Raw genomic sequence first — 119633 nt, 5'->3', positions numbered from 1 at the left:
AACCCCAAGAATTAAAAAAAATTCCAAAAAATACATATAAATTAAATTATGTTTTGATTATTGGAAAGCTAAATCTAAAAATTTATAAAACAACATCAAATGGAACAATTGGAATTAATCAAATTAGTAAACATCCAATAGTAAGGTTATTGATCATTAATGCCATTAGTGACTTATAAAGACAAGTCATGATTCAAACTCTTAACCATCCAAATTATTAAATTAATCTTCCAATTACATCTCTAGATAAACAAAAAAAAAATAACTAAATTTATTCTAAGAAAACAAAAAAAGAAAAGAACAAAAGAGTGGTCCGATTTGCAAAAGTGGTTGGCTTGGCATTTATTCTCAAGCACTTATCATTGCACTACTTAACTTCCACCGAAATAAAAATATTTAAATGAGGAATAAATAATTCAATAAAATTGAGGAAAAAGATGTATAAAAGGAATCCATCAAAAAAGTTTTCTTAATTTTTTTTTTCAATCAGCAACGCCAATATGGACAGTGAGAATGAGATGCCACGTGTTGTAATTTCCGTCACCATGATGACATCATAGATATGACATCATCATCCCTGCCTTGTTCTCCACTCAACTCAATTGTTTTTATAAAATAAAATAGAATAAAATAAACCAAATGGCATTAAAAAGATATTGTTATCTCATAAAAAATTGCTTCATTTATTTCATGTTTGACTTTTCATTTATGATTAAGTTAATTCATGTGAGTGTTGGCATTAGTTTAATTTTTATTTTTTTAAAAAAAACTAAGTAAAAAAACCTAAATGGACATACCATCCCGGGGTGTGCGTGTTAATTGCATCACACATCCCCACCTTATATATGGGAGATTCATTATTCACGTCTATTTTAAGAGATTTTAATCACTATATTTTAACCGGATTTGAATGCCTATGTTCTACAGGTGAAAAAATGTATCATATCACTGGACTATACTAGTGTTGGCGTATTAGTTTAATTCTAATTAAAAACCTTTTAATATATTTTTTTAATTTATATTATTTTAAAATGTTATGTTTTTAATTATCTATTCAACCATTATTTAATTGATAATGTACGTTCCATTGAAAAAAAAATAAACTGTTTATATTGATAACTTAAAAGAAGAGATGAAGAAAACTGCACACTTTATTCATAATCATGAAGCTTTTATAAAGGCAAAATTCTAAAAAAATAATCTCTACTAATTTGAGTTTTAATCAACACACAACTAACTTAAATATTTAAATCAAAGATATCCTAACCAAACCAAAATAAACATCATTATCTTAATATATATAACAATATAACAAGGGTGTCCCAAAAATATTCTCTAAATATGCCAACAATATCAATGTCATTTTTTTTAATCTCCTTATAAAAATTTAAGATTTGAGTTTGGATAATATTGATCAAGTTTTATGTTAAAATTTTATACCACTTAGCATGTCTGAGGTTATTACAAATAGTTTATTTATTGTGTTTTACTTTAAAAAAAAGTAATTTATGTTCTTAACAAAATTGTGAGAAAAAATAATTGGTAAATAGATAAACTATGTGATATTTTTTTAATTAAGTTAAAAATTTAAAACACAAAGATAAGGCAACCAAGATACGGGCGAATCTTACTTTTTTTAAAAAAAAAGGCTAGGACATTAATGAGAGAGAAGGGGTGGAACATCATCATCACCCTTTTCCTTTTCAGCTTTCATGGAATTATGATTGAATAATAGAAAAATAGAAAAGAAAATAGAAGAAAAAAAGCATTTTGCTTTGAATAAAATAAACTTTTTTTTGTCAATAATCTATAAACACAGAAACAATTTAGTTTAAAATCTCCAAGAGAAGACAAAATACTCTACTCTTGTCTTCTGGAAGAGTGCATTTTTTTTATTTAAAATTTAGAGAAAATCTTTGGAAATTTTGAGAGTTTTATCATTCAAAACTTGAGAATAATTTAACAAAATGAAAATTGCCACAAAGTTCTCCATGGAAGCTTCATGGAAATGAAGCCTATAATAATTAATTTTTGGTCAAAATATCATCACCTTATCTTCTAAAGATGCATAATGCTTAATTAGGCAAAAAAAAATATATATATAAATAAATTCTTGGATGAGGATGGAAAAAGGACTCCATATTAGTGTTGAATGTAATATATGATTTTTTTTGTTTGACAATAATTGGGGGTTGAAACAAGTATATCATTATAGAAAGTAAAATAATAACAACTAAAGTGAGGTTCCTGGTTTTTTATTTTTATTTTTATTTATGAGTGTGGATAATTGATGAAATCTCAGTAATTATATTGAAACTTCAGTTGAGACAAGAATGAACTATTACTCTTCTATTAAAATGGTGGTTTATCAAAAAAAAGCAAACAAGGCAGAACCGTCTTATATCAAATATAATAATAATTATTGTTAGTGCAACCACACTATTTAATTGGTATGATTTGACATCACGACAAGATGACGTGGCAACCACGGTGACATTGCAAATCAAGCCTACAAAGAAAGTTTGGGAGATTCTTCAAACCATACATGAAGGTACCAACTTAGTAAGAGAATCCAAACTTCAAATGTTAACAACTATGTTCGAAAATCTCAGGATGGGAGAAGATGAGACGATAGTCATGTTTAATGCCAAATTGATGGACATTGCAAATCAAGCCTACAAGCTTGGCAAGGAGTACTCGGATAAAAAGCTAGTCCGGAAGACTCTTAGATCACTCCCAAGAAGATTTGATGCAAAAATCTCGGCAATAGAAGAAGCAATAGATATTTCAACTATGAAACTGGATGAGCTGATGGGGTCTTTGCAAGCATATGAGATGAACCTCAATCCTGAAAGAAGAGTAGAAGATATAGCCTTAAAAGTTGAAGCAACAAAGCAAAAAGAACCACAACAAGCTATTGAAACAGACAATGAAGATGAAGATGATAATGATGTTGTTCTCCTGACAAGAAAGCTACGTGAGATGGTCAGAAAATACAAGACACAAGGCAAGAAATTTCAAAGAAAAGATGATCTAAATAAAGAAAAGGAAGAAGCTGAAGATCATCGCAAAAAGGAAGAAATTGAAGATCGTCTCATGAAGATCAAGTGTAGAGAATGTGGAGGCTTTTGGGCACTATCAGCCGATTGTACTAATACTCTCGAAAAGAAAGGAAAATCACTCGAATGCTAGATGGAGTGATGACTCGGATGGTAGCAATCGAAGAAGACGATGAAGGAAGTCCGAGCAACCATCATACGTCCCTTTCTTGCTCGTGATGAATGGATCCACTGCTGCAGTAATATGTTGTAACATCGCCTACAACATCCACTAAAACTGACAATGAGTACAATGAGGTAACAAAAATGATCTTCTCACAAGTTATAAACTCATAATGAACATATTTAATGATATGATGTTGCAAAACCAACGCTTGGAGGAAGAGTTGAGTATATGTAAAAAAAAGTTGTACAATGCTGAGAAGACCTTGGACTCCATGAACAAGGGTACTGCCAAGCTTGACGAGATTCTATCAGTTGGAAGAACTAGTAAAGCCCGACATGGTGTTGGGTATATTGGAGAAAGCTCAAGTGTCAAGACAGAAGATTCAGGAGTTGTGTTTGTCAAGTCAACTGCCCAACAAAACATTAAAGAAAAACAAGTCAAAGCAAGGGAAGAACCAAAAAGTGAAGTGCCTACATGCTTTTATTGTGGAGAGACTGGTCACATAAGACCCAAGTGCAACAAATTGAAAGAAGACTTGAAAAGTGGAAGAATAATTGGACATGAACAAGCAATCATTAAAAGAAAAGTCAGAGGGAAGACTATTGTAATCAAGAAATTGTAGATTCGAAAAGGTGAAGTACCAAGAGAAGAAGAAGAGTCCTCCAGTTCAGGTTTGAAGATGGTGATAAATCAGACAGGTACAACATTATGGTACAACAAGCAATATGTTGACAGAGGTCTTATGAAGTCAACAAGCAAAACACTCCAACGAGTGAAAATCTCTTGATGTCTCTCAAAGTTAAAAATAAAAAAATTAAAAAAAATATAAAAAAATGAAATAAAAAGGAGGGAAAATAAAAAATATATATTAAAAAAGGAGAGGGATTATTTTTTTTTTGAAAAGAGATTTTTTTTTGAAAGGGTGCCTTGGAAGTTATAACTAATTAATGGGGGCATAAAAACCCTAATATCCCAATTTGTTTCCAAAGATTGTTTTTGAAATCAGAAGTAAGCAAAGGAGAAGACGAAGACATAGAAGAAAAGATGAGGCAAAGAGGATGGCCCACCGTGCTCCACCGATCCCACAAGAAATTGCTGCCCGAATTGCGGAAGTAAGGATGAGAGGGACTGATTCTGGAGGAAGCCCACCAAGGAAAGAAGAATCAGAAGATTTGGGGAAAGCGATTGTCCCTTATGTTTCTTCTCAGGATGCTGAAGTAAGAGAAACGGGAACATCGTCTCAAGATTTGCCTTCAGGTGTCAAAGACAGAGATGATCTCTTGAGATGGGTTCGTGAGTCTTTTCCAGGTGCTTATGTTCAGAGAGCAGAGGAAGATGAACAGGAGGACTCCGCTACAGTTCCAGAAGGAGAAGGTTCAGAAGAACAACAGGCTAGGGGTGAAGATGCTGCAGAAAAAGAAGCAAACCGAGCACAAGTAGAAGAAACGGTTGGAGAAAGAAGTACAGATGCTCCCACTAGTGCTGAAGAAGAAGCTGTTGCTATACTAAGTGAGGTTCTGGGAAATATTCACCAAAATACTGATGTACCTACAAATACTGACCATATCACTGCACAAGTTACAACAACTCCTGCAACATCAGAAAGTTCACATAGTTCTGATGAGATCCCACTCAAAGATCGTGTTGCCCAGATTGCTAAAAGGAAGAAAGTAGCGTCTGAAAAGAAGTCCCAGTCAAGGAAGAAAATCCAAAAAAAGGAGAAGACTGGCAAGTCCAAAATAAAGTCTTTCTCAGATCCCGAAGCAGAATCCTCCCCTAGACACAATAGAAGGTGTACTAAAGCTACAAAACAGGGGGAGAACCCATCAGCAAGTTCTAAGAAAGAAAAGAAGAAGAAAGCAACCCAACAGGCAAAAGACAGTGATGAAGACAGATTTCGTGACAAAGCATTCGAGAAGAAGTTTGAATCTGTTGAAGGGAGAGAAGTTGTGGTTGAAAGGATGATTGATGAAGGAGCTTTTGAGAAGTATGGATTAACTGAGTTGCTGCAACAAAGAAGTTTATACAAGTCTGCAACATTTCCAGAAAGCTATAGTTTGCCTCTAGTGCAGGAATTTTACAGTAATTTGCTGCCCTCTGACAAAGGATCACTAGAGTCTATGTTCGAGGTAAGTGGATCCCTTTTACTCCCACTTGTCTGAATAAATTCTTGGAGTTTAAACCAGAGGTGAAGGGAAACTATGAAGAAGGGCTTGAGTTGAATGAAGAAGTTCTGAAGAGATCACTGGAGGAAGGACAGAGTCATGGGGAGAAGAGACAAGACTCCCAGCATCCATCCTCACGGCCAAGTATAATGTTTTGTTTAGACTTGGCATTCAGAATTGGTTACCAGCCCCGCACAATTCCAGCATAGTGAAGGAGCTTGCCCTATTGTTGTTTGCTATTGGAACTGGGAAGAAGTTCAATTTGGGAAGGCTGATCTTCCAAAATATTGTGAAAGAAGGCGACTGTTCCTACTCCTCGACTTCACTTGGGTATCCTGCACTGCTGTCACAGTATTTGTTACAACATGGAGTACAACTCAGGAAAGGAGAAGCAGATACAACAGTGAAGAAGCTGAAGATTTCTCAGAAGCTGTTCAGCCCAGATAAGAAGATTGATTTACTTGTAGGAAGGGTGTCTCCAATGCCTGAAGATGAAGAAGGGGTAAATCTATTGGTTGAAGAAGAATATGAGAAGATGTTGAAAGAACAACTCGAAGATACGTAGAGGAGGCAACGAGCATTATCTGCAGAACTGTTCATCATTGCTCGACAGAAGCAGAAGATTCTATCTCGCCTGGAGGTTCTTGAAAAGAAGAAGAAGAGAAAAGACGATGGCCACAATTCAGGGGGAGATGAAGCCCAGGAAGCCTGAAGATAGGGGGGAGCTGCCGGAGAAGGTGTAACAAGACTTGCAACAATTCATAAAGACTTCGGCATCAATTATGTCACAAAGGGGGAGAAAGAAGTGTGCTAGCACCAGACTGACTAGTTATTTGTTTTTCATTTCTTGGACATTTGATCTTTTGGTCTTATTGTTGAACACTGTTATGTTTGTTAGTTCATTATGTTTAATCGTATTTTGTCTCACTAGTTGCAGTTTGTAAAATTTTCTCAAACTCTTTGTAAGCAACTAGATGATATCTTGTGTCGATCCCGGTTTTCGCTCTCCAGCTGATGTTAGTAATCGGAAGTTAGTAAATACGTCAAGTATAGTCTGTCCGTGCAGTCGTTGTAATGTAATGTTGTAACAAGAGTCGGTCCCGGGCGTGCAGAAGCAGTTGTGTCAAATTATGCCAAAGGGGGAGATTGTTAGTGCAACCGCACTATTTAATTGGCATGATTTGACATCACGACAAGATGACGTGGCAACCATGGTGATAAGGCATAATTGATGACGTGGCAAGCATGGTGACATGGCATGGAGACTTGGAGTGTAAGGCAAATATCTTGAAGATCATGGTGGAGATATTTTTAGTAAGTCTACAACATGTGGTCAAATATCTTGAAGATCATGGTGAAGCTATCTTAAAGATCTTGGTGGAGTTATTTTTGGCAATGCATTACATTTTGAAGACAAGATCATATCAAGACCATACTTAGAGAGATATGATTGAAGATTAAATATGGTGGAGCTTAATTAAAGAAAGATCTATTCATGGTGTGAATGAAGACTAATAAAAGATATGATTTGAAGAATCTCGACGAAGATTGATTGAAGTCTATCAAGGCAAGATTTGAGAACCAAACTTGAGTGAATTGAAGATCAAGTTTGGAGAATCTTTGAAGACCAAATTTAGGTGAATTAAAAGACTAAGTTTGGCAAGTTTCATGGAAGACGCACAGGACGCTGCGCCCTTTGGCGAGGGACCGCGTGATGAGGAACCCGAGGAGGTAGGTTAGTTCCGGCAATCGGGATCGGGAGATTTCGGGTCGCATCGACTCTGGACTAAGCACGACCGGGAGGTTGATGGGTCTTGAGGTCGTCCGCAACGTAACTGGGTCAATCAGCAAGTCGCGAGCCGTAGCATGTTGCAATTCGTGTTACAACAGGAGTCAGCAAATGACTAATTTCAGCAGATTTTTAAATTAGTAGCCAGCGAGATTCTAAAAGAGGTATGTGCTATATTTGGGACGCTGAGGCGTCTATTTAAGCTCACCTTGCTCAGTGAGATTGTAGGGTGCGACTCTTGAGTGACTCTTGAGGAGAGTGTGAGCACCAAACAATCTGAGAGGGTAGTGATCTTTATCGTTGAGAGTGTGAGTGACAAGTGTTTGTACTCATCTATTTTTTACCTCTTTTAGTGGATTATTTATCTCCGGGCCTACCCAAACGTAGAGCAGTGGGACGCTGAACCTGGATTACCAACGTTGTGTGTCTCCTTGTGTTTGTTTGTGTGCTCTTTCTTTATTGGTTTGTGTGAGACTTCTATGAGTGCTTGAGTGTTACCTAATACCCACATACCACACCAGAGGAACTAACAATTACTATAATAGATAAGTAAATAAATAGCTAAGAATACTTTTTAAGGAATTCTATTCTATTCTATTTTATTTTTTATAAGAAAAAAAAAATCAACCAATTCTCACTCAACTTTTTCCGATGAAAAAAAGGGTCAAAATGATAGTGTGGCCACAAAAATCAAAAGATGAAACAAGACATATGAATGTAAACAAATTAAAAAAGACATAACTTTAAAACCAAAACGATACTTGGAAAGGAGTTCAAGTCTAGTGGAGAGGTCATCCTCAATCTTTTGCTCATTATTTTCATAATCAAATATTAGAAGAAGACCAGCCTTTTGTTTTTATATACAATAACCCCATAATTAAAAAAAAAAGTTTTAAAATTTAGTAAAATAAGGAAAATGACGAATAGAATGAATAGCATATACACATGCATCATATAACTAGTGAAGAAGATGGACCACAAAAAATGGTTGGCACCATAGAGATACACACATATCATGTTAAGTCACCTCATGTGATTTTGGTAAACAAAGTGAGTATGACAAGCATTAAAGTCTTGGATTAACCCAAAGATTAAGAAGGACAAGTAGAATTTAAATGATGTTAATTATATCGCGTTTAGTAATTTTTTTAGAATTGGTTAATTTGGCACTGGGCCAAATTGTATTATTGCAATATTTGTATATAGAATTTGGAAAGGTCACAAGTCCCGGCTTTCATGGATCCATCCATATCATCTTATCTTTAACCAATGCAGACATCCAGTCTATATTGGTTAAAATTTATCCGCATATATATATATATTAAAACTTCTTTTTTAATCATGCATTGTCTCCTTTATAATGCTACTTTTCTTTATGATTTCAATAAATTATGAAAAACATCTTTAAAACACTGTCTCCTTTTTTTAATATATTGAAACATTTTCAAAATATCATGCATATCTTGCACATTTGTATAAATTACACATTGTGCTATATTTAATGAAATACATTTTCTTTTTTCGCAATTTCAATAATTATGAAAACACCTCTAAAACACCATGCATATATTGCATATATGTACAACTGTACAAGTTACATATTTCTATCTATTTAAAATGAACTTTTCTTCTTCCTGATTTTAATATTTATGAAGACATATTTAATACACTCTGTATATTTTGTATATTGGTATATGTTACATGTTTTGTATATTTAATAAAAAAATTCTTTCTAATTTTAATAATTATATAAAAACATCTTTGAAAGACCACCCATATCTTGGATATTTGTTCAAGTTACACATTCCTCTGCAATTAATATATTTGTTTGATAAAGATAAAGATAAAGAAGTTTTATTTTTTAATTTATTATTATTATTATTATTATTATTATTATTATTATTATTATTTTGGCGAGAACAAGATGAAGTTAGCAATGAATGATAAAATACGGGTTTTAATTCATCTCCAACAAACAATTAAGTTTGCTGGGTTGGCCATGGGACAAGTGGCGCCAATTTTCTACATCAATAGTACTGCCTCCTTCAATGAATTAATTAATGATCATTCAATCATATATCTTGGACCCGTAAATTCTAATGAGATGATGATAAATTAAATACTTAGTGTTGCTTCAATGTTTGCAAAGGACAAGTTGATGTACCTCTAGAACTATAAACCAACAATTATATGTACATATTATATGTAGTTTTGGTTTATAAAATTTAAATCGGGGCCGGATAATATTAGGCTGATACTCATGTATATACGATATATTATTTACAAACATAATAAAAATATGAATCAACTCAAAATATATATTTGAAACATGAAACATATTTTAATAACATATGTTTTCAAATATGCATATTTCTCATTCTATTTGATTGATGTAAATACTCTGAATCATTTTTCATAAAACAACTTTGATGGGATTGTTTATAAATCATATTCCATATTTATCAAATAATAATATATTATAATAAAAAAATATAAATAGGCTAATATGCTCACATAATATTAGACCCATATTAATATTTTTTTTAATAATGTGTGTTTTCAAATAAGAGTATTTCCCATTTTATTTTTATTTATTTATTTATTTATTTATTTTTAAATAAAGTGGATGAATCAGATTTATTAAAAAAAACAAATATGAATAAATAAATAGACACAAATAAAACAACAAGAACATAAAAAAAAAGACAAAAAAACAAAACAGAAAACAAAAAAGACATTATCAGAGGTGATACACCTTTAGAAAAAAAAACACCAATAGACAAAAATGAAAAATAACCAAAAATCAAAAATCATCCAAAGATGACAAAAATCTTCTTAATCGAGAGCGCGGAGGAGGATCACGCATGAGGCATAAAAAAAGGGGAAATAATATACTCATAAATCTATTAAAAATATACAAAATTTACATTAAAAAAAAATGTTTAACCAGACCAAGAAATGATCTAGTTAGTTTGTTAACCATAGTCAAGGAAATAAGAAACCCATCCCATCATCCATGTGAACGCATGCCACAAAGAAATTTGGAAACACATGAGCACATGGAGAGAGCCCTAGTTTGTTTTGTTAAATGACAGACATGGGGGGACACAAAAATCCACCATCTCATTCAAGATATAATAATCATGTTGTCATTATAATATAATCACAATTATTACACTAAAACTAGAGATAACAGCAATAATCAATGAACAAGTCAATCATTGGATAGTCCAATGGTATGACACCAAAGTATAAGGGGGAGGTCATAGGTTCAAATCCCTCCTCCACCAGTACTGTTTATTATACTGTTCATATACTATTCATCCGGGATTTTTATACTATTTTTATATTGTACATATTGTACATCCGGGTTCTAGTACTGTTTACTACTGTTTATATTTATATAGAAAGGGCGCTTTTCTATTATTAAAATAAATAAATAAATAAATAATCAATGAACAATATTTATATTATGTAGAAAAACAATAACTCTGCCAAAAAATTAAAAAACTTTCGATTGCACACAGAGTCAAAAGAGATAACTATTCTAGAGTATGGTGATGTGTATATATGTATATATATAAATTAAGAATAATTTTTAAGATGAAAATGACAAGAAAACCAGTGGCCACGCAGTAAAATACAAGTACTAATAATATGTCAATGTGCATGCACAAGGGCAACTTGTGGGTTACTTAATAATGAAGTTGCAAAGAAGCTGTGTCCATAATGATAAATGGGTGAATGAATCATGGTAAGATGTTGGTGATGTCACAGTGATGACATCACTAACTCAATGTCATTCAAGAATCAAGATCAAAGCCTCTGTTTCCCATGTTGCTTCCTTCTTTAAACTCTCTTTATCTATCCGCATCTATCCATCCATCCATTCATTCATTCATTCATCATCTCCACATAAAACACCACCCCAGTTCTTCACTTTTATATCTCCCACAAAGCTCAACAAAGATAGGAAGAGAAGAAGGTAATAGAGAGAAAGAGAGAGGGATGAGGTCTCTTGAGAAGGAAAACTCAGTGATTGAAGAGCTGATGAAAGGAGAAGAGAAAGTGAACATGCTAGTGAGTTTTTTTCCTGATGAAAAGGCAAAGGAGTTGCTCAGGGAGGTGAGGAGCTCTATCATGAAAGCTATCAGTGTTTTTAATGAATCCAGTGAGGTGTCAGAGGTTTGCCAAGAGTCTGATCGGAGAAGTGAGAGCACTGGCAGGAAAAGGAAAGGGGTGACTGTGAAGGAAGGGAAAGGTGGTAGCCGGAGAAGGTATATATGATCCTTAATTATTATTATTATTTTTTTTTGGTCATTTTACAGTTAAAGATGTTATTATTATTGCATGAAATTCGGTGTTAACCAATGAGATTTGAGTTTTTTTTTTAAAGTCAAGAGAGTGTTTTTTATTTTTTATTTTTTCTGATTCTATTGACAATTATGTCCTCAGGATGAGCTCTTTCCCTTCCAGAAAGGTTGTTGCCAAGACTGCTGAAGATGGTTTTTCTTGGAGGAAGTATGGCCAGAAAGAGATCTTTGGTTCCTCATCCCCAAGGTATATATATATATATATATATTATCATATGGATTAATTTGATCTTTGATTGATTAAGAGATGATGATGATGATGATGATGATGATGATGATGATGAAATGAATCTGTTGTTAATTGCAGGAGCTACTTCAGATGCACACACAAGCATGATAGGAATTGTCAAGCAACAAGACAAGTTCAGAAATCTGAGGAAGATCCATCTATGTATGTTATCACTTACATGGGAGAACACACTTGCAAAGATCCAATTAATGCTACTTCTCAACTCCTTGCAAGTGCTCCTCATCATGCTTCTTCTTGCTTGATTAGTTTCGCCTCCGGTAACAACGGCGAGAACATCGAATTGCCTTTCGGTCCTTTCTCCTCATTGAAACAAGAAAACGATGAAGAAGTCTTAAGTAACATGACTTCCGGGAGTTCACCACCGCCGGAGTTTACAACATTTGAACAGATGTTGCCGGAGATGACACCGGAGGAGACTTCTGGTTTTGATTGTTCTAATTCAGATTGTCTAGACTTGGGGATGATTCAAGGCTTTTTTGATTTTGATAGTATAATTAATCAAGAAGCAATGTTTCCCAATTAAACTTATTGCTTAGGGAGATTGTAGGACTAGTTCTAGTTTTATTATTAGTCTTTTCAGAGGATGTTGTGATAATATATATATATATATATGTACAGTTTTAAGCCAGCTTTTGAAGTATTCAAGCTGCAGGTCTTTATTGTTCTCTTAAGATATCAAACATATTACATGCAAATAATGTCTCTGAGTTGTGTGAAATAGAGGTTAGAACAATTATGAAACTGAAGTCTTTTATGTGTGTAAATCTTGTTTGTGAATGGCATTGTGTCTCAACTTTGAAGAGGAAGTTTGCAGTTTGTTACTGAAATAAATCTTTGGCGTGGAAAAATTATACCCAATTTTACTTGGCATTTGTACAAGTTCTGGTGACTCTTAAACTTTCAAGTCTTCTTTGTTTGTCGTATTATGCTGTGTTGATTTGATATGCATTCAGTTTAGGTTTTCATTGAGAATGAACTCTCTTTATGCCCTGTTTTTTTTGGGTCTTTTTACTGCAGTTGTGAAACGAGTTTTGCTTCTTAACTTCAGAAATGTTTTGCTATGATCATCATCACTATAAATGATCATGCTTCGACAATTTTAGCATCCATTTGATTTGATCTCTCAAACAAAGTGATAAAATAGCAACTTGTCATTAACTAATTCAAACAGTCATTATTTGAATGAGTATAAGAAACTGGGTTGATTTAATCCAAGATTTCCTGTCTAGATTTCTTCCACCCATTTGCTTTGATAACAAACTATTTTATTGGCATATATATATGTATGCCTTTTTGACATATATATATATATATATATGTATGTATTTTTGATACGTGTGAGCACTCTGAAAGAATTGGCCAAGTCTTAGGAGAAGAATGAAGGACAAAAGGATGAAAATTATAGCCATGCTGACATTCTTGATCATTACACAACTCTACATAAAATAAAAAAATTATCAAATTAAGTTTTTCTTTCATTTCTTTTCTTCTCTCTGTGCAAGTTTCACACATCATATAGTTGACATGAGGGGTTTTCCTTCTAATTTAAGAAGATGGATTCATACTTTTAGAATCATTTAGTAGTTAAAATAATGCCACCCTTCAAGAAGATGATGGCATAACTTTATATATATATAATCTCATAGGTAATTCAAAAACAGAGGATCATGTTCTGTTTCTTGTTTATAGTTTCTATGGTACTAATGTCGTATAATCATATCTAACAGAGAAATCAAAATAGGTACTTTGGCTATCTTCTATTTTGAGCCAGATTAAAAAGAAGGAAAAAAATAAAGATAAATTAACTGATACATACAAGGAATGTTGGAGATAATTGACAATAAAAAATTTATTTTGAAAATCAATGAAATGAATAATCTAATAACCTTCAACCATTTAATGTTTATTAAAATCTAAAAAAGGGATCTTATCTTATGGTACGAACCCTCCAAATTTTCCTATCAACTTCCCAAAGCAAGTATCGTCCAAAGTCATATAAAACGACTTGTAACCAAATCCTTCTTCCCTCATCACTAAGCAACTATTTTAGAAAAGATAGCATTAAAGATGGTCCCCTCAAGCCAGACACCTTCAATGAAGTTACTGACATTTCTTTGTGGTTATCATAAGTGGAGAATAATAGAAAGCCAATGCCATAAGTGGCTCATCAATTTAGACTTTAAAATAGATTAGAAGAATGCTTTCATTTACAATGCTATATAAAAGAAACAGTCAATTTAATGAGATAAACCGTGCAAGTGTGGAAGGGCAAGGGTGATGAGCCTCCTGAAGAATCTCTGGGGGGGTCTCCGGTGGGACTGGTGGTGGTGACGGGAAGGTGCAAGAGTTTTCCAGGAAGCAGTCTAGCGAGGGGCTTTCAGGTGACAATAGTCAAAATAAGAAGGATCTCACGTATGCACAGGTCGCAAGCTCATCGTCTTCGGGAGAGGTAGGTCGAGTGAAGATGGGCACCAGTGTGTCCAACAGCGGTGGCTCGGCTGGGCATAGCAAGATGACTAGTGCTAAGCGACCTAGGTCGCCGCGGGACAGCACATGTGGTCGTTGCTTCCGGACCACACACAAGACGTCGGATTGTAGACACCAAGTCGTATGTCTGAGGTGCTCGTGTGTGGGCCATATGGCGGCGAGATGCCCCATGGAACCAAGAAGAAGCCCGCATAGAAAGAAACTGCACGTCAGATCTAAACGATTGGACATGAAGACAGGCTCTCCGGCGTGGCATGCGGTGCGAGATCAGAGACCAGTTTCGGACACGGTACAGGTTCTCTCCAATCCTAGGCCGAAAATCTCTATTGCACTTCCTCCTGAATCTGAGAAGTTGAGGGAGGAACTGGCGAGAGTGGCTGTGCTATCGTTGAAAGAAGGATTCGTCAACGAATCAAGCTTGCTGGCCGTTATCCCGTCTATCATCAACAGGGAGCTAGCCGGACCGGTTACACCCTTGAATGATTGCTCCTTTCTACTGCCGATGAAGAACAGAGATGAGTCAAGGAGCTGTGTAAGCTGGGATCCTTCTCAGCTGCAACAAAGGACGGGCCATGTTTGCTAAACATCTCTCCGTGGTCGGCGGAGCTGGGTGCGGCGGGGAGAGCATCAGGCGAAGGACAATGGCTTCATATCTGGAATTTGCCATTACATGCGTGGTGTTGGACCATTATAGCGGAGGTTCTCAGGCCAGTGGGGGAACTAGTTGCTCTCTCGCAGGCAAAGCTTCCACACAAATATTTTATCTCGGCGTTGGTTCGGAGACGGGCCGGTGTCAAGCTTCCAATGGAGATTGACTTCAACATGGGGATGAGGAAGTACACTGTTCTATTTACAGGCGACCGTGGGGCAATGCCGACTTTCAGGCGGAAGCTGGGAAGATATGTGCTTGATGCCAAGGTGGGTGGAGACGTTGTTCTTGCAGGGACGATGAATCAAGCAGCCAAAGAGGCTTTGGTGGACAAGAGGGTGACAGATAAAGCGAGGGGTAAGGCGGTGGTTGAGCCTCGCTCCCACGCCGGAGGATGAAGCAGTGACGATGAACTGGCAAAGCCAGCAGAGAAGGGTGGCGGGTTCGGGTGTTAAATCTCCACCGGAAGTGGTCGAGCTATACTCCCACGGTGACGCCGATGGGTGCATCCCGTTGGCCGACAAGGACATGCGTCGATACGACGGTCGTTCTGCTGAGTCGGGAAGGACCGAGGGATCTCGGAGGGCTCAGTCTCCCGAGCGGCCGGTGACGCGAGGAAAGTGGGTGAGAGTTCATGGTACGGAGCTGGGATGTGTCGTGCAAGGGGTTCCTCGTCAGGTGTCGCCACTGGAACATGTTAAGGAGGCACGTGGCAACATTACATCGTCCGAGGTTGATGAGAATAACATGAGGGATCACGTTAAGGAGAGGGAGGAACAGTTTAAGGAGAAGGGGGAACAGGTTGATGTGAGGGCAGAACAGCTTAAGAAGGCGTCTCTCGGGGTTGAGGTGATAGTTGATCCGCTGGACCAGGTTATGGGTATCGAGGCTGAGGGGGCATCGGAACCATTGGACCAGGATATGAGAGAGGCTGGGGAGAGCGTGTTAGGCCTTAAGAAGAGGAATTTATTGAAAACAATGGAGGCCCAAATGGTAGACAGTGGGTTTATTGATCCAATTGCTCTCTTGGCAGGACCTTCTTTGCCTTCGGCCCACAAATCTCGGCCCGCCAGTGATGATGAACTAGGTGACCCATTATTGATTAGTGATGTGGGTTTTCAGGTGGGACAGGCCCCATTATTCAAGCAAACTTTTGATTCAGCGGCGGAGTGGGCTTCAGGGATTGGGGACCCTAATGAACCGAAGGGCCAACATGACAGGGGGGTTTATTTTACTACTAGAGATTTTTCAGCTTCCCCTGCTATTGACCCGCCAGATGGATTCCTGTGGCAATTTATTTCAGGGGTGTGGGCCCTGGTTCTGGACTCATTGTTTGGTGATACTAGGGACCGGAGTGGTGATGCGTTACTAGATGAGGGGGATGATGGTTCTGAAGCTAGAGCATCTGATGAGGTTGCTTTGGGAGCGGATGAGGAGTCAGATGGCTCGGTTACTGAATTCGAGAGGAATCTTAGAGAACTGTTGCCAGGATTTCAGGGTGATCCAGATTCTAAAGTGCATGGGCAAGTTAAGGGGCTCAGGAAAAGTGAAAGACCCAAAAAGCCTTCTTCCCGTTTTACGGAGAAAGCTGGATACTTGATTGAACCTCCTAAGTCTACCAAGAAGAAAGGAGCGGGAGCGGACGGAGCAAAAGGTACTAGCTCTAAACCATTGTTGATTTCAGATTGGTCTAATTTGCAAATTGCTAGCTATTGTGATGTATGTGGGATTTCTTTTACTGATTATGTGAATGCTTGTGTAAATCATATTCGCTCTTTAGAATTGTCTCGTGTTTCTTCCAGTAAAGGAATAGTGGCAACCTCCTCTGGGGGTTGTGGGAACTAATTTGTTGTTTATGAACATTATAAACTGGAATGTTAGGGGGCTAGGTAGGCCAGCAAAAAAGATTTCTAGTTAAAGATTTTCTGCATTTACATTACGCTGATGTATGTTGCTTGCAAGAAACAAAACTAGATTGCTTTTACCGGCTACCTGGAGAGAGATTGGGGGTGCTAGTTTGGATCAGTTCAATTTTGTGCCGGCAAAGGGTTCGGCGGAGGGTATTGCGATGGGTTGGAATAGTTCTTTGATGGATGGGACTCTGGTTCATCTTGGTGAATTCAGCTTGACGATGGAATTTGTGGCAAAGAAGGGCAATCTCAGGTGGAGATGTACAACGGTGTATGGACCCACTGAACGGTCGAGAAAAAGGATGTTCTGGGAGTAGTTGACGGATGTCTATGGTGTTGGGGGGATTCCATGGGTAATATGCGGGGACTTGAATGCCATATTCAACTTGGAGGATAAACCTTCTGGTAATTACAACTGGGAAGATATCAGCAAAGCCAACACCTTTTTGCAGGATCTGGCGTTGCAAGAACCCCCTCCTGTGGGAAGAAGATTCACTTGGACCAATAATCAAGAGGAACCCATTTGGGTGAAACTTGATCGTTTCCTGATCAATAATGAGTGGCTCACTCATTTTCCTAGAGTGGTACAAATGTCCCTGCCTAGACTGGGATCGGATCATGTGCCTTTAAGACTGGAGGTGGGTAACCATATTTCCAGGCCACGGCTCTTTCGTTATGAATGGGTCTGGTCTACGGTAGAGGGATTTCAAGAGTTGGTGCAGCACTGGTGGTCGGTGAACAACTTCAGGGGTTGCGGTGCCTACATTATTTCAAAGAAAATTGCAGGGATCAGGGCTCACTTACTTCAGTGGGCAAAATTTGACTTTGGGTCGATCAAGTTAAAAAAACTAGCCTTGATGCAGGAATTGGAGACTCTGGATACTACTAAGGAAACTAGAGGCCTTATTCTGGGGGAAATTCAGAAGGAGAATGATCTGCTCTTGCAATTAGAGGTTATCCGTAAGCAAGAGGAGGTTTACTGGAAACAAAGGTCAAGGTTACAATGGCTCAAAGAGGGAGACGAAAATACAAAATTTTTTCATGCGGTTGCAAATGGGAGGAGGAATCGCAACTTTATTCCTGGACTGAATCAGGGAGGTGCCTTGATTGTAGATCCCTGGGAAATTGGCAAGATGTTCGCTACTCATTTTAATCAACAATTTGGCAGTAGGAGATCTTTCAGGCTTAGGGTGGATTTCCAGAAGCTTTTTCAGTTAAAAAACCAGTGGATCTTACTATGTTGGAGAATCCGTTCTCGGTAGAGGAAATTAAAAGAGCAGTGATGGAGCTTAGTGGTGATAAAGCCCCAGGGCCAGATGGTTTCCCCATTTATTTTTTCAAGCAATTTTGGGATACGGTCAGTGGAGACCTCGTATTGCTCTGTGAGGATTTTTACTGGCACCGCGCCAACTTAGAGAGAATTAATTGGGCCAGCATCGCGCTTATTCCTAAAGTGGAATCACCGGAAAACCCGGGGGATTTTCGACCCATTAGTTTCATTAACTCCTCGCTGAAAATTATTTCTAAATTGTTGGCGACGAGGTTAAGTAAGGTTTTGAACTTGTTGGTGGACAATGAACAATCTGCTTTCCTTAAAGGGCGGTGTATCCTTGACAACATTGCAACGGCGGAGGAACTTATGTTTAGCATTCATAAGCGTAAGCTAACTGGCCATATACTGAAGGTAGATTTCAATAAGGCGTTTGACCGTGTTGATTGGGACTTCCTCATAGATTTTTGAACGTTGGATAGGTTGGATCAAATGTATTATGTTCTCTTCTAAGGCGTCCATTTTGGTGAATGGTTCTCCAAATGGTTATGTGCGTTACAAGAGTGGGTTGAGACAGGGTGACCCGCTTTCACCATTGCTGTTTGTTTTGGTTTCGGATGTGCTGAGTACGATGTTTGCACATGCACTAAGGACAAAGGTCCTGGTGGGGGTGCCGTTAGGAGAGTTTGGTAAAAGGTGTAATCTTCATTATGCTGATAATCTGCTTGTTTTGACAGCTGATGGCCTAGAAGATCTTCGAATTGTTAAGTTCATATTATATATGTTTGAGGGGATGACTGGTTTAGCTTCCAATTTCTCTAAAACATGCCTTTATTCTTCGGAGTTGAGGAAACTCCCGGAGGTGAATGCGGCGGATACACTTCATTGTGAAAGGGGTTTGCTTCCAGTCACGTATCTTGGTATCCCCATTTCTGGAAGAAGACCAAGGAAGCAAGATTGGGAGGGACTCATTTCTAAGATTAGAAAGAGGCTAGCTTCATGGAAAGTAAGACATGTTTCTCTGGGGGGTAGACTCACGTTGATTAACGCGGTGCTTACTGCGATACCTACATACTGGATGTCCTTATTTCATCTACCTTGTTGGGTCATCAAGGAAATTAACTGGATTAGACGTGATTTTTTATGGTCTGGGACGGATTTGAGTCATCCGCGCTGCAGACTCATAAATTGGCATAATATTTGTCGTGACCGCGACCAAGGGGGTTGGGGCATTTTGGACCTAAAGACGTTCAATCAGGCTTTAGTTGGGAAATGGTGGTGGAGATTTATGACGGACCGTTCGTGGTGTGGGGCCAATGTAATTAAATTCAACTACGGTATGGACGGTTGGAATATGTTCCCTAGGCAATCGGGGAGAATTTCCTTCTTCTGGAAAGGGGTGTTAAATTGTCTTCCGGCTTTTCGAAGTTGTATAGTGCATGGCATTAACTCTGGGAGGGAGACATTATTTTGGAAAGATAGCTGGTTAAGTGGTAGAGCACCGATGTGTATTTGGAAGGAGGAATTTGGTAGATCTTTGGATCCAAATGGCACTGTTAGTGACCTAATTTTTCTTTTGTCTCGGTCTCCATTCATGGAGGAGACGGAAGTGAGGACTTTTATGGAGCAGAGGCAAGTGCAGGAGGGGGGGATCGAAGACACGAAAAGGTGGCGTCTTACTGGGAATGGGATGTTCACAGTGAAATCTTTCTACACTTTCCTCAATGATGGTGGACTGCGGTGCCCTTTGGCGAAATTTTTCTGGAAGAGTACTTGCCCGAAGAAAATAAACATTTTTAATTGGCTAGCTCGGAAAAACAGGATTCTAACCTTGGAGAACTTAGAAATCAGAAGATGTAACCGGCTAATGACGGTGACCTGTGTCTTGTGCAATGCGGCGACTGAGACGGTGGATCACCTCTTCTTGCAGTGCTTGTTGGCAAAGCAGGTGTGGAGGTACTTCAGTCGTATGTTCGGACTCCCGGATCTGCCTGAGTACCTGCATCTAGTTTGGGGGGCTTGGAGATTATATGTCAGACCGGCCTGTAGAGAGTTAGGGGTCTTAGTGGTGAAAGCGATTGTGTGGAATCTTTGGCTGGCTAGGAATGACTGCATGTTTAATGATATTCTGGTGTCTGTTCATGCCCTAATTGTGAAGATTGATCGAATATTATTATCCTGGTTTTCTACAGCTAATGATAGATCAAGAACAAAGATGGAGGAGCATTCTACTACCATCAGACGTAGCCTGGAGTTTCTGTGCTCGACGAGGGAGGACCAGGCTGTTGCATCCACTCCGGATGCAGGGCTCTCTTTGCACACTGACTAGTCGGTTGAGTTCCTAGGGGAGGGTTGAGGCGGTTGTTTCGCCTCGTTTTGTGTTCTTTTTACTAGTAGGTTTGTTTTGTTGGTTTGTTCTGTTTTGTTCCACTTCTTGTGGTTAAGTTTTGTACATTATTTCTATTTTAATTGAAGTGGTTTACCCATCTTTTCTAAATACATTTGTCTCAATAAATCTTAACAAATATCACACTTATCAAACAATTTAAAAAGAAGGCACTGACTATTCATTGAGCATGGTACAAGTATCATGTATAGCATCATCATCTTGCAAGTTCCAACCATGCGCATAACATGAATACTATTATTGTATAAAGAACAGTTGTACAGGTAGCCTAAATATAGACAGTATACGGACATCTAAGCGGAGAAAGGATCCATAACATGAATACATAAAAGTTGGGTTTCATTTTATTTCTCGTCACAAATATTTACATTTTATAATATTATGACCATAAAATTTTTTTTATAACAAAAAAAACTAAATTTTTCTCCGGTTGCACCTATAACCATAATGACCTGTTTTTAAAACTGTATCCGACGAGTTTACTGATGTGACCCTAATATAACACCGAAAACAACCTTAAAACAAGCCATTATGACTACAGATGCAATTGAAAAAAAAAATTAAATGGCTTTTGTGTTATAAAAAAAATTTTGTGACCACAACGTTATAAACATTTGTGGCCATAAATGAAATAAACCCATAAAAACTGTCACTAATGAACCATCATTCAGATATCACAAATTCCGTAGTATGACAAACGGCTTCCATTGTCAAAACTTGTGGGATTATGAGTAGGAAAACATAATATGATTCATACAATGTGTGTCCAAATACAGAGATATCGATTCAGCGAGGAGCAGTCGCAATGCAGGACTTGAATAGAACATTATACAACTGGAAAACATAGTTCATTTGATACTTGCATTGGGAATGGAAGATGAGCATGGCCCTGCAGATGTCATAAAGGGTATTCCCTTGTATGTTGCAACACCCTTGTCGTCCGTGAACATAAGCTAAATGAAAAGAACAAAAAAAAATCAGTTGGATCACAGTAATACAACCCCAGCCGGACAATAAAATGATGGATCAAAGCTTCCAACTATGGTTCTCTGACTAAATAGTTATCTAGTTAACACAATTGAGAAAAGGTAAGAGCAAAGGAATATCATTGCAGGATATCAACATACCGGAGTTATCTTCTCCAGCTGCTTCTTCTTTGGATTTAAAACATCCTCAGGCTTCCCATCATGACTAAATAGAAAGTTATGCAGAAAAAAATCAGGTAAGTGATATCTCAAATCTGGGGTACAAGGAAATGCAGATAAGAATGCCATATAGAAGTAAATGAGAAAGTTCAGGAAGCAGAATAGAACGCTTCCTAATGGGCTCCTTTTGTGATCTAGCCAGCAATATTGTGAAGCTTGCATATATATATATATATATATATATATAAGAAGCACATATAAATTATAATTAGATCATCAGATGAAAAATGGATGCATAGAAGAGTAAGAACCTAATCCATGATTCAGCCTCAGATCTCTTCAGCAGAGGCAAAAGACATTTTCTTATATAACTCATTTCTCAAGCTTTGCTACAGGTGACTCTATTGCCAGAAACATGATAAATAAAATGTGTTCGCACACTTACCCTGCAACTATTATGCGCTCTCCAATAGCTGCACCTTCTGGAGGTACTATTGGCTCAACAACTGTGTGGTCTTGATTGGAAGCACATAAGACCTGTACATGAACAAATGAACTGTGCATTAATATTAAATCAGCCTAAATAGAAGCCGAAGGCAGACAAAAGATATAGCCACCACATAGAACCAGAAACTCAAAAACACAACACAAATTAATAAACAATAGCACAATTGGGCTAAAAGCCAACTCAAAAACTTAAGGGCTTGCTTTGGTTGGTGAGTTTGCCAAATTCTCCAACTGAACAACCTTGAGTTATCCTATTCATATTTTTTTACTAAAAAATAATTATTAAATATATTTATCTAATAATTAATTTTTAAATTATTAAATAATAATAAATACTAGTTATTAACTATAAAAATAAAATAAAATTTAAATTATTTAATTTTGATAAGTTTTAATTAAGTCCAAGCGTAATCAGCTCCAAAAAAAAATTTCCTGCAAACCAATTTTCAAAAGAGATTTCCTTCAAACCACACTAAAAGATTGAGAATGAAATAAGCTTTGGTATCATAAGTCGTATCATAAGTAATATTGTATCGACCGCTTGGACCTGTCTGCTTCAGATGCAGAGGCCAACCGCAAATCTACCAAAGCTTCAGCAGTTGCTATGGCAGATGGTAAGTCCTTTGCTTCCTGCCTCCTCACTTCTATTTGGACCTGGCCTAATGCACCAACCAAATACAACCTATATGGGACAATCCCCCTAAACACACCTGTTGCGAAAGCATCTCCAGGTGTGGGCTGCAAAACCGTCAGGAGGAGTGCGCGGAAGATTCGGGGTTGTTCACACACAAAATTCAGAGATTTTGTTATGAAATAGTATTCTTAATTCTCAGTATGGAATTAGTAGTATGATGATATATGATTGTAATTAGAGGGAATCAATTGGTTAGCAAGGTTGTTACAGCAGCCCCTATTGTCCTGGCATATAAGATGCTTGACAAAATGTCTGTACGGACAGGTTGTTACAATGGCTGTAAGGGATCGCCTATATGAATGGGAAATGAATGGAATGAAGGCATCTTTTGGCCTAAATCCTTCTTCTCTATCTTTATTCTCTCCTATCTCATCTCCTTCTTTTCTCCTTTTCCTCCTTCTTCCTTCTATTCTCTGAAAATTCTCAGAAGATATCCCACATCCTGCATCAATTTGGTGCTTTCATTGACGCTATGACGGATGGTATGGTCACACGAGCTCGTGCTGTTGACGATCAACTCTCAGCGCTGGCCGATCACGTCGCCCGTCATGATTCAGTGTTTTCGAAGATTGAATCTCTCTGTTCTACAGTGCAGCACCACTCGGAATCCTTTGATCTTCTTCGTAAGAGCCACACCGAATCTTTCGACATCCTCCGAAGTTCCCTGGCGGCGCAACAGTCAGTAATGGCGGAGATGATGGTCAAACTACAACAGTTGGACAGGGGTTCATCTTCATCCGTTCCGTCTCCGGTACAGCCTCCTTTGCTTCCTCTTCCTGCATCTTTTACTCCATCTCACCACTCATCATTACCCATACAATCCACCGCTTCACTTCCATTGCCGCGTCCACCAAAACTCGAGGTTCCCATCTTCACTGGTGAGGATGTACTAGGCTGGCTTTTCCAGATCAATCACTATTTCTTTTTCCATCAAACTCCTGAGGATCAACGAGTTGCAATAGCGGCTTTCTATATGAGAGGTTCTGCTCTACATTGGTTTCAGTGGCTTCAGGCTACCACCCAGCTCTCTCACTGGGAGGAATTTGCCCGAAAAATTAAATTGAGATTCGGGCCTTCATCGTTTGTCAATCATGAGGCCAGTCTCTTCAAATTGAAGCAACTGACGACAATCGATGCTTATCTACATGAATTTGAGTGCCTATCTAATCGTGTCACCGGCTTGAGTCAACAAAGCCTCTTAAATTGCTTCCTCTCCGGGCTGAAGGACGACATTCAACGGGAACTATACATCCTGAAACCTATAGATCTCCATGATGCTGTGGGGATGGCGAAGCTGGTAGAAGACAAACTAAATAACAGTCGTCTAGCTTCACAACGAGCCTTCTTTCCTCGGCCATCGGCTCCTATCCATCAGCCGCCTGTTACCTGACCTCCTTCCTTACCAATCAAGCGTCTCACCCCTGTTGAGATGGCAGCTAGACGGGCGAAGGGCCTCTGCTTCAATTGCGATTCTCAATTTACTCCAGGTCACAAGTGCAAACCAGTTTTGTTTCTTTGTTTGATGGTGGAACAAGATGATTCTGATTGTGTCGAAGACGATCTATCTCTCGCCCAACCACAACCAACAGTGGAGATCATTCAGGAGAACAGCGCCATGGATCCAACACCGTCCATCTCTTTCCATGCTCTCATGGGACAGTTTGTACCTTCGACTCTGAAATTAGCTGGATCTATTAATGGAAAGGATATCGTGGTACTCGTCGACGGTGGTTCGACGAATAACTTCATCCAGTCTCGCTTGGCGACTCACTTGAATCTCACCGTGCAACCGTCTTCCCACTTGAAGGTTACTGTGGGTAATGGAGATACTCTAACGTGCGGGGGAGAATGCACGGGAGTCCAACTGAAGCTAGAAGACGCAATTTTCGCCGTTGATTTGATTCTACTACCAATTTATGGTGCAGATGTGGTCTTAGGGGTTCAGTGGATGCGACACCTGGGACCTATTTTATTTGACTATAACCAATTATGGATGGAATTCTCTTATCAAGGTCGCCGAATCCGTTTAAGTGGGCTAACCAACCTACAATATGATTTGGCGCAACCTGCATCAATTCGGAAGACAAGTGCGGATGCAGCCCAGTTTTATCAATTGACGGTGGAGTCAGTTCAGAATGATCCAAATCCTAAAATCGGGCCTCAAGCACCCATCGTCTTCCTCAATGAGATCAAGTCTCTACTCTCTGAATTTTCCACAGTGTTCCAGGTACCGTCGGGGTTACCGCCGATAAGAGATCATGACCACAGACTTCCATTGATTCCCGGTGTGCCTCCCGTAAACGTGAGGCCATATCGATATCCTCATTTCCAGAAATCGGAAATTGAGAAGTTGGTGAGCGAGATGCTGTTGGATGGCATAATTCGGCCAAGCACCAGCCCTTTTTCATCACCGGTACTGCTGGTTAAGAAGAAGGACGGCACTTGGCGTTTTTGCGTCGACTACCGTGCTTTAAACGTCGTTACAGTGAAGGATCGCTTCCCGATTCCAACGGTGGAGGAATTGTTAGATGAGATTGCCGGCGCGCGCGTCTTCTCCAAGCTTGACCTTCGCGCTGGTTATCATCAAATCCGGATTCACCCGAGTGACATCGAGAAGACAGCCTTCCGAACCCATGAAGGGCATTACGAGTTCCTCGTAATGCCATTTAGGCTTTCAAACGCTCCTTCGACATTCCAATCCTTAATGAATTCATCATTCAGGCAAGTTTTACGTAAATTTGTTCTAATCTTCTTCGATGATATTCTTATCTACAGTGAGGATTGGGAATCACATTTGCTTCATCTTCGCGAGGTTTTCTCTCGACTGAAGATTCACAAATTGTTCGCGAAATTGTCCAAATACGAGTTTGGACGCGCGTCCTTGGGTTATTTGGGACAAGTTATATCAGGCGATGGAGTTTCTGTTGACCCGGAGAAAATTCCGACTATTAGAGATTGGCCAATTCCAACCTCTGTCAGAGCTTTACAGGGATTTATGGGCTTATGTGGCTATTACCGGAGGTTTGTCTCTCACTATGCATCTCTGGCAGCTCCGTTAACTGACTTACTAAGGAAGGACGCCTTTGTTTGGACTCCGGCGACCACTCGAGCTTTCCACAATTTACAGGAGGCCTTGATGAATACCCCTGTTCTTCAATTGCCTGACTTTAAATTTCCGTTCGTCATGCAAATTGATGCCTCCGGCTCTGGTGTGGGAGCAGTCTTACTGCAACATGGCCATCCTATTACATACTTTAGCAAGCAACTCTCTTCCCGTCTGCAAGCATCGTCTACATATGCCAGAGAAATGTTCGCCATCACTGAAGCCATTAAGAAATGACGCCAATACTTATTGGGAAGACGATTCACAGTCCAAACTGATCACAAGAGTCTTCGAGCACTACTTCACCAAAACATTCAAACTCCAGAGCAGCAGAGATGACTCTGTAAGTTAATCAGGTATGACTTTGATATTGAATACAAACCAGGAACTCTAAATGGTCCTGCTGATGCCCTGTCCCGAATTCACAGTGTCCTGTCATGCTCTGTTTGCTGAATCTGGGCCGCAACCGATTCTTTGGGATGCAATCCGCAAGACTTATGAATCTCATCCAGAAACAATGGCATTACTTGAGGCCGTGACTCGCGATCCGGGACATCATCCTAATTTCACAATTCGCGACGGTATCCTTTTTTTCAAGGGAAAACTATGGATTCCTGCAAATTCAGCATTACAACCATTGCTCTTGGCGGAATTTCACTTTACTCCTACTGGGGGACATGCTGGGGTACAACGCACATTAGCGCGCATCACCGGTATTTTTTATTGGCCAGAAATCAGGAGAACGGTGCAAGACTATGTTTCCCAGTGTCATGTGTGCCAAACAACTAAACCATTTAACCGTGCTCCTCAAGGGCTGCTGCAACCCCTCCCAATTCCAGGACAGATATGGCATTCCATTTCGATGGATTTTATAACAGCTTTGCCACCTTCCAATGGGAAGATGACTATCATGGTTGTGGTGGACAGGTTGTCTAAACATGGCCACTTCTCAGCTCTTGGGTCAAATTTTTCAGCTCCACAGGTGGTCGAGATTATGGTGCGTGATGTTATTAAAATACATGGAATCCTGGCACATATCATCTCCGACAGAGACAATTTTCATGTCTAATTTCTGGCGGGAATTGTTTAAGCTTCAGGGTACAATGTTGGCGACGAGCAGCGCCTATCACCCGCAGACGGACGGCCAAACAGAGGTCTTAAATAGATATTTGGAAGATTATTTGAGATGTTTCACGGCCGACAATCCCCGACTGTGGTCGAGATATTTACCATGGGCGGAATGGCATTACAATACTGCCTGGCACTCCGCCATCAAAATGACACCCTTTGAAGCAATTTTCGGACGGCCTCCCCCATCCTTAATTGATTATTTGGCGGGAACCTCCACCGTCGCATCAGTGGATGAGCTTCTTACTGACAGGTTGACACTACTTGCTACTCTGCGGGAGAATTTATTGAGAGCTCAAACTCGCATGAGAAATCAAGCAAATGCTGGTAGAACAGATATACAATTCAGTCATGGTGATTGGGTGTTACTTAAACTGCAGCCGTATCAGCAATCTTCTCTGGCACGCCGAGCTTCTCACAAGTTGTCTTGACGTTTTTATGGGCCATTCCAGGTATCTGAACGGGTGGGCGCTGTAGCATATCGTTTGCAATTACCATCGACGGCGAAGCTACATCCAGTTTTTCATGTCTCCAAACTTAAAAAGTTTGTGGGTGATCCATTAGTTTCAACAAATCCCTTGCCTGAGGAATTTTTGAACCAGCACCCAATCTTGGAGCCAAAAGTGGTACTTAAGTCCAGAGATATTATTAAAAGGGACAGGTAATTTCGGAAGTCTTAGTCCAGTGGAACAATCAGGCTGAAGAGGATGCGACTTGGGAGAATGCTATTGATTTCAAGAATACTTATCCGGATTTTATCCTTGAGGACAAGGATATTTCGAAGGCCGGGGCAATTGTTGCGAAAGCATCTCCATGTGTGGGCTGCAAAACCGTCAGGAGGAGTGCGCGGAAGATTCGGGGTTGTTCACACACAAAATTCAGAGATTTTGTTATGAAATAGTATTCTTAATTCTCAGTATGGAATTAGTAGTATGATGATATATGATTGTAATTAGAGGGAATCAATTGGTTAGCAAGGTTGTTACAGCAGCCCCTATTGTCCTGGCATATAAGATGCTTGACAAAATGCCTGTACGGACAGGTTGTTACAATGGCTGTAAGGGATCGCCTATATGAATGGGAAATGAATGGAATGAAGGCATCTTTTGGCCTAAATCCTTCTTCTCTATCTTTATTCTCTCCTATCTCATCTCCTTCCTTCTTTTCTCTGAAAATTCTCAGAAGATATCCCACATCCTGCATCAACACCACTGTTATCCTCTCAAAGAAGATGGAAAAGGAGATAGATTGCCAATAGAGCATGGCAGGTGGACCAGATTTCACAAGCCATAATTTACATATAGCATCTGAAAGGGCTCCTGCTAGACTGTTCAAAAGTATTTCGAGCAATGACTTGCATGGCGATGTATTTTTCATATATTCAACACGTAAGCTGTATTTATGGACAATGAAAGATCTTCTGTGCACATACAATATGGTCCAGAGAGGTGAGAGCAATATTCAATGTAAAAGATAGCTCTCAACTGAGACATCAACTCCATGTTGGAGTGAATTGATGACTTGTAGTTTCACTTCTATTCTTTTCAAAAACCCCAAGAAATGGCATAGCGCACTAAAATTCAACAATGGGCTGGGTATACCATCTAACAGTCTAAAAATATATCCAAATCAAGCTTGATGTTCATGCATAAACAGATTTGTCATTATAAGCCTTTAATCTCAAGTCAATCAGTAAAGTCTAATTTGGCCCCTAGTTTTCCAGGTAAGAGAACCACATGAAAACACATACATGAATAAGCAGTGAGTGCATGCCAGGGCTAGGAAAAGTTTATTATACACATGATACTCAGTTCAATTAAATAGTGACATAATTCATTTGATAAAAACATGAAATCTCAAGACTAAATGACATGTATGGTGCATATCAAACCCAAATAATGAGCAATACCAACTAAATAGTCAAGTACCAGGTTCACAGTTATATTGAACTCAGAAGACAGGGAAGAAGTCAAAGAACCAGGCCGAACCTCAAACTAAGGGTCTCTATTCCCTAAATCCCACACAAGAAGAAAACAATAAACTGAAAAATTTTGTAAGATGAGGAAATTGACCATGCGGTACACATACCAATCAACCAACAGCTGCGATGATACAATAAGTTTTGACCACCCCTTATACTTGCCATTAATTTAGTGAAGAAATTCTGCAATTTGATCCACCAATACCAGGCAAACATTTTTTTTTTTCAGAAAAAAAAAAGAAGAAAAAGAAGAATGGAATGGGTAAATATGCTTTTCTAAAGCTTCAAAGTTAGGCAGGAAAATTTGTATAGGAAGAAGAGAGGAAAAAAAGAGGAGATTGACTATCAGTAGAAATAGATGAAGCATTATAGGTAGACCAGACTTAGCACAGCTCTTCCAACAATACTCCATTATTTGTGTGTAACATCTGAAAATGGTAACCATTTCTGGAATGTCAAAAGGCATTTTCACAGTTGGGTATCTCACACACACACAACAGCACGTCAAGCAGTAGATGTTTAAATTAAAAAAAAAAAAAAAAAAAAAAAAAAAAAATCTTAATAAAATTTTAAAAGATGACGAGCAGTAATACTTAAGTACACATACCAAGCCAGCAGACATCACATCTCGAAGTTTTCCTGGCTTTACATTTGAAATCAGCACAACACGACGATTCTGCATTTGACCAAGGTAGTATAAGGAACTCATACAGTAATTTTTCAAAATAAAAAAAAGTCAGCAATAAGATTTCTTTACACTTGTTCGTTTAAAAGAAGAATCTGATGTAAAAATTATGAAATGCTGTTTGGAGAAGAGTAGCATTCTTACAGTGAGTTGCTCAGGGCTACAATACTTTGCAAGACCGCTAACAACTTGTCGCAAGTTGCCTTCACCCAAGTCAATCTCCTCAACCAATAAACTGCATACAAGGATTGGAAATCATCTCTCAAAGTTAAAAATACCCACTACAAATAAGCAACAAGTACCTGTCCGCAGATGGATGCTTCCATGCCTTGCGAATGATACCAACCTGTATGTTAAGAATGGAGATACTAGCCTCTGTGTCCTTTTCAGCAGAATCTTTTTCTGATGATTTCTTTTTCTCCTCAGTTGATTTACTATTTTTTGGGGTTTCAGTAGCTTTTACATTGGCAGCAACATTTTTCTGGAATTTTCCAGACAATGTAAATCGGTGTCACCAGACACATGATTGGTAACAGAAAGACAATGAATGAAGTAATATAAACCTCTTCAGGTAACCATGATTTCATTTTAAGTAATGCATGAAAATGTGGCAACCAATTCTACAAAGCACAAAACAAGTGCAATTTGTATCACATTCAGTATACATATGCTATCCTAGGCCACAATGATTCACTACAATGGCTGCAATGGCCATTGTTGCTTTTGCACCCTCACCTATTTGATTAAAAGAAATCACTTTCTAACCCATCTAACTGCAGCAAATAATCAGATGTGTGTGTGTACGTGCATACAGATGTATGTACAAACACATGTATGTATTTTTTTTTTTTTGGTATAAAATGCATGTAAATTTGTATGTGCATATATAGAGACACAGATAAAGCAAATCATCCACAAAGAAGCCTATGGAAAAAAAATAAATGGCCTCACAGACACTATTATTATAACCAATTGGACATAAAATTGCCGATCAGTTCCACACTCAAGATGAGATCAGAATTGTTAAGAACATTAAATACCTCTGCAGTTCCCTTATTCGCATTTATGTTTTGTTCAGGTTTGTCTGCGTTCCTCAGATCTCGAGAAGCTTTGTTTGAAGGCAACTCACTATCTGCCTTTAATTTTTTTGAGAACTGCACAAATGACAAAGAAGATAAGGCTTATATATGTTCCATAATTTCACTAGGAATAGTCTGATGCTGCATGAAATTTTTCGTTTGTGTAGAATAAAATAACATATTCAACTAGAAATTATTAGTAGCCAAAATAAAGCTGCAAGCAACAGTGCCACTCAGAGAAGTATGTACATCACAAGATGACAACATTGCAAATGGAAGAGAATGAGCTTTTCCAGTCATGATCACATTGGTGAGAATATATTTATATAAACATGATATGCTAACAATAATAAGTATGACCAGCTATTTCGGCACTACTCACAAAAAGTTCAAAAGCAGGCTTGTTGACAACAACTGTCTCAAATGCTCCACCAAAGTCCACTTTATTCTGCAAATAATTGTCACAACAAAACAAAACAAAGATTCAGAAGTTCACCAGAGCAAAATAAGCATCAAATTAGAAGAATTATTCTTATTGAAGAAAAGAAGAAAAAAAAATAATCATATACCAGATGTTTTCAGCCCAATATACAATACAAAATTAAGTATAAGAAAATTACAGTGGACAACATCAAATGACAATAGAGTAGAAGTTATCCACATGAAAAAATGACCTAAGGGAAACTCTTAGAAAAATGTACAAGAATGTGAGTAATTTTTCAGCATAAAACAAAAGGATCACAAGAAGTTCACATGAAATGAGCAAAATAGAAGGTCAAATTACTAGTTAAGTTCAACAAATTTAGGATTGCTATGAAGGGGATACCCTATTACAGCCTTCTGATATAAGTTTATAATTGACGTGTGTGTTCTACTCTTGGAAACACTACCTTACAGATGTAATGAGATTTTGAACACCTTGTCAAGGCAATACCTTATCATGTAAGCAATAACCTAAATGGCTACCAAATCCAAATAAAAATTTACATGCTACAAAGCACTTCTTATAGAAATGTAAATTGTTCTAAAGAGTTTGTGACAATTAGCAACCAAACCAACCTGGATATAGTCCATCCACCTCATCAAGTTAGGAAATTCTTGCACTTCAGCATTAGTAAGATGAGTCTGTCATGAGAAATAAAACAGTTTAATAAGATGGTATCAAATTATCTCTAAATAATTTAAAAGTTTGATTATTTAGAACTTCCAAAAGTTCAGAATCTGTTTTTAGTACAGTCTTTGGTTGGATGTCATATGGTTCCTTATGAACCCAAGCAATGTAAATTTGGTTCTCACCATGATAACACAGCCATGTGCAATATAATACCAAGTGGCACTTTGAGCTGCTGGTTTAAGGTAGCATTTTAAAATGCACAAGAAAATAGTATGAATATAAAAGTCCATCCTAATGAAGAGGGAAGGAAGAGTCTTGATACCAAAATTGAATGCACTGCTGAAAAAACAATAATATCAGCCTCGGAAGGTTTGAGCCCATCACCCAAAAGAACAGCCCTTTGATTTAGGTCTTCATTCAGCTGCTTAAGTGTTGCACGATAAGCATTGGCTTCACAAGGAAAGTCACTTGCAAATTTGACCCACTTCATAATCTAAAACCAAAATCTCAATGGTTATGGACATAGAATCTATAATTTACCCCTCTAAAAGTAATGAACCGAAAAATACATTTTACCTCAGTTTGGTTATCTAAGTGAACCCCGCTAGCTGATAATTTCAAAATATTTGAATATAAGCTCATAAGGTCATATCCCCCAATACTATCGGTTGAAATACTCTTCTACAAGAATGAAAATTCAGTAAGCAGTCATTCTTATGATCACCTGATCCATAAAATTGTAGCTTCACCAAAATTTGAAAGTAAGGCATGCAGTGTAAAACACATGGGAGGAAAAGCCAATTTGAATAAGCTCAATTATGGAACCTCCCCATATACTTATTCATTGCCACCAAATTGGACTATGAAAAGAATGGCTGGAAAACAGAACCAGTTGCACAATACTTCTAGAGAAATAACACTGGAAATGAATAACAAAGCCAGCGGTGGCATCGGAAATCAGTTCATATCAACCATGTGTTATACATTCCATGTACAAACTTCGGATCAATATTAATTCAGCAAACCAATAGCAGGCATTCATTTCTAAACACTGAAGATAAAAAATTTCACTCCAGGTCCCAATCTAAAATCAAATTGAACTTAAAAACTCCAGAAAACTATACACACGCTTTACAAAGCTCTTCGTACAAAATAATCTTCACCCCAAACTCACAAAATTTCTCATTTCTCAAATCGTTCTCCCAACAGACTCAGCATCAAATCTCAAAAATTGAAAAATAAGAATATATATATATATATATATATATATATATAATCTCTAAGCACAAGCACGGTAGAAAAACCATCAAATAACCAACTGTGAGCATTCATTTCTAAATACTAAAAATACTTCTAATTCCAAATTTCTCTCCATGCCACCATCTAGAATCAAGCTCAACATAAAAACTCAGTAAAACCAAGCAATCGCTTTACGTGATTCAGTGTGCCCGACAATCATTACTCGAAAATCATTTTTACTTCGATCTCCCAACAGCCCCAGCATCAAATCTCAAAAAACAAAAACAAAAAAAAGAAGGAAAATTCGAAGAAAATATAAAATCTTTAGAACATTAGACTTCAATTTAAAAAAAAAAAAAATGCCATCTTCTGATTCGAGATACGTTGGATGCTTACGGGATCGATGGAGAGGCGTTTACAAAGAGCGGAAACTATGGCCCTATTTCGATTGGAGATGGCGCTTCCGGCCTCCATCGCCGCCGACATCGCTGCTTCCTCTCGCCCGCTCGACCTCGATCGCCTCGAAACGATGAAGACAGTGAGCTAGAGCGTGGGCCTCGGAGATATGGGCTCGGCCCAGTTAATGGCCTTGGACTCGAATACTTTCAAGTTTATTTCGCAAAAACCTCCCTGATTTTTTAGTATTTGCAGAAACATATCTGATTTTTTATAATTGCAGTTAACTCCCTGAGCAGAAAGTTCCAAGATTAGGATAGTCTTTGTCTATTAATTAGTCAACTGCAAAACGTTAAAAGGAGTTATATAATGCGCTATTATCAAGCAAAAAGGAACAATTTTTTAAGACAATTTCGAAAAAATTATGAAAAAAATTACAATGTACATAAATATTTGCATATATGCCCTGCTTTACTCATCTGTTGACAATTAACAAAAGGCCATCCATTTCATAACCACCACCTTCGGCTTCACATACCATCTTTCATAAAACATTCCAATTTCTCAAAACTAAAGTGACCGCATGGATCATAGAATGGAACCTATTGTACAAAAGCTAAATGTTACACATCTCTTCCTTTCAAACAAAATGGCTAAAAACTCGTAGCCGGCCTTCATTCGTAAACAATGTTCTTTTTCTATCATAATCTTACACATAAAAACAATATTCGGAAATTAACTATCTCATCATGTGAGAGTCTAATTAATCATCCCAGTCTTCCCACCCATCTTTAGTTGTTGATCTGGATGTGAGGCCATTGGATGAAGCATTTCCAGTGGGATGTTTAGCAGATGACGGCACAACAACTTCTTCATCGTCCCAGTCATCGCCCCAGCCCTGCTCCCAACCATCTGCTGTACTTCCATGCATTTCTGCAGAAGATATATGAGTTAGTGCACCCATCTCCAGCTGCTGATAAGGAACTCCTGTGTCTGTCCTCCTCCTTTTCCTTACAAACTTGCAACAAGCCCACGTCCCTCCCGCAACTAATATGGTGAAAATCAAAATGTATATACCATAAATCTGCGCAGCATTAGTAGCATAAGCGGGAAATTTCTCAATGTCAAAACCGAAGCTTGTTGTTGTTTTAAGAAAACAACTCCCATTTTTCGTCTTTAGGATTATTTGGAAGCTCTCCATGGCATTTGTAGAGAAGTTAATCTACAGCAAAAAAAATGACATTATTTGATCACAAGTAGCTCCAAATGCTAGATGAGAGCAGAGCGATTAGTGAAACATATAAAAGGAATACAGAGAGAAGGAGACATATTCAGACATGACTTTCAAGTAAGCAGAATGCAGGTGCATCACCTATGAGCTAGGGAATATAACATAAGGTGATCTATTGTTATGCGCATCTGCTATAGCAATTGGCATGTATTCTGGCATTCTGGAAAAGGATTGTTAATTGGTAAAGTCTAATCAACAACCATCTACTCAATACATTGAAGAAAAAAAATTTCAATCTTCAACCATAGTTGCAAGATTATTTCATCATATTTTTAGCATATAAAGAACATCTTAAAATGTCTCATTCCATATTTCACTATTTATTTATCATCCTATCTCATAGAATTGCTCAGCAACTTTCTATTCACATTTATTAGTATTACATGAGTTGCCTCCCTCTCATGTCAAAAGAATGTCAGTCTGCAGCCTTTACATTGCTCTGTGGTGCTTTCTTATATTGTGTGATCCACAACAATGCCCCCCAACAAGATGGAGCCCTTCTCTAAACCCAATCCTCGAGTTCATATCCGATCCTTTAAGTTAATAACCTGATCTCTTAGAAACTGATTCTATGCTAGGACATGGAGCTCCAAAGGTTCACCACACATTGGTGTAACATTAACAATCCTCAATATTGACCATCTCAAATGCGCACCTTCATCTCACAACAATCTGAATGTGAGGAAAGAAGTGAAGGACTAGAATCCAAAGTGAAGAAAGAATGCAAGATTTGGGTTCCCACTTGTAAATTGTACTCTCCCACCATGCATTACATGTGAATTTTATATAATCCAAGCATTGACCATCTAATGATCTTTATTCAGCTTCATTTTCCAAAAAACAGAGAAAAAAAATGATTGAATTAAAATTAGAATGTGAACGAGTAAGATCTGAAGAACAAACAGATGGCTATACTTAAAAGTCATCTATTTTGGGCGAAGAATAAACAATAATACTCTTCCTTTTGTATATACTATCTTGATTGACTTGAGTTATTCTTATAAAGATCGCGTGACAAGTAATAAACGATAATACTCTTCCTTTTGTGTCCTTGTATTGACATGCTAGAATAAAATCATAATCCACAAGTCCATTCTCATAAGATTATGGTTCAGAGCTGAGTTTAAACAGGGACACAAAAGCATAGAAGCATTTTAGCGTAAATAAAGAATTCTGATTTTTTGAGTATTAAGAGATCTCACTTATCCAATTACAGGTCTAGATGTTCCAACTATGGAGGTTGGTTTATTTGCAAAATCTTAAGAATTCCTCCACAGATGACATGCAAAATAATCAACAAGGGAATGAAAATGTTTAAAATAAAGGAGTAATCCGCTGTGACACATTCACTAAAATAAAAAAATAAAAAATCTTAATCATGAGATTTCAAGAAGGATGAAATTTGATGACTTACAATATTGCGCATGACTTTAATTGTTGGATTGCAATCTACATTTATGAAACAGATGGAATAAGAAATAGATTATTGGTACTTATCTGCGTTTTATGGCCAGGAAATTAGGCAATTCATAATGTTTGCCATGTTTGTTCTTGGTCATGCGACACTAAATCAAGTGATACTTAAAACTACACCCAATAAATAAATAAATAAATGCAACTTGCAGTCCGAGTTCAGAAATTAAAACATTCACAAGGTCAAAACATCAAAATCAAAAACTTCTGCTGAAATTAAAGGAAAAAAAGCATTACACAAACCTCTTGGTTCTGTTGCTTGTTTAGATTGAGCAAATTTGTGACAGGTTTTACCGATGATGGAGCTACTATCTGCACAGTTAGATTACTAGTCCCAGTATTTTGAACCAAGATCGATCCCTTTGGATCTGAAATGAAAGAAAAAAAAAGACAACAAAAGTATAAAGTTCCTTCCACATAGAATGTATGCTAACGATTCACCACTTCTAATATTGTAAAGAAACAGATATGAACAACAGAATAGAAAAAATATAATTTGCATTGTAAACATAATTACAGGTCAGATGCCCTGCACAAAATAATGTGTGTGATCCTATTACCTAATTATTAGACAACTATTGCAAATAAATCACATTAACTGTTAAGACAGAAAAGTGTAAGTGAAGCTGTTTACACAGGTATAGGATGCTGGCTTTTCACACAATCATGTGTTATTTAATGACATGGACAGGAAAGAGAGATTCAAACTGTGCACATTACTTCAACTTGCGTAAAAAAATTACCAACTTATGCACCACAGGTTGCATGCCTATATTCATGCAAATTAGCAAAGGTAGATATGCTTAATGCTCTCCAGATACCTTTTTCTCCACTAGAAGTATATGAGGATTTGAATTTATAAACTGTTGTTAATTTTTTTTTACAAAAGATTGGCGTAACATGTGTGGTTCAATTTGACTGTCAAAGTGAAAAGGTTTTGGTGACAATCCTGTGGAAATAAAACTTATTGACCAGCTGATTGATAAAGATCAATACAATTCTTTTAGACATTAGCACTAACCAGAAGAGCTGGCTTATAAAAGCTGCAAGGTAGGTGGAAATACCAAACGGGCTAGGTCATTAAAAACACTCAAGGAATAGCTTCTGTCAAAGTAAGGAAAAAAAAACACTCAAGTAAACAGATAAGATTACTCTCATCACTTTTAAGAAATGAACATGATATAGCCCCATTTTATCACTTTTGACACAACACGGCTCTAACCTCATCCTTCTCCCAACCATCAAGAAGTTGGAAAATATCACTGAATCTCATTAAAATGTCCACTAAAAAATGCGAAAAAGTAGGCAGAAAAAAGGAACTACAATGAATTTAACTACTGATTACAAAGAGGGGAAAAAGCCTAAAGAGATTTCTTTAAAAAGTTATACAAAGATTGGAAAATTAACCCACTACAGTCTTATTATCAAGGTGCACGCATTTCAGACCCACCGATATAGATTTACAATATCAAATAAAAACTAGCAGATAGTATACTTAAGTCAGATAGAAATACTACCAAGAAAACAGCAACAAAACAACAAAAACTTGAGGCTTTTTTGCTACTCAAACATCAATCATAGATGAGCACATAACGATCAAACATTGTAAATAGTTCCTCTAATAATAGTATAAGCAGATCAACTAGTCCACTGTAACGAATTTTCCTAGAACTTAATCAAGGAAATTCAATAACAGAGAAATCTATCTCAAATTGAATTAGCAATCAACTTCTCAATGAAATTCAAAGAGTTTCTATTCAGGAAAACTCTAATTACCTCAGATAGTTCTCAAATTAGCATCTAATAACATCCATTTACCAGGAAAAGATGCAAACCACCAGAACATCAAGGGTTTTCAACAAACAAGTAATAATCCTCAAATGGAAAAGAAATGGAAATTACTGAGCTCACAGAGCTATAGATCGGATAAAAGACAGGAAAAGGAAGATAACTGGGAATCACTTCCCTCCTGATCGGAATCGCCGGAGAGGACCACCGGAGAGACTCCACACCAGGCCTAGAACTTTCTCTCTTCTTTCTTACTTCTTCTCCACTCTTCTTTAGTTTATATAGACCCTGTCCACGTAGGTGTAACCACTTAGTGGTAAGTTGTGCCTCGTCCTTTACTGCCATAGGACCAGCTGTCTCCTGTAACGAATCCCTTCAGCCTTTGATTTTCCCTTCTCACTCGCCCGCTTCGTCGCCCAACCATCTTCTCTGTTGCCTCGTCAGCTGCTGTGCTGGAATAAAGTTGCTCAACTGACTCAACCAGCGACCTCCCGAGCACGTGACGATCTTTAAAATTCTTCTCCCCGCCTTTGTCACAGATTGGCGCCATTTGCTCAATTGAACCCGTAACAATACCCCCCCCATTTTCAAAGATCTTGTCCTCAAGATCAAGGTCAGGGTAATTCTTGGCGACATGAGCGGCATCCTCCCATGTATGGTAATCATCCTCCCATTTTACCAAAACCTGGCGAATCACCCGGCCATTGTGCAAGATATCTCTGTTCTGCAAAATGGCCTGAGGTTGTAGAAGAGGACCATGCTCATCAGTTAGGAATGACAATGGTATGCTGGAAGAGACCAAATTATCACTAGTATGGCATTTTTTAAGTAAAGACACATGGAAAACTGGATGTATTTTTGCATTGTCTGGCAATTGGAGTTTGTAAGCCACTGTGCCAATTCTCTGTAGAACCCGAAAAGGTCCAAAGTATCTCATACCTAGTTTCTGGTTTCTCCTCAAGGCCAAGGAATGTTGCCTGTATGGCTGCAATTTAACCAATACAAAATCACCCACCTCAAAAGAGATTTCAGTCCTCTTTTTGTCTGCCATTTTTTTCATTCTCACTTGAGCCTTCAATAGATTCTGTTTGAGCTGTTGTAATACCCGATCTCGTTGCTGCAGTAAGAGAGCTACCTCAGGAGGGTCTTGATCATTTGAGTAATAGGTAAGCAGTTGAGGAGGATCCCTTCCAAAAACAATCTTAAAAGGAGACATTGCAGCACTGTAATGGAATGAAGTGTTATACCAGAATTGGGCCCATGGCAGTAGATTAACCCAATTTCTGGGATTTTCTGAGACAAAGCACCGCAGGTACAACTCAAGACATTTGTTAAGGGCTTCAGATTGGCCATCTGTTTGCGGGTGGTAAGAAGAAGACATTGATAGAGTAGTTCCCATAGCTTTAAAAAGAGTTTGCCAGAATTTGCTTAGAAACCTTCTATCTCGATCAGTAACAATCGAATTGGGAACTCCATGTAGTTTAACTATATTCTGAATGAAAGCTTCAGCCACACTAACACTTGTAAAATCTGATTTCAGTGGAATAAAATGTCCGAATTTGGACAAACGATCAACAATTACCATGATCACAGAGAAACCTTTGGATACTGGTAGCCCCAATATGAAATCCATTGCTATATCCTCCCAAATTTGATGAGGTATAGGCAACGGTTGTAACAAGCCTCCCGGATGAGTATGACTCTCCTTTGCCCGTTGACAGACCAGGCAATTTCGAATAAAGTGAAGCACATCCTGTCGCATTCCTTTCCACATATACTGGTTAGCAAGTCTTGTAAAAGTCCGTAAGGACCCAGCATGTCCCCCGACTGGAGTAGCATGGAATTCATACAGAAGAAGATTTTTCAGAGAACCATTGTCAGGAATAAAAATTTTATGATCATACCACAGTATGTTGTGCTTCCACGAATAATGTGAATCCACAGTTTTGTGTTGTTGCAGCTGATGAATCATATCAGCACAGAAAGGATCATTCAATTGGCATTGAATAATTTGATTCAAAATGTCACTCTGAACCGAAGAGAAAGCCATAAATTGTCTCGACAGTGCATCAGCAGCCAAATTTTCTTTCCCAGGTTTATATTCAATGGAAAAGTTATAACCCAACAATTTAGGTAGCCACCGTTGTTGTTCGGGTGTCTGAATTGTTTGCTGGCATAAGTGCTTCAAGGATTCCTGATCAGTCCGGATAATAAATCGCTGCCCAATCAAATAATGTCTGAATTTCCCAACAGCCTCAGTGACTGCAAACAGTTCCCTGACATAGGCTGATTGTTTTTGCATGTTTGGTGTCAATTTCCTGGAAAAAAATGCTATCGGGTGATTATTCTGGCTGAGGACAGCTCCAATTCCCGTCCCAGATGCATCTGTTTCTAAAACAAAAGGTAACGAAAAATCTGGTAATTTCAATACCGGTGCTGATGATATAGAAGTTTTCAATTCCAAGAATGCAGACTGAGCTGAATCCGACCATTGAAAGTTATCTTTTTTTAGCAGATCTGTAAGAGGTCCCGCAATTGCTGCATATCTGTGTATGAACCTGCGGTAGTAACCGCTGAGTCCCAAAAACCCTCGCAATTGTTTGACTGTTGCAGGTACTGGCCAGTTAAGAATTGATTCCACTTTTGATGTGTCCATCTTGACTCCCTCAGCAGAGACCAAATGACCCAAATAGTCAATTTGATACATACCAAAACAGCATTTGGAATACTTGGCATAGAGATGATTATCAAGTAAGGCTAGCAGTACAATCTCCAGATGCTTAATGTGGCTTTCCCAATCTACACTATACACCAAAATGTCATCGAAAAAGATCAAGACAAATTTCCTCATGGCAAAACTGAAAATACCATTCATTAATGCTTGAAAAGTGGCAGGCGCATTCGATAAACCAAATGGCATGACAAGCCATTGAAAATGGCCATGATGTGTCCGGAATGCCGTTTTGTGTCTGTCTTCAGAGTGTAACAACACCTGGTGATAGCCTGACCTCAAATCTAATTTGGAGAAAATTCTGGCCCCATGTAATTCATCAAGCAACTCATCGACTGCTGGTATGGGAAAAGCATCCTTAATGGTAATTGCATTCAATGCTCTATAGTCAATGCAGAAACGCCAAGACCCATCTTTCTTTTTAACTAGCAACACTCGGGAGGAAAAAGGGCTAGTACTCTGTTCAATTATTCCATCCTGCAACATTTGAGATACCATTGATTCAATTTCTGATTTCTGGCTATGTGGGTACCGGTATGGCCTAACCTTGACCGGTTGTGAATCATGCGTCAGAAGGAATACGATGATTGCGAGCTCGGAAGGAGGAAGACCACTTGGGACAGAGAAAACCCGTCGATACTTTAATAATAATTCTCGTAAAGTATCGGGCATATCTGCAGAAAAAATCATTTCCTGAGTTTCATCAGTCATAGTAGACATACACTTTGCATTGACACCAGTTGAATTGTCAGGTTCAGTGGGATAAATCTCATAAGATTCAGCAATCGACTTGGATGAAGATAGTCTGTTCAATTGGTGGAGAGATATCTGCTGTGGAAGAACCCCTGTATCACCTTGCAAAGTAATAAATTGTCCCTTGTGAAAAAATTGAATGGAGAGCTTGCTATAATCCACAACATGAGCGCCAAGTGTGGCCAACCAAGCAGCGCCTAGGATGATTTCCGCTCCTGCTATAGGCAATAGAAAAACAGGAACTGTCAAAGTGTGGCCCTGTACCTGAATTGGTAGTTGGTGGATACAGCCTGTAACTTCTAATGTCTGACCATTGCCCACTAAGACCTTGAATGCAGATGTCGGTTGCACATCTAAATTCAGAAATCGAGCAAGTCTCGGTTGAATGAAACTATCGTCACTGCCCCCATCGAGGAGAATTTTGACTGAATGTCCATTAATTGTGCCAGAAAATCGTAGAGTACCAGAAACCGTAGTGCTATTCATGGCATTTAATGAATGTTTAAGTGACTGCTCCTCAGCCTGTGAAGTAGTATCTAACTCCACAACAAAGTCATTCCCATCATGCTGTGACTCCTCAGTAGAATCTTCATCCCATTGTAATAACAAAAGTCTCCTATTAGCACATCGATGAGAAGGTGTAAACTTCTCATCACAATTGAAACATAAGCCTTTAGCTTTGCGCAGTTGCATTTCATTAAAGCTTATTTTCCTGTATGGAGATTGCTGCATAGGTGCTGAGGATACTGTCTGATGTGGAACTGGTGGCCCCAACGCTGGAAGAACCGGAGCTGCTCTGATTGGCAGAGGTGTTCCCTTTGCTTGATGTAGCGAAGGAGTGATATCAGGAGAAAAAGAGTTTTTCCGGGACCAATTCTTGTTAGAAGGGTTATATTTCTCTTCATAAAGCTTTGCCAATGAGACTGCTGCTGGTAAGGAATCCGGTTTCCAAGGAATTACATCCCGTTGAATATCTCGTTTCAACCCACTGATAAATCGAGACAAAAATGCAGAGGGCGACATTCCCTCTACTCTATTAGCCAATTCCATGAATCTAGCATAATAAGTGGCCACAGAATCCTCTTGAAAAAGGTTGAACAATGCATAATCTGGAGATTCATACACAGAGGGTCCATAATCATGAACCAATGCCTTGACCAATGATTGCCACGAGTTAGCATCCCGCTTTTGTGTAACATCCGGTACCATGGAACTACTTGGCCATCAAAAATGAATAATAGCCAATTGTATTTTTCTCACCTTCTTCCACACGGTAATAATCAAAGTACTGCTCGGCCTTGAATATCCAATTAAGCACATCAATTCCTTCAAACCGTGGAAAATCAACTTTAACGGATCTGGTATGATAGATCTTGGTACCCTTCTGTTCATTCTCACTGATTAACTCATACTGTAGAGGATGAGGTAAAGAAGAAGTACTAGCAAGACTCGATTTTTGCTCGATTTTTCAAAAATACTTTGTGAAAGTGAGTAAAGCTTGTTCTAACTGCTTAACTTTCTCATCCCGTTGATCCATAGCCATTAACAATCTTTCCTCCCTTTGATCCATAGTAGAGAGTATCAAATCAAGCTTGGCATTGAGATCCTTCTGACGAGTATGGTCAGCCATAATGAAAGCACCAAATATGTAACGAATTTTCCTAGAACTTAATCAAGGAAATTCAATAACAGAGAAATCTATCTCAAATTGAATTAGCAATCAACTTCTCAATGAAATTCAAAGAGTTTCTATTCAGGAAAACTCTAATTACCTCAGATAGTTCTCAAATTAGCATCTAATAACATCCATTTACCAGGAAAAGATGCAAACCACCAGAACATCAAGGGTTTTCAACAAACAAGTAATAATCCTCAAATGGAAAAGAAATGGAAATTACTGAGCTCACAGAGCTATAGATCGGATAAAAGACAGGAAAAGGAAGATAACTGGGAATCACTTCCCTCCTGATCGGAATCGCCGGAGAGGACCACCGGAGAGACTCCACACCAGGCCTAGAACTTTCTCTCTTCTTTCTTACTTCTTCTCCACTCTTCTTTAGTTTATATAGACCCTGTCCACGTAGGTGTAACCACTTAGTGGTAAGTTGTGCCTCGTCCTTTACTGCCATAGGACCAGCTGTCTCCTGTAACGAATCCCTTCAGCCTTTGATTTTCCCTTCTCACTCGCCCGCTTCGTCGCCCAACCATCTTCTCTGTTGCCTCGTCAGCTGCTGTGCTGGAATAAAGTTGCTCAACTGACTCAACCAGCGACCTCCCGAGCACGTGACGATCTTTAAAATTCTTCTCCCCGCCTTTGTCACAGATTGGCGCCATTTGCTCAATTGAACCCGTAACATCCACTAACCAGTGCCGGGATAACGAAGGCATCCAACCAGATCGGGGGCAGAACACCTTATAGGCAACCCTTTACAAACATCCTCTTGAACTTTATCGCCGGAACCTTTCTCATCCTCATTGTTTTTTCCATTACCTTTCCCGTTGGAACCCGGATTGGCCTCATTATCCTGTTCAACAGGGGCCGGCGGCGGAGGCGGCGACAAATTCGTCTCCTTGTGGGGCACGTGTGAGGGCGATGGAGGTGGAGGACTGGAAGATCCTTTGGAAGGTGGGGGACTGGAAGAGCCTTTGGGAATGGTTCCACTGCCAGCCGGGGGAGGAGGCGGAACAGCATGGTTCACAGGATTGGATTTTCCCGCTTGTGGCGGTGGTGACGACGGATCTGTAAGCTTCTTTGGATGAGACGGCGGGGGCGGTTTCTCATCGCCGCCTTTTGGTTGAATTCCAGGAGGAGGAACCGATGAATCCTAAGAAATCACCACAAAATTAGAGATTTTTACTAGTCAAAGTTCCAAAACAATGCAAAATTCACGTTGCGCATGCCTACCTTTTGTGAATCCGGCTTCTTATCTTTCACCGGCCCATCTGCCAATAAATCTCGAAGCCTCAAACCAGCAGAAGCATCGGAGAGAGTAGAAACAAACGAAATCAAAAGGATCGCTGCAAGAACACCCATCCTGGCCATCGTTCCGGGGGATCTAGAGCTGCTCTGAATGGAGAAAGGTTTAGCCTTTCGCTGGAGAACAATTGAAGTCCTCCCGGATCGGAGAATCGTTAGAAGAAATATAAAGAAAGATCATGTCTTTGGATGCTTTCTATCAATCCTAGATCGAGTGCGGAGATCGAAAGGGAGAGTATTGAAGGAATAACAATGATTCGGAATAAGAAAAGCTGGGTTTTTTCAGGGAAGAGGAGTAGAGGAGACTCGGTGCTAGGGAGAATACGGGTATCCTGGGAACGTTGACGTCTAGTGACCTGGAAAATTATATATATATATATATATTTATCAACTATTTTGGACAAATTTATAATATCGATTAAATTAATATATATATATATATATATATATATATATATAAATTAAAGAAAATGCCATTTTACATAACCACAGCTTTTATGTCGGAAAAACCGTCCCGCCAACTTAAGAGCTAATAAATTACCGAACATAATTACAATGTAGTAGTTGTTGATATTTCCTATTTGACTTTGTTGCCCATTTGACAAGGTGATCATGTTCATCTCCTTATTAAATTAAAAAATATTTATGAATAACTATAGATAAACACAACATAATGGTAAACAAAAAAAATTCTGATCCTCTTCAGGGGAAAAATTGCACAAATAGTTTCTTCCGCAAATCCTACAATTGGGAGCATCACCAGATTCACCACACACAGATGAATGCATGCAACAGTAATAAGTCCGGCATCAAAAAAGACAATTTTCGTTTTCATTGTTGAATAGCGTGAAAGATCAGTAAAAGCAGGTAAACTTCACAACAAAATTTGGGTAACAAGGAAGAATTCTGAAGCTACTTATGCGCGACTCATGTATTGCCCAGTTCTTGTATCCACTAGTATTTCTTCGCCAGTATTTATGAACAGCGGAACATTCACCACAGCTCCTGTGTCTAGTGTAGCTGGTTTTGATCCTCCTGCCATACATTAAGATTTTGAGAATGTTAGAACAGAAAAGTTGTGCATAATCTCAGTTTATGATAGGAAGAAAAGACAAGGTACTTCCAACACCCTCACAATGGCAGTTTGCTTATTTGAAAAACTAAATTTTCCATAGGATCATTGTTAAGGCCTATATAGGGTGCGCATAATGATGTTTGGTAAACTAGGAACATTAAATTCCCCAAAAGAGGTACTTAGTGATAGTCTAATAATGGAATGAAATGCCAACCATCACACCATGCTGAAAAAATAATGACAGCATGCCCTAAGGAATGCTGCTCAAAATTTAAATCTCACTCAGAAGACAGATTCAACAAAGAGTCGATTTGGGACAGGAAAATTTGTGGTTGGATCTTGGAGAAGGTTCTCAGAGAAATATATAAGCATACCTTGTGCAGTATCTCCTTTCAAACCAGGATCTACATCAACCACAGTTAGCTTAACAGTGATGGGAAGTTCAAAATCAATAACCTGAAAACCAAGTTTGAAAACATAGTCATGTTTAGGTGATTAGGCAAATGTACATGTATGTCCAATATTCTTAACATTCAGGACTATCCCATGTATATATAACTAGCTTAATGGAAGAAAAGAATGACCACCATGGGGAGTCACAAGGCTGTAAACCAAACAGCAAGCTCAATTACTAGTACAAATCATTGGCAGAGAAACAAGAACGTGGATAGGGAAAGGCACCCATATTCATAATAAAAATACTAAAAGCTTTTGTACAAAAGCCAACCATGCATGAGCTGCACGGACAAATATGGGTGTGCATTGCAAAACAATGAAACAGACTGGTGTGATTTAGGTTTGATTCCCCCATGGCATGCTCTGAATACAATAATTAGTAAAAGAAAGCATCTCCTTATCCAAACAGAGGCTATGGAGTCTCAAAGAAGAAGAAAAAGACATGAGAAATACCCGTCCGTTCCAAAATAACAAAGTGCAGTCCATTCCCTCTTTCAACCACTTCTTTTTGTCACCAACTTCTGCTTCATTCAAGCGGCTTTCTTCGTATGAAGCCTGTGAACATGCAGCAAGGTACTTAAAAGTATCTGAAGATATGAGTAACATGGGGATGACCTCTGTTCTATAACCTAAGCACATAACAAGCATCAATATAGACAATCAACATGACAAATGGAAAAAAGTAAAATCACACAGAACTATGATTTGGCCAGCACTTCTTATGTTTAAGAGCTACATCCAAGTGTATTTACAGCAACACTCATGTCCACTAGAATGGATGCTTCTAATTAGGGTTACCTTAGATTCTTTGGAAAACAATAAGAACTGAATAGAGAACCATTTATCAAGTGCATATTCAAACTCTATACCAACTTTATATTGCTCCAATTGAATGGGACTTATAGTTCAAAATAAGTTTCCTCATTTAATGCTTTATGATAAGAGATTATCATGAAAGGCTTAAAATTTCTTTTGTCACAAGCACATGCATGAACACAAATCAAGAATCCAAATTGTATGCCTCCAGTCAATTTATGCTGATTTTGCAATTTAGTGATGTTCAACATCCTTGTCTCAATCATCAGTATAAACCATGTCACATATAAAAATCAGAGCTACAGAGGTGTTGTACTCCAGAAGTCTCAAGCAAACTTGACTTATAAATTTCAGAACTTTTCACTTTATTATAACTCTACTTTGATGCTGCTACTATTTTCATCATGACTAGATACCCGAATATGCAGAGTGCTTTAACAAAGTTATCATAGTCTCCAATCTGGTATTGAGAAGAAACAAGAAGACATAAAAATTTACGCATATAACCCCCCTTGGCACGTCAATTTTGTGAATTTAGACTGCTTTTATGCAAGTCATTTAAACCCGCCACAATATTGTGGTTTTAATTGCAAAAAATAAAAATACCACAGCTATTCTATCATTGATTTTACATAAATAAGATATTTAAAGAGAATTAAGGTTTGAGATACACCTCTTAGAACAGACTCCAGAAAAATTCATGATAAAGAAAATAAATAAAGACAATAGATCAATACCAGGTCCATGAACACATACTGAGAGCCATCCTTGTAAGTGTACTGTTTAGTCTCTTTAATAACATTTGCCTCAGCTATCTGCAGGAATGAAGTAATAAGCAAAAGCGATTAAAATCCAAGATGAAGTGAAGAGATAAAGATACAAATCAAAAGTTCTTCAAGGTACCTAAATTAAGTCATTAACAAAAAAGTTAAACTAAGATATTACCGTGCTGCCAGCTCGAAAAGTTTTGTCAACTGTGTTGCCAGTGATATAATTACGTACTTTAGTCCTCACAAAAGCTGCTCCCTTCCCAGGTTTTACATGAAGAAACTCTATTGATCCATGACAGTATAACACAACATTACTTACTATTTGAGCAAATAATTTGCGAAAATGAACTGAAATATAAGACTTGGCCTTCAGAAACACAAGGAATACAGGTGGGACAAATATGTTCTGCAAAAGAATATTTTACAATCTGAATACTTAAAAAATGATTTTTTTTATGGTGAAAACAATATAGGCATGGGCATGCATAAAATTACAGCAAACTGTCTAAAAGAAGAGATTATGCAAAAATTCTTCTTCGCATATATGGTATATCTCATTTCTTCTTGATTAATTAATTTTCTTTTGCACTAAAATATCATTACACAACTCTTTGTCATCATGCAACCATGATTATGAAAGCTCGCATTTCCTATTAATACTGTAAATTTTGGTATATTAAACATAATCAGAGAAAAATTTCCCAAACACTATAAAAGCACATGTTGTGAATGATCTATATGTTTAGTGGTTATTCTATGTTTGGCATTTCTCCATACCCGACACCACAGTGACTAAAACTGCAGAATCTGTCATTTAATTTAAGAGAATCCTTATGTGTAAACATTAAAAACAACATAGAATTGAAAACCAAGAATAATAACATGATGAAAACTACCAAATAATCTAACACAATGTTTTAGAAGATGGATCCTTCACACCAATTTGAGGGAAAGAAAATTTCAAAAATGATAGCAAGTATTGTGAAAGTGATTGGCATATTACCCTGCAGCTCCTCTTTCAATCATTCAACTGACTGAAATCATACTTTTCAACAAACAAGAAGACATAAAGCACACAATGACACAGATTACTCCCATAAGATTATGCTCCAAACAAATTCAAAGGACTACCAAAAATACTCTTTTTTGGGCTATTATAATTGCATCAATATTCTATCATAGCCCAAACAAAGCATGCTTCAGCATTTAAAAAGCATGTTTTCTGAAGAAATACCTTCATTAATATCTATACAAGTAATTATCTTCTACGGAGAAAGAAATAAAAAAGAACGTCTCCTAGATTTTCAGTATTAGGAGTTTACAAACAACGGTTAAACATGCCATGAATAACCACTCAAAGATCTCCATTTAATTTTATCCAATTTCCAAGCTAACTTGCCAGATAGACTAGATGATGGTTTGCCCTGAGATGGTCGTCTTCCTTTATAGACCACAAGCAATACTACAAAAGATTCATCTCAAATTTCCATAGAATTTTCATCCTGCCAACAGGCATATGTTTTCACATGAAAACATCAAGAAGGAACCAGTCTCTGTCCTCCACTAGAACTAGCTATCATCACTGATCTTTTACCATGCCCATTGAGAACTAACTAATGCAAAACACACAACACAACCAGCATTTATACTAAAACTAAAACTATAAAAGCTGAAATTAGCTTCAACATACCGAAAAAAAAAAAGAAGAAAAAAAAAAAGGAACTTTCCCAAGTTAAGAACAAATATCAAATGCCATTACCCAAAACTCTCCAAGGCGCTCCATCCACCTCAATATTTGAACCCACTTTGATGTCATTGCTCGAGAACGCGTAAATTCCTGATGTAAAAGAAGGAATCCATCAACATACAGCATTCATACAAAGAAAGGGCAAAGTTAGAAAGGAAAGAAGCGCGTGCATACTTGGGAATCTGGATCGAAGGGGCATTGGGGCGAGGATCCGAGCCTTCATCGGGAATCCAGAGCGCAGCATCGGAAGAGAAGTAGGTGCCGAGCGGGAAGAGAACCGGAGGGCAGCCATTCCCGCCATCCTCGTTCGCTCTCTTCTCGCGCTCCTGCTTGATGATAAGGGCTAACCAGTAACCTCTCCGGTTTGAGCCCATGCTGGCTCCCTGTCACGTGCCAGTTTGGTTTTTATTATTATTATTATTATTATTATTATTATTTGGAGTTAAACAGTATCTTGTATAAGGATTTTTGACAAAGGCGACAAGCTACATAAGATGTTGTTGTTCACTAAAGATATAGAGTTTTTTTTACAAATTAATATCTATTCTTTAAGGGGATTTCTGACCATGGTCAAATTTGAAAAAAAAAAAAATCAATAGATTTGACACAAAACACACTCAACCTAGCACCAAATCCTGCGTCAAATCCATTTTTGCCACAGTGATAGATAAATAGTTACACATCACTGTAGCAAGAGTTTTTTTTTAAAATAATTGTTTAATGAATTTTGAGTCATTAATTTATAATTTTGGACTACTTTTAGCCACATAAATATACATCATTATAAAACTTGTAAGTATAATTTCATATTTTAATCAAATTAATAATTTATAATTTAAGTTTATAGTTTTTTAATAAATAAACAATAAAAAATTTAAGAAAATAATAAAAATGTATAAACTTATTAAAATCAGGACAAATTAAAAATATTTGCAAAAATTTACTATTTGATCTATTGATATTTTTTATATATGTAGTATATATATTTTTTTTAAAATATATGTTTTTGTTTTTCGTTTTTTACAAATTACTTTATATAATATATAAAATTATATTTTTAGCGAATTTTATAAAAAAATATTGTTTCATTCTTGATTTTGTATAAACTAAACAATAAATTAACATTTTTATAAATCTTAAAAGAAATAGCAAAAAATAATTAATTATTTATTTATTTATTTATTTTTTGCATTTTGCCCCCTACTATACAATTTTTTGCTCCGCTCCTAGCTGAGGGTACAAATATCATTGAGCTTATGGTTGTGGTTATATTCTATGCATATGTTCACCATTGTTATGTGATTTATCATATTTAAAATAAATAAAGAAGTAAGAACATAATACTTTTAAAAATATTATTGTAGAATAAGATGCTTTAGAAAAAGCTTAATTAACTCTTTTGATTGGAGAATGAATCTTAAAATCTTTACAAGTATTTTATTTAAAAATATCTTTTGAAACAAATAGTATCTTATTTTACAGTTTATAATTAATACTCGATGCTAATTTTTAAAAATAAGTGTAAAATATTTGTATTATTCACATTTTTAATACATATTTAATAATTTTGGTTCTATGCATCCTTTATGAATTAAAATTTTCTCAAATCCGTTCTAAATTAGAGTAAATTTATTTAATAAAATAAATTATATTAAATTTTTTATTTTCAATGGTTCATACTGTTTTTTACTTTTTTTTTATATATAAAATATAGATAAATTATGCTATGAATAGACTTAAACATGAAGGTACTACTTCATCATACATGTGTTCTCACTTTGCATAAAAAAATTTTAAACTTTAGACAAAAAAATCAGCACCAGTTTTTTAGAGCCCGTGAGTGTAGACTGAGACATTACTTGTGAGTTAATAAAGCTAACTAGTTGACCTAAGTGGTTTTAGCAGAGGAGAATTTTTTACAATTTTAAATTAGATAAATAATTGTTAAAAGTAAAAACTAGTGTAATATAAATAAAATTAATAATAGGTAAATAATATTATACAAATAATATTTATATATTAAGTTAAATATATAAAAAAAATAGAAATAAAAAATGTATAAAATTATATTAATGTTAATTTAGCGCACGATGCCAATTCCACCCGCCCTCCATCGCCTCTCACCTCTCACCTCGGCTCTTCTCGATCTTGGTCGCCATCCCTCCGGCGCTTCTCATCGAGCGCAAACAATGGCGAACAAACCCCTAGTTTCATCTTCCATCCAACCAATCTTTACTGATCCTATCTAGGCTGAGCTCCGGAGCTAGGGTTTCATCTTCATGGCTTCGAAGGAGCTTGATTTGGCTCATCCTAGGACAATGGACAACGGTCTCAGCTCCCGCATCGGTTTCCAAGACCCCGCCTTGCAATTTCCTCGCGCCGCCGGAAACCATACAGCTGATGATCGGGGCGGCGGGTTCTTTCGTATGGGCCAGGAGTCGCGCTTGCAGAACCGGGACTGGAACACCATCCGAGATCCTGGGTCGAGTGGCGATGGATCGGAGGATGACGATGAAGATGGGTATGATGATGAGGAGGACGAGGGTTTGGTGTCCGTTGACAATGGAAATCACAAGCACTGCAATAATAGTAGCGGCAGCGTCCAGAGTAGTTCGGATAAGGCTTGCAACGCGCGAGCCGATTCGCAGAAGCAGCATTCGTGTTTCGGTTAGCAAAATTTTGTCTTTTTTTTTTACTGATTTTGTTGAGATTGATGCTGAATTGCCTTTTATATGTCTTTCAGGATTGAATAGAGGAATGGTGGCGAAGGATGGGAGCGGAATGAGGGGGAGTTCTGGTTCGCAACAGCCGCAGGAGCAGGGGCGGGAAGGCGGGTATGATAACGAGATTACAATAGTTGAGCCAGAGAATTATTATACTCCAATCATGCATGGAGGAGATGGATCCAGTTTGGGCCATAAGGAGATAGGAGGGGAGCATGGGTGTAGTTTTGGTGGGAGGCGGGAGAGTGGATTGGCGATCGATTTAGGGGAGTCTCTGAGGACACACCTGTCAGATCCTGTTACGTGAGTTCTGATTTTTCTTTGAACTTCTTTTCACTATTTTTACCATCGGTGGCTGCCTGCTTTAAGTTGATGCATTAGTGTTCCACATCCTCATTTTGGTTTTCAAATGTGCATTGCCTGGAAGAACTTGAAGATTAGAATCTGTACAGATAGAGTTGTGCATTTAATAGTATTAATTTGAAATTGCCATTAGCTTGGGGCTGGAAGTAATAGTTTAATTCATTGATTTGTAACCATCTCAAGCTACTCTTCAAGCAAAGCAAACTTCAAAACTATAAAATATCAAATGCAATTAAATTTCATCTTTTTAATTTTGTATTTGAATAGCACTTTGTGGCAACGCATATTAGTGTGTTCTGGAATTCCTAGTTTATTTATTATTTTTTTCTTGAATCTGCTGTTTTCTAGAGGTGCTCTTATGGATGATGCAATGATACTACCATGTGGGCATTCTTTTGGTAGCGGTGGCATGCAACAAGTTTATAGAATGGTGAGAACTCCTTACCTCTTATTATATTGTTTTTAAGTACTACCTTGCTCTAAAAAATTTTTAGGTATCCTCCTCCTAAATATCTGATACTTTGTAGTCCATGTTGGTTGTGATTGGAAGAATATTTCTAACTCATATGTGGTACCATAGTAGTGATTTGTGCATGTGTATTCTTAAGTGTAAAGTATAAAATAATACTTCTTTGTAAAATGAAATTCTAAATATAAATAGGTAATGCTAGCAAAATTAGAGAATTTCTCTTTGACTCTCAATTCTACTGTCAATAGGTGTGCTTCTGCCTTGTTTTCACTGTCACCTCAGATAGAGGCATAGATTCTCATCTTGCATCAAAACCAGGAGATGATCTCTGTTTTTATATTTGGATAATATAACATCATGGCATATAAATTTTGTATGTAAATGAACTTTCGGATGCCTTTCATTCATCCCTCATTTACATATACCGTCCGATGCCATTTGTTGGTGACCTGTCGCTGGTCCCCTATTGGGCATTCTTTCATCTCTTCAGCTTATTCATTTGCGAGGGCAATTTTTGTCCAATTTCCCCATATCAGTCATAACCATATTAAAATTAGTGGTTTACTGCCTTCAGGTGCGTCATGTTGTGTCCTGCTTTACATGTGGTTTTCCGTTGCATGCTGGTCTTTGTATTCTTTTGGTGAACTTTCTTTAGATGTTCACTGAGTGCATGCTTCCCTCCTTGGAGAATTATATGGTGGCCTGTATAAGCATTTTAGTGCAATAACAATGCCTCTAGATTTAATTCCTAATGTTTGCCTTTTTTTTCATAATTGTTAAATTAGAAATTTAAAATGTTATTATCTAATTGAAAATAAAATTCACATAAGGAATGGCTCACAAAGTCGTAAGTCTTACCCATTAATCCACTAACATCTCATGCTCTGAATAATTTGGATGATTTGTTTGCTAATCCACTAAAGTCTCACGCCAACTGTTTGGATGGTTTGCTTGTCCTCTCTCTATAATGTGTAAACAAGTGATGAGGAGCTCGTAGCTGTGTAGCATGTTTTAAGATAAAGGAATTTTTTCCCAATTTTAAAGAAATCAGCATATGCATATTCAAGAGCTTTTCTGTTATTCAATGTGGCATCTTTAAAGTAAGATTCTGCTATCCAACTACACTCCTTCCATTTTAGGGTCTTCTGTGAAGATAGGCTTCTATTATGCTGATTTCTTTATAACAAATGAAGGTATTTAATTTTCTTGTTGTGATTTGGATAGAGTTTACTATCAGATATAATAAAACTAAATCCATCATTGATTAAATATATCTTAATGAATAATTATTCCATTTTCCTATAACAACATAATTGTCTATTGATGCCTCCATTTAGCATTGAGTGATACTCTATGTATTTGTCATGCGTGTGATGAACGCAAGTATACTTGTTTTAATTGGGTCTAGACCGTAGAGTGTCTTCATCAACGTTGCCATTCCTGCAGAATGTACTCTTGGCATATTTATTTGTATCTTTAACAAAATATTTACTTAGTGAATACTCATGATCTTTATGATTTTTCTACTTTGTGTTTTATATGCAGAAGTCTTGTTTCAAGTGCTCACAACCAATTTCAGAAGACTTAGTTCGGCCTAACTTGGGTATGCCATCTATCTTATTTTTCAGTAGAGTTAGAAGCTGATCAAATAAAATGAAACTATAAGGTGGCTGAATTTTCCTGGACAGAGTAACAACAAGAGGAACTTTGTGAATGAATGTTAGCCTTTCACTAATTTCCTCCACTGCTGAAACCTACTAACAGACTCCAAACCCAACTAAACTAATGGTAGGAATTTAAATCCTATCTAAAAGGATAATTGATTCTAACTAAAAAACTTATCCTTAACAAATTCAATATAAAATTTAAAAGAAAAGGTCCAAAAAATAAATTTTTATTGACTTCATGGTAGCTATTAGTTTTATCTATCTATTGGTGATAGCGTCAAGATCTAAATGAATAGGATAAGATCAAATTTATTTATTTTTGTTTTTTTTTCTTGGTTTTTATCCACGTTAATTTTGTCTAGTACAGCTAGAATTTGGTGCCTATTTGACGCCCACCGGTTGGAATTGGATGAATGCAAAACAAATGATGGTGGTTCTACTTTCCTTTATTTCTTGGGATAAAACTTTCTGACCCCTCCTGCTTCACTTCCTCTTATAAATTATACAGCACACATCTCAATATAATTTACGTTTGAACTTATGAACCAAAGTGGAGCTTGCTTATTTGTTCTTGGTGAAATAATTCATTATGGACCACACTAATTGGAAGTCAAATTGTAGGAGCTCTCTCTAGGATAGTTATATGTTGTCTTACCAGCTGATGTAGCAATTAGAAGACCTCTGCCATCATTTCTGACATTGTTGGCAGTATGCATAAATTTTTACTTGTTAATGTTGTGACTATCTTAAATATGACAACATTCTATTCATGGCTTTATCATTATTCTGTTAAAAAAAAATTCCCTTTCCGCGATCTGTTCCAATTTATCTTAAGAATTTTTCCTGCATCGTTTTAGCACTCCGGGCTGCAGTCCAAGCATTCCACCGTGAAGAAGAGTCACAATTCTCGAAAGCACCCAAAAGAAGAAGAGACAGATTTGAACATGTATGTTCAAGCCCCCTTTTTCATCAGAGTACCTTCTGTTATTATATCTTATCTCTGAATATTCCTTCTAAAGTCAATCTCTTTTCTTGTGTCAAGGAAAAATGTAGTTATGACGACCCGTTTCCTCTGGACCTTTGTCGGGGTAAAGGTGTCCAATTTCCATTTGTAGTCTCAGACCGAGTTATAATCAAGGTACAGCCTAAACCCTTTGGTATTGTTCATTGTAGCGACATGTAACTTAAGGATTACATTGAAATTCTCTCAGGGAAACAAGAGGACACCGCAACGTTTTGTTGGACGAGTTGCTGTTGTGACGACACAATGCTTAAATGGATGGTTAGTTATTTCTGCAGTTCAATATTATAATTAGTAGCTGAGTGATAATTTGATCCCTTTCTTGCACTTTTATTGTGAGGTTCTATCTCTTGTTGTAGCCTTTGTTTTTCCTTGGTCGCCCATTTTATTTGTCACTTTATATGGGCTAGGAATTAATGTGAACTTCACCAAGTCTCTCATTAGATCTTTCTTCTGGCCATGCTGGCATATCCCACTTGCGTGCTTAATCATCAGTTTCAGCAGCTGAGTGGAAAGCTATTAGACTCCTGCATGTTATTTTGTAGATAACCTTCCAATAGTTTGGTGTTGCTATGAATAAGCTTATTTTGTTATATTTCAAATCAAAGCATCTATTGAAAGAGACATCTTTTAAAGATGTAACATCTGATCATGAACACAGGTATGTGGTCAAGACACTGGACAACGCAGAGAGTGTCAAATTGCAATATCGCTCTTTAGCGAAGTTTACTGATGAACTGTCCTCTAATGTGAGTTCAAATAAAGCTATCACTCCAAATTGGCTGTAAAACGTGGTACAAGGTAACATATACTTGATCAACAGTGGTGACAACACCCTCCTATTTATCTTCTTCGGCGCAGTTACCTTGTGGAAATGCTTCTGCACAAGATTATTATGTTATTATTGTACATGCAATATGGATACAGTGGCGGCTCCTTCTTTGGCGTACTTACATTCTAAAGGCCTTAAAATCATCCTTGAGTGTTTATGTTGAAAGTCTGTTTAGTAGGTCTTGTGTAAGTTTAGTTTTTCTGCTTGGTTTTGGGCATAGGTTTTGTTGGCTGGCTAACTGTATGCCTCTTGTTGGGAATTTGTAAAACCCACCAGGAACGCTGAAATACTGTAATTCTATTGTGCTTTCTTTTATATAATTGAAATGGTTTATTTATTGGTGATCTAGTTGCCTTTGGCTCAAGTGAAAATTTGAGTCAGATGGAAACAAGAGTGAAATATTGATGAATGGATGAATGAATGGAGTGAGATTATGCTACAGCTGACACTGTTTAATCATTTTTATTTTATCACAGATATAAACTATATATTGTCACTCTTTCTCTTGATCTATAGTAATAATCTTATAAATCCTGCATCTCTTGCCAAGCCAAACATAAGAATGTGTGAAAAACCTTGTTCTCCGATGTGTCATTGGTCTATGTAACCATTCTCTTTCCTTAATCTATCAACTAAAAACATATTTATTTTAACTCTCGAATTTCAAAATTTTTTTTTCAACTCTTAAAATAAACAATCAATCCCACTTGAAACTTAAAAGCAATCAATTAAAACTATTATTTGCAAACTCCATTTATTATAAAACATATAATATCATTTTATTCACAACATCAGAAACTCATCTTCCTATCATCCTCCAAATCCAAAATCTCATAAATAAAATAAAAAAAAAAAAAATGAAGAAAGAGACCCCACACTAATTAATAAGATAACAATTCTCTTAGTTCTTCCCCTCCACATGCAAAGGTGGCAAGATCACCGACTGGCTCTGCGCCTCAACCACCCTCTCAAGCCACTCTTCCGCCACCCCAAACGCCGCCGCAAGCTCCGGCCCCATCATGCTCTTCAACACCGAGCTCTCTCCGACGAGGAACTGCGGCCTGTTCTCCCTCGCCGACGTTGTAAATCCAAAGAACTCAAATGATCCATCCATTGATGCAATCTGACAAAAAGGGAAGTACCTTGGCACCCAGAAAACATCTCCAGCTCTCACTCTTGCTGTCATGGCGTTTGTTCCATTCGGAAACACCACCTGAATGATCCCTGATCCCTTAAGTACAACACCGTACTCTGTTGCCGTTGGGTTAAAGTGCGGAGCCATCATTGAGCCGGCGGTGAGGTTCACATAATACACACCGATGCCGGAGATCTTCAGAGGAGAATACTGATGCTTGTCAATGGAAACACTTGTACCGTAGTCATTGCAGAAGCCTGGTTCAGTGTTATAGAGGTTTAAGGACTCTGGTGAGTGTACTCTGCCACCTTTTCTCTTTTTCTTGCTAATGAGTGAGCTGACGAGTTTTCTCCATGACCATGTTTTGTAGCTCTCTTTATACTGATAATCATCATCATCATCATCTTCATGTATTTCTTTACCATTATCTGATTGCTTTTGTTGTAGTTTGAGTTTGAGTTTTATCATGGAAGGCAGTAAGTGCTGTTCTTTTGTTGTGTTGGTCATGTAGATGATTGGTCCACTCTTTTTCTTCATCAGAAAACTTAGTTCATTCATGGTGACCTTCAAATGAAGAAATTATAGATTGATTATATATATATATATATATACATATTTGAATAAAATGGATAAATCACCAATTTATTTAAACAAGAGAACAAAGCAGAGGTATTCCATTTAAGATTTTTTCTTAATGAAATAATGCTAATTTAAAAAAAAAAAAAATTGATGGGTGTCTGGTTTTTTAAATTAACAACTGGAGTATATTTTTGGGTTAAAATACCTTTTAATTTTTATACATTATGTAAAATTTTGGAGTTTCAAGGTTTCAAATGCTGAAATAAGAAACAATAAATAATCATATAATAATATAAAGAAAAAATAATATTTTATACTATAGCTTTAATTTATTTTCTAAATTAAAAAATTAAATATATGAAAATGCAATTATTATTCTTAAAATTATTTTTTAATATTATATTTTCACATGACAAGTGACAACGGTTTATTAGTGTTCAAGAAGAAGTGAAGGACCGGATCTACTTACATTGAAGGCTGCTCTTAGTGTTATAACGCCGAATCCTGCAATCACTGAAGTTGGATTCCTCCCTCCACCAATGAAGAATGACTAACAAAATAAATTATATATATATATATATATATGATTACTCACATGAAGTCATTGCAACCAAGACAAAAGAAAACTAGTTAAATACATATATATGTATATATAGATCACCTGATAAGAGTTCCACTCGGAAGTCCCTGATGCATCAATGCTACAAATAATGCTTAACTTCTCATCATCATTCCCCACATTAACAAAATAGAATGCTGATCCTGCCGGTATAACATTAACATCACCCATCTTCATCCTCTCTTCCACTAAGTATGCATCTTTATGGATCCACCCTACCTTCACCTCCCCTAATTAACCAAACAAACAATTAACTCAACTTTGAGATAGCTATAGAGAAAAAGATCAGATGTAGAAGAAGTATCAAATTAACAAAAGTAAACCTGTTTGAACAAAGAGGATGAGGTTGGCATCAAGGTACTGAGGGATGAAGAGAGTGTTAGGTTTCATTGTAATGAAACCAATGTGCATGGGATTAATATCCCCCTTCCACTTATATCCTGACACAACCTTAACTTCTCCACCTTCAGACTTGACCACCTTCTTGAACTTGTTCAGTATGAACATGGGTGATCTGCCATTACTTTGATCACTAATTAGCTTTACTTCTTCTCTCCCTTGGTTCTTCCCATCAACCTCCATTAGAGACCAAGATACAAGCAGAAGCAATAGCAGCAGCTTCTCTGCCATTGTTGTGTACTGTGTGGGAATGGAATGTTGGGAAAAGGATGAGCTTAAGAAGGGAGAAGGGAGAGCCTGGTGTTGACACGTGTCCGGTTTGCATGGGAAATTAAGGTTTACGTGGGGGTTTTAGGGCTTAGCTAACGTAACTGTTTGGGATTTGCGGAGGGTTTCTCTCATGGTTGACTCTTCTAATTTTATAGGTTCATGACACACAGTGAACTAATCCTTGCTGTTAAAAGTGTTATTGACTTATTTCAGCATATTGAAATTAATGAATGTTTAGCCTTTCTTGTTATAAGAAATTTACTGACTATAAATTGTTAATTAATTGTTTCTTAATTTGTAACAATCTCAATGAATGCTCAGAAATAAAAATTGCACAAAACTCTTGATATTCACAAAACTATTTTGTGCTCAAACCAGCAAGCTCAAGATCAATTTATATATATATATATATATATATATAGAAAGAGAGGGGATCAATTTACTGCAAACGTCTTTTTAGTAACAGTTTGGAATCCAACAGCTGCAGATTACCCATTAAAACAAACAATATATGAAATAATGATCTAAATAATATATAAACAATAAAGTGAGATGTACAATGCTGTAAAGTGGGATATATAATATTTTTGTTGATAACAATTATCCGATTTTTATTATATTGATAGTAATTCTTTTAATCTCAGACATTAAAATTGATTTCACCAAAAAATTATATAAATCAACATCTACCCATACATGCATTCTTCACCTTATTTTATTTGCGAACGTTCTACAAATGCATGCAGTTGACGAATATATATATATATATATATGATCACAACTATGTATATATATTGGATAGACTATTACTTCCGTTGAGAATTGTCAGATTTAGCAAAAAGATTAATAATATAATATATTTTTTTAAAATTAATAATACACAATAAAACGTAATATTTGAAATAAATTTCTATACATACTATTAAAGTAGATGTATAATATACTCCAAGAGTGTTTCAAGAAACAATTTTAATTTTTTATAACATTTAAGTTTTTATTTATATTACTTATAATATTAATAATTAAAATACATTAATTACACCTAATTATTTATGCAATAAATGTCCATAAGATCTTTGAAATCCAAAGTATAAAATAGTATCTATGGTAGGAGTTGTTTAATTATCTTATTTTATATATGATATTGCCTCAAAACTCTTCAAAAAATTTTAAAAACGACAATACGAAGTTGGGAAAAATGACTAAGATATATATATATATATATATATATATATATATATATATATATATAAGCAATAACGATGAAAATGTATGATCGGAAGAGCTTCGCATCATCATCATTATTCTCATGTGTTTAAATTAGCATTAGTCCTAAGAATTATTATGCTTTTAATTCATTATCATCATTAAAGGCCTCATGTTATCATCATTTAAGTGTCCATAATCACTTTTTTAATTAGAAAGCCAAAGACTCATTATCATACGGTACCTTGTTAATCTCATAATCACAAGAGAACTTAGCTCAAATCACGCCTGCATCGCCGTCAAAAGTTTAATCATTTGCGTTGTGTATCCCGAGGCAAGAGGGTCAGTTTCAACTAAACGGGTGTCGGGTCTACATCATCTCAAAGATCCGATCTCCACTCTGGCCCATCCAACCGTCTGTTTCATGCTTGAGATGGCGACTCATCACTTAAGCAATGGTGGGTCCACACTCTATCGAACGGCAATCACTGTGCCACGTCATACTTCATTTTTTTATATTCTTTTTGGGTATTTTTCAGGTAGGCCCTTGAATTTGAGTTCATTACAAATAAAAGGCCATCTTTCAACATCAATCCACTGGAGTGAAAAGTAATTAACTACATAAATTTGTATCAAAACCTTGTTATATATCAATTTTAGTCCATAAGTTGCAATGTTAATTTCCCATACCACAATCAATTTAAAAGATTTTATTAGCTCTATGAAATTGAAGGCACTCTTTTGACAATTAAGTTAGTTTTAAGTGTTTGTTATTCTTATGTTTTGTATATATATATATATATATATAGCAAGGTGAACAAATTATTGTAGTTCAAGAGGTTAGTACTGGTATAATCAGATATAAAGTTAATTCTTCAATGTCCACCACACATTTCTTATTAAAATGGAGATGCATTATTAATTTCTCATATGTGTTTCTAAAAAATTAATTTTGGTCTCTTTTCACACACTGAAAATTTTTTATCATTTGTCCTAAAATTATTTGGTTGTTTTGTTATATAATTTTCAATGTATTTTTTGTATTTTAACTTTTAAATCTATAAAAGTATTTTGGGGCATATACAATAATAAAACTAATGAAGTTACTATATTTATTTATATTTTCAAATCAATCAAATTTGGGGAAAAAAAAATCATCGACCTATTAAGTTATTTTACAAATTTAAAAATAAAAGTAAAAATCTGGAAAGTACAATGAAAAAATACAATTAAACCATAAATTTATAAGGATTTGCAGTATGAGAAATATTGCAATAATATGTAAAATTGGAGGATAAAAATGCAAATGTTCCATAGCATTTGCATGTATTCCAGTTCCAGTAATAAAAAGGTGTTTTTTTTCCCGAGTGTTGCTTGCTTTTGAATTCCGGTTGTTCCATGGTTCGCTTGGAGACGAAGAAGCGGTGCATGAACACGGCGTGCGGCGCGGCGGCGTCGGACGGAGAGTGGCTGAAAGGCTGGGGCTTGAGATCCGGTGGCTTCGCCGACCTCTGCGGCAAGTGCGGGTATCATTCACTGACTCACTTCACTTGGATTGGCAACTGATGCTTGTTTCCTTGTTTGCTCCATGAGTTGATCTCAATGCTTGTTCTGGTTCCTTTTTTCTCATTTGTACTTATTGTTCTGTTTCTACTGACTTGATATGCCAGTTCTAGTTGATTCTGTGTATGATTTTGTGTTAGTTTTTTATGAGCTGCTGATTGATTCAATCGATGTGTTTACCCACACTTTTGTGGAGCTGGGGGAAGCATTGGATTGAGTGGAAATTGGATTTGAACTTCTAAGGTTGTGTTTTTGTTTTTTGTTTTTGTTTGTTTTTGTTAAGGTTTTAATTACCTGTAATTGTATCCCAAATCCTAGATTCTGGTTCCTCTTTTGAATCTTTGCACTTGCTATCTTTTTGGGAATTTTTATCCTTGATTCGGAGCACTTGGTTTCTGTAAAAATGTCAAATTGGTAATTGCGCAGGTATTATAAGTTGAATTGAAGTCTGCTAGAGTGACCTTCACTCTGTTTGGTCATCATGGATGAGAAGCTCCATTCCTGCTCAGTTACATTAATTAGGGAATGTCTTCTATGCACCTAACATCTTTGTAAAACTAACTTCCTTTAAATTATGTAGAAGTAAACTAACATGATAAAGGAAAACAGGGACAAATATGCAGAATGATAATTAATCAAGTTTCCTAGTTACGAACTTTCTACCAATTTGGTGGATACTTAATCTCATAGTGGTGTATCCTGACTAACATACTTTACCTTTGCAACAAATAGTTTTTCTTGCTAATTTACAAATATCTAGAACAAAAAATGCTGATGGGAGCCAAATAGTGCTGGCTCTTGTGTGACCAATATGAACTGCATCTTTCTGATTTCGCTTACCACATTCTGTATGTTGTCTCTTGACATAGATTGGCTTTTGAGCAACTTCTTTTCTGTGACATATTTCATGAAAAAGAATCTGGGTGGAGAGAATGCAAATTTTGCTGTAAGGTAAGACAACTGCCAATGATTATTTTTTATTTTTTGCGCTTGTAAATTTTCGGTTTTGATTGTGTCCGTCTGTTATACAAATAATCCAAACTGATAATTGCAGCGGCTGCATTGTGGATGTATAGCTTCAAATGCTTCACTTGACCTACTAGATTGTGGAGGAGTACAGTGTAATAGTTGCTTGAAGAATTCAAATATTTCTCCAGTAAGCTCAATTATCTCAGTTATAGAATATCGAATAAAACTGAAACTTGAAAGTTTTAACTTTCTCTATTATTTTACCAGGAAGTATAAAATTTCAACTTAAAAGGGATTCTACATTGTTATGTTTTGCTGGATATTTGGTAAATAGCTTAAAGATGAGAAACTCATCAATTTCACTAGTTTTTATTGTATTCATGAGCATAGTTAAAGTAATTGTGCAGTGATTCTTTTGTTGAATTTTGGCGCTAAGATGTGGTGATTAATTGTCATGTACATATTCAATTGTGGTTGCAAAATCAAGTCATACTAATCAGCCAGAGCTTCTGGATGCAGACTCCTGGCCATGTTGTTCAATGTCCGCTGCCTTCATCACTTAGTATGCTTCTTGATTATCCTATCAGAGGAAAGAAAGATGAAAAAGTGAATGATTTTGTCATGTCAATAGCAGGTATTGTTTGCAACTGCCTATTCTGATCTACATTTGTGTCAACAAATGATCGCGTAAAGATTTGGTAAAAAATTGAAGGAAACTAGGGTAGCAAGAGTGTTTTGTGGCATACCTGACACTAACAGGTTATTGTTGATTCAAATTGTGACTGCAGAAGCTACATCTCATGTGGGAGATGCAGGAAGTTCACATGCTTCAAGTAAAAGTCAAATTCCAGTTGTATCTTTTCATAATTCCAGACAAGGCGACGGCCGCTTGAGCATCAATATGAGAACTTCCAATTTTGGAAATACTTTAACTAATTGTAACTCAGGTAATCAACCTAGTGTGCTGCTTCTCCCTAACACAGCCACAGAAGGAAGAGAGCATAACAAAGCATTATCGGCTTTTGAGCAAATGCAAATGCTCCACCACCATTTGGGAAGACTCCCAAAGACATCTAATGCTGTTGCATCAGAAGTATCTAAGGACATGTTACCATATGTGCATGTCACTAGGTCACCCAGCCAAGGTCAAGGTCGAAATCAAATGCTTCCACGTTACTGGCCAAGAATATCAGATATAGAACTTCAACAAATATCTGGCGAGTATCCGCTACTGATTGATTTTGAAGCTCTTATGGTGTTAATATAGTGTTTCTCCATTTCCTACACTGTTTGTTTCCTTGATTTTGTTCTGTTAAAGCTCAAAATCCAAGATTCTGCCATTATTTGAGAAAGTACTCAGTGCAAGTGACGCAGGTCGAATTGGTCGTTTGGTTCTTCCCAAAGCATGTGCGGAGGTGATTTTCCCAATTTGCTTGAATTGGTTTCCTATCTACCGCTTCAAGGCTATCAAGGAAAAATTTCACTTTTAATCCTAGCTGCTTTTCTGTCTCCCCTGAGATTGATGGGAATCTGTAGAGACCTCCTGGCTAGTATTGCACTACATTTGTTTCGTTATCTTTCCTCCCATCTGACCTCTCAAATATTTTTTTGAATTCCTGTCCCTCTTGAAATTGCCTTATTATGAACACTGTTTGCAGGCATATTTTCCTCCTATTTCTCAACCAGAAGGCCTACCTTTGAGAATTCAAGATGCTAAGGGAAAGGATTGGGTCTTCCAGTTCAGATTTTGGCCAAATAATAACAGCAGAATGTATGTCTTAGAGGGTGTTACTCCTTGTATACAGTCTCTGCAATTACAAGCTGGTGACACAGGTAGGGGTATTGATATAATATTGAAATTCTTGCTAGTTTTCTGTTAGATATTTGTGCCAATCATATAGATTATCTCATCTCATCAAAGAGAAATGTGTACAATGGATGACTGAACCAACAAAGGATTGGTTATCATTGAGGAAATGCTTGAGTCTTATAAATTTTCATTCTTCCTTCAGGCATCATTTTTCTTTTTTTATGTTTCTATTTTATGCTGCCTAATTCATATAGTTTTTCTTTAATGTCTGATAATTATTGATTGATTTGCAGCTTGATATACAGGAGTATAGTACTGTTGCTTAATTATTTTGATTTGGGACCTTCCACTGCAGTAACTTTTAACCGAATAGATCCTGAAGGAAAGCTTGTCATGGGATTTCGAAAGGCAATACACAACACAAGTTTAGAGGCAAGTGCATATTCTATGATGATCATATTGTGGTGTGCTTTAGTGTGTGTGTGTGTGTGTGTGTGCATGTTGTCTCAGTCACCTCTCTTGAGAACAAAAAGGGTTTGGGTAATGGTAGCATAATATTCTCACAAGTCTGCATGCAACATTCTTGCCCAGCTAGCCCATCTTTTGTTTCTTGAGTTTTATAGTCATTCTGGTTTTGTATGTGTTGTGTTCTTGTTGAGAATTGCTGGTTTTGTTGGACTGAACACACAAATTATTTTGCTGAAGCAGAATTCACAAGTTTCTGCCATTGATCATGGTGCTATTGGCAATGAACCCTATTCTGCAGGAGTAACTGTGAACCCTGTTAATTTAAGTGGCTATTTTGGACTTCTTCCATCATTGACGGGAACTACAGTTCCACAGTTGAGCACTTTTCCTGAGCATCTAAGTTCAGCTGGTGCAAATATTGGCTGTCATAAGATAGGCACACTTGGACAGGAGTCAAATGAAAGTTTGTCTTTGAAGCCTTCACTTGCTCAAGATATGAAAAGAAGTCTTAGTATTGGTTCAAAAGGCAAGAGGCTGCTTATGGACAATGAATATGCTATGGAACTAAAACTTACATGGGAAGAAGCCCAGGATATGCTCCGTCCTCCTCCATCATTGAAACCTAGCATTGTGGAAATTGAGGATCATGAATTTGAAGAATACAAGGTATGTGCATCTCTGATACGTGGGGTTTTTTTTTTTTCTTCCCACTGCATGTACTATCTCAATTGCTCATTTCCAACTTTCCTACTTTCCATTACCTTTATTCTCCATGCAGATACATTTCAATTGTAGCTACCTTTTTCATAATTTCATTAACATTACCAAATTGTTCCATCTGTATTAATGCTGGATGTGTATGTGCAATTGGGGCCTTTTCCCGTGCATGTATATAGAACACTAGGATATGTTTGGGACAAAACCACTGGCAAATACCAAGTAATATCCACCTGACATCTTCTCTGCTTGTACGTTCACTTGAAGGATAAAATTATCCAGAATAGAGAAAATATAAATAAAATGAGATATTGTGACCTCTACTTAATCATAAGTCATATATTATACCAAACGAAAGATTATTAACTGTTAACCTAATGTCAATTACAGTGTATATTTTGCATTGATGTCTATAAGACATTGTCTCCTACTTAAATCACTTAATCAAATACTGTGTTGTGTATCCTTGTGCATGGGTGTAAACGAACCTTAATGTTTTATACAGTGTAATCACCATTGATAATTATCACTTTTGTTCTCATAAGTGATTAATGAAGCAGTGTTTGCCCATTTGGTTTGAAAACCTCTATTTTTGCTTCTGCTTCTTATTTTCATAATTGGTTTAAACACTGCCATGACCAACAGGTCTTCACATGCTTTCTAGAGAAATGACTAATAAGCATTTTTTTCATAATTTAGGCTAGTATAAGCTACTTATTATATGGAGAATCCTTAAGGATGCAAACTTTGGACTAATTGTGGGAATTGTTAATGACCTTTGGTGGCTCATATGTATATGCAAACTGTAAACCAAAATTCCCAAGCTAAAGAAGTTGTCGTCAAAGTGATTCTCTTGGATACACTATTTCTTCTTCTACTGCTTGTACTCGCCTTCTGAATTGATATAATTTGTTTCTGAGCTATACTAGTGCCTACTTGTCAGCTTAATGAGTGTACAAGCTTTGAATCATAGCTCCTGCAAAAGCCATTTAGAAATATTTTCATTGGATGTTGAACAAAGTAGCTCTCTTAATGGAGCATTTCTTTGCTGCTGACTGCTTATCCGATCCTCATTGTTTCTGTGCAGGAACCACCTGTTTTTGGGAAGAGAACTATCTTCACAATGCAAGCCTCTGGGTAAGTATTTGTGGTACTTCCGTTTCTTCCAGTATGACCTCACAGGTAGCAAACATAGTGATGTTATAGACTTGAAACGCACATGTATTACTTTGATGAAACTTTGGAGTAGAATAGAAAAGTTGTGCAAATAGCTGCAATGACAGAAATGCAAATTATCTGGCAATGCTTCAACATATGATCTTTATGACTGTTAATACAGGGACCCACCACCCTAACTTCTCCATAACTGCAGTTAGAGGGAAGGATTGGCTTAGGATATATAAGATTAGGGAGATTGGCTCTCACAGGCGATGTGAGACTATGGACCAGGTTAACCACTGCGTCCCAACACCCCCCTTGGGCCCACAGCGGATGTGGGACCCAAGATCCTAGTCACGGCCCTCGGAGCAGTGAGCTACGATACTCGTATTGTCTGAGGGGACCCACCACTCTAACTTTTCCATAACTGCAGTTAGAGGGAAGGATTGGCTTAGGATATATAAGGCTAGGGAGATTGGCTCTCACAGGTGATGTGGGACTATGGACCAGGTTAACCACTGCGTCCCAACAATGACAACCAACAGAATGGCATAGACAAGGTGACAAACATAAGGATTCCAGCTTTATAGATTTCCTAGATCTTTAAGCATGAACCATGGTAATATATGGATCTTCACATGTTTAATGCTGTTAGATTGTATTATTTTATTAACATCGGTATGATTTGTTGCACGGATTCTATTTGCCATAAAGATCATGTCATTTTTCATCTTATATATGTTGTTTAAATTTGTTATTTATAGGGAACTAGATCAATGGGTCCAATGCGATGATTGCCTCAAATGGCATAGGTTGCCACTAGATGTTCTTCTTTCCTCAAACTGGACGTGTGCTGATAACACGTGGGACCTGAAAAGGTTAGTGACATTTTTCGTAATTGTACCATAAGAATAACTTGTGCCACTACTGTATCTTGTGGATGTCTTGATCACTTTATCCTATGAGAAAAGTTTATAGATCTCCATTATCACAAGATATTCCTCTTTAATTTTCCTTTTCAAAATGAACACAACAACCTCCTAGTCTTACTTTCTGATGAGGTTGTTCAGGCACATCCATCAATCATCATGCAAAGCCTCTTTAGAGCATGATGCTCATCAACCTACTGTCATGGCATTATCATTGTTTTGTTCATTACTTGTAACATGTACATATTGTAGAGAGGTCACATGCCAATATATGGTTGGATTTTTTTTTTTTTTTATCAGACTTCACTGTTGCCAGTTTGGAAGATAAACTGTAATTTTTAAAACCACACTTCTGTTTCAAACAATTCAAAGTGGATCAGAAAAGTCTTCAGCCAACTAACCTAAAGTGTATAGTATTGGTTTTAACATAAAAATGTTAATTCTTCTTATCAAGAGCAATGGAGTTTTGACAATCTTTGTTTTGGCCAACCAGTTTTTAGGATTTATCTGGTACTTGAACTTTGTTAATCTCAAAAAGATCATTTATCTTTGGTGTGATTTGCATCTCTCTGCTCTGCTTGATTTAATTTATAGAACACAAAATAATTTCATCTCATTTGATAATAATTTTGGTTTCCTTTATTCTGCAGAGTAACAATTTTTTTTCTTTTTGACTACCACCACTTTTCCATGGTGTAATGTAACAGGTCTAACAATTATTTTTACCATTTCAATTTCTTTTGAAAATTACCGCAGAGCATCATGCTATGCGCCAGATGAAGTTGGCTCAAGAGAGCTACAGAACATGCTCCAATTGAATGCAGGTTTGTTTTTCCTCAGTTTTCACACTCAATGATACGCATGCTGAGGATATTTTTGCTGTACCACCATAACCAACTGATGCCAGTTTGGTGCCAGGCCCAAAGAAATCCAAGAATTAAGAATCTAGCATCTTGATTACCATTAACTGGATTCCCTGAGCCATTGCATGTCATCAAAAACTCCCTCACTACCGCTATGACCATCCAATAATAATAACCTTTATCCATAGAGGATGGGGGATATTTTTCTAGAATGCTGGAACTCATCTTTTATAGTAGACCATTTCTCATTAAGATCGTGAAGGCATCACGCTGATAGTGGCCAGAAGGCTTAATTCTGTATGTGGGTGGGTCATTGTTATCCTATCTTCTTGCAAACTCGTGCTTTTTCCGCTCTTAAAGTTTTTAGAATAATTTTCATTTACCATCTTTGGACCATTTTGGATAGGAATGTAGCCACACAGATATGCATATGAGGCGCCCATCTCTTATCAGAATCCCTGCTCCTTGATCTTATATTCTGAAAGTACAAATTCCATCTTTCGTGATGATGACATTCAAAATCAAATGTTAATTATGACAAGTTGACAATAACACATATTCTATGTTGGTGTATTCATTTCATGCTACTATGTTCTTACTGCATGATAATGAAAATTTCTGTGACCTATTTCAGAATTTTACTCAGATTTAAGAGGGTCAACTGCTGGCAGCATTTCGGAAAATGCCCTCCCAGAACTGGAGGCATCTGGTTTGGGTGATGTGTCAACTGCTGCGGTAATTGATGATGATAATGTAAGCAATTGCATTATTGCCACCACAACTAGGCACCCCAGACACCGGCCTGGCTGCACTTGCATTGTGTGCATCCAACCTCCCAGTGGGAAGGGCCCAAAACACAAGCCAACATGTATGTGCAATGTGTGCATGACTGTGAAACGCCGGTTCAAGACACTCATGATGAGGAAGAAGAAACGCCAGTCAGAATACGAAGAATCAGTGGCTATGAAGAAGCTAGCATGGGGATGCGAGGATGAGATGGAATCTGACAGTTCCTTGAAAACTCGGCACCTACAAGATCCTGCCCCGGAAACTGAATTAGCATCAGGCAGTGACAATTCAATTACTGAGAAGCTTGAAATGAGTTAGGGGATCATAGATTTGAACTTTCAACCAGAGAAACATTCTTGTTCGCAAGCTCGGCAGACTCCTGTTAGCATGATTAGTCTTCTTCAGGAGGCAAACCTTCCCTTGGAGAATTATCTGAAGCAGAACAAGCTCGCCAACTTGGCTTGTGAGCATCAAGTAAGCCTGAGTTTGAATACTTTGCAACAAGTCACCGGAGAGAGTGAGAAGACAGTTGTCGATAAGAATCACTTAGTTTCAGTGGCTCAAGTGTCAATAAGTGGTGTTGTTGATGAGCAATGTGCACGAGAGTTAATTCAATGAAATGCTAACGAAGAGAGACATGCAATACATGCTAAACCAAGCTCATATTGTAATATTTCCTTCGTAGTCAGTTGAAAGCACAATTATAGTGAAGTTTTCAAATTTGTAAAAGGATGCTTGTTCTCATTTTTATTTTGTGCAGCAAGGATGTTAACATTGGAAGTTGGAAATAGAAATATAGTTAATCTTTTGCAATTTATTTTAAGTGCTGTATTCTGGTACTCCAATTAGTTCTTTATTAAAATTTGCAGACTGGGGAAAGGAAATCTTGATATAGATAATTGAAAAAAAAAAATTTATTGAAAAATGCTGAAGCTCCAAGCAAAACTCTGATGTTATTGTATAGTAAATTTAAAAGGATAAATTCCATTTGTTTCCACAAAGAAAAGACTACGCAGTTTGCAAACGGTTACATGTGAACGACGGTGGAAGGTCTGCAAAAAATATGCATATAAAACTACTACTAGTACTACAAAAAAGTGTGTACTGAAGTGAAAATAAAACAACGTAAAACTCTGCTTATGATCCACGGCCAACTCCTGCATCTTTATCATCTATATTAACATCTTCACTTGAATCAGCTGTTGCTGAAGACAAACTTGAATGGCGAGCCAGCCGTGCAGCTATTTGCTCAGGTATCAAAGGTAAAATAGGTTCGACTTCAGGAAATCCCCTTCCTATGACATCATGCTCAGCGATCATTGATACCTCTCTTGATCTCGATTCATTTTGTTCTACAAAATTTATACTTGGTGATGCTACCCATAGACCGCCTCCATTGTTTGGCATTGAATTCTCTGTTGTGTTCTCATGACTTGAAGAGAGAGTTCCATTTTCAGAGGAAACATTCTCTTCAGCTGATCTCGGGAGCAAACCAAACTCTGAGGTCTCTATGCGCACATCTGATGCCAATGAACAAGAATTCATATGACAAGAATATCCTTGTTGTCTAGAAATCTAAGAATCAAAATCCCACTTACCTCCAGGAAACAAATCTTCTTCAAGTGATGCAATGTTAGATGAAGATTTTTCGATAGCTGATGGGCTAGAGTCGTACACTGGATCTTCGACTTGACTTTCATCAACTTTGTCTGCTTTGATGCTCTCAGGATTGGAGCCCAAAATGCCTGATTGCTTAGAATTACTGGAAGCATCTGGGTAATCATCTTTTATTTGTTCAGCCGTAGCTGATAGTTCACCGGTGATGCTCATCTTCAACTTATTGTCACTGGCTTTTGAGGAAGATGATGAACTTGAATCATCAAAATCCTCTTCGATTTCATGAACATCTTGATGAGCTTCCGTGGTAACATTAGAAGCATTGGCAGCAATATTATTGTCATCATCCATGTTGACCATGTTTTGCTCTTGCTGGACATCCAATGAGTCAACCTCCTCAGAGGTTTGACTTCCCACTTCAACAAGTTCACTAACATGATCGCCGGGCGATAACACAACACTCTCTTGATGATTTTCCTGTTCCACAAGCTCCTTGTCATCCTCTTGATCGACAACTGAAGATGCCGAATCAGATCCTGCAGCTGAACTTGCTTCCGAATCACCATTTCCACTTAATTGCTTTTGCAATGTGGCAAACCTTGACTCCTCTGAATCCATCTTCTCTGCAACAAAGTAGGGTCTGAACCGGGAAACACCCATACCCTGTTTAAGCTCACCTGCAAATGAGGAGGGTCCGACAGAGAAGCTCTCATGCCTTCGGAAGAAGATATCCTTCTGTGGAACTGGTGATACAAACCCTGGGTGATACGCCCTATCAGGAGTTGCAGCACCGCTCTCGCCTACAAAATCCTCTGGAAGATCAAAAGGATTCCGTCTCGGAAGAAGAATGGAAGGAGCAGAACCAGGGATTGGAGGTAAATCAATTGATTCCTCTGAACCATATGGAAGATCAAAAGGGTTTTGTCTAGACCGAATTTGAACATGAAGAGTGGATAGCTGCTCCATGATAGGATCTATGTTATTGCTCTCCAAGTCAATTAGATTCCTTTCGGCTTGAAATCTCTTCCTCGCTATACGTTTTGCAATCAAATTCTCCAACCTCTGATTCCTTTCAAGTTCAGAAGACCCCAGGTCCATAAGGTTCTTCTGATCATCAGCCGTCCATTTTAACACCACTTCAGTCCCATCATCTTTCTCATCTGGCCCCCCTCCATCCTCTTCTTCTTCTTCTTCTTCTTCTTCTTCTTCTTCCTCCTCCTCCTCCTCTGGGATTTCACCATCCGCACTAACATCATCTGATTCATCATCATCATCATCATCATCATCATCAGAAGAGCTGAAAACAGCATCTGAGTTGTCAGCAGATTTACGAGCACACTTGCGACGCTCAGAGTTTAACAGCGGATGAAGCTCATCAATAATTGGCAGAACACCATCCACAAATGCAGCAGCATGAGAGGAATCCTCCTCTGCGTGGTCGGATTCTGAACCTGAACAAGTGTCATGTTCATCAATGTCCACCCCAGGGCCCTTAGATTTCTTTCGACAGCTCTTGGTAGAAACACCATTAGCATATTCATGCTCTCTCAATAATTCTCTCTTCTCAATAACTCCTTGATATAGAAGCTCAACCTCCTTAGGCATTTTCTTCTTATCAAGAATTCTTCTGTCTTTCTTGACCATGGAGCTTGAATCTGTAAACCTGCCATCATTATCTACTTCATCACCGTCTTGGCCTCGATCCTCATGGTCTTTTCCATTGAAGCCGTCATCTTTCGTCCCAACAAACACATTTCTAGCATTCTTTGCTCTAAGGGAAGAAATTTCCCTTGCATCTTTCTTCTCTTCATCAATCTCAGGTATGTTTGGCTCACCATAAATCAAAATTGTCCCCAGAAGAAGAGCAGTGCAAATGATGACCGGTGAAGAAGAAACCAGAAAAGCAAATACTGCAGGGAGATATCTATGCAGTAGAAGCATGATAAACACCCAGACCAAAACAAATGGATGATCACGAGCCACTCTGTAACTAGTTTTTACAGGAACAATGAGGACCTTTCTGATAACCGCCATGTCTACTGCTTTATTGGCTTTTTTTGTCCAACAACCTGACAACCAGATAAAGAAAATCTAAATGGTAAAGCCTTGACACTGATCAATAGCGTAATTTTTACAAATGAAAATAACATCCACAAGAACTTACTCATCAAGATAGACGCAAAATGATAGATAGGTAAATAAAACAAGCATATAAAATTCTAGTCAAAGCACAATTGAAAGAAAAGAACATATAGGATCAAATGAAAGAACATGCATGAATGGTTTATTTTTTCGCTTTGCTTCTCTATTCATTATATTTCAGTACTTTCTTTTCCTCTGTTCTCCATCAATCCAAACACGAAATAAATGATTAGGCATGCTTGATTGCTCAAAGAATATCTCACCAAAGTTCAACTCTGGGTAGACTTCAAAAATGAATCATAGTCACAAAAGAAGGGTGATTAATTTATCTAGAAGATCAACAAAAATTTCAATGGAAACATCATCAAACAAGTACATTAATCCAACAGAACTCAAAAATTTTTAGCATATGATCTTGATTATGAACAGTATCCATATCAAACTGCCTTAATTCACAGAAGAATATACAAAAGACATAAAAGTCAACGAGTCAGATTGCAGAGCTATGAAAATGCAAGCAACCTAATTCCGGATCTTAAATTAATAAAATCATCATTGAGCATTCATCAGTATGGATCGAGCAAACGATCTACACTCCATTTGTTTTATGGCATTAACCTAATTCCTGATGCAAAATTCAAAACAATCAACAGAGAGGTTCAAATAAAATTTGGGGGAAAATTCACCTAAAAATCAATCGAAACCATTGAAAAACATCACAATAATCTCAATCCAAAGCAAAACAATACACCTACACCTCAAATAACGAATCAAAATCGAATCTTTTTCGTCAAAAATGAAAATAAAAACAAAAACCGAAAACCAGTAGAAAGGCATGGATCTGAAATATCATTATAGATGAAAGCAACGAAAGATTAAAACTTTATAATAATAAACGAAAATCTAAGAAAAAATAGAAGTGATTACTCACTTGAAAGCCAAAAATCAATGGCGAATTGGAGATGTCTCTCTTGCCATTGTTTCTTCCTGGTTACCAGAGGCTGACTGAATCATCATCATCATCCTCCTCCTCTTCATTCCTCTCTCTCTCTCTCTCTCTCTTTCTAGTTCTATTATTCAGCATGGAGAGGCCTTTTCCTCCAAATGTTCTCCTTGTTTAGTGCCGAGATTCATTCAAAACGAACCCTGATTATCTCCTTCATCATCATCATCACCATCTTGATGAAATGTGTGAGAATTTAAAAGCTATTTTTATATAAACCCCCCTTTTCATTATCTGTTTGAAGGACCAATTTTTATTTTTTTTAATAATATTTAAGTTTTTATTTATATTATTTATAATATTAATAATTAAAAAATAGAAATTACAACTAATTATTTATATAATAAATGTCCCTAACATCTTTAAAATTTAAAATATAAAATAGTTTCGATGATAGAAGTTGTTTAATTATATTATTTTATATATGATATTGTCTCAAAACTCATCACAAAATTTTAAAATTTCCGATACGAAGCAAGAAAAATGTATAGGAAAATATCTAATATATATATATATATGCGGAGAAGCCACATGAGCCACGTGCATAAATGTGCAGTTACTCATCCATGTATATCTTCTTATTCTATTTGAGTTGAGGTTCATGTTTGTCTCTTCAGTAAAATACAAATATTTCACACAAGTAACTGATAAAAAAAAATTAAAATATAAATATAAGATTTGAAATATAACATAGGGACTATAGGGAAAAAAACAATATAATTTGTTTGATCTTCAAAATTGTATATTTGATAGAATATTCCAAAATTTTAAAAAAAATTAATGAAATAAATATATATTATTGATGAATGTGGGGAACATTTAACTTTAAATTCCTTAAACAATTTTAATTTATACTTTTTTATATTGAATTTTCTTAATAATTTTAATAAAGCTTATTTCACCGTAAGTAATGAATGGTACATGGACAAGTATTATGAACACCTAATAAATAATTAGATTTATTTTTAAAAATATGTAAAAAAAAAATTCAATTTGTTTATATAATTTCTTTTGTAAAATTAAAAATAATAATAATTAATCGTTGAACTCCAAAATATTCAAACACTTATTGTGACTTTTTTTTTTTGAAAATGTGGATAAACCACCTGCATTAAAAAGGAAGAACAAAACAACAGAAACAATCCACTAGAAGTGGAAGACTGATAAAACAACAACAACAAAGGCCTGAACAACAGAAACAGACCACAACACAACAATACACAAAACCCAGGGGGCACAGCCTCCGGGAACAAAAGAAAAAAAACACAACTACGAGCAAACAAACGGGGCTCGCTCCCACCACCTCCACTACTCACTCATCGCCTGAACCTGGGTGTTGTCTAAGGAAATCCAAACTGCGTTTAGCCGTAGCAGCTGGGTTTTCCAGTCGCGCTTTTTTCACCTCTGGGGCTGCATCAATCCACGACAAAATCATGAGAATGATTTTAACAATCACAGCAGGATAGTCAGAAAAAGAGTTATGAAAAATGCGTGCATTTCTTTCCAACCAAATGTTCCAGGTTATAGCTCTACTAATGAGGTCACCAATTTCTCTCTCAAGAGAGGAGAGACGGGATCTCCACTGCCCCCACAAGGCATGCAGGGACTGTGGTGGGTCAGGGAGCTTGAAAACATGTGTGAAGAAAGTCCAAATCCGCAATGCCATGTGACAGCTGATAAGTAAATGTTCAGCCGATTCAATCTCAGCATGGCAGAGAACACAAGTGGTAGTAGGCATCTTATTGCACCTTCTGCAAGCCAGTTTGTCCATGGTCAAAATGCTATGATCCCAAGCCAACCAATTGAAAAGAATCACTTTTTTAGGGCAAATACTTTTCCAGATTGTGGTGGTAGTCCCACATAAGGTACCACCATGTCGGAGAAACCCATAAAAGGATTTAACTGAGAAGGTACCATTAGCCGTTAAACACCATTTTTTAGAATCATTGGGCCCAAGATGAAGATTACCAATGTTGGCATTGAAAGCAATTTCGAGATTGCTAGGGGAACCGATCGAGACACCATCGACCCCTTCAAGTTCTCTCGTGGTACCGAAGGGTTGATGAGAATCTCTAAATTAGTACTCGCCAAAGGTGCATGGGGGCACAACCATTGATCCACCCTATCGAACCAAAAGAGAGTGGCGAGCCATCAAAGATACACGGCGTTAAACATGCCCCTCGAACGCAAAATGCAATTACTAAGTCCATTCCAGAAGAAAGATTTTCTTTGAGGAGGGTGGAAGTAAAGGTTCCAAGTGGAGGAGTTTTGATAGTAGTTGAAACGGATAACTTTATCACCACACCAAGGAATACCAGATGAGATTTTCCACCACCATTTTCCTAGAAGAGCTAAGTTAAAAATCTTCCAAATCTAAGATTCCCCAACCACCAAACTCACGGGGTCTACAAAGACGTTTCCAGCTCACAAGCCTAACTTTTGGATGATCTAAGTCAAGGCCTGACCACAAGAAATCACTCCCCGATTCATCGATAGCTTTGACAACCCAGACTAGGGAGCTTGAAGATAGACATCCAGAGAAGACGGGATCGACTGAGAGGACGTAATTAACCAAAGTTAGTCTGTCGCCTAAAGAAAGGAATTTGGACTTCCAGGTTGTTAATTTAGCTCTAATTTTCTCTATCAAGGAAATCCAATCCTGTCTCCTAGGCCTTCTCCCAGATAAATTACAGGGAGAGTACCTTTAGAGCAATTGAGGGTTTGAGCCATATAATTCTCCGGAGGTTGACCCATAGAAGTCGAGAAGATGCAAGTCTTATGAAAATTAATAGCTAATCCTGACATGCCTTCAAAGAGATAGAGAATTAGCTTGATGATCCGTAAGTCTTCAATACCTCCAGCCGTTAAGATTAGCAAGTCATCAGCAAACTGAAGGTGCCACATTTTCTCCAAATATCCTAATGGGACCCCAACCAAAACTCCAGATTCTAGCGCATGGTTGAACATTAAGTTTAGCAATTCCGAGACTAAAGCAAAAAGGAGAGGGGAAAGAGGGTCACCTTGTCTAAGACCCCTGAGATACCTCACATAACCCTTTGGAGAACCATTAATCAAAAAGTTAGCCTTCGATGAGATTAAGATCGATTTGACCCAGCTGATCCATCTCGACCCAAATCCAAAAGCACCCAAGAGCTCCAACAAGAAATCCCAATTAACCATGTCAAAAGCTTTAGCAAAGTCAACCTTAATGATATGACCAGGTAATCTTCTCTTATGCAGACTGAAAATAAGCTCTTCCGCTGTGGCAATATTGTCAAGGATGCAACGACCTTTAATGAAGGCCGACTGTGAAATGTCGATAAGAGAGTCAATGACCTTGCTCAAGCGGGACAATAAAATCTTCGACAGGATCTTAAGAGATGAATTAATAAGACTTATCGGCCTAAAATCTACTGGTCCATCCGGGTTACCATGCTTAGGGATCAAAGCAATACATGCCCAGTTGATCCTCTCCAAGTTGACAGTGCCTTCGTGGAATCCCTCACAGAGAGAGACAATGTCATGCTCTACAACATTCCAAAATTTTTGAAAGAAGGAAAGAGGGAAACCATCAGGACCAGGAGCCTTGTCCGCTCCTAATTCAAAAGTTGCTCTCTTAATTTCCTCCCTAGAGAAAGGAGCCTCAAAAGAAGAAAAATCAACACGGGGCTTATTTCTAAGGAGGGTGGCCCAGGAAAACTTAAAACGAAAATCCTATTGTGATCCGAAATAAGCGCGAAAGTGATCCGCAAACACTCGGCCAATCTCATCAGATCCTTCCGCAAAATGGTTTCCATCCCTAATTCTAGGGATAAAATTCTTGTTCCGTCTTCCATTTGCGAAAGCGTGAAAAAATTTTGTATTCTCATCGCCCTCCTTGATCCACTTAACCCTAGAGCGTTGTTTCCAATGTAGAGCTCTTCCTGCTTAAGCAAAGAGTTAAGAGCAAGTTGCACTTCAGATTCCCGGCTCCCCTCCTCTTCTGTTAGCAACCTATTGTGACTTTTCTTCTTATGTTATCTCTTCTCATATATATATATATATATATATATATACAACAAAATAGACTGACTCGATTGTGGACCGATTCTACCCAAGAATTTTCTTTAATGATGAAAGCTGTCACTTTTGTATTAATTAATTAATATGATTTATTTATCTTAATAATAAAACCCACATTTTATTTTAGAGCTGATATATATATATATATAACAATTAGAAATATAAAGCTTTATTTATTTATAAAATAATCAAACTAAGCTCGGGTTCTTCAATCTTGGACTCTTTAGATTATTCAACGGCCTGAAAAGTATACAATTTTCATATTACTCTGGTTTTTTATGGTAAAATTAGCATAAACTAGAATTTTCATTGTATTATTTTACTATACACGTGATATATATTTATATATGTATATATACACACCATGGCAAATAAAATTGATTTAATATAATAATAACAATAATAATTATAATAATATTTTAAAATAATGAATAAGAAATAAATCCATCTCATGTAGGCGTTGTTCATTAGTTATTGAAATTTATTTAATTATTTGTTTACTGAGACCAACCAAAACGTTTGTCTTCAAAAGACATAGTCAGCTGCATGTTGGATGGGTCCTTTTCAATCTAGACAGGCACATAATTCGTGGGGTGACATTATTATGTTCTTTATTAGTATGTTATTCATGCAATTTATTTATTTATTATTATTATTATTATTATTATTATTATTATTATTTTGGTTGAAAAAAAAAAGTGAAAAGCGCCTATATCAATGGCACATGAGTGTGGGTTATACATCATCTGTTAGTTAAGTATCGCTAACCATTCGAACTAAGTGATTTTGGCTCATGCAATTTAATTATGTTAGGTATGTAATTTATCATTGTTATTGAAATGTGGATGTATAATAATGGTATAATACCCTAGTTGGTCCCTCTACTTTTCTCTCTCTTCCTTTTTGATCCCTCTACTCAGAAATGCTCCCGACTAGTCCCTCTACTTTTGAAAATGTGCCCACTTAGTTAAAAATGCTCCTAACCAGTCCCTCTAATTTTAGAAATGTGCCCACTTAGTCCCTCTAAGTGGGCACATTTTTAAAAGTAGAGGGATTGATTGGGAGCATTTTTAACTAAGTGGGCACATTTTCAAAAGTAGAGGGACTAGTCGGGAGCATTTCTGAGTAGAAGGACCAAAAAAGAAGAGAGAGAAAAGTACAGGGATTATTTTGGTGATTATACCTATAATAATCTTTATCAGCCCTACCTAGTTCAATTTAATAATAGTATAATACTTTTCTTTAATCAACTTAAACTTTTAATTAGATTTTATGGTTCCTTAAAAATTTGTGATTTATTTTATTAACTTTTGTATTTCTCTAATAAAACACATTTCAAGTTTTTTTTTCTTTCTGTAAAACAAAAATCAAAGGCTTTATTCGGTTTGTTCAAATCTTAACAAAAACTAATTTAACACTTATCAACACAGCTATAAAATAAATAAATTTAAATTATCATTTTTATTAGTAGATAATGCAAAAAAAATCATAATACTATATAAAAAATTTTAAGAAACTAGCTTGATCTCCTTTAACCCAACATGATCCTACTATTTCTTTCATTTATATATATTCATTTCCATCCTTTTTTTTTCTTTTATGTACTTTGTGGATTACTCCAGGAACCACTTAATTTTTTATTTAATTAATTTATAATTTATCCATTCCAATCACCATTTGATCGATCAACATTTTTTTTTAAATTATTCACGTTTCTTTGAGGAGATGGATATAAATCTCAATTTGAGTAAAATAAAGATAAAAATGTCATTAAATTTACATTTGCATTTTGCATGTATACACATCCTTAATATATGATTTATTTAAAAATAATAATAAATCACTTGTACTGAAACATATATAGTTTGTCCACATAAATCAAAAAATATATATCACCTATTAAATTTTTAAAAATGATAGGAAAAAAAAATGGAACTCAAAAGTGGTCATCTTCATTAATTCAGACATCACATCAAGCACAAGCTTGGGAGCAACTTCGACCATTTATACAATTCAAACATTTGTCACAATCTAGCAAATGCATGACAAGTGCCAAGAAAATATCAAATGGCAAATGCTAGCTCTTGTGACCGGCCAAGTCCTTGTCCTCATCTCAGCCCGGTCTCATTAATCTTCTCCTTGGGAGCTCCGGAACATGTCATTGAAGTTTAAATGTTTAATTAATTATATTGACTTCATGATCATAGCTATAGCTAGCTAATTAATTAAGGTGCATGCAGGGACGGAACCAGGACTTGATGGTAGAGGTCTGAGCTCAAAAGCAAAAAGTAAAAAAAATATTCTAAAACAAAAATAATTATTTTTAAATGAAGAATAATGTCTTAATATAACCAAAAATTTGAATATACATATTAAAAAAATATAAAAGTATAATTTAAAAATTTTTGTTATTACCGATAGAAAAATATATGAGATTTTTCAATAATTCAACTAATAAAAAAATACATCTCAAGTTTATATATATTTTTTTAAAAATATGGTAAAATTGATCCCTCCTCACTACAAACAACCAAACTATTGTTTATAAAAAAAACTTTTGTTGTTTCACTCTAACATATATATATGGCTCATGATCAATTCAAACTTTTTTTAAATTACTAAAAATTTGTATATAAGATTTATTTTATTAAAATTTTGAAATAATAGTAATTTTTAAATTTAAAAATAAAATATGGAAAAAATGCAAAATTTGTATATAAGATTTATTTTATTAAAATTTTGAAATAATAGTAATTTTTAAATTAAAAAATAAAATGTGAAAAAAATGCACCAAGTGGGATTTGAACTTGGGTGGATCAAAAGATCCCAAACCTTATGGGTAAACCCACTAACCACTCAAGCACACCCACACTCCATACTTACATATGTCCAAATATTGTATTTTACATGAAATTAAGTATAGAAAAATCGAAAACCACAAAATCTTATATTGTTTAAAAAGTATTTTGTCCAGCGCCGAGGGGGGGCTTCAGCCCCTGCTAGCCCCCCCTTGGTTCCGCCCCTGGGTGCATGCATGCATGTATATAAATATATATATATAACTATAAGTGAGGCGTTAGCAAGCAAAACCCTATATATATACAGAGGACCCATCATCTAGGGGTGTCCTTAGATTTTAAATCTAGAGATATCCATAGTAGTCTTCGGATGGTAATCTAAAGGCTCTTATGAACAGTAAAAACCGTGTTCTACAGTATTCTACAGTGATCATAATCAGTAAAAAAAAATGTACAATGTTTATATAAACAATCAACCATCGGATGATGATCCAACGGCTTAGATTTAAAACATATTTAGATTTGAAATCTAGGGACTTATCTAGATGATCTTTTTCCATATATATATATATATATATATATATATATATATATAACACTTCTCTTGTTCTCTTCTCTTTCATTCTTTATATGGGAGATAGAGAAACCCTAGCTAGCAATGGCAAGACAAGAGCTTGAAGACATCTACTATGGCATTCCCGACGACTCCGTCATTCTTTCTTTTAAGGATCTAGCAAGCTTTCAGAATGATCATGTGTCTATGATGTGGAGGAAAACCAATTAAGCATGATGCAATAAGAGAGAATTTAAGGAATTCACCTAGCCTTGATTTCTCCAAAGGGTTTCAAGGAACTAGAGAGAGCTTTCAGCATATTGATCAAGATGAGATGAACTATAGAGTTTCAGTCAGAATTAATAGAATGAAAATGAATAAGAATAAGCCATTGATGATAGTGGTGGAGAGTAGTGGCCGGAATGTTTGAAGATGCAATTGTGAGTCCATATGCACAACAAGGAGGGAGAACAAGGCCAGGGATTCCTCATTCCAATATATATATGCTCAGCTGTGCAACACTTACATATATTTTTTTCGGCATAGATGCTTGGTAATAGAAAAGGATATATATATTTGATTCTTGCATATCATCATAATTCACAATCATCTTTCTAATTTTTCAAGAGAATTATATCTATGGCAGGTTTGTGGAAAAGTTTACTGCAGAGAATGTGTGTTAAAAGCCATGTGAAACATGCCTGAAGGGAGGAAGTGTAGAGTGTTTAGGAAGAAGATTCTAGTGAGTGGTAACACAACACCAATATAATTAAATCTCTGCAGTTTAATATAATAACTTAATAATAATAATAATAATAATAATAATAATAATAATAATAATAATAATAATAATAATAGATTGTTTTTCTAATTAATGTGCTTGTTTAAAGTTACATGCATAAGGCTGGAGAAGCGGAGGATGTTGTTGCTGGAAATACCAAGTAAAGTGAGGAGCTTGGAAATGTTAAAGATTGATGAATTTACTACACCATATGGCAAATGGGTATTGGTTGAAGACCTTAATCTAAAATTGATTATGTGGCATTGTTATGAAAGGGTGTATTAGTTATATTGTCAGTTATTATAACTGTCTATTAGTTATTAATCATGTCTCTTCACACAGAGATGTTGTTTTCTATATAAGCATGTATCCATCAAGGTTGATAGCAATGAAAAAACTTATCAGTTTTAATTCCACTTTATATCAATGACCTTTTTTGATAATAAGTTTGTCTTTTTCTATCTCCACTTTATTTCCAACATTGTGGTATCAAAGCGACAGGTTGTTTGAAGAAACTCTATGGCTTCCAATGGTGTTTCTATGACTGTTGCTCAACCTACTCTTCCAATATTCAAGGGAGAAAATTATGACTTTTGGAGTATCAAGATGAAGACTTTATTTCTTTCTCAAGATCTCTAGGAGTTGGTAGACAAAGGCTATAAAGAGGAGGATGAAGAAGTGAAGTTGAAGAAAAATAGAAAAAGAGATTCAAAAGCTCTATTTTCACTTCAGCAGGCTGTGAGTGAAGCAGTTTTCTCAAGGATTGTTGCTGCAAAAACTTCACATCAAGCATGGGTCATTCTACAGAAAGAATTTCAAGGAACTTCAAAGGTAATCACAGTTAAACTTCAATCTCTACGGCAAGATTTTGAAACAATGCAGATGAAAAATTCAGAAAATGTGCAAGAGTATATCACTCGCATGATGATGGTGATAAATCAAATGAGAGTTTTCGGTGATACCATCACCGATTCGACAGTAGTTGCAAAAATTCTAAGGAGTTTATCAACCAAGTTTGATTATGTTGTTGCTGCTATAGAGGAATCCAAGGATTTAACTCTATTGACCATTGATGAACTTAGTGGATATCTCCAAGCTCATGAATCAAGAATGAACAGATCTGTTGAAAAGATGGATAGCAAAGCATTTCAAGTAAAGATGGAGATGTCTAATGTTAAAGAAGGTGAAAGGATGCTTGGAAGAGGCAGAGGCAGAGGCAGAGGATTCACTAATTTCAGAAGTCGAGGCAGAGGCAGAGGCAGACGCAGAGGCAGAAACTCAAGTCAAGGAAGACAATATGATCAACATAATTTGAAGAGCAATGTGCAGTGTTATAACTGCAAGAAATTCGGGCATCTTGAATCTGATTGCTGGTATAATGATAAGGCAATTCATGTTGCAGAAGGCAATAAAGCTACAACAGAAGGAAGCAAGGAAATTAATCTTTTTATGGTTCATTCTAACTCTCAAATTCTCTCTGATTCTATTTGGTTGATAGATAGTGGTTGTTCTAACCACATGACGGGAAGAAAAGATCTTTTCAAAATGATTGATGATTCCAAAAAGCTACAGGTGAGACTTGGAGATGATAAATCTATTCAAGTTGAAGGTGAAGTTACAGTGGGCATTTCTACTTCACCACATAATATTATGTTGATTCATAATGTTCAATATGCACCCACACTTGCACACAATTTACTAAGTGTGGGTCAGCTACTTAGTAAAGGGTATTCTGTCACCTTTACAAATGATGAATGTCATATAGTTAAAGTCAAAACTGGTCAACATGTGATAAAGGTTTCTATGACAGCCAATAGGATGTTTCCTTTGTATTTTTCAAGCTTGGCAAATCTCAGTCTCATTACAACACAGATGGATGACACCACACTTTGGCATTTAAGGTTCGGTCATTTGAATAATAAAGGCATGTTGGTGTTGAAACAGAAGGACATGGTGTATGGTCTTCCAAAAATCAGTCAATTGGATGTGTGTGAAAGTTGTCTGCTTGGCAAACAGACACGAAAATCTTTTCCAAATACTGCATCTTGGAGAGCGACTGGCAAGCTTGAACTTGTGCACACAGATATTTGTGGTCCCATGCAATCAAAGTCACTTGGAGGAAGTTTTTATTTCATGTTATTAATTTATGATTTTACACTTATGTGTTGGGTCTATTTTTTGACAAACAAATCTCAAGCATTTGACTATTTTCAAAAGTTCAAGGCTGAGGTGGAAAATCAATGTGGGAGATCAATAAAAGTTCTCCGTTCAGATCGGGGAGGAGAGTTCACGTCAAAAGAATTCAGGCATTTCTGTGAACAAGAAGGAATTAAGAGGCATCTTACAACACCTTATTCACCAGAACAAAATGGCATTGTTGAACGGCGAAATAGGACATCGTTCAGATGGCCCGAAGCATGTTGAAGGAGAAAAGATTACCACATTCTTTTCGGGCAGAAGCAGTTGCAACATCAGTTTATTTACTGAACATATCACCCACCAAGGCAGTTCAAAATATGACACCCTTTGAAGCTTGGTCAGAAATGTTTCTTTTGATGAAGATACAGCTTGGACATGGGGCAATGACACAACAACAACAACAAATAAAATTGTATTTGATGTTTTATCTGAAGACAGTGCAAATCCAAGTGAAACACATAGTGCAACTACTAGTGCAAATACAACTTCCAATGCATATGAACTTGCACCAACTGAAGTTGAACCAAATTCTACATGCTCTTCTCCAATGAGTGAAACTTCACCACTTAAAGTCAGAAACTTGCGGGATTTCTATGAATCTTGTTCCTTTGCTCTAACTACTACTGATCCAGTTTCATTTCATGAGGCAGTAGTGAAAAAGGAATGGAAGATTGCTATGGAAGATGAAATTGCAGCTATTCAGAAAAATTTAACTTGGGATTTGGTTGATTTACCAGAAGGAAAACAAGTTATTGGTTTGAAATGAGTGTACAAGACAAAGTTGCATTCAGATGGCACAATTCAGAGGTTCAAAGCACGACTGGTTGCTAAGGGCTACTCGCAGATACAGGGCATTGATTTTGATGATTCATACTCTCCAATAGCCAGGTTTGAAACAGTTAGAGTTTTCATTTCAATTGCAGCACAAAATAAATGGATTATCTATCATTTAGATGTTAAGTCAGCCTTTTTGAATGGGGAGTTGAAAGAAGAGGTTTTTGTTGATCAACCAGAAGGTTTCATAGTTAAAGGTAGTGAGAATAAAGTATATCGATTGAAGAAGGCTTTGTATGGATTGAAACAAGCCCCAAGAGCTTGGTATAGCAAGATTGACACCTACTTCATTCAGAATGGTTATGATCGCAGTGAGATTGAGCCAACTCTCTATAAAAAGAGGAGAAGAACAATGAAGTGATATTAATTTGCCTTTATGTTGATGATATTATATATATGGGATCTTCACAATCTTTAATTGATGATTTTAAGGCAGGTATGAAAAGCACATTTGAGATGAGTGACCTTGGTGTTCTCTATTATTTTCTTGGGTTGGAGGTCAATCAGAGTAATGATGGCATTTTCATAAATCAGAAGAAGTATGCAGAGGTCTTGCTTCAACGATTTCAGATGACACAATGCAATAAAACTCACACTAGCTCCTTTGAATACTAATGAGAAGATGCAGATGCAGGATGACAATGGTACAATAGATGTGCATACTTATAGGAGGCTGGTAGGAGGATTGATTTATTTGGTTAATACAAGACCTGACCTTGCTTATTCAGTGGGCATGGTGTCCAGATATATGAGTAACCCGACTAAGTTCCATTTCAGTGTGGCCAAGAGAATACTTCGATACATCTCTGGAACACTAGACTTTGGACTCTGGTATGAGCATGTTTCTGTTTTCAATTTGATTGGTTTCTCTGATAGTGACTGGGCTGGTTCAATGGAGGATAGGAAGAGCACATCAGGCAGTGTTTTCATTCTGGGATCAACAACGATCACTTGGAGTTCTAAGAAACAACATGTGATGGCTCTATCCACAACTGAGGCAGAATACATTGCTGTTACTGCCTCAGCTTGTCAAGCTATTTGGCTTCAAAGGTTAATATCAGATATGGGTCAAGATATTGGAGATGCTATACAGATATTCTGTGATAACAAATCAACAATTTCAATAGCAAAGAATCCTACTTTGTATGGCCGTACCAAGCACATAGATATCAGGTATCATTTTATTCGTGAACTCATATCTAATGGCAAGGTTATTCTGAAGTTCTGTAGCACTGAAGATCAAAAAGCTGACATGTTTACTAAGGCACTTGGAGTTCAGAAATTCACTCTCTTTCGTTCTTTGATTGGTGTCATAAATTATTCATCAAGGGGGTGTGTTAAAGATTGATGAATTTACTACACCATATGACATATGGGTATTGGTTGAAGACCTTAATCTAAGATTGATTATGTGGCATTGTTATGAAAGGGTGCATTAGTTATATTGTCAGTTATTATAACTGTCTATTAGTTATTAATCATATCTCTTCACACAGAGATGTTGTTTTTTATATAAGCATGTATCCATCAAGGTTGATAGCAATGAAAAAACTTATCAGTTTTAATTCCACTTTATATCACTGACCTTTTTTGATAATAAGTTTGTCTTCTTCTCCACTTTATTTCCAACAGGAAATACACAAGCTCAAATGGGCAGAGAAGGGGCCGAGGAAGACTGATAAAATACCAAGAATGACAAACCATACGACACAAGTATCTCCTTCAATGTCCAACACTACAAGTCCCACAAACAATAAGAATGTTTGCCCTTATATTAGTCCCACATGCATGTCTTTCATGTTTTTGCTTTGTTAGCTAATTTATTTACAAAGATACCAATGCAATGCCGAGTTGACTGACTAAAAGTCTTGGGCATAAACAAGCATTGAATGAAGCCTGTGTATGAAGTCTCAGTCTCTGTGCATAATATTTACCAACCACCAAATTAAACAGAAGACTAGACTAGTAGAATTGGGAGGTAGGTTGGCATAAGGCCGTGTGCTCAACTACCTCTCTTCCTTTCATTAACTAACCTGCACCCACCTTCCACTCAAAAAAAAAATCTATTAAGTTCTCTTGGCATCACCTTTTTGCTTCTCATCTCTTAATTTGTTCTCCAATCTAGCTCTCTAGCTATTATAATTCTCTGCTCATCAGTAAGTGTTTCTCTTCTATATTCTCTCTTTCTTTTCATGAATCTATATATGTATGGTTTTAATTTATTAATCTATGTTTGCATGAATATGCCATTGTTTGTGTGAACAGTGGGATCTGAGATGGTTATGGTGGATGATGTTTCTTTCCCTACCGAGATTATCACAAATACTAATAATAAGCCTTTAGCTCTCATGGGTCATGGTGAGTTAATTTCTGATTGAATAATTATATAATTTTACCCTTTAGATTCTTGAATGGTATAAAGAAATCATCTTGCTAGCTATTGGTGTACGTGTTTCAGGAATCACAGACATTGAGATCCATTTTCTTCAGATTAAGTACAACGCAATTGGAATTTACTTGGAAAAAGAAGTAGTTAATCATTTGGTGAACTGGAAGGACAAGAAGGAGAATGAACTCTCTGAAGATGATGCCTTCTTTGATGCACTTGTTTCAGGTGATGAACATCTTCTATTTCATGAATATTCATGATCAAAATAATCCATATATATATATATATATATATTTTTTTTTGTTAAAAATACCAAAATAACAATGATGATAATAACAGTTAATTTGCGTATGCGGCACTTCACTGTATGTACAGATATATATTGGTTAAATCATTTGACGTGGAATTTTGTGGACCTTTTCTCTTACTAGTTTCCTAATATAAAAAAACAGTACAATAATATGTCTAAAATATCAAACATAACCGCTGTAAATTCTAATTGTTATTATTATTTTTTGGGGTGCAGCTCCAGTGGAGAAGTTCTTCAGAGTAGTGGTGATAAAAGAGATAAAAGGATCTCAATATGGAGTGCAATTAGAGAGTGCCATTAGAGATAGGTTGGCAGCCATTGATAAGTATGAAGAAAAGGAAGAAGAAGCCTTGGAGAAGCTCACTGAGTTTTTCCAAACAAAATATTTCCACAAGGCCTCCGTCATTACCTTCCATTTCCCCACATCCTCTCCAACAGCTGAGGCGAGTCTATTATTTATCTAAAACTTATATTAATTATAATTCTATTAGTTAATTAATTAATGAACTTGAACTTAATTTAATTATGGTTTTTCCTTCTAGATTTCATTTGCAACTCAAGGCAAAGAGGAGGTGAAGATCAAGGTGGAGAATGGGAATGTTGTTGAGATGATACAAAAATGGTACTTGGGTGGAACTAGAGCTGTCTCTCCAACTACAATTAAAAGCTTGGGTCATAAATTTGGAGAATTGCTGTCTAATTAATAATTAGTGGATGTTATTAAGTGATTAAATAAGTGCTTATTTGCATGGTTTGTTCCTTAATTGGTATATTGTATTGGATGACAATTATCAGTGAATGCATTGATATTGCTTGAAAGTTGACATTTGCAACAAAAAGAGAGCGTGAATCTGTTTTGTTTTTTCTTATTTTTTTATCATGTCTTTTCTCACAAAAGGGGTTTAGCTAAGGCCAATAATGGTGCTTAAAGATTGATAAGATTCTTGATACCATCAATTGAGGGCCTAGTGAGTTGACATGAACGGACATGCATTACTTAGTACAAGCAAACTTCATTCACAACAAAGCAAACGGCCACTAAGGGTGTTTAGGTAGGAGATGTTTCAAAATGGACAGAAATATTGCATTTTTTTTTTTTGGAAATAATATTTATTACCTAATTCTAGTTTTGAATCTTTTGATGTAATGTATACGTACATCATTTGGAAGAGTTAAGCTTGAGAGATTAATTTGGAAATTATTAAAAGTGAATTTTACTTTACTTTCCTAAGAAATGCTTATCATTAGTCAGGATCATCATTCATCACCAATCTATATATATATATATATATTCATGAAGTGAGTTTTGAAAAAAATAAATTATATTTTAAATATTAATATATATGGGTGTGTGTCATAGTGTCATGGTGACGAACTCAATGCTCACTTGTGGGTTTGATGATATATATAGTAAGTAGTATGTTTCTATTAACCAAACAAGTACTTGAGCCAGTTAGAGGAGTAAATTGGATCAATTAATAGAGAGTGAAGAAATTAAGCTTTCTCTCATTGTGGGGCTACATCAACTAGGAAAAGAAAACAATATGTGTGCCATTGGGCAACTAAAGGCAAAGCCTAATTAAAGATTCTATTCGATGTCATGAACTCTAAATTCCTCATGCCCCCTTTTTATGCTCCCAATAACCATAATGTGTAGTGGTACTTTGTAAAACTTAGAAGAAAAGAGTATTTCAGTTTCAATAATGTTCTTTTTTTTTTCTTTTAGTAAAGTAAATAAGCAAAAGAAAACAATAGATATATAAAAAGAAAAGTATCAAAGTGCACGCAAAAATAGATATTGAGGATAACTAGAGAAAGGTATCATTGGAGTTATCTTGGTCCCTCCACCCTTTTTTATCTTCTCTGTTTGCTTTCTGATTAACCAACAAAAAAAAAAAAATCTTCAGATAATTAATCAGAAGAACAAAAAGAAACAAACAGAAAAGAGAAGAAAATTGCATGGTAAGTCAATTTGACCTATGTTCACAGGCAAAGTGTATTTTTATTTCTTTAAAAACTGGCCCGCAGTTATATATATATATATATATATATATATATATATATATATATAAACTAAATCAATTTGAATCAAGTTAAAACCAATACCTTCTTGATCTATTGGCCTCATTCCAGAGAAACATGGGATCAAAACTTTCGCAAAGTGAGAGTATGATACTATTAAGCTTGTGGATGTACTTCATATCTGTGCATGTGCATGACTCTCACTATTAAATATTTGTCACCTATTATCAAAATTAAAAAAAAAATAAATTACAGGATGAAAAAGTAAATAAGGTTATTAGTGAGCTATGGGCTTCCGGCCTATCAGCCCTCAACTTTCACTTCCATCATAAACCTCACAAGGCTTGTTATTATATATATATATATATATATATATATATATATATATATATATTGAGCTTTCATATAACCTGTAAGAACTAAGAACAACACTCATGTGAAACCCAATAAAAGAAATCATACATTTTAAAAACTAGATGGAGATTGGTAATAGCAGAGTGATTCGGTTGTAGGTTGGTAGTAGAGAGCATCACATAAAGCAGATAAGTTGAAAAGACCCCATAGACTTGAGTGCTTCTTGGTCTTTTCAATTCAGAGCATGGCCAATCAGACATTTGCATTGATTGAAAAAACAAATTTGAGAAGAACCGTATGTATGTTCATGGCCCCCCATCTTGTCTAATGTCTACTCATCTGGTTGCACAATTTAAGGCATCTTCATGTCCTTGCTTTGCAATTTTGGACCACATTCCCCAAAATTTCTCAACCAATTCTGCTTCCAAATCATAAATTCATCATCAAGACTGTTTTTCTTTTTTTCTTACAATAAATATTCTAAATTTTTAATCATACTTTAATATTTAAAAAAATCAAATCTCAAAAAAAAAAAATTAGTGAAATTAATCGGACTATCACTGGATTGGAATTTTTTTTTAATAAAATATCAAACTATGATTTTCTTTATTTTGATATCAAAATTTTAATTTTGAATTTTAATTTTATTTCATTGGGTTGATCAACCGAGAGAATTTGGTTTCTTTTTTATGATATTATGTTAAAAATTTTCAATCAGTAAATAAGATAAAATTATCAATTGGACAGATAATATGTCATATATATTATGACAAAATTTCTGACATCTACATCATCAAAAAATAAGATCTCTTGATTAACCATCCGATAAAACAAAATTGAAATTGAACACCTCCTAAAAAATTTACCCCACTTGACCATTACAGTTTTAGTGTTAATATTAATATTTTTTCTTTTTACAATAATAACAAATCATCAAATTCATCCCACATTCTCAACTATATCATTAAAAAAAAATTCGAAATTCTCAAATATATAATTTTTTTTTAAAAAAAAAAATCGAAGATAAAAGCACTGTCATCGGCTGGTTTTTAAATTTGAATTTAAAAGAGTTTGGTAAAACGCAAGGTTAGATGAAGACCAAACCAAAGAATTTAAGCCAAAGACGTGGAGCAGTTGGAGAGTGACAAAGTTGACACTCACTTTAAATGTGGTTGTTGCAAGGTCATAATTCTTATCTTTGTTAATGTTATCTTGATCTAAATTGTATCTTCAAAATCTTAAAAATTAAAAATAAATAAATAAATAAATTTTAAAAAAAATAGCATCCAGTTTGTATGTGTGGAGTGATATGATGATTTTTTTTCAAAAGGTTAATGATTAGAAATTCTGTAAAAGTTTGCCAACTTCTGAGGTACTCCTACTTATTTTGTTCATCTTTAAGTCAATGATTTCAGGATATTTATTTTTTTTTTAAAAAAAAAAACGGGTGCTAGAATCCAATTAATATATTCTATTAAATGGTTTAGTTCTTGAAAGTTTGGCAGAAATTTAAAAAAATAAAAATATATAAAAATATGGAAAAGAAATAATTATAGAAAAGAAAAGGACAGTAGGTTTACACAAATCCACCGTGTATGATCCACTGGTTCGTCTTTGAAATAAACATTCAAAAAAAATTATTAAAACAAATAAAAAAAGTAAGAGGGAAAATCATAAGATATGTGCTTCTCTTTAAAATAAATCTTTTTTGAAAAAATCAAGGTTCTAAAATTAAGTACAAAATTTAATAAGCCAGACATTTTCTTTAAAAAAAATAATAAACAAAAAGGAGAGAGAGAGACAACTAGAGAGAAGTGAGCAAATTAATTTGCACTTTAAAAAACTACCTCGTTTTCAGATTGCAAACAAGCAAGCGCAAATAAAATTAAAAATCCTTCATCTAATTCACAGCTCTCAAGTAAGAAATATACAGTCAAAATAAAAAATAAAAATAAAGCAAGAAGAAGATCACTCCAATATACACCAAGCAAATGAAAAAGAAAAAAAAAACTAATTAAAAAAAAAATTAGAAAAATCAATACCTTCCAAATGATCCATGCAAGGTCAGCTGCTGCTCCTAACATCTACCACCACATAATCCTCCGGCGAAGTCACCGGAACCGGCGCATCCCCACCAGTCTCCGGCGGCCCCTCCACCGCCGTCCGATCAAGCAGCGAATGGCGGCAAGTCGGACAAGAAGAGTGCGAACTAAGCCAAGTATCAATGCAACGCACATGAAATCCATGGTTACACTTTGGCAACACTCTCACCTTCTCACCGTCGGCGAACTCTCCGAGACAAATAGGACAATCAGTGGCCAGTATTCCGGCCTCCGGTCCATACACGGCCACCGGAATCTGTCTCAATGCTCTCTTCTTAAGTCCAGTTCCAGCCAACCTCGCTGCAGTCTCCTCCGGCGTCTCAAACGCTATTCTCCGGCCACACCTTAGCGCGCAACGCACGATGGAGTTGAGCCCCAGAGCGCATATCAGCGCGCACAACAGCGCTGCTAAGATGATGACCATGTTCGTGTCGAAGTTGGCGTCGTTGCCGCCGACGCCGGCGCCGTCATGTGTTCTGTTCCCGTTTATGGATGCTGCCGGTGTTTCTGCCGCCTTGCCGAGTAGCAGTCGCCGCATTTGTTCTGTGCCTGATAAAACAAAACAAACAAAAGCTCTTACTCAATATTTATTTATTTTATTTTATTATTTATCAATAACGTATATTATTATTATTATTATATTGTTAGTAATAATTATTACCTGGGAAGTCGTCTTGCCGGAGCATGTCACCGGTGATGAACGGAATCATTTGGAGGTGGTAAGAGTAAGAGGTACTTTTTGGGTTGAAGGAAGCATGAAAAAAGAGGAAATAGGAGGAAGTTTATGATGTTTTTTCTTTTGTTTTTTAGGTTTTATTATTAATGGATATGAGTTTTTGGGTTCAAGGGACAAAAGAAAAGGGAAGGGAAACAAAAGGGGGTAGATCCCACCTAATCATTCTTGCTCTGATTGTATGTTAGCTAAACTAAACATAATGCTCTCTTAACACATAATATGAGATGCTCTGATATTTTGCGCTCAGCCTTTCGGAAGTTTTTGTCATGGTTATCACAGTGAGGGTGACGTGTCTGGCAATGATGGCCACTTGTTTTTGAGAGAGAGAGAGAGAGGACCCCACCATTGCATAGCATGTGAAGGTGAAGTAATATCATGGGTATCATGTCTCTGTTCTTAGTTTTATCTGGACCAGAGTAAGGGTCCCCCTGTGCCCATGTATGATGCCCAACAACAACAACAACTCAGACAGTATATACATCAAGTGAATGCTTGCAAGTTTCATACAGGGATCAGGAATGGCAATACTTTTCTAGAGCTGCTAGCTAGTTGCACCCACTCAAATTTTTCTATCAATTGATCAACCAAATGACTGATAGATTAATATTGTCTTTGATGAATTTGGTCAGTTGTTCTCATTGATGTCAATATTTTATTGCACATACTATTACTGAATTTTAAGAATATTAATATTTTTGAGATCATGAGTATTTCAATTACTGTAGTGATTGGATTGCACATTCCCATCAATAATATCCCGATCAATATCACCCATCACATCACTCTTCAATTAATACAAAGATTGCTCTGGAAGCTGAAATTACCTGATGATGACTCAAACCAAATCCCACAACCAGACATGCAAGTGGTAAAAAAAATACACAACGGTCAGTGACTATGTTCTAATAAACGTAGTGTCCGTGATATATACCGTGTGTTAAATTTATCTTCTTCCTCCGCAGGAGCTACTGAAATCATTTTTAAAAAGCAGCCATCAGCAAACAGACATTGACTCATGAATAGCCGCCATAGAAAATTGGATCAAGTTCTTGTCACCCATTAAGTTCCAGGGATGCTTCCTACAGAGTACACAAGAGCAGCCATGATAAAATCTAATAAATAAATTCATTGATGTACTCAGTTGGAAGTGAAGCGTTTGGTTTTCGCTAAAATCATCATCAAAAGTGCATCTGGTTTGACTATATTTAATTAATGGGATGTGGCTGAACGTGATGAGATATAAGTTGGTTCTTAGGTAGAGTACCTGTATTTTATATAAATCAATGGAGTGCAAAATGATAGACCAATCCGTCACGGAATGAATTTTGCAAATGTTTACAAAGGTTAGAACACGAGGCAACTCTAAAACCATAATCAACAGCACATTCTATCTATCATACATGGGGGATTAGAATATTACTTGTGCTTTAAATCTTCTCATCCATCAAGAAACTTGATGAGTCAAAGCTCAATCCCCATGAATTGTGTAACGCTCCCATTTCTTTGTTGGATCATATATCTGGAGGCAAGAGAAGTGAAATTGTAAAACGACCAGTGTTATTTGCTCCTGGTGAAGAAATTCATTGGTGAAAAAAAAAAAGAGATCGAATCATTAAAATGAACTGTCATATTTGATTTCTTGGAAGGTATAATCTGTAAGCTTTGAAGTTTGAACTCAGAGCAAGATGGAAGAGAATCTTAAAAGAAAATAAGTTTACCTCCCATCTGGAAGCAGGGAATATATGTTTGTTCTTTTCATACCAATGTCTCTCTACAACCTTTCCAGCATGGGACTGCAATAAAATAAAAAAGAAAATCAATAGCAACTGCACAAGAAACTACTTGTTTGTTCCTTCATGTATATAAGAATTTTATGGATGTTGATGAAGAATAAGTGTTGTTATAGTGGTGTCATTTCAGCATAAATGTGTCAAATCAACATATGTTTGCCAAAACAAACACATCCAATAGAAGGAAATAATAATTAAAACCAAAGAAATCTCCTATTTCCCATTGCAAGTTTCCAAATGACAAAAGCCCCACCAATTTGAAACCAGCTTAAGGAAAAACACTTTAATTCCATTATCACACCAAACCAAAAATGCCACTCAGTCATTTTCTTCAATTTCACATGCCATAATGTGTCTAAGGATTACCCTTGGTTAATCCAGAGATAGGAACTCTACTTGGTAGTGCAAAATGGAGTATCATATATTAGATATCAATCTATATTGCAACATATAATCCGCTCTATTTTGCTACACTACTTTCTTTGCAAGATTCATCATTGTTTTAATGCATAATACCCCACCCCAGATCTCTATATGAACCAACAGTTACACAACATGAAGCTAAGGTTCTAAAAACATGGAAAGGAAAAAAGATCAAATGCTTTCAGAGAAGAACAAATCCCGGATGTCTATATCACAAGGACCCACATTTCTGCAAGCCCGTTCATCTTAATCAGTAAATCAAGCTGCAATCTCTAGTAAATTTGGAAACTAGTCCCACTGTCCCAGAAACACCAACCTGTCAAACTCAAACAATCCCCCAAAAGCAGTTCACTTGATTCATTGGGACACGCCACTCACACTAACACACACAATCATTTTCTCATTGAGGTAATCATCTCCATCAAGCCTGATTATACCGTCAGACAAGAAGCTCAAGTCTAAGACAATCTGAATAATGGGCAGGTTGCCTGTATCAAGGATTTGCACATGGAGCAGACACAAAAGACAGGAAACATCTATGACAGAGACTAAAAGAAGGATACTAGTTCAATAAAAAATGTATACCTATTCAAATTTCACATGTCCACATACCAATGGAGAAAATTCATCTAAAAGGTATTGGAATCAATCAAATTCACACACATAAAATGTTTCTATCATCTCATGGAAAAGCAATGAAGCTTCATGATAATGCCCACTTATGGACTACATTCTAAAAATGAATATTAAGAAACATCTATGCAAAAGAGGAATATCGCATGAAGATATAGCATGCGAACATAAAGATGGATGTCCATAACTTAATAACAATATAAATCACAGAAAATAGCCTCGAAGAGCTGTTTGCCAAGACAAAACAATACAACCTCCAATAAATGCTTGCATAAAAAATAAAAATAAAGATAAAAAACATGCTTGCAAAAATTACCTCGTCTTTCTCAATAGTTGCATCAGCAATAGTTCTGACATCTTCATGAACGTCAAAGTGAAAAAGCTGCAATTTTTAAACCGTCAGTCAAGAATGAAATTCTTACCACAATATACATCATAAATATAACAAAAGTAATTGGATTGAAGAGCAGGTCACTATACATTAAACAAATTATGTTTGTCATATGGAAATTCAAATAAAAATGAGGCAATAAGAACTATTTTAAAGCATGCCATAGTAGCCTCTATAATTTATGTTAGCCATGTACAATCTTGAGCCTCATAGTGAAGCCAACTACTAGTTCGAGTTATAAGCTAGTGTCGGTGTAAAACCAAAGAAAATAATTACTTTAAACAGAAGGAGATTGTAAGACTGGGATTGGAATCAATTTATCACATGAATCAACAGAGATGCATGTCATGTTCGTTAACTGAGAGCATGTCGCCATCCATCCTAAAGGATATACAAGGAAAATACTTCTATGCAAAGCTGTTGCATGTATTGGAAGACCAACTAAGAAATAACAAACATCAGAAAGCTTGAAAACGCAAAATAAGCATTACCGGTCCACTTTTGCCCCTTGCTTTGTTGATTATTAACTCATAGAAGCTATGTTGCTGAGATTCCAAAGAGACAATCAGAATAAAAGATAAAGCTGCTAAAAAAAAAATATATGCATGTGCAGAGAAAAAACACACATGAGGAATGATCAGATCCTCTTTTACATAAAGTAAATTTTCAACTGATGTTGTTCGAATCTCACGAAATTCTGGTGCCAGTTGCTGCTGAACAGCTCGGAGAAATTCACCAATTCTGTCACCTTTACGGACCTAAATATAAATTCTGCCTTTAGAGATCAAGAGAAAAATAAATAAGATATTATGGCGATTACTAAACATGCGAAGAGTCACACCTGAATCACTCTCCTGTGACCAGTTCCATCCCAGTAGCTGTAAGTAATTTCAAGTGGCTCATCTAAAACACAAAGAACTAATTTAGTAAAACCCATTTCATTGTCATATAGTATACTAGACAACACTAAGATGCGAGAATACTTCTAATCATCTCTTGTTCACGAATCCACTGTCTTCCCAATCTCTCTCGTTCAGCTTGTTCCTCTGCCTCTCGCTCTCTGAAATATCATCTTTCACATCACCAGCTTTGAGTTACCCAATCAAGGAAAAGGGAGATCTCTGTAACTATAAAAACAAACTTAACTACACACCTGTCAGGTAAAAAGCTTGTCTCGACGGTTGGGTCCTTGCCAAGCTTCCCATTTACAAATTTCTTTTGTTCTTGAGTTTCTTCTAAAACAGAAAGGAATGAAAAGTCAAGCGAACATGCAACAGGTACAGAGCTCCTATTGCTCAGCTTTTAATCAATTGCACGAAAACCAATAGTATAACCAACATTTAAGGAAAGGGTTTTGAATAGTTCTTCCTAAAAAGATGTGAAAAAATTGATAATTTACCATCCAATATCACAATGAGATAATTGAAATTCCTATTCTTCCTTCATTTGTTGACAAATTTCCTTCTGTCAACAATGCCTAAAAGATTCTCAAGCAAGGCGAAAGTTTTAAATTTCAGTATAGAACCATCTGTTTAATGGGTAACAAGGAGCAGATGTCCTAGTATACACACTACACGCATATAGTCCTCTTAGCTACTTGACAAAAGCATTTCAATATTATAGGGGATATTTATGTTATGGAGAACTTAAAAGCTCTAATTCACAAATCATAATTTGTGACAGCATGGTCAACAATGACAAAAGACTGACACTAAACCAATTTGCATTTGATCTCAAACAATTTTAGCTCTCTGCAATGTCTAGATAATGGCAAAAATACTCTAACAGATAAACTCACTATTTCCAAGGTCCTCATCATCACTCCCGTTCTCAATATCATCTGCAAAGGAAAGACGTGAGTCTCCCTTTATCCTACGCTTTTTTCGTTTTTGTAACTGTAGTTCCTCCTCCCTACAACAACAAAAAAAAGGGAGTTTAGACATACCAACACCTAGCAAATATTAAGGAAATTTGCTGGAAAGATTCAAACGCACTCTTGTTGCAACTTCTGAAGCTTCTCCTTCTCTTCCTCCTCAATTTTATTTCTGATATTAACTCTCTGGAAACATTTAAAATAAGGGAATTAGAGGGCATGGGTATCCCTTGTGTACCACACATCCATCAACAATCAGAGTCAAATCACAATCTCCCCACCTTCTCAACATATTGCTCTCTGGTAACCAGACCAACCGTTTCCTTCTTGAAAGCAGTCTCAAGAATCTAAGAGCCAGAAACCAAAAGATGTCAATTTGAGGCAGTAAAATCGAAAGCCTGAACACATAAGCTAATGATGCATCTATCTAATTCAAAGCAATCAACATTGAACGCACAGCTCACAGAAATATCCATTGATGCCAAACCCTAGATGAATTCTACCACCAAGATTAGAACTTTGGAAGGCTAACTCATTAAAGGATGCCTGAGAAAACGAAAGAATGGATTTTCGGAGGTTGATATGGTTGATAATACCTCGGAAGTGCTGGAACCGAACTGGAGGAGGCCGGGCTGGCCCTTGGCGGAGGCGGTCTTGTTCTTGAGCTCCTGGATCTTTCTCCGCTCCGCCTCCCGCTGCTTCTCAAGCCTCCGGATCCTCACGGCGTCCTGCGCCGTGCCCACATACCCATCCCCCATGCCCGCCATCCTTCTCTCTCTCTCTCTCTCTCTCTCTCTCTCTCTCTCTCACTAGCTCGCGGAAAGGAAACGAAACGAAACGAAACTCAAACGAGGCTGGTTGGCGACTATTTGGTGCGGGCTTTAGCACGACCTTAATGTGGCTATCTTAACCGTTAATGATGCCTCATGATTATGCTTCGTTCTTTTTTTTTTATTTCTAATCATGTATTTTAAGAAAAATTGATAAAAACATTAGACAATAAACTTGTAGGAACTGTAGGCTAGCGTAACAATAACTACTAGTATTTGTGATTGAAAGATTTTGAGTTTGAGCTTCTCAGATTACAATTCGTTTTTTTTTTTCATTGTAAAAGATCTGTGTGAGAAATACCTCTCGTTTTCTTTTCAAAGTTGTATAGCGGATATTATTTTTATTAGGTCAATCAAGCCATTGTAATTAATACACCTTCATATCCGTTTGTTCTTTGTTCTATTGCTTATAGGCTTTTTTTAAATAAAACAAGGTTGTGGTATTTTATCCCATCTTTTGAGAAAGGGTATAGGGTTTCAATCTTACTGGTTTGCCCATAATTATTTCATAAAAATTAATAAATAAAAAAACATTATTTCAGTATGTTATATGTGTGCTATATTTTGATGCCAACATTTTAAAAGTATATCATTATACTTAAAATTAACATAACTTGTTTGCATATGATGAAAAGGCTTTGAATTCTTGTTTGTTATAAATGGAGGTTGAATATACTTAAATATATTTATATATTTAATGTATAAAAAAAATTAACAAATGCGACAAGCATATTAGTATCTCTATTGTAAGTTATTGTTTTAAATATATCTGTCAAAAGATGTGAGTTATTATTTTGAACACGGCCTCACCTCAATGGCTTACGTGAATTAGGGGTATAATATCACCTTCGAATTAATTTTTCTAATTAGAATATAGACCCTCACTACTTAGCAAACCATGTGAGAGCCCTATAATAATATCTCTAACTATTTGAACCAAGTGATTTTGCCCAAATATATATATATATCCAATTAAATAACCCAATTGAAGCACACCATAAATTCAATTATATTTGAAAAAAATACTTTGATGGTAGTCGATTTTATATACAAAATCATAAAAAAACACACTAGAGTTCCGGGGTGAGTCAACAAATTTAATTTATTTTTGTAATTTATATTTAAAATTATCTTTGATCTCTAAATTATGAGTGGATGCTCATTTTCATTCTTTAGATGAAAAGCCGAATTTTTTCCTTGCCTCCTCTATCAAAGGACACTGGTCTCTCCGCTAATGAAGGCGATAATCAATGTAGTCGCATGAGAATTTATTTTTTTTCTTTTAATTTTGTTTTTATGTTCCTGTGTGGATAATATAAAGAATAACATCCATCAAATTAGGCATGCAAGTGATTGCGTGAAAATTTCAATGACAATGACTAATAAAATCAAGAACCAAAATAAATAAAATTCTCTACTTAACTTGTTTTATTTATAGCTAGTCATCCCATGCATAAAATTAATGATAGGTAGTAATTATTAATCCATTACAGTTAAGTGATTTATTAATATTTGAATTCCGTTAATATTTCACAAGTGAATGGTGAGAATATATTTACAAGAGACTTGTAAAATGTATTTTGTGTATATATATATTAACTATTTAATCACACAAATTTTTTTTTAATAATAAACGATAAACGTTTTTTTATCTGAATATAAACAGTTTTTTTATCTGAATATAAACAGTACCAAATAATCACATGTTTTTATAAATTTAAAAAAAATTAACTGTTTAATCACTCATCTTCATAAATTAAAAATAATAATAATTATTAATCAATTAGATAAAATAAATTATAATAGCTGATTGAAGAGGTCATTTAAGAGAAAAAGTACAATAAAGTAACACAAATAGTACAAAGACATGGTGACATTTTTCTTCATTTCCAATAACCTCCACACCCACTTATTCTGACACAATGTTCTACTGGAGTATTATATGTATGGCTCCTCGGATTCTAAAAACATGTCTCTCAGTTCACCCTGCAAAGTGAGAAGCCAAGCAGAGACATTCAGTCACATACATTTGTAGAGCATGTGCATGTGCATTTGCATTTATAGATGATGAAGCAGACATACAATCCATGGCCTGGACACATGCTCTTAATTATGGGAAAAAATGGGAAGGTGCATATAAGAATGGCCACAATAATAAATTTACACAAGATTTAGGAGTAAAATGGAACACCAGAACAAAATAACAATTCTTTTTGTTTTAAATAATAAATAACAATTTAGTATGGAAAAACAACAGATTTAATTTTAATTTAGCAGAAAATACTAGTTCACCGTTAACAAAAAAAAAAAAAACACAAAACAAAACTATCATTCTCAAAAAAAATTTCTAATTTTTTTAATAAACTGATGGTTCATCCATTTTTTTTAAAATTCTAATCAATTTAAAAAATAAACAAATTTTTTTCTTTAAGTAATAAAAATCTATTATGAAGTCAAATTTCTAATCAGAAAGTCTTGCCAATAAAAAATAAAATAAAATAAAATTATTGGCTGGTACAACAACTATCTCGAACAAATTGGTCCCTCTTTGTTAAAAAAAATGGTGGCCTGTAAATCATTAGGAGGAGAGATCATGTACTACCACTTTAGTTTTTTTTTCTATTAATTTTAAATTATGATCTGCACTTATTTCTTAAAAAATAATTTTAGATTTTTCGTGATAGACAAAAAAAAAAAAATGAAGCTCACAGATTTTCTTAAAATAAAATAAAATTAACCAAGTTTTAAAAAAAAGGAAAAAAAAGAAGAAACACAACAACAACAATAACAATGACAATTAATAAAAATATAGAAAGGAATTAATTACTTGGAGCAGTCAGCATTGGCGCTGATCTTGAAAGGGATGGAAAGGTTGCATTTATCCGGGATGGAGCTGATGGGGCCAAGGTCTACGTTCCGGCCGGCGCTCTTTGCGGCGCTATTCAGGCAGCTACAAGCCATGCGACGGTCCTCTGTCGTCGCTGCCTTCTTAACAAGCCCACTTATCCCGTCGCAGCACGCCTTCGGCACCGACCCGTTGGGCTTGAGCACGTAGCTGATGCATGGCTTCAGTGCATCATACACTTGATTGCACGTCAACGCTGCATGCACCTGCGCCGTGACCAGCACTGAGGACATGATCACAATCACTAGTGTCATTGCTCGGATGCTACCACTGTTGATCGCCATGATATGGTTCAAGACTCGAGATACACTGTTTTCTATATGTATCTGTGGAAAAGGTTGGAAGAGGTGTGTCTGTATTTATAGATAGATATGTTGATCACTTGACTTGATCACCTGCCTCTGTGTGTGTGTGTATGTACGTGTATGGGTGGAATATTGATTTTTCATGCAAGTGTATATACGGACCATACTTTCTTCACATGTGATGTGATGGAGCTGAATTACAGGTTTATATATATGACATGCATTTACAAACATCAAGGTAGCCACATCATGAATTCTTTTTCTTTAGTGGGTGGCTATCATCAATGAAGACAAGAATCTGATGGTGCTCTCGTGACTCGGTATTAGGACCCACAAAGTTCACGGGTGTGCCAAACCATTCTTAGCATTAGAGAAAACAATTCATAGAAAAATAATATATATATATATATATTTTACATGTACATTGTCACATGGCGTGCAAGCAATAGATGATGATCTGTTTTGCTTTATATATCTTGTGCTTTGATGCATTGCCTACTGTTGCATGCAGCAACTAAATGTTAATATTTGTACCCCGTTGCATATATATAAATTTACTCTACTATAAATGTTAATAATATTCACACCATAATATTTTCTTACTAAAGTGACATTAACCCTATTAACTATATATATATATATACACGTACTGACGTACACACATAGCTGATAGCTCCTTAGAGATTAGTAAATCATGTGATTTAATTTGATCTATATTATAGGTTGGTTCTGTATTTATAATGTCACTTTTATTGGTTTCAACTGGTACAATGTCAGGCTTCATATATAATACCATGATGTTCATATAAACCTTGGATAGCAGAACATTGACGAAGAGAGAGGACCAGGTCTCAATCCTCACACTTCATGATTCATGAAGGATAGTACTGTCCTTAGATTCACAAGGAAACCAGGAGCAAAACAAGAATGGAACTGATCAATAGAATCATGAGTCATTAGGGTAAAGGAGTGTGAGTTACATACGTGGATTGAAAACATGCATTCATGCATGCATATGCAATCATATTCCATGCATGCACATCATGAATGGTTATCAATTAAACCAATGCAGACAAGGTGTCACTGTCTCAGCTTAAAGATTCAGGGTAGATGCAGTGTCTCTTCTTCTTTTCCATTATTTGAGAGATTCATAGATGCCTGAATGCGTATGCTAACATTTGTTGTTTGCACAAATAAATTTCATTAATTCCTTAACAAAACAAAAGGACAACCTCAGAGCTAAATGCTGCATTGCATAAAAATAAAACATCACTCCACTCTTCTTTCCTTTTTGAGCTAGTCTTTTCTGCTTGCCAGAAAAGTTATTTAACTCAAAACAGACTCTTGCTTCTAAAAAAGAGAACACTTGGAGCACAATCACCTCAGAATAACAAGGAATCACTAATTAATACAATGTTATAATGACACTGCTAGCTCCACTTGAAGAAGAGTTACACTTCACTTCACCCTGCAAGTAATTAAGATATATAACAAGTTACATATATAATTAGCAAACGTTTAAAATCTAATCTCAACTTTTAATTAATGAAAAATTCATAAATCAGATAGAGTGCATATATACTTAGAGCAATCAGTGGAGGAGCTGATAGTGTAGGGGATGTTGATCCCACACTTGCTGGGGATGCCGGAGACGATCTTCGACTTGGCAACAGAGTTGCAGGATGCGGCCTTCTTCAAGCAGTTGCATACTGCCCGCCGGTCTTGGCTGTTCTTGGTCTTGTCATTGAGATCCTTGACACCTTTGCAGCATGAGTCTGTTAATGGCCCTGTGCCTTCAACATAGGTCATGCATGGCCACAGGTAAGGCACCAGCTCATCACATGTCAATGCTGACACAACCCTTGGTTGGGACATGACCAGAAGGCAGGCTATCAAGAGAACATTAATGGCAATCTTAGCATCATTCTTGAAGCCTGCCATTACTGATATGATGCTAGCTAGATGAGAATTCTGGGGATTTATATACTGGTATAACTGAGATGAATTAATGAATGTTGATTTTTGAATATTGTGAAGGTTACTAGTGGACATCAGAAACAACAAGGAATGCAAAACAGATGCTTAAGAGCATGTGAACTTGGCTAAACATCAGAGCTGATGCTGAATTGCTTACTGCAAACCAAAAAGTTCAGTATGGGTATGTGTGTTGCTGAGTTGGCCAGGATTAAAAGAAATGGTGTGCTGTTTTTCTAGTTGTTTTATTACAATATACCATCAACTTGGGTGGGTTTGATTCAGATGCCTTCTTGAAGTTGTAGAGATTTGATTGAGTTTAAGCATCAATATATATATATATATATGGACACACTCTGTTCATGAACCTGCAGGGATTTCTCTGTTTCCAAATTAATTGCAACTAAGTTTTCAATGAATAATAAGAATACTGTAGTTATTTTATTTGTATTTTCAGGTTAAGCGTGAGGTTATTGATAGAATTATATAGCCTTGCTTCTGATTCATAAATCTCTTGGCCAGCCAAAGAAATTAAAGAAAATTAGCTCTCATTGGAAGAACAATATTTGCTTGATTATCTTTGGACACAAAGTACTAGTGATTTAAATAATATCATCGTTAATAAGAATACAATAACAAACTTTATTGGTATAGAATGTTGTTGAATCAAATTGATTTGGACCACGATGCTTTTGGGCCCGGAATTTTGACATCATAACTTAGGTCCAATCCGCACTTATATAATCCAAGCCTATCACCTAAAAACGTTTATAGATTTTTTCTTTTTTCTTTTATTTTTTTTTACTATGTGAGTATGTCATTCCAAACACACACATTTTTACTATTAAGCTTCAACCATGCATTAGAATAGAAGGGAATCGAACTCTAAATATCCCACATGGGAGTCAAGTGTGATAACTGTTCAATTATTGCCATGATAACAAGATATTTTACTTATGCCTATTATTTTCTATCTAACATATTTTAAATAATTTTTATAATATATTATAAAAAATTTCTGTGTAAGTGATATTTGGTTATTAAAGGATATCTAGAACTATTTTAGGAGACAATAGAAATTATTAATATATATAAATATAATATATATATATAATGTGAGCAACTCTCGATCTTTCACATAAGAGTAAAATATTTTAACTATTTAAACTTATCACTGTGACAAAATACAAGTGATTTTAATAATATTATTTTATATATTAAAATTACCGTTTATATGTTTTTATTTGATAAAAAAAATATTTTTAACAAACATAAATTATATATATGAAATTAACTACTCGTTCAGTTTAGGCTAATTAAGCTCAGTCCAACACAAGTTTTTCAGAAACCAGTTTCTCTTATTTCTAGTTTAACTTTTGTAATTTATGTCATAACATTCATTAAATACGGCAAGCAAACAAATCGATGCAAACCATAAAATGCACCCATGAGTGAATTTGTTGTGGGCTAGATTCCTCTTCATTGTGGACATGAAACATGGTCAAAACCTCATTCATCATAAAGATTCTCTTTCTGCACATTAATCAAATGATCCATTTTTGGATGCAGACTGTACAGTTTGTCCACTCATCTTCATGGACAAAAAGCAAGCAAAGAAGGAAACAAGAAAGCCACCAAAATGAAACAAGAGAAAACATAAATATGAATAAATATATTGGATAAGATATACTTAAAAGTTAGGTGACAAGTAACAAGAGAAACAAATTGGCTGCTGTCTGTGGGGCTAGACTCAATTGGTTGGCTAAACATGCTTCCAACCCACAAGGTTGGTAGAATGGACTCTTGAACTTCCAAATGGTTTTAAATGCCATATATGCCATGCAAGATTCAAGTTGGTCAAGTGTAGTCAAGGGGGGGGACACATTGAGGGGTTGTGGTTCATTAGCCATGTCTTGAAGCTTTAGGTTGATGGTTTTTTGTTGCCAATTCTGGTTCTTGAAGGTGGTCCATCTCCAATGTTGAAGATGGTGTCTCCTCTCCGTCCTTGTCCCCCAACCTGATTGATGGTGATTGATGGATAAAATCCACATGTAGTGTGGGATTGTTTTGATGTCTTTTAGTTTCTTGAAAACAATATATGAAAATTATGGTTTTTATTCGTTTTAAATATATATTTTTCTCACATGTTTTTTTAAAAAAAGGCATATTGTTTAAGTAAAAATATTAATGGTTTTTAGACATCATGATATTTTTACCAAATAGTGATATATAGTGTATTTGTTGGTTTTTTAAAAATATTGTTCTCATAAGATAATAAAATTTTATAATATTGGATGCTACTCAAGTAGTTTGATTATTGAGTTGTTAGCCACAAATTTTATATTCAGTACTTTTTTTCATAAGTTTAAAATTTCTTAAAAGACTTAATGTATAATTATCACATCATATGTTAAACTTCCGCTCATATTTTATTTTTATCATGTTTAGAATAAAAATAATCCATGCGATCTAATTTTATAGCAAATGATTGATATATCATTCAATATTTGATAAATTTTCACTCTACTTTTTTATTTTTGATTTCATGTATAAATGTATAAGTTTATTTAAAATTCTACGATATACTTCAAATGAGTTATTTCGTAAATAAATGATGGCTACTTAATTATATAATATTAAATAAATTTGGAATGATGGATCAAAATAATAATTTAGTATTATTCCATGATATATCTAGGCATACATATATAAATTTTATTACATTTTAGATATATATTCACATAACTTTTATGACTAAAGTCAATGACATTAAGTCTCATCCATATTTACCTATCTTACATGAAAGTCCTTGAAAACCATGTGATAATTCAATTTTCCTTTTTGACTAATCCCCTAAAATCTTGCATGAACTCAAGGAGATTAAAAAGTATTTTGTCCCAAAACTTCATGCATGGCATTAATTGAAGAATATACATTTTTTAAAAATTAATCAATTTAATTACGTATTTCATATATAAAAGATCACTAAATTATATCATGTTAAAATTAGTTTGGTTGGATGAATAAAGTTATTATATTTATGAGATTTAACTTTCTAGTAACGTATCATTCTTTGGCATACACTGATCAAAATTAAAATAACTTTAGTTAGCATGACATATAAGTCTCATCCATGTGTCAATATCTTGAATCATAATCTTTGAAAATCATGTGATAATTCAATTATTATTATTATTTGACTAAACACCCTAAAATCTTGCAAGAACTTAAGGGAATGATAATAAAATAATAATGGAGAAAGGATGTTATTTTTTCCACAAAATGGTGTGATTTTTCTAGTTAAGCAACTATACTGTTGGCTCAAGACCTCATTCATGCATTGCCTTTCATTCCTTTTGTTTTGACGAAAGCCTTTCATTCCCTCTATATATGACTAACTATATATATATATATATATTCACGTGAAATGATAAATCTAGGGGTATGAATGTCAGTCAAATTAGTTTGGTCGGTGGCTTTTTATCGTTGAAAAATAAAAATTAAATTTTAATAAAAACATGAAACCATATATATATATATATATATATAGGCATGCATGTTTATATAAAATTAGATTTTGGTGGCCGCAAAGGACGGAGGGGCATGTGCAACTAACATGGTGTGGGTCATGTCCCATTTTATAATGTGTGTAACGTGTGAGACTCAATCTTATCATTCAAAGATAAAACAACTTATGGAACCTTCATTCCTTAATTAATATTGTAACTAATGTTTGATTAGATGGGAATAATTAAGGTTTGTGATTTGTTTTTATTTGGGACATTGATCAACCGACATTGGTACGCTGCACATGCACACTCCTTATCTTTGCATGGGTAAATTGTTCTTTTAATTACCTTTTAAGTTTCTTTTTCCTAAATTATATATCTATGTATATAATAATAATAATAATAATAATAATAATAATAATCAATTACTAAATTATCTCGTGGAGTTTGTAGTTTATTTTTGCTATTTAAACTTCCAATTTTGTTTAATAATCTCTGTAATTTAAACTTAAGACCAGTTATATATATAGAGTAATGCTATATCGTGCGAATAAGTTGCACGAATTCATCACACGAATGACTGACGTGGATGGCACTTTATCTCTCCTAGTCAGTTGATTTAAATAATAATTAAAAGAAAAAGTGAAAAGAAAGACATGCCCTCTTTTATCTTTTCTCCCACCTCTCTTCATCCTCACGCCACCACCGAACCCAGTCTCTTAGCGCTACCGAACCTCGTCTTCCATCTCTGAAACCGGAAAATACCCTCGCCCGCCCCAAATAACCAACCCGATCCGCGTTCCATCCCATCTTTGTATTTATTTACAAACACGGTCAACGCCACGCAAACGAGCCAAATATAAACCACTCTCCGATGAACCGGAACCCTAAGATCTGGTTGATGACTCTATTTCTTTGAGCTTAGGAGTGGTTGATGTCCTTAGGATCTCTTGTCTTCTGAGCTTGGGAAGCATGATTATGATTGTTAATGGAATTCGATTCAATTGGATCTTGTGTTTTTAATTGGGATTCTCTTTTTCACCTTGTTGAATTTGTGGAAATTTTTTTAGAGGTTTTTGCAAAAGCGATCTTGTTGATGATTTGATGTGGTTATGGATATGTGATTATATGCGTATAATGTGAAGGATCATTTGATTTTTCTGGTTCTTGTTGCTGATTTTTGAACCATTGTTTGATTACTCTGTTTTTTTAATGAAATTTATTTATTTAGGTTTTTGAATTTTTCATTGTGAGATTTTTCTTTTTGCAACTCTATTTCAACAAATTAGTTATGAGCTTAGGAGTGGTTGATGTTCTTAGGATCTCTTGTCTTCTAATCCTGGGAGGCATGATTATGATGGGTAATAGAATTTGATGAGTGGTTACGGCAATCAAGGAATGGCAAAATATATGTATCTGAATCAAATATTTTTTTTTAAAATGTATATGTAATCAATTGGTAAGACTCTCAATCCACTTCCTAGCCAAATTTTAAGCAATCTCCTTGGTTGCGACTTCTACCTCCAAACTTGACCCAACCTTCATTACCTGCAAATAAAATTTATCTATTCTAAATTGATATATAAACAACCATAACAAATAATCAATTCAAATGGCTAACTATAACAAATATTTGTAAAACTTAAAACAATAGCAGTAAGTTACATATTCATATGGCTATAGTTCTACAAAAATAATAATCACCCTTACAGATCTAGAATGATTGGAATACAACAAAGTAGTGACACATTCAATCATTCCAAACAGATTCTTGTTATCCCAGTATCATTCACTACATTACCATCTCAAAATAAAATAAAATAAAATAAAAAAACAAATACCTTATGAAAGTGTATGGAATTCCAGAATCAACCAAACACTGCTCAATCTTAAGCTTAGGTGGAAGGCCGGGACAACTGCAACGATATTTGTTGGCGTCAATTGTGTTCGACCGTGTTTGCAAATAAATACAAAAATGGAATGGGCAACCATGTTTATGAGGGTATTTGCCTGCGTTGGCGATGGGAGAAGGGGTTCGGCGGCGGTGGAAGATGGTTCGGTGATGGCGTGAGGATGAAGGGAGGTGGGAGAAAGGAAGGCATGCCTTTCTTTTCACCTTTTGTTTTAATTATTTTTTAAATCAACTGACTAGGATAGATAAAAGAGCCATCCATGTCATTCGTGTGATGAATTCGTGCAACTTATTCGCACGATATAGCATTACTCATATATATATATATATATATATATATATATATATATATATATATATATATATATATATATATATATATATATATATAGGCTTACAAAAGAGTCTTATAAGAGACTAAAAGAATAAATTTTTTCATATATTTTTTTACTCATTAGAAAAGATAGAATTTTTTTTAAAACTCTTAATATGTCCCATCAAAAAACCAATGGGTCAAAGAAACAAAAAAAAATATTTTTTTTTTTCTATTTTTTCTTTTTTCTAGTTGTATACCTACCAAATTAATTATTGAGGATTTTACTTTAACTCACTTCATGTAAATGGTGACATATAATTGAGATACGTAATTCATATTACAAGGAGAGTAAAAAAAAAATGAAATTAAATCAGTAAAAAGCAAAAAATCTAGAAATCAATGCATGATAACATTGATTTCCTTATCCAAATAAATAAAAATATTAATCCAAAGTACTTACCCTGTCTCCAATTACTACAAATCATCAATAATATATTTTATTTTTTTCCTTGAATTTATATGATAACAATAATAAACAACTTAATGAAAGAAAACAGACAATGACGTGGCAAGACAGTTGAAGGGAAGAAGCATGTGGGGGGTGTTAACTTGAGTGGGGCCCAGCCTCAACACCCCTCGAATATTTGCATGTGGTCTTCCTTTTCTATATTGAACCCAAGTACCCAACCAGTTTCAAGACCTTTTGGCTCCTTCTCAAAGTCATCTACTCATACTTTTCTTCTTCTCCCTCTCACTCTCCATGGCAATGCTCTATATATACCCCTCCCTTTTCACCACCTTTCTATCCAAACCAAAGCAAAAGAGTCTCTTCTCTCTTATCTCTCTTTCTACATATCAATGGCATTGCCAAAGTCCTCCTTTACCATCCTCTTCTTCTTCATCTTCTTGTTTGTTTACAGTGCTAATGCCGGAGGTTCAGATGGTTGGCAAGCTGCCCATGCAACATTCTACGGTGGTGGTGATGCCACCGGAACAATGGGTGAGTGTTTTTAATTTACAATCATATATAATTCTTACCATCATAATATTTGCAACTCATGAGTAGTCTGATTTATGTATGTGTTTTTGGGTATATATATATATATATATATAGGTGGGGCTTGTGGATATGGAAATTTATATAGTCAAGGATACGGTACAAACACAGCAGCACTAAGCACAGCGTTGTTCAACAATGGACTTAGCTGTGGATCTTGCTATGAGATGAAGTGTGATGATGATCCTCAATGGTGTTTGCCAGGATCCATTATGGTCACAGCCACCAACTATTGTCCTCCAAACTATGCTCTTTCTAACACTAATGGTGGCTGGTGCAACCCTCCTCTCCAGCACTTTGATCTTGCTGAACCTGCTTTTCTTCAGATTGCTCAATACCGTGCTGGTATTGTGCCAGTCTCTTTTAGAAGGTAATTAAATTAATGTTAATCTGAATATATATATTTATATTTATAAATATGACTTTTTTTTAACAATATTTTTAATGATTTCAGAGTACCTTGTGTGAAGAAAGGTGGAGTGAGATTCACCATCAATGGACATTCATACTTTAACTTGGTGTTGATAAGTAACGTGGGTGGTGCTGGAGATGTGCATGCAGTGTCTATCAAAGGGTCTAAGACAGGGTGGCAAACCATGTCACGTAATTGGGGCCAAAACTGGCAAAGTAACTCATACTTAAATGGACAAAGCCTGTCTTTTAAAGTAACCACTAGTGATGGCCGGATGATCACTGCCTACAACGTTGCTCCTGCAGGGTGGCAGTTTGGCCAAACCTTTGAAGGTGGTCAATTCTAAATCAATGGGTTAATTATATATTATGTGTCTTTAGAGAGGTACTGTTTGGTAATGCAGAGGTTGCTTAATTAATTAGCACCCGCTAATGCCTAAGTACCTTTTTTTTTTAATTAGTTAGTGATTAATGAAGAATGATAAAGATGTGAAGGTTGTGGGTTTATGTATAGGTTGATAGGTAAGAGGGGAGGGTTTCATTTATTGGCTTGTTTGTGGCCTTGTGATGTGCTTTTTGGACAATTGGAGAAAAGCCAATTGAATTTGAAGCCATGCATTTATGTGTAAGAGAGGAGAACATGGTCCATTTATGAACTACTTTTATTTCTTCATTGTTTTGCTTGTCTTTGTGTTTGTTCTTTTGTTGTTGGTTTTTATCATTTATGGCTTGGACCACTTTGCCACATTGGTTTGGTGGATGTATGGTTAATTTAATTCTTATAATTTTATACACAGTAAATATTTTAAAAAAAATTGAATTTTATCTTCTGTAAATTAATTGGTTAGTTTGATCAAAATTTAAATCATTTATGTCAATTTAACATTCTATCAATTAAGTAACATCTAGTTTATTAATAAAGGTTCTCATTTTTCATCCTAAAATGGGTTTAAAAAAAGAAAAAAAAGAAAAAAAAATAGATATATCTCAAACTCCCCCCTGATAAGCAGGGGCGGAACCAAGGGGGGGCTAGCAGGGGCTGAAGCCCCCCCTCGGCGCTGGACAAAATACTTTTTAAACAATATAAGATTTTGTGGTTTTCGATTTTTCTATACTTAATTTCATGTAAAATACTAATATTTGGACGTATGTAAGTATGGAGTGTGGGTGTCTTGAGTGGTTAGTGGGTTTTACCCATAGGGTTTGGGATCTTTTTGATCCACCCAAGTTCAAATCCCACTTGAGTGCTTTTTTTCACATTTTTATTTTTTTAATTTAAAAATTACTATTATTTCAAAAATTTTTAATAAAATAAATCTTATATACAAATTTTTGCATTTTTTTCCATATTTTTATTTTTTTAAATTTAAAAAAATTACTATTATTTCAAAAATTTTTAATAAAATAAATCTTATATACAAATTTTTAGTAATTTAAAAAAAGTTTGAATTGATCGTGAGGCCTATATATATATGTTAGAGTGAAACAACAAAAGTTTTTTTTATAAACAATAGTTTGGTTGTTTGTAGTGAGGAGGGTCAATTTTACCATATTTTAAAAAATATATATAAACTTGAGATGTATTTTTATTAGTTGAATTATTGAAAATCTCATATATTTTCTATCGGTAATAACAAAATTTTAAATTATACTTTATATTTTTTTAATATGTATATTCAAATTTTTGGTTATATTAGCACATTATTCTTCATTTAAAATAATTATTTTTGTTTAGAATATTTTTTTACTGCTTTTTGTGCCAAAACTTTCTACCATCAAGCTTCCCTGCGTCCCTCGCGATAAAGCATGAACAAATAAGGGTGGTATGTAATCCTTAGAAATTTGAATTATAAGTTATTGTGATGGATCACATGCCAGTGATTTTTTTTTTTAACACAGACAAGCTGTGTTAAGACATGCCACAAATGTTACTTTACTATTTCAACATATTTATACTTTCATCCTATCGGAAATGAGTGAGACACAAACACATATACAAAAGAATCAATGTCAATAGACCAAAAAATTATTGACACATACCAATAATATTTTAATGAAAAAACATGAAGACATTCTATTAAATTAAATTATTAAATTATTTGAACAAACTTATTAAAAGAAAAAGACAAACACACAAAATAATTGGAATCAACTATATATTTAATCAGAGTTCTGGTCAAAACCATGTAAATACAATCAGTAGGTGTGTTCATATTCATGTCAAAACCATATACATCAAGTTAAACATGTGTAAACTATGGACACATTGTCTCTTTCAATTGTATGTTAGAGTATGATCTTCCTACTATTTTACAGAAGGTGAGAATACATGACCTTTATGGATTATGTTCTACTAATACCTGTCCTCTTTGCAGTAAATAATTGGCGCAGAAATGAAAGCTTGTGGCCATTTCGCATAGATGATGTGGTTGTGATGGCAGTCCTGTTGTTGGCCATCGCCGGAGGAGTTTCAAGTTCTGGTGAAGGTGCCGGCAAAGTGAAAAGAAATGCATTAAGCATGCGAATAATCTGGCTGAAGTTTGGTCTCATGTTTGGGTCCTCCACCCAGCATGACTGCACAATGAAAGTGAGCTCCTCTGGTGTGTCCTCTGGAATGGCTGGCCTCACTTGCTTTTTTTTTTTTTCCAAACAACAAACATGTAATATCAGCATATCAGTACTCTTGTAATATGAAGCAGAGAAAACAAGCAGAATTAGTTCAGAGCATCTGATGAAACAATAACCATTTTTCAGAAAGTATATCTACATGTTCAGCTTTTCTGATGAATTGGCCAGCAACTACAAAAATACAATCAATTTCAGAACATGCAGATTGAAGATGCATGAAAATTTGACTGTTGTGTTTTATTTGTTTTCCTGATGAAGACTTTGGTTTCTTGTAATATGCACTGGAATAAACAGTAAACAGTGTCAAACAAAGCAAATGATGGATGATAGTCACCTTAAAAGCGGCAGCATAGGCAGCCTGCAAGTTTGACATGCCTTCAAATGGCATGCGGTTGGTCAGCAACTCCCACTGTACAATGCCAAAACTGTATACATCAACCTTGTTGGTGTAATGTTTCTTTTCACCTCGTCGCAATGTTACTGTGCTGTATAACTGCAAGATTGTTTTCAGAGCATGATGTATAACTTCTCAGGTTATCAAATTGACTCATCTGAACATTTGTTATTGTCTGTAAGTGTTCTAAAATTTCGGTTTCAACTTCAATTCATGTCAAAACCAGAACATTTTCACAATTTAGGACATTTTGTATGCCATTATCGAAGTTTCAGTCAAGTTTTAATATTATAAACCTCAACAGATACTAACTTCACATGGTTTCCTATTAGGTAAAGATATAGTGGTACCTCAGGAGCCATCCATCTGTAAGTCCCAGTTTCAGCCGTCATCATCTCCGTCACAGTTTCTTCTCGAGCAAGACCAAAGTCAATAAGCTTCACATTTTTCTGGTTCACCGTAAGCAGCAAATTGTCTGTTATTGTTGAAAGCATTAAAAAATTTATAAGGGTAAAATCAGGTCCAAATCTAAACTATGAATTATGTGATAGCAACAAGCAAAAATGCGTTTCTGTTGATTCTACGCAAGCCAAATAATAAATATAAGACTTTTGCAGGTCTTCACATTCTAAGATATTATACTATTTACTGGGATTTTTTCCTTGCATGCCTGCAATCAGTAAATGACTTCTAGCACACTTGTGTGTGCAAGGATTAAAGAAGTAGCCCTTTGTTCATCATATGCTTGCGCCTGCAGCACCTCCTTAATCAACTGAAGGGGAGTTGTTTCAATAAACATATAGACTTAAACAACCCCACCCGCTAGAGGAGAAAAAGGTGAACTGAGTCATGCCTTCCTTCTAGCCATCTTAAACAAGCAGGGTTCTCAGCTAAAGCCTAAAGGTGAAAATGATAAGACCAACTACAACTGCTAATCGAGACTGGTAAAAGTCAATGTAATCCAAGTCAACTAAACACATGCTGGTTCAACTAAAATTTAAATAAATAAATGACTAGATACTGTGAATGGATTTTTACCAGGTTACAAGTCTCTGTGAATTATTCCATTCGCATGTAGGCAGTCCATTGCATAAGCAATATTAAGTGCATAGCCAATTGCAACATGCAGATCCAGTTGTTTAGGATGAATACTGCACAAGTATTTTTTTCAAAGACATTCCAGGTAAAAGCTCTGAAGCAATCACCATAATCGGTTCCTTACAAGCTCCAATGAACTGTGTAAAAGATAATTGTTAATCATAAGTAAGCTAAAACAAAACTTGCAACATGAATTGGTCCATAAGTCTCAATTACAATTGGTGGTGCAAGGCCATGCAGAAGAAAGCACAAGTATAATAGATGAATAATATAGGCCTGCCGAAATAATTTCCTGGTTTATGTTCCACAATAACCATCCAGAATACATGACATCAATCTAGAGCACACCTTGACAAGGTTCTTATGTCTCACTCTAGACATCATATTCACTTCACGAATGAAACGGTTTTCTAGTGTGACTTTTTCTTCTGGGGTACTGCCACCATTAAGAACTTTGATTGCTACTATTTGCTCATCATATCTACAAAAGACAAGCAATCTTTCAACGTTGAGTAAAAACTAATCCAAACATTGACAAGACCAGTTCAAGATAAATTAAATAAGACTTGATGGATGCATGTGGTGAGAGAGGTTATAAGCTGTGATGAGGATCATCGGTATCATGCAATTGTCACAGATAAATTGAAAAAGAAAATTGTTTTTTATGTGAAATGTTCAAATGCAGGAAAATAAATGTCCGTAGGAGAAGAGAAGGATTGCAAAGGTCTATAAAGAGATTCATTGCACAATTGAGAAGAATTGTTTTATCTATATAAGAAAGAGCAAAAAGTAAAACATGTCCAACTCAATGCGACTTGAAGCATGAGAATTCAGTTGGCGATATAATATTTCTTTTGGGACAACAGAAAATATTAACAATGGGATACAAATGAAGGCTGTGCCCCCACAGTGTGTGCACACAAGGGGGTTGCATCCCCACAGAATTTCTTAACAGGCAGAGAAGAAAGATACAGATGGCGTTCCATGGTATCAGTAAGGAGCCAAAAACAGGTAGCATACAAATTTCACGGACAAACAAAGTAGAAAAACAGGACTTGCATGCAACGCAACTTAAAAAGAATCAGGCATCAATGTCTTCATTTGAAATTAATCCGAGAACAAGTAGTAGTCCACTAATTAATCAAAATAGTAGCGTTTCAGGACATAAACAATATATTCTTTCAGAATTATTCAACTGATTAAAATTTACTTAAAAGTTACACTTACTTTCCCTCGAGATTTTCCCATGAGCCCCTTCTCCAATCTTTGATACAATAAAAAGCAATCTCGGATTGATCAAGAGCTTCCTATCAAGCTCAAACACTGGAATAGAGTTGGTGCCAAGGTTCTCAAAGGATTGGTTCCCTTGTTGAACAGAGTCCTCTGCAACTTCAACTTCATTCAGCTTCAAGCGCTTAATCTCCTCGCCCTCGCTTCTATCCTCTCTAGGTTCATCTCCACAACTCATATTGCACAAAAAAAAAATTCAAAAAATTCAATTTTTGAACTCTCCTCTGGACTAAATTGAACTAAAAAACTCATCCAAAAATGCTAATTTTGGAATATGTCCAATAAAAGGAAATGCTTTTACAAGCAGACATTGGTTCTTTCTTAACAAATCAGAACATGGACATCATTGTTCCACAAACCAAAGCTCAAGGCCAAAGGAAACACTCAAAAACATCAACCAATCCACTAAAGCATTTCCTCAAACATCACCTCGCACCCCAGAATGAATTTCTCAGGAACTACATAAAACCATACAAGCGTTCACTGAACAAACTCTTTTAGCACCAAATCAAACTACATAATCATAGAATCCAATCAGCTTTAGAATCTCAGTTTGACACCATATCAACACAACACCACTACAAATCATCAAGAAAAATCAAAAAAACTCAATTTGAACTCCATTCCCAGCTTAATCTTCACAATACATCGATCATCACTATAAACCCTAACCCTAGTTTCCTCTGCCGTCGTCTTCCCCTCTCTGTCCTGCCGATAAAAGCGAAGCCGTCTTCTCGAAGATATGCGAGCAAGTATGAGTTCTCTCGCACGGCGGCATTTGGTTTTTCAACCGTGAAGAAGGGAATGACCTGCTGGCAAATCGAGTCCATCCACGTGTCTGGTTCCTGCTTGATGCTCATCTCTCTACCTCTCTTTTCAGTAAATTTTCATAAAAACCCCTTATATTAACAGAAAAAAAAAATGACTCAGAGGTTATGGGAAGTTTTCAAAAGTAAACCTGACCATGATTCGGTTCGGTTAATTTCTATTCAAAACCGCTGATTCTAATTTTATAAATTTTAGAATTAAAGCTGAATTATAGTTTTGAGGTTTCAGTTTTAGGTTTAATTCCAATACTGTTTTGGTTCTAGTTTGGTTTTAAATAATTTGGTTCTCATTAATTAAAATATATAAAAATTTATATTTTATTTATTTATTTATTAAAAATTTAAAATAGAATTGGAACCATTAGTTTGGTTCTGATTTTTAACTCAGAAGAACCTCAACTAAAATCTTAAAATTCTAGTTCAAGGTTTCGGTTTGGAATCAAAACTATTTTTATAATTCCAATAGTACCAATTCTGGTTTGATTCTACAGTTTGAACCAAATTGGAGTCAGGTCTATCAAAAAGACATGCAGGTCCCTAAGACTTTCCTGCCATTCAAAGGGTCTTTATTTTTTTTAAAACTTATATTTTTAACGCTTTTAATTATGTGAAATTATTAATTTTTTTTATTTATTCATAATTTCTGCTTACAAGTGATACAGTGATACAGTGATTGAGCAAGTGGAGTTTAGGCAGACCACAAAACAGCATCGGATAGGGATAGCTAACCATGAGTTAGGTTCACCATATTCCAAAATTTTGGTATGGTCAGGATGAGCTCACTTTTAATCATGGGGAGCTCTCCTCAATTAGGACAAATTTATTGTGTTATAATTAAATTAAAACATTTTTTTTTTTTAAAAAAAAAAAGTAACCATGTTTGAAAGTAGTTAGGGTAATACTAAAAGTAGAAGATATTTTTTACCTAGAAAAATAGGACACTAGTCTCATGGTCTATTTATTTTATTATCAAATCAACTTTGTTTAGAGTTTTTGAGAATAATTTAAAAAGCACTCACCACTGTAAAAGATATGATATTTCATTCTTCTCCCATACTCAAGATTAAAAATTCAAATCTCTTATAACTCAATAATTAGGGTTTCTTAACTTATCCACATATACTAAAAAAATACCATTAACTT

The 119633-nt window shown here is 35.9% G+C and overlaps 15 protein-coding genes and 1 pseudogene across 19 annotated transcripts; 6 read left to right on the top strand and 10 right to left on the bottom strand.

Annotated features, from left to right (window-relative positions):
• Positions 1-11057: 11057 nt before the first annotated feature.
• LOC120283413 (probable WRKY transcription factor 70) lies at positions 11058-12605 on the top strand. Its single transcript, XM_039290097.1, has 3 exons — positions 11058-11456; positions 11635-11739; positions 11860-12605. Exons 1-3 carry the CDS (start codon positions 11188-11190, stop codon positions 12323-12325), a joined length of 840 nt encoding a protein of 279 aa, XP_039146031.1. The 5' UTR covers positions 11058-11187; the 3' UTR covers positions 12326-12605.
• A 4401-nt stretch (positions 12606-17006) lies between these two features.
• On the top strand, positions 17007-18110 carry LOC120249283. The gene is made up of 2 exons (XM_039257789.1): positions 17007-17117; positions 17166-18110. Exons 1-2 carry the CDS (start codon positions 17007-17009, stop codon positions 18108-18110), a joined length of 1056 nt encoding a protein of 351 aa, XP_039113723.1.
• Positions 18111-21152: 3042 nt separating this feature from the next.
• Positions 21153-33765, bottom strand: LOC120249595 (probable methionine--tRNA ligase). Its single transcript, XM_039258157.1, has 12 exons — positions 33597-33765; positions 32538-32642; positions 32284-32454; positions 31907-31972; positions 31230-31295; positions 30809-30922; positions 30071-30249; positions 29913-30003; positions 29691-29759; positions 22116-22207; positions 21653-21716; positions 21153-21478 (listed from the first exon to the last, which is right to left on the bottom strand). The coding sequence occupies exons 1-12, from the start codon at positions 33684-33686 to the stop codon at positions 21374-21376; spliced, it is 1212 nt and encodes a 403-aa protein (XP_039114091.1). The 5' UTR covers positions 33687-33765; the 3' UTR covers positions 21153-21373.
• Positions 33766-34257: 492 nt separating this feature from the next.
• On the bottom strand, positions 34258-44941 carry LOC120249739 (rho GTPase-activating protein gacO). Its single transcript, XM_039258362.1, has 4 exons — positions 44538-44941; positions 43998-44457; positions 36604-36728; positions 34258-34818 (listed from the first exon to the last, which is right to left on the bottom strand). The coding sequence occupies exons 1-4, from the start codon at positions 44673-44675 to the stop codon at positions 34360-34362; spliced, it is 1182 nt and encodes a 393-aa protein (XP_039114296.1). The 5' UTR covers positions 44676-44941; the 3' UTR covers positions 34258-34359.
• Positions 44942-45418: 477 nt separating this feature from the next.
• Positions 45419-49836, bottom strand: LOC120283433 (elongation factor P). Its single transcript, XM_039290117.1, has 7 exons — positions 49648-49836; positions 49486-49563; positions 47902-48008; positions 47694-47771; positions 46594-46695; positions 46059-46140; positions 45419-45644 (listed from the first exon to the last, which is right to left on the bottom strand). The coding sequence occupies exons 1-7, from the start codon at positions 49772-49774 to the stop codon at positions 45526-45528; spliced, it is 693 nt and encodes a 230-aa protein (XP_039146051.1). The 5' UTR covers positions 49775-49836; the 3' UTR covers positions 45419-45525.
• Positions 49837-51568: 1732 nt separating this feature from the next.
• LOC120250368 (U-box domain-containing protein 62) lies at positions 51569-56885 on the top strand. Its single transcript, XM_039259173.1, has 8 exons — positions 51569-52140; positions 52217-52499; positions 52908-52989; positions 54574-54631; positions 55553-55641; positions 55738-55833; positions 55907-55977; positions 56378-56885. The coding sequence occupies exons 1-8, from the start codon at positions 51753-51755 to the stop codon at positions 56502-56504; spliced, it is 1194 nt and encodes a 397-aa protein (XP_039115107.1). The 5' UTR covers positions 51569-51752; the 3' UTR covers positions 56505-56885.
• A 485-nt stretch (positions 56886-57370) lies between these two features.
• On the bottom strand, positions 57371-59510 carry LOC120250473 (vicilin-like seed storage protein At2g28490). Its single transcript, XM_039259294.1, has 4 exons — positions 59205-59510; positions 58924-59111; positions 58732-58812; positions 57371-58247 (listed from the first exon to the last, which is right to left on the bottom strand). Exons 1-4 carry the CDS (start codon positions 59461-59463, stop codon positions 57450-57452), a joined length of 1326 nt encoding a protein of 441 aa, XP_039115228.1. The 5' UTR covers positions 59464-59510; the 3' UTR covers positions 57371-57449.
• Positions 59511-62106: 2596 nt separating this feature from the next.
• On the top strand, positions 62107-70813 carry LOC120249725 (B3 domain-containing protein Os07g0679700-like). Its single transcript, XM_039258340.1, has 13 exons — positions 62107-62282; positions 63189-63270; positions 63374-63475; positions 63808-63922; positions 64077-64509; positions 64607-64703; positions 64947-65121; positions 65454-65530; positions 65807-66232; positions 67371-67420; positions 68206-68319; positions 69127-69194; positions 69868-70813. The coding sequence occupies exons 1-13, from the start codon at positions 62155-62157 to the stop codon at positions 70338-70340; spliced, it is 2340 nt and encodes a 779-aa protein (XP_039114274.1). The 5' UTR covers positions 62107-62154; the 3' UTR covers positions 70341-70813.
• A 143-nt stretch (positions 70814-70956) lies between these two features.
• On the bottom strand, positions 70957-74638 carry LOC120249701 (E3 ubiquitin-protein ligase HUWE1-like). The gene is made up of 2 exons (XM_039258300.1): positions 71621-74638; positions 70957-71542 (listed from the first exon to the last, which is right to left on the bottom strand). Exons 1-2 carry the CDS (start codon positions 73671-73673, stop codon positions 71160-71162), a joined length of 2436 nt encoding a protein of 811 aa, XP_039114234.1. The 5' UTR covers positions 73674-74638; the 3' UTR covers positions 70957-71159.
• Positions 74639-88010: 13372 nt separating this feature from the next.
• Positions 88011-89529, top strand: LOC120283733 (probable chalcone--flavonone isomerase 3). 2 transcript variants are annotated; one of them, XM_039290459.1, is made up of 5 exons: positions 88011-88167; positions 88277-88369; positions 88470-88625; positions 88927-89153; positions 89253-89529. In XM_039290459.1, coding segments are annotated over exons 1-5 (639 nt in total). In that variant the 5' UTR covers positions 88011-88166; the 3' UTR covers positions 89415-89529. The 2 variants fall into 2 exon arrangements, with proteins under 2 accessions (XP_039146393.1, XP_039146392.1); XM_039290458.1 differs by having other exon boundaries at positions 88449-88625.
• A 1640-nt stretch (positions 89530-91169) lies between these two features.
• On the bottom strand, positions 91170-94122 carry LOC120250667 (RING-H2 finger protein ATL74-like). The gene is made up of 3 exons (XM_039259497.1): positions 93850-94122; positions 93129-93737; positions 91170-91504 (listed from the first exon to the last, which is right to left on the bottom strand). Exons 1-2 carry the CDS (start codon positions 93896-93898, stop codon positions 93151-93153), a joined length of 636 nt encoding a protein of 211 aa, XP_039115431.1. The 5' UTR covers positions 93899-94122; the 3' UTR covers positions 91170-91504; positions 93129-93150.
• A 510-nt stretch (positions 94123-94632) lies between these two features.
• Positions 94633-99896, bottom strand: LOC120249959 (protein XAP5 CIRCADIAN TIMEKEEPER). Of its 4 annotated transcripts, none has more exons than XM_039258674.1 (13): positions 99631-99896; positions 99316-99381; positions 99156-99220; positions 98960-99072; positions 98315-98393; positions 98145-98221; positions 98003-98064; positions 97788-97919; positions 97653-97706; positions 97087-97152; positions 95643-95717; positions 95345-95491; positions 94633-95003 (listed from the first exon to the last, which is right to left on the bottom strand). In XM_039258674.1, exons 1-12 carry the CDS (start codon positions 99799-99801, stop codon positions 95393-95395), a joined length of 1059 nt encoding a protein of 352 aa, XP_039114608.1. In that variant the 5' UTR covers positions 99802-99896; the 3' UTR covers positions 94633-95003; positions 95345-95392. The 4 variants fall into 4 exon arrangements, with proteins under 4 accessions (XP_039114608.1, XP_039114607.1, XP_039114610.1 ...); XM_039258673.1 differs by having other exon boundaries at positions 98315-98396; positions 99631-99895; XM_039258676.1 differs by having other exon boundaries at positions 95345-95443; positions 99631-99893.
• Positions 99897-101654: 1758 nt separating this feature from the next.
• On the bottom strand, positions 101655-103121 carry LOC120250072 (non-specific lipid-transfer protein P5-like). The gene is made up of 2 exons (XM_039258834.1): positions 102692-103121; positions 101655-101850 (listed from the first exon to the last, which is right to left on the bottom strand). The coding sequence occupies exons 1-2, from the start codon at positions 103051-103053 to the stop codon at positions 101841-101843; spliced, it is 372 nt and encodes a 123-aa protein (XP_039114768.1). The 5' UTR covers positions 103054-103121; the 3' UTR covers positions 101655-101840.
• Positions 103122-104301: 1180 nt separating this feature from the next.
• Positions 104302-105015, bottom strand: LOC120250428 (non-specific lipid-transfer protein 1-like). The gene is made up of 2 exons (XM_039259245.1): positions 104657-105015; positions 104302-104542 (listed from the first exon to the last, which is right to left on the bottom strand). The coding sequence occupies exons 1-2, from the start codon at positions 105013-105015 to the stop codon at positions 104533-104535; spliced, it is 369 nt and encodes a 122-aa protein (XP_039115179.1). The 3' UTR covers positions 104302-104532.
• A 6563-nt stretch (positions 105016-111578) lies between these two features.
• LOC120283366 (expansin-A4-like) lies at positions 111579-112897 on the top strand. Its single transcript, XM_039290035.1, has 3 exons — positions 111579-111785; positions 111900-112212; positions 112297-112897. Exons 1-3 carry the CDS (start codon positions 111644-111646, stop codon positions 112598-112600), a joined length of 759 nt encoding a protein of 252 aa, XP_039145969.1. The 5' UTR covers positions 111579-111643; the 3' UTR covers positions 112601-112897.
• A 1544-nt stretch (positions 112898-114441) lies between these two features.
• On the bottom strand, positions 114442-117871 carry LOC120283421 (annotated as a pseudogene).
• Positions 117872-119633: the final 1762 nt, after the last annotated feature.

The sequence above is a fragment of the Dioscorea cayenensis genome, chromosome 19, assembly GCF_009730915.1.
Source record: "Dioscorea cayenensis subsp. rotundata cultivar TDr96_F1 chromosome 19, TDr96_F1_v2_PseudoChromosome.rev07_lg8_w22 25.fasta, whole genome shotgun sequence".
NCBI classification, from domain to species: Eukaryota; Viridiplantae; Streptophyta; class Magnoliopsida; order Dioscoreales; family Dioscoreaceae; genus Dioscorea; species Dioscorea cayenensis.
The sequence above is the reverse complement of the archived record's forward strand: the minus strand, read 5'-3'. Positions and strand labels throughout refer to the sequence as shown.

Excerpts from the sequence above, each read along its gene's own strand:
- LOC120250368 (XM_039259173.1), top strand. The coding sequence starts at position 51,753 with ATGGCTTCGAAGGAGCTTGATTTGGCTCATCCTAGGACAATGGACAAC. Across the intron at positions 52,500-52,907 it reads CACCTGTCAGATCCTGTTAC|AGGTGCTCTTATGGATGATG; the intron begins GTGAGTTCTGAT and ends GCTGTTTTCTAG. Across the intron at positions 54,632-55,552 it reads CTTAGTTCGGCCTAACTTGG|CACTCCGGGCTGCAGTCCAA; the intron begins GTATGCCATCTA and ends GCATCGTTTTAG.
- LOC120249739 (XM_039258362.1), bottom strand. The coding sequence starts at position 44,675 with ATGGCCAGGATGGGTGTTCTTGCAGCGATCCTTTTGATTTCGTTTGTT. Across the intron at positions 44,458-44,537 it reads AGAAGCCGGATTCACAAAAG|GATTCATCGGTTCCTCCTCC; the intron begins GTAGGCATGCGC and ends GTGATTTCTTAG. Across the intron at positions 36,729-43,997 it reads CCTTCGTTATCCCGGCACTG|ATCCAAAGGGATCGATCTTG; the intron begins GTTAGTGGATGT and ends CTTTCATTTCAG.
- LOC120283733 (XM_039290458.1), top strand. Across the intron at positions 88,370-88,448 it reads TTTAGCTCTCATGGGTCATG|CTATTGGTGTACGTGTTTCA; the intron begins GTGAGTTAATTT and ends TCATCTTGCTAG. Across the intron at positions 88,626-88,926 it reads CTTTGATGCACTTGTTTCAG|CTCCAGTGGAGAAGTTCTTC; the intron begins GTGATGAACATC and ends TTTGGGGTGCAG.
- LOC120249283 (XM_039257789.1), top strand. The coding sequence starts at position 17,007 with ATGGGTTGGAATAGTTCTTTGATGGATGGGACTCTGGTTCATCTTGGT. Across the intron at positions 17,118-17,165 it reads TCAGGTGGAGATGTACAACG|TTGACGGATGTCTATGGTGT; the intron begins GTGTATGGACCC and ends TTCTGGGAGTAG.
- LOC120249725 (XM_039258340.1), top strand. The coding sequence starts at position 62,155 with ATGGTTCGCTTGGAGACGAAGAAGCGGTGCATGAACACGGCGTGCGGC. Across the intron at positions 63,476-63,807 it reads AGAATTCAAATATTTCTCCA|ACTCCTGGCCATGTTGTTCA; the intron begins GTAAGCTCAATT and ends TTCTGGATGCAG. Across the intron at positions 64,510-64,606 it reads CTTCAACAAATATCTGGCGA|CTCAAAATCCAAGATTCTGC; the intron begins GTATCCGCTACT and ends GTTCTGTTAAAG.
- LOC120249959 (XM_039258673.1), bottom strand. The coding sequence starts at position 99,801 with ATGGCGGGCATGGGGGATGGGTATGTGGGCACGGCGCAGGACGCCGTG. Across the intron at positions 99,382-99,630 it reads TCGGTTCCAGCACTTCCGAG|ATTCTTGAGACTGCTTTCAA; the intron begins GTATTATCAACC and ends TCTGGCTCTTAG. Across the intron at positions 99,221-99,315 it reads GAGAGCAATATGTTGAGAAG|AGAGTTAATATCAGAAATAA; the intron begins GTGGGGAGATTG and ends AAATGTTTCCAG.
- LOC120249595 (XM_039258157.1), bottom strand. The coding sequence starts at position 33,686 with ATGTCGGCGGCGATGGAGGCCGGAAGCGCCATCTCCAATCGAAATAGG. Across the intron at positions 31,973-32,283 it reads CAGCAGTGCATTCAATTTTG|ACTCATCTTACTAATGCTGA; the intron begins GTATCAAGACTC and ends TTCTCATGACAG. Across the intron at positions 30,923-31,229 it reads AGCCTGCTTTTGAACTTTTT|TTCTCAAAAAAATTAAAGGC; the intron begins GTGAGTAGTGCC and ends TCATTTGTGCAG.
- LOC120283413 (XM_039290097.1), top strand. The coding sequence starts at position 11,188 with ATGAGGTCTCTTGAGAAGGAAAACTCAGTGATTGAAGAGCTGATGAAA. Across the intron at positions 11,457-11,634 it reads AAAGGTGGTAGCCGGAGAAG|GATGAGCTCTTTCCCTTCCA; the intron begins GTATATATGATC and ends TTATGTCCTCAG. Across the intron at positions 11,740-11,859 it reads TTTGGTTCCTCATCCCCAAG|GAGCTACTTCAGATGCACAC; the intron begins GTATATATATAT and ends TGTTAATTGCAG.
- LOC120250473 (XM_039259294.1), bottom strand. The coding sequence starts at position 59,463 with ATGGAGGTTGATGGGAAGAACCAAGGGAGAGAAGAAGTAAAGCTAATT. Across the intron at positions 59,112-59,204 it reads CATCCTCTTTGTTCAAACAG|GGGAGGTGAAGGTAGGGTGG; the intron begins GTTTACTTTTGT and ends TTGGTTAATTAG. Across the intron at positions 58,248-58,731 it reads CACTAAGAGCAGCCTTCAAT|GTCACCATGAATGAACTAAG; the intron begins GTAAGTAGATCC and ends CTTCATTTGAAG.
- LOC120250072 (XM_039258834.1), bottom strand. The coding sequence starts at position 103,053 with ATGGCGATCAACAGTGGTAGCATCCGAGCAATGACACTAGTGATTGTG.
- LOC120283433 (XM_039290117.1), bottom strand. The coding sequence starts at position 49,774 with ATGGCGGGAATGGCTGCCCTCCGGTTCTCTTCCCGCTCGGCACCTACT. Across the intron at positions 48,009-49,485 it reads AGCGCCTTGGAGAGTTTTGG|AGTTTCTTCATGTAAAACCT; the intron begins GTAATGGCATTT and ends ATGGATCAATAG. Across the intron at positions 46,141-46,593 it reads TGTTATTTTGGAACGGACGG|GTTATTGATTTTGAACTTCC; the intron begins GTATTTCTCATG and ends CTTGGTTTTCAG.
- LOC120283366 (XM_039290035.1), top strand. The coding sequence starts at position 111,644 with ATGGCATTGCCAAAGTCCTCCTTTACCATCCTCTTCTTCTTCATCTTC. Across the intron at positions 111,786-111,899 it reads TGATGCCACCGGAACAATGG|GTGGGGCTTGTGGATATGGA; the intron begins GTGAGTGTTTTT and ends ATATATATATAG. Across the intron at positions 112,213-112,296 it reads GTGCCAGTCTCTTTTAGAAG|AGTACCTTGTGTGAAGAAAG; the intron begins GTAATTAAATTA and ends TAATGATTTCAG.
- LOC120250667 (XM_039259497.1), bottom strand. The coding sequence starts at position 93,898 with ATGATTCCGTTCATCACCGGTGACATGCTCCGGCAAGACGACTTCCCA. Across the intron at positions 93,738-93,849 it reads CCGGCAAGACGACTTCCCAG|GCACAGAACAAATGCGGCGA; the intron begins GTAATAATTATT and ends TTGTTTTATCAG.
- LOC120250428 (XM_039259245.1), bottom strand. The coding sequence starts at position 105,015 with ATGGCAGGCTTCAAGAATGATGCTAAGATTGCCATTAATGTTCTCTTG.
- LOC120249701 (XM_039258300.1), bottom strand. The coding sequence starts at position 73,673 with ATGGCGGTTATCAGAAAGGTCCTCATTGTTCCTGTAAAAACTAGTTAC. Across the intron at positions 71,543-71,620 it reads AGAAGATTTGTTTCCTGGAG|ATGTGCGCATAGAGACCTCA; the intron begins GTAAGTGGGATT and ends CATTGGCATCAG.